The 144,179-nt window shown below is 46.6% G+C and overlaps 1 protein-coding gene across 1 annotated transcript; it reads left to right on the forward strand.

The window, feature by feature from the left end:
* The first annotated feature begins 40,066 nt into the window (after window positions 1-40,066).
* Window positions 40,067-102,994, forward strand: LOC143930919 (inactive hydroxysteroid dehydrogenase-like protein 1). The gene is made up of 4 exons (XM_077455610.1): window positions 40,067-40,359; window positions 41,414-41,859; window positions 88,385-88,612; window positions 102,515-102,994. Exons 1-4 carry the CDS (start codon window positions 40,101-40,103, stop codon window positions 102,617-102,619), a joined length of 1,038 nt encoding a protein of 345 aa, XP_077311736.1. The 5' UTR covers window positions 40,067-40,100; the 3' UTR covers window positions 102,620-102,994.
* The last annotated feature ends 41,185 nt before the right edge of the window (window positions 102,995-144,179 follow it).

The raw sequence follows: 144,179 nt of genomic DNA on the forward strand, positions 1-144,179 counted from the left end.
GCCATCTGTCCCCAGTGGCACGTATAAGTGCCATCTGTCATCAGTGCCACCTGTCATCGGTGCCACAGTGCCATCAGTGCCACATAGTGCCATCTGTCATCAGTGCCATGTGTCATCAGTGCCACATAGTGCCATCTGTCATCAGTGTCACGTGTCATCAGTGCCACATATCAGTGCCACCTGTCATCAGTGCCACATATCAGTGTCACGTGCCATCTGTTATCAGTGTCACCTGTCATCAATGCCAAGTATCAGTGCCATCTGTCAGTGTCACGTGTCATCAGTGCCACGTATTAGTGCCATCTGTCATTAGTGCCACGTATTAGTGCCACGTGTCATCAGTGCCACGTATAAGTGCCATCTGTCATCAGTGCCACATATTAGTGCCATCTGTCAGTGTCATGTGTCATCAGTGCCACGTATTACTGGCATCTGTCATCAGTGCCACGTCAGTGTCACGTGTCATTGTCCCTGGTGCTCCAGGGCCTTCAAAAGTGTAATAGGTAGTCAACAATTTAGATGTGTAATTTATGCTCCTAGAACACGTGACAGCGCTCCCTGCATGTTGGGCCTCTCTATGTGGTCAGGCTGTGGAAAAGTCCCACACATGTGGTATCGTAATACTCAGGAGGAGTAGCAGAATTTATTACAATGACAATTTTGTGGAAAAAATTAAAAAAAATAAAAAAAATTAATTTTGCAAAGAATTGTGGGAAAAAATTACAACATCAAAAAGCTCACCATGCCTCTTACTAAATACCTTGGAATGTCTACTTTCAAAAAAGGGGTAATTTGGGGGGTATTTTTACTTTCCTGGCTTGATCGGGTCACAAGAAATGAGATAGACCACCAGCACATCAGATGTGATCAATTTTGTGCGATTTGCACCACAGCTTGTGGACTCTCTAACTTTCACAAAGACCAAATAATATCCACTCATTTGGGTTATTTTTATCAAAGATATGTAGCAGTATAAATTGTGGCCAAAATTTATGAAGAAAAATTAATAATTTGAAAAATCTTATCACAGAAACAAAGAAAAAAAGTGTTTTTTTTTTCAAAATTTTCGGTCTTTTTTCATTTATAGCACAAAAAATTTGGGTACAGTGTTGCATGACTGAGTAATTGTCATTCAAAGTGTGAGAGCACCGAAAGCTGAAAATTGGTCTGGGCAGGAGGGGTGTTTAAGTGCCCAGTAGGCAAGTGGTTAAGGTCATTTACCATATTTTCAAAAACTGTACTCAAGCAGGTGGCTTAATGGAAAAATTACTGACTTTCAACCAGTAAATTCACAGTAAATAGACATATAGCATAATAATATATGATTTAGCTTGAATATAACAGTACCTTTTCAGCAGGCAGTAGCTTCTCATTCTCCCTCTTAACTGTGCGAGAAAAACACAGGATTGTGGGTAAAACTTGTACCCATAAGCACATGTTTTTTCCTTCTAATTAAGAGGGCTGGGCTGGAAAGGAGCATGTGCCTTCTATGACACTGCAGTGAGATGAGAGCCTCCACTGCAGCATTTTTATTGGACAGCTGGTCCAAGGCTCCAAGCTGTCCATTGAGCTCAGTGCCTCTGACAAGAAGTGAGGAGAGGCAATGTGAGCTCATCCTCTCAGTCTGCTGCAAACAGAGTGTGCCAGCTTGTATTTAAACTGGCCGCTCTGTATGTAGCTTCTGACAGGCTGCACAAGGAGCCCCATATCTCCAGAATCATATGTCCTTTTGACAAGTGGTGGGGTAGGTCCTCTGCTACCCCCCCCCCCCCCCCACATCCCCAAAAAAACAATTCTCAAAGGGTCTCTTTGACCCTCCAAACTCAATCATTTTTTAGGGTGGCGGGTGGGGGGGTTGGGCTTATCTTAACATGAGGGGCATGGAGCTGCAGCTCCAATAGCCTAGCCACTATGTTTATCCGTATCCGACCCTGGCTGTAACCCCTTTGTATTATATATAGATTTTGGTGGTTACTTTGGGATCCACTTGGTGTGTATATATATATATATATATATATATATATAATGTCCCTATTTCCTCCTCATTTTGGTCTGATCTATATAGTTGTTTATAACTTATCTACCCTGTTTCCCCAAAAATAAGACCTAGCGTGATTGTCGGTGATGGCTGCAATACAAGCCCTACCCCCCAAATAAGCCCTAGTTAAAGTCCTTGTAGGTCTTATTTTCAGGGTAGGGCTTATTTTCGGGGAAACAGGGTAGGGCTTATTTGGGGGTTAGGGCTTATATTGCAGCCATCATCGACAATAACGCTAGGTCTTATTTTCATGGAAACAGGGTATCAAAGTGTTTCCCAGTGATAAACTTTTCATCCAATTTCTAAATAGCTGCATAAATAGCTGGTAAATGTCAAATGCCAGAATAAAGGAATAATAGAGGTGTGTGTGTGTGTGTGTGTGTGTGTGTGTGTGTGTGTGTGTGTGTGTGTGTGTGTGTGTGTGTGTGTGTGTGTAAAAATAAATAAACTAAACTTAACCCATTTTTTTCTCCACCTTTTTTTTTAATTCTCCTTTAACCACTTCAGCCCCGGAAGGATTTACCTCCTTCCTGACCAGAGCACTTTTTGTTGTGATTCGGCACTGCGTTTTAACTGACAATTGTCGTGTGACATTACACCCAAACAAAATTGACGTCCTTTTTTTCCCAACAAATAGAGCTTTCTTTTGGTGGTATTTGATCACCCCTGTGGTTTTTATTTTTTGCGCTATAAACAAAAAAATATTGTGACAATTTTGAAAAAAAAAAACGCAATATTTTTTACTTTTTGCTATAAAAAATATCCTCCAAAAATATATAGCATTTTTTTTCCTCAGCTTAGGCCGATATGTATTCTTCTACATATTTTTGGAAATAAGTGTATATTGATTGGTTTGCACAAAAGTTTTAGCGTCTACAAAATAGGGGATAGTTTTATGGCATTCTTCTTCTTCTTATTTTTTTTATTAGTAATGACGGCGATCTGCGATTTTTATCAGATCTGCGACATTATGACGGACACATCAGACACCTTTGACACTATTTTGAGACCATTGTCATTTATACAGCGATCAGTGCTATAAAAATGCACTGATTACTGTGTAAATGACACTGACAGGGAAGGGGTTAACCACTAGGGGGCTATCAAGGGGTTAAGTATGTCCTAGGGAGTGATTATAAATGTGGGGGGGGGGGTGGGCTACTATACACATGACAGCGATCACTGCTCCCAATGACAGGAAGCAGTGATCTCTGTCATATCACCAGGCAGAACGGGGAAATGCCTTGTTTCCCCAATTAGGCATCTCCCCGTTATTCCTTTCCGTGACACGATCGCGAGCACCCGGTAGACATCGAGTCCATGGGACCCGCTGTCACGGAGCACACGGCGGTCGTGCTCGCCCATAATACCGCTTCTTAACCAGTTGCCGACCGCCGCACGACGATGTACGTCGACAGAATGGCACGGGCAGGCATATGGGCGTACCTGTACGCCGATCGGGCCCCCCCCCCCGTGCCAGCGGCGGTCGGAATCCGTTCAGGAGCGATCCGGGATGAGGGGGCGGCCATTCGTTCATGGCCACCCCCTCGCGATCGCTCCTGACGAATGGAAGTGCAGCGTGACATCACTTCCTCTCCTGTAATGTAAACACAGGCAGAGGAAGTGATGTAATCTCTCCTCCGTGTCGGTATTTTTCGTTCCGGCACCGAGGAGAGAGGATCAGTGAGTTGCACCAACACTACACAATACAGTAGAACATGGCAGGCACACTCTCACCCCCCCTCACCCCCCCTTCACCCCCCGATCACCCCCCCAATCACCCCTGCACCCCCAGTCACAGTGACACCAATTGCATTTTTTATTTTTTTTGCATTGGTGTCATTTGTGACTGTAATAACTGTTAGGGCAGTTAGGGTTAGCCCCCTTTAGTTCTAGGGTACCCCCCTAACCCCCCCAATAAAGGTTTAACCCCGTGATCACCCCCCGTCGCCAGTCTCACTAAGGCTGGGTTCACATTGCAGCGGTTTATGAGAACAGATGTGATTCGCACCGCACTGCAGTGCAAATCACATCCGATCTCTGTGCAATTCGAGTTCAGCCATACAGATAGTATGGCTGAATTCGCATCGCACCCGCCGCACCCGCCGCACCCGCCGCACCCGCCGCAAACTCGCACGGGACCCTTTTTTTGGTCCGCAGCAGAATCGGATCGCATGGGTGTTCACACCATGCGATCCGATTCCTGTCCGAGTTTGCAGATCACACTGCGATATGCGAACTGATCTGGGGGTGTCATTAACATTTCACTGACACTCCCAGCAGTTCGCATAGGGCAGTGTGATGCGGGAACCCGCCGCGGATTCGTGGCGTTCCCGCATCGCTCCAGTGTGAACCCAGCCTAATAAGCGATCGTTTTTCTGATCGCTGTATTAGTGTCACAGGTGACGCTAGTTAGGCAGGTAGGTATTTAGGTTCGCCACAGCTTTTTATAGCGCCAGGGACCACCATATACTACCGCATAAAGCCCCCTGATTGCCCCCTAGTTAACCCTTTCACCAGTGATCACCATATAACTGTTACAGGTGACGCTGGTTGGTTAGTTATTTTTTTATAGTTTCAGGGCACCCGCCATTTATTACCTAATAAAGGTTTAACCCCCTGATCACCCGGCGGGTGTCATTTGTGACTGTAATAACTGTTAGGGCAGTTCCGGGATGAGGGGGCGGCCATTCATTCATGGCCACCCCCTCGCGATCGCTCCCGACGAATGGAAATGCTCCGTGACATCACTTCCTCTCCTGTAATGTAAACACAGGAGAGGAAGTGATGTAATCTCTCCTCCGTGTCGGTATTTTTCGTTCCGACACCGAGGAGAGAGGATCGGTGAGTTGCACCAACACGACACTACACAGTAGAACATGCCAGGCACACTCACACCCCCCCGATCACCCCCCCAATTACCCCTGCCCCCCAGTCACAGTGACACCAATGTCATTTTTTTTTTTTTTTGCATTGGTGTCATTTGTGACTGTAATAACTGTTAGGGCAGTTAGGGTTAGCCCCCTTTAGTTCTAAGGTACCCCCCTAACCCCCCCAATAAAGGTTTAACCCCGTGATCACCCCCCGTCGCCAGTGTCACTAAGGCTGGGTTCACATTGCAGCGGTTTATGAGAACGGATGTGATTCGCACCGCACTGCAGTGCAAATCACATCCGATCTCTGTGCGATTCGAGTTCAGCCATACAGATAGTATGGCTGAATTTGCGTCGCACCCCCCGCACCCGCCGCAAATTCGGGACCCTTTTTTTGGTCCGCAGCAGAATCGGATCGCATGGGTGTTCACACCATGCGATCCGAGTTTGCAGATCGCACTGCGATATGCGAACTGATCTGGGGGTGTCATTAACATTTCACTGACACTCCCAGCAGTTCGCATAGGGCAGTGTGAACTGCCGCCGGGGAGGCATGCGATGCGGGAACCCGCCGCGGATTCGTGGCGTTCCTGCATCGCTCCAGTGTGAACCCAGCCTAATAAGCGATCATTTTTCTGATCGCTGTATTAGTGTCACAGGTGACGCTAGTTAGGCAGGTAGGTATTTAGGTTCGCCGCAGCTTTTTATAGCGCCAGGGACCCCCATATACTACCGCATAAAGCCCCCTGATTGCCCCCTAGTTAACCCTTTCACCAGTGATCACCATATAACTGTTACAGGTGACGCTGGTTGGTTAGTTATTTTTTTATAGTTTCAGGGCACCCGCCATTTATTACCTAATAAAGGTTTAACCCCCTGATCACCCGGTGGGTGATATAAGTTTGAGGGTCAGATAAGGTCTGCGTCGCCCCAGGCAGCGTCAGGTTAGTGCCAGTACCGCTAACACCAACGCACAAAGCATACACCTCCCTTAGTAATATAGTATCTGATCAGATCTATATTAGCGTCGCCAGCAGTTTAGGTTTCCCAAAACGCATTGTTAGCGGGATCAGCCCAGATACCTGCTATCACCTGCGTTTAGCCCCTCCGCTAAGCCCAGCCCAGCCCACCCAAGTGCAGTATCGATCGATCACTGTCACTTACAAAACACAACACACATAACTGCAGCGTTCGCAGAGTCAGGCCTGATCCCTGCGATCGCTAACAGTTTTTTTTGTAGCGTTTTGATACAGTCACTGACAGCCTAGGTGCTTTTTTACCTGTGAGTCTCACTAGTGTACCCCTAAATTTAGGGGTGTCTACTTTCCAAAATGGGGTCATTTGGGGGGGGGGGGTTTGTGCCATCTTGGCATTTTATGGCCTTCAAAACTGCGATAGGTAGTGAGGAGTAAAATCAAAAATTTACACCCTTAGAAATCCTGAAGGCAGTGCTTGGATTTCGGGGCCCCGTACGCGGCTAGGCTACCAAAAAATCCCACACATGTGGTATCCCCGTACTCAGGAGAAGTAGCAGAATTTATTTTGGGGTGTCATTTCACATATGCCCATGGCATGTGTGAGCAATATATCATTTAGTGACAACTTTGTGAAAAAAAATAAAAAAAAAATAAAAGTTTGTAATTTTCCCGCAACTTGTGGCAAAATATAAAATATTCCATGGACTCAACATGCCTCTCAGCAAATAGCTTGGGGTGTCTACTTTCTAAAATGGGGTCATTTGTGGGTGTTTTGTGCCATCTTGGCATTTTATGGCCTTCAAAACTGTGATAGGTAGTGAGGAGTGAAATTACAAATGTATGCCCTTAGAAATCCTGAAGGCGGTGCTTGGTTTTCGGGGCCCCGTACGCGGCTAGGCTTCCAAAAAGTCGACCACATGTGGTATCCCCGTACTCAGGAGAAGCAGCAGAATGTATTTTGGGGTACAATTCCACATATAACCATGGCATGTGTGAGCAATATATCATTTAGTGACAACTTTGTGTAAAAAAAAAAAATATATATATTTTTTTGTCATTATTCAATCGCTTGAGACAAAAAAATAAAATATTCAATGGGCTCAACATGCCTCTTATCAATTTCCTTAGGGTGTCTACTTTCCAAAATGGAGTCATTTGGGGGGGGGGGGGTTTGTACTGCCCTGCCATTTTAGCACCTCAAGAAATGAGATAGGCAGTCATAAACTAAAAGCTGCGTAAATTCCAGAAAACGTACCTTAGTTTGTAGATGTGACAACTTTTGCGCAAACCAATAAATATACAGTTATTGACTTTTTTTTTACCAAAGACATGTGGCTGAATACATTTTGGCCTAAATGTATGACTAAAATTGAGTTTATTGGATTTTTCTAATAACAAAAACTAGAAAATATCATTTTTTTTCAAAATTTGCGGTCTTTTTACGTTTATATCGCAAAAAATAAAAATCGCAGAGTCAGTCAAATACCTTTAAAAGAAAGCTCTATTTGTGGGAAAAAAAGGACGCAAATTTTGTTTGGGTACAACATTGCATGACCGCGCAATTACCAGTTAAAGCAGCGCAGTGCCAAATTGTAAAAAGACCTCTGGTCATTGACCAGCAAAATGGTCCGGTCTGAAAGTGGTTAAAGGGGACGTACCTGTATGCCCTTTTGCCCACCCGTGCCATTCTGCCGACGTATATCAGGCCAATTTTCAGCTTTCAGTGCTGTTGCACTTAGAATGACAATTGCACAGTCATGCAACACTGTACTTAAACAACATTTTCATAATTTTTTTCACGCAGATAGAGCATTCTTTTGGCTGTATTTAATCACCACTGGGTTTTTTTTTTCTTAAACAAAAAAAGACCAAAAACTGTGAAAAAAAATGTTTTTATATCATAGTTTGCAAACTGGTATTTTCTCTCCTTCACTGATGGGCACTAATGAAGCTGCACTGGTGGGCACTGATGAGGCTGCACTGATAGGCGGCACTGGTAGGTGGGGCACTGATGGGCACAAATGATTAGCACTAAAAGGTGGCACTCGTGGGCACTGATAGGTAACACAGATCGGGACTGATGCCCCTGTAACAGAAGCTGGTTAACGGCTTTATTATTTTCTCCTCAGACTGATCGTGAGGAGAAAAAAATCCAGTAATCGGCTCCTATTTACTTCTTAATCAGTTGTCATTGGCTGATCATGTGGCAAAGGGCCCACTGTGATTAGCCCTTTACCCTGTTCTGTGATCAGCTAAGTCCGAAGGACTTGGTAATAAGTGCATGCTGGGCACGTGAGCAGCGTGATTACGGGAGGATGTCAATAGACACTGGAAGCCCACGCCATAGCCTTCATTAGACTATAGCGTGGGCGGAAAGTTGTTAAGGGGGCGTGGCAGGGGGGGTGTCCTATGCCTATATACTTTTGCTAATAGTTGTCCCTCATTCCCATCTCAAAGTTGGGAGGTATGCATAGTGGTCAGTGAGAGGAAACAGAGGGGAACATGCTTTTTGGTACACCCAAATTTGTCAGATAGCAGCATGGGCGTCCGCAGAACTTTTTCCAAGGGGGGGCATAATTTTAAGGCCACTCATGCTCCGCCCCTGTTCGACAATCTCATGAAAATCTTTCCACTGGTAATACATATGTGTTATATAACAGATAATTCATCTTCACTTTGTATTGGAAGTTACTCAGGTGGCTGCGTACCATGCCCATATAGCTTAGAGAATGTACATCTCTTTACATTGCAATACATCTGTTGTGGCCATATTTTGATCTCATACTGTCACTGTATAGGCTGTTTTCATCAAGATAAAAATATGGCCACAACAGATGTATTGCAATGTAAAGAGATGTACATTCTCTAAGCTATATGGGCATGGTACTCAGCCACCTGAGTAACCTTGCGGACGTCCATGCTTCCAAAAACCAGCCCTGGAAAAAATTTCATACCAGCCTCACAGCATAACGTCATTATTTTCTTGTTCCTGAAAGAGAAAACCATCAATTGTAAAGCACATTTGATAAAGAGAGTATTAGATATGAAATCACATAGGGCTTGCTTTATATTTATATATATATATATATATATATATATATATATATATATATATATTCAAATTCCAGTTAATAGTGGTAAGTGATCAATCATCAAGAGGGACCCCAGATACTCAGAACGTGGGGGGGGGGGGGGGGCGCCTTTTGCAGAAAGAATACTCTAAGGTAAGGGGGGTGGGTTACTAATATAAGGAGGAGACCCTTTATATCAGTGCCCCTTACATTATCGTATTCACTCCCCCCCTTACATCAGTGACCCCCGACTGGCCTGGCGGTGCTTTCACTGACCTCCTCTCAGGTGCACTGTGCAGGGCTCAGTCAGTCGGCTCCAGCTTGGTGGCTCTGGTTTTACTCTATAGTCTCCCCACCACAGTCCACACAAATCTGACTTCTCCCATGACCCCCATCCCAGCGGTGCTCCCACTCTTGACTCCTCTCCAGACTCCCTCAGAGACTGCAGACATGCTACAGGAGATGGTCAGAGACTGCAGACTTGATGCAAGAGCTCAATGCAGCCTCACCAGTGCCCATCAAATGCAGCCTCACTGTGCCCATCAAATGCAGCCTCACTGTGCCCACCAATGCAGCCTCACTGTGCCCACCAATGCAGCCTCACTGTGCCCATCAAATGCAGCCTCACTGTGCCCATCAAATGCAGCCTCACTGTGCCCATCAAATCCAGCCTCACTGTGCCCATCAAATCCAGCCTCACATTGTCCATCAAATCCAGCCTCACTGTGTCCATCAAATGCAGCTTTACTGTGCCGTGAATGTAGCCTCACTGTGCCCATCAAATGCAGCCTCACCAGTGCCCATCAAATGCAGCCTCACTGTGCCCATCAAATGCAGCCTCACTGTGCCCATCAAATGCAGCCTCACTGTGTCCATCAAATTCAGCCTCACTGTGTCCATCAAATGCAGCTTTACTGTGCCGTGAATGCAGTCTCACTGTGCCCATCATTGCAGCCCCTCTTGTGCCCCATGTCCCAGTCTGCAGTCCCTCTCTGTGGAAAGGGGTGTTGATGCTTGGTACGGTACCTTGCATGCCAGCAGGATATCCATGACGGCCAGCAGCAGGCAGGGTCTGTTCTAGTTTTGGATGGGGACGATACTCCTTCCAGAGGATCTGTCTGCTGTGAGATGGAGTGGTCTCTGGCCACCTGCACCTTCAGCCTTCCTCATTTTCCGGCCCCAGTCAGCCTGCCCTCTGGTCCTGGGGAAGTGGAGAGCTCTGGGTGGGAGTTGGAGAGAAGGGGGAGCAAAGAGTACTGGCGGGGTTGGAGAACACATGGGTGGGGGAAAAGAGTGAGGGGGGAGTGGAGATCACAGGGGTGGGGAGCGAAGAGCACTGGGGGGGAACTTGAGAGCACTGGGGGGGCCAGTAAGAACAGGGGTAGAGAGCACGGTAGGCTGAGAGCTACTGGGGGGGTACAAAGAGCAGGGGGGAGTGGAGAGCAATGGGGGGGAGCATGAGAGCACCAGTGGGGGCCAGAAAGAACAGGGGTGGAAAGCACAGGGGACTGGAGAGCTCTATGGGGGGTGGAGAGCACATGGGTGGGGGCAAAATGCAGGGCGAGTGGAGAGTACAGGGGTGGGGAGTGGAGAGTGCTGGGGGGGCAGCCAAAAAGAACAGGGGTGGAGAGCATGGAGGGGAGAGAGCACTGGGGGGGGGGGCTGGAGAGCACCAGGGGGCCAGAAAGAACAGGGGTGGGGAGAATGGGGGGCTGGAGAGCACTGGGGTGGGGGCTGGAGAGTGATGGGGAGAGCTGAAGAGCACTGGGGGGGAGAAAGCACTGGGGGAAGTGGAGAGCACTGGGGGGAAAGAACAGGGGGAGAGCACTGGGGGGGAGAAGAGAGCACTGGGGGGGTAAAGAACAGGGGGGAGAGCACTGGGGGGGAGAACGGGGGGAGAGGACTGGGGGGTGTGGAGAGCACTGTGCGGGGGGGAGAACATGGGGGAGCACTGGGCGGAACGTGGGGGAGAGCACTGGGGGGAACAGGGGGAGAGCACTGGAGGGGGACGGGGGGGGAGAGCACTGGGATGGTGGCTAGAGAAGGATGGGGAGAGCTGGAGAGCAGGGAGGGCAGCAAGAACAGGGGAAGAGAGAACTGTGGGGGGGGGGGGGGCAGGAGTGTGTGGTGGGGGAGGAGAGCATGGGTGGCAGGAGAGTGGGGTGGTGGAGGAGAGCACGGGGGGGGGCAGGAGAGTGTGGTGGTGGAGGAGAGCATGGGGGGGCAGGAGAGTGTGGTGGTGGAGGAGAGCACTGGGGGGGGGGGGGGCAGGAGAGTGTGGTGGTGGTGGAGGAGAGCGCCGGGGGGGGCAGGAGAGTGTGGTGGTGGTGGAGAGCACTGGGGGGGGGCAGGAGAGTGTGGTGGTGGAGGAGAACACTGGGGGGGGCAGGAGAGTGTGGTGGTGGTGGAGGAGAGCACTAGGGTGGGGGGCAGGAGAGTGTGGTGGTGGTGGAGAGCACGGGGGGGGGGCAGGAGAGTGTGGTGGTGGAGGAGAGCACTGGGGGGGGCAGGAGAGTGTGGTGGTGGTGGAGTAGAGCACTGGGGGGGGGCAGGAGAGTGTGGTGGTGGTGGAGGAGAGCACTGGGGGGGGGGCAGAAGAGTGTGGTGGTGGAAGAGAGCACTGGGGGGAGGCAGGAGTGTGTGGTGATGGTGGAGAGCACTGCAGCCCCCCCCCCCCCCTCGATCCTCCTATCCAGGCACTGTGTGGCACACAGGGCGGGCTGTACAGATGGGCATCTACTCCTCTGGATCACAACGCTGGCTGGCTCTGTGTTCGGTCGCCTCTCTGTAACACAGTCCCGCCCCCCCAGACCGGCTCATGTGATAGGCGGAACGTTGATTCACTCTACTATCACACGAGCTGGTCTGGGGGGGCGGGACTGTGTTACAGAGCGGCCGCCGAACACAGAGCCAGCCAGCGTTGTGATCCAGAGAAGAGAGCGGAGGATGCAATACCTTGGGGATTCCAGGGGGGGGGGCACTTGACCCCCCTTGCCCCCTGCTGCGGACGCCCATGGATAGCAGTGACATCGGGAGTTCTGCAAGAGATTTTTTATGGGGGGGGGGGGTTGTTCTCCTATTCTGGGATGGTGTGCCTTTATGTCCTCTCAGAAGTGCCCCCTCAACAATCACAATTACAGTAGTAAACAATGTACCATGTGATAACTGTAACCAATCATACCATCACAGAAAAAAGCTAAGGTTTCGTGTAAGAAGCCTTTGAACAGTGTTACTGATTGCTAAGAAGTAATTTGAGCGTTCAAAAAAAAAAAAAAATCCCTGATCACTCTCCCTAGAGTAGTGCAATATTACTATGGTGACACTGCACATTTCTGGTGACCGTATGTAAAAAAAAAAAAAAAGCAATTGTAAAAAATAAAATGTCTGGCTGCTTTGATATCGCTGTATGTCAGTGCATTGTCCCAATCACCGCTGCACCACTGACAGTGTCCCTAATCACTACAGTCTATTCAGTGTCCCTAATCACTTTTTTTTATTTATATAGCAATTAATTAAAACAAAATTGTGGTGCCTAAATACCACCAAAAGACTGCTCTCTGTCTAAAAACTTATAAACATTTCATTAGGGCAAAGTTGCATGACTGATTAATTGTTGGTCAAAATCTGACAGTCCTGAAAGCTGAAAACTGGCCTGGGCAAGAAAGGGGGGGTAAAAGTGTTCAATATTGAAGTGTTTAAAATGTATTTACTTGATTAGTATGTTTGTTATATCTGCAATAAAGTAAACCTACGGTAAGAAAAGGTAGCCTGGCAATGCTGACCTGTGCTTCTAAAAATACGCATGAATAATCTTTATTTTTCTCTCATGGCAAGTTTTCTTTATCCATTCATTGTCTTAAATTGTTGCCATGAAAAGGAATTTTTAAATGTCTAAATTTTTTTTTTTTATAGAAACATGATAACTGTAATAGGATTTGTCACGGTAGCAGATGCTACAGTTCTAGTAGCATTTTGTTTTTATTTTTTTATGTAAAGCATTTGTTTCCCCAACACTTCATATTCCTGACTAGGAATGAGCCGAACACCCCCCCCCCCCCCCGGTTTGGTTTGCACCAGAACCTTCGAACGGACCGGAAATTCGCACAAACTTTAGAACCCCATTAAAGTCTATGGGTGTGGAAGGATGCACAATTACTATATAAACAGACTTCTATGAAAAAGGCTGCACGGTCTGACTTTTTGTCTAGATGTCGCAGTTTTTGAAGAAGGAGAAAAATCAGGTAGAATGCTATCAGTAATAGCCAAATCCCAAGAAGATAGTAAAATTATTTCTGCTATTTGTACAGTGGAGGGAGCTATTACTTATGACCAGAAGGAAATAATGCGATCCTTTGTTTATTTTTATAGTAATTTATATCAAAATAAAGTTAATTGTTCCGAAACAAGACTTAGAGAATTTTTAGAACCTTTAGGCTCGGTTCACACAGGGGCAGAGCGACTCACAGACACGACCTGCAAACGACTTCAGCGGCGACTTGCAAAACGACTTCTGTATAGAAGTCAATGCAAGTCGCCTGAAGTCGCCCCAAAAGTAGTACAGGAACCTTTTTTCTAAGTCGGAGCAACTTGAGTCGCTCCTATTAGAACGGTTCCATAGTACAGAATGGAGCGCGACTTGTCAGGCGGCTAAGTCGCCTGGACAAGTCGCCCCTGTGTGAACCGAGCCTTAAAACTCCCCTCTCTTTCTGAAAAGGATAAACAAGAACTGGGAGCTCCTCTGACATTGGAGGAGTTGATTAAGGCAGTGGAAGAAAGTCCAAATGATAAAGCCCCGGGTATTGACGGGTTACCTTCAGAAGTATATAAACAATATGGTGAGGTTTTGTTTCCAGATTGATTGAAGGTCCTTAACCAGGCTTTGGAATCATTCAGGCTTCCAGAATCTATGAGGGATGCTTGTATTATTGTATTACCAAAGCCGGGAAAGGACCCTTTGGCTCCGGAATATTACCGCCCGATATTGTTGAACTCGGACGCTAAGATTCTAGCCAGGGTCCTGGCTAAAAGACTAAGTAGACATATGCAGGGATTGATTCATCATGACCAATGTGGCTTTATCCCAACAAGGTCTACAGCTATTAATATAAGGAGGCTTTATTTGATAATATTGGGACAAGAGTGATTTTGTCAATCGACACTGCAAAAGCTTTCGACAGTGTCGAGTGGACATATCTGTGGGAGATGTTGGGTTTGTTTGGCCTGGGGGACAAGTTTATAAGGTGGATCAAGATGCTGTATGTCACTCCGAGGGCATGTATGCAAATAAATGGCACGGTTTCACAATTTTTTCCCACTATACAGAGGAACAAGACAGAGGTGTCCCCTGTCTCCTTTATTATTCGCATTGGCCCCTGAACCACTGTCCGAGGCCGTTTGACAGGCGGAATCTATTTGCGGATTTATTAGAGGAACGAGGATTGAAAAAATCTCATTGGATGCTGATGATGCATTACTGTTTCTTGGGGATATAGAAGGTTCTTTAAGCTCCTTAATGTCACTAATAGGGATGAGCCGAACACCCCCCGGTTCGGTTCGCACCAGAACTTTCGAACGGACCCCAAATTCGTACGAACGTTAGAACCCCATTGAAGTCTATGGGACTCGAACGTTCGAAATGAAAAGTGCTATTTTTAACGGCTAATATGCAAGATACTGTCCTAAAAAGGGTTTGGGGACCTGGCTCCTGCCCCAGGGGACATGGGTCAATGCCTAAAATGTTTTAAAAAATGGCCGTTTTGGCGGGAGCACTGATTTTAATGACGATTAAAGTGAAAAAAAAAAAGTGAAATATTCCTTTAAATATGGTGCCTGGGGGGTGTCTGTAGTATGCCTGTGAAGTGCCACGTGTTTCCCGTGTTTAGAACAGTCCCTGCACAAAATGACATTAAACGGAAATAACACCATTTAAAACTGCTTGTGGTTTTAATGTTATATCTGGTTCCTGCAATATGGTTGAAAATCATTGAGAAAAATGGCATGGGTAGCCCTCCCTGCCCATTACCAGCCTATTTGGGTCTTGTACGCATATTAAGGGGAACCCTGTACCCATATTAAAAAAAGGAAATGCGTGTGGCCCCCAGGCCCTATATACTCAGAACAGCAGTATACAGGCGGTGCAAACAAGACAGGGACTGTGTAGGTTTGTTGTGTTAAGTTGAATCTGTTTGTAATTTTCAACTGGTACATTTTTAAAGTGTAGCTCCAGTCAAAAAAACTATTTTTAAGCTTTTTGGAAAACATAGGGAAGGGTTATCACCCCTGTATAATTTGTTTTGTCGTCCATCTTTTTTCATCTCACTTGCTGTTGTCTCCTTCCGTTTGCAAGTAGGAGATGTTTGTAAATTGGATGTTTGAAAGTAGGGGCCTGCCCTATATGCTCTGCAGAAATGGAACAAGGTGTTGGTTTTGCCACAACATTGTAAGCCCTCAAAGTGACTCTTGGTGGGCGCTGGAGCGCCCTGCTGTGAATGATTATATCAAGAATTGTAATTACATGCCATTGTTGAACAGTGGTAGAAAAATTGACTTTTAGTGGTTGTGGTGCTGGTGCCACAACACTATAAGTCCTCACCGTTACTCTGGGTGGGCACAGGAAGGGGTCCTCCTGTGAAATATTATATCAAGAATTGTAATTACATGTCCCTGTTAAACAGGGGCAGAAAAATTTGGCCTTAGGCACTGGTGCTGGTGCCACCACACTGCAACCTCTGCCATATACTCTAGTTTTAATGCAGGAATTAGCCCTGCTGCAAAGCATTGCATCAAAAATTGTAATTAAACGCCCCTGTTAAACAGGGGCAGAAAAATTGGGCCTTAGGCACTGGTGCTGGTGCCACCACACTGCAACCTCTCCCATATACTCTTGTTTGATTGCAGGAATTAGCCCTGCTGCAAAGCATTGCATCAAAAATTGTAATTAAACGCCCCTGTTAAACAGGGGCAGAAAAATTGGGCTGATGGCATCAACCAGAACCAGAAATGTTCTTCCAACATATCAACGGAGGAGGAAGAGGATAGACAATCAACATAACAGGACAGTCACTCAGCATCAGCATAGGCAGTCTTGAAGGGATGTGATATTTCAAAAAAAATTATTCTGTTACATCAGCTTCAGGTGCTTGGTAGCTGTGGGTGATCCAAGACTGATTCATCTTCATGAAGGTCAGTCGATCAACTGATTCGGTGGACAGGCGCACCCTGTGATCGGTAACAAAGCCACCAGCAGCACTGAAGGTGCGTTCCGAAAGAACGCTGGATGCAGGACAGGCCAGTAGCTCAATTGCATACTGTGCAAGCTCTGGCCAGTGATCCATCTTCAAGACCCAGTAAGCCAGAGGATTTTCGGTGGGAAAGGTGTCCAAGTCTGACCTTGCCCCTAGGTATTCCTGCACCATGTAAATCAGACGCTGGCGATGGGTGCTGGAACCGATCATACCTTGGGGCTGCGGACTAAAAAATTGTCTGAAAGCATCAGTCAGACGGCCACCTTCTCCACCGCTCCTTCTGACCGATGCCTCAGCAACACGTTGTCCAGGACCAGGAGTTTGTAACCTCCCAGTCTCTGGGAACGCGTTGCACAGACCTTTCTGCAAGGCCTCCCAGAGATGTCTCATCCTCTGCTCCCTCTGCGATGGCAAGATAAGGTCGGCAACCTTACCCTTGTACCGTGGATCAAGGAGAGTGGCCAGCCAGTAATGGTCCCTCTCCTTGATCCGAAGAATACGAGGATCCTTCCGCAGGCTTTGCAGGATCAGGGAGGCCATGCAGCGTAGGTTAGCTGAGGCATTCGGTCCAGAGTCCTCTGGGTCACTAAGGACAACATGATCCGCAGCTACCTCCTCCCAGCCACGTACAAGTCCGCGTGTTTCTTGGGACTGTAAATCATCCCTACAAGACTGCTGCTGCTGCTGCTGCTGATGCTGATGCTGAGTGACAGCCTCCACCTCCATGCTGACACAATCATCCTCCTCCTCCTCTTCCTCCTCCTCATCCTCTTCCTGTGTGATGGGTGGCACAGCAGGAACACTGTCTGGATAAAGGGGGCCTTGAGAGGCAAGGAAGTCCTCCTCTTCCTGCCTCTGTTCTGCCTCAAGTGCCCTGTCCATTATTCCACGCAGCGTATGCTCCAAGAGGTGGACAAGAGGTACAGTGTCACTGATGCATGCACCGTCACTGCTCACCATCCTTGTGGCCTCCTCAAACGGTGACAGGACAGTGCATGCATCCCTGATCATGCCCCACTGGCGTGGTGAGAAAAAACCGAGCTCCCCTGACCCTGTCCTGGTGCCATAGTCGCACAGGTACTCATTAATGGCCCTCTGCAGCGTGTGCAGCCGCTGCAGCATGGCCAATGTTGAGTTCCATCTGGTGGGCATGTCACATATAAGGCGGTTCTAGGGCAGGTTCAACTCCTTTTGGTGCTCAGCCAGCTGAGCACAGGCATTAAATGATCGGCGGAAATGCACACAGACTCTCCTGGCCTGTTTCAGGACATCCTGTAAGCCTGGGTACCTGCCCAAGAACCGCTGCACCACCAGGTTAAGGACGTGAGCTACACAGGGCTCATGGGTCAGTTGTCCCTGTCGGAGGGCGGAGAGGAGGTTGGTGCCATGGTCACAAACCACCATTCCTGGCTTAAGCTGGCGTGGCGTCAACCACCTCTCGGCCTGCCCCTGCAGAGCTGACAAAACATCCGCCCCAGTGTGGCTCCTGTCCCCCAAACAAACCAGCGCAAGCACGGCATGGCATCGTTTTGCCTGCGTACTTGCGTAGCCCCTGGAACGCCTACGAAGCACCGCTGGTTCTGAGGACAGAGCACTGGAAGAGGCCATGGAGGAAGAAGAAGAGGGGGGGTGGAGGAGAGAGGTGTGTCACAACCAATAGTAGCATTTTGGAGGCGTGGTGGCGGAACAACCTCCAACACTACTGCACCTTGTCCTGCATCCTTCCCAGCTGCCAGAAGAGTGACCCAATGGGCCGTGAAAGACAGGTAACGTCCCTGTCCATGCCTGCTGGACCATGAGTCAGCGGTAATATGCACCTTACCGCTGACCGCCCTGTCCAGCGAGACAAGGACATTGCCTTCCACATGCCGATAGAGAGCCGGAATCGCCTTCCGTGAGAAAAAGTGGCGTTTGGGGACCTGCCACTGAGGAACCGCACATTGTACAAACTCACGGAAGGGGGCCGAGTCTACCAACTGAAAAGGCAGCAGTTGAAGTGCTAGCAATTTAGCCAAGCTAGCATTCAACTGCTGGGCATGTGGATGGCTGGGAGTGAACTTCTTCCGCCGGTCCAGCAGCTGGGGCAGGGACATTTGCCTGCTATAATCGGACGTGGGTGTACCGCTAGCAGAGTTCCCGGAAGCACTTGGCTGTGACACACCTAATTCTACACCTTCATTCCTCTCAGAGCAGGTTTCAGAGAGGACTGAAGGTCTAGTGGGGTTGGAGATGCCAGCTGATGAGGAGCAAGGAGAGGTCCGCTTTGTTCTTTGGTGTGGGTCTTTGAGGTACGCTTGCCAGCGAGCTGCATGGCAGGTCAACATATGTCTGGTCAAGCATGTGGTGCCCAAGCGGCTGATGTTTTGGCCACGTGAGATACGCTTGAGACATATGTTGCAAATAGCAGCGGTGCGATCTGATGCACTCGTCTCAAAAAAGGCCCACACCAAAAGAACTTTTAGAATAACGCGCAGAGGCAGCGCTCTGCACAGGCGGAGCTCTGCGGTGTGATTCAGTCGGTGTGCTGCCCCTAAGCTGGCCCCCGGAGGGCATCCTACCTCGTTGGACATGTGCCTCCTCCTCCTCCTCCTCCTCCTCCTCCTCCCTCCTTCCAGGCACCCACGTGGAGTCAGTGCCCTCATCATCCCCTTCCTCTTCATCGCTGTAGCAAACCTGGCAGTATGCTGCAGCTTGTGGAACATGACTGCCAGATTGCTGTCCTCCTTGAGCATCCCCTCTCTCTGCGCTCACGCTACTGCCTTCCTCTAGCTGAGTGTCATCATCAGAGCCCACAAAACACTGGGCATCCTCCTGGAGCATGTACCCAACACTGTGCTCAAAGAGTTCGGGAGACTCCTCAGGAGGACGTGGGGGGTCTAGGGAAGGAGTCACTGATGATGACATTGAGAGGAGGGAAGACGATGCGTTGGCAGCTGCTTTGCTAGTACCCTGAGACTGGGTGAGAGAGGATGAGGAGGATGAAGAGGGCTTGGTCATCCACTCTACCAAGTCGTTGGCATGTTGCGGTTCAACATGTCCAGCTGCCGAAAAGAAGGACAAGCGTGTCCCATGGCCACGTGCTGATGACAATGCACCGCGTCCACGACCAGCACTGTTGTCTCTAGACACAGAGCCTGCTTGCCCTCTTTTATCGGCTCGCGCCTGTCTGCCTCTCCTTGCTGGCCTTCCAGACATGGTAATGGCCTGAAGGGAGTTGGGTAAAAAAGCAGTTGGGTAGTGTATATTGTGCTAGAGGCACACAACACCCACTAACTCCTGCAGATGCCTTTATTATAGAACACCAGAGATAAAGGGGTATATACAGATGTATACTGTGCTGTGCTGGAGGCACACACAACTTCCAATAACTTCTGCAGATGGCAAGTGGGCTCAAATAGAGAACAGCTATGTAGGTGGATATAGTGGTATGTACTGGGTACAGAGCACGCAGACAGCACGCACTATCTCCTAACACTACTGACTGCAAGCTCTATTATAAAAGATAGATCACTAGCTATATAGGTGAGGTGAATATAGCGGTGTATACTGCGGTCAGGGCACGCAGACAATAACCACTACACAACAGCAAGATCGAAAATCGGCCGAAAACAATCGGTGTGTACTGTGTTGAAGGTACACAGAACACCCACTGCTTCAGACGCCAACACACTACACAAGGCCGCCGCGCTGGCGGCCTTATATAGTGTGGGGCGTGCACTACACAGCCTGAGCTATGATTGGCCACAGGCATCCTGCCTGTGGCCAATCATGGCTCTCCTCGCTGCTGGCGCTGCGATTGGCCAAGCATGCGGGGTCACAGTGCATGCTTGGCCAATCATGAGCCAGCAATGCACTGCGCCATCGCAGTGCATTGTGGGCCGTGAGCGCCACGTGAATTTGGCGCGAACGGACCAAAATGTTCGGACGTCGCCGAACGGACGAACAGCCAATGTTCGAGTCGAACATACGTTCGACTCGAACACGAAGCTCATCCCTAGTCACTAATAAAAAAAAATGGATCGTTTTCTGGATACATTATTAATTGGGATAAATCTGTACTACTTCCCTTAGACAATCCTAGTCTGCCCAGATTAAGAGAGGCCCCCCAAGTTAAAATAGTGTCATCATTTAAATACTTGGGAATAATTTTAAATAAATAAATAAAAATATTTAAATAGATAACTTGTCATCTATTCTTAAATTCCAACTTAAGAGCATGGCGTGGACCAAATTGCCATTATCGGTGGTAGGCCGTGCAAATCTCATAAAAATGATCTGGACCCCTCAATTGTTATATATACTCCATAATTCACACATATATGGATAACTTTAACCACTTTCAGACCGGACCAATTTGCTGGTCAAAGACCAGACCACTTTTTGCGATTCGGCACTGCGTCGCTTTAACTGACAATTGCGCGGTCGTGCGACGTGGCTCCCAAACAAAATTGACATCCTTTTTTTCCCACAAATAGAGCTTTCTTTTGGTGGTATTTGATCACCCCTGCGTTTTTTTTTTTTGCGCCATAAACAAAAATAGAGCGACAATTTTGAAAAAAACGCATTATTTTTTACTTTTTGTTATAATAAATATCCCCCAAAAATATATAAAAAAACATTTTTTTCCCTCAATTTAGGCCGATACGTATTCTTCTACATATTTTTGGTAAAAAAAATCGCAATAAGCGATTATTGGTTTGCGCAAAAGTTATAGCGTTTACAAAATAGGGATAGTTTTATAGCATTTTTATTAATAATTTTTTATTATTTTTTTTTTAACTAGTAATGGCGGCGATCTGCGATTTTTATTGTGACTGCGACATTGTCGGGGACCCATCGGACATTTTTGACACATTTTTGGGACCATTGTCATTTATACAGTAATCACTGCTATATAAATGCAGTGATTCCTGTGTAAATGACACTGGCAGTTAAAGGGTTAACCAGTGGGTGGCAGTGTAGGGGTTAAGTGTTCCTAGGGGTGTGTTACTAACTGTGGGGGGGTTGGGCTTTCATTTAGTGTACACTGATCTCTGCTCCAATCACATGGAGCAGAGATCAGTGTCACTAGTTGCTAGGCAGAATGGAAAAATGTTGTTTATACAGCATTTCCTCCATTCGGCCGCTCCGTGAGACGATCGCGGGGATGCCCGCGGCGATCGAGTCCGCAGGTCCCGCGACCGGACTCACGGGGGTCCCGACCAGCGCGGGAGCGCGCCGCCGGCGGCGCGCTCCCGATGGCAGGGCGGCATCGAATATTGGACGTACATGTACGCCAATATGCCTGCCCGTGCCATTCTGTCGACGTACATCGTCGTGCGCTGGTCGGGAAGTGGTTAAAATGGTTCAAAAAAACAGAATCAATATTTCGTAGACTATTATGGAAAGGAAAAACCCTGAGAATTAAGTTATCAGTTCTTCAGAGGGCAAGGGATTGGGGTGGATTAGCGGTTCCACAGCCAAGACTCTACTTCATAGCCTCCCAGCTTCAGCATTTTGCAGGCTGGGGAGAAAGGAATTGGGAAGACCCCATACAGGTTTTATTGTTAATGAGTATAATGAAATTTGAAGGAGTTTTGAAATACTCCCCGCTTTGGGGGAATAAGCAATACAAAAGAATTATATTAATTGGAGGGATTCGAAGCTGGCACTCTAAGGGGCTCCAATATATAGAACAGATGTTTACACATAATGTTCTGCGCTCCTTTCAGGACCTGCAAGAATCCTTTCAACTGCCTTCTAGTCACTTCTATAAATATTTACAATTACGGCATGCGATTCAAACTCAGTTTAGAAGGGAAAAGATAGTGATAAAACCTACCCACTTATAACATCATTAGCAAGGGGGGGGGGGGGGAGGGCTTGATCTCGTCTTTATATGGTCAACTGATGAGACTATATCAGGATAACGTTGTCAGCCTGGGTAGAACAAGCTGGGAGAGAGACATAGGGGACATCTCAGATGAAAACTGGCAAATTATCTTGAGAAGGGTACCCCTAGTATCATTATCACTGGCTCAATGCCTGACGCAACTATTTATAATATATAGGGTATACAGAACACCAGTTAAATTATCTAAGTGGGGCAGGCGCGATTCTCCGGAGTGTCCTAGATGTCAAAAGTCTCCAGCTGATTTAATACACATGATGTGGAATTGTCCAAAATTGGCTAGATATTGGCGAGAGGTGGTTAATACAATCAATGCTACATGTAATACACATATCGACAAGACCCCTATGACATGTCTACTGGGATATTTTGACGAGGAAGGCTTCTTTCCCAGGGAGGTGATATTAGTTAATAGACTATTGTTTATTGCGTAAGTTAATTGCTCTAAGGTGGATATCTCCGAATGCACCTTTGAGGACTGGCGTCTTCAGGTAAATAAATGAAAACATCTTGAAAGAACAACAAATTGATTGCAATAGGGGGGAATCTAATAACTGGATTAAAATATGGAAACGGTGGATATCGGATCCACGGTTAGCTCCGATCTCACTAGTAATGGGGGAGTCTGTATTGAATGGTTAGTACCGTTTTTTTTTCTGTTGAGTGGGACAGTAAACGCGGTATTCAAAGAAAAACGGGGTAGAGGGTTATACCAGAGGGCAGGAAAAAAAACATAATAAAAAATTGTAACGATAAAAGATGTGGGTAGAAACAATCTTCTCCTTTGTCAGCTTGTGGTATATAACTCACTATGAAAACTACGCTATGGATTTGTCGCCCGGTGGTATATAACTCACTATGAAAACTACGCAATGGATTTGTCGCCCAGTGAGTGCGTGTTTTTTTTTTTTTTTGTATGTCTGTGTGTATGTGTTTGTAAATACTTGTGTCTAAAGGATGGTTAGGAAGTATATATGATAGTGGCAAGTAAGAAAAAGAGAAAAATATAAAAAGATGTTTTGCACGGATCAATCGAAATAAATAGGAAAATGAGGAAAGGACATACTAGCGGTATAAGGAAACAAAATTGTAAAATATATACTGATGCTGTAACTTGGTATGTTATAACTTGGTCTGCTATATTGAAATATGTCAAATAAAGAAATAAAGTAAAAAAAAAAAAAAGTCTATGGGACTCGAACGTTCAAAATCAAAAGTGCTAATTTTAAAGGCCAATTTGCAAGATATTGTCCTAAAAAGGGTTTGGGGACCCCGGCTCCTGCCCCAGGGGACATGGATCAATGCCAATTTATTTATTTTTTTAAACGGCCATTTTTTCGGGAGCACTGATTTTAATGATGATTAACCACTTGCTTACTGGGCACTTAAACACCCTTCCTGACCAGACCAATTTTCAGCTTTTGGTGCTCTCACACTTTGAATGACAATTACTCAGTCATGCAACACTGTACCCAAATGAATTTTGTGTCCTTTTTTTCCCACAAATAGAGATTTCTTTTGGTGGTATTTGATCACCTCTGGGGTTTTTATTTTTTGCGCTATAAATGAAAAAAGACCGAAAATTTTGAAAAAAAACGCATATTTCTTTGTTTCTGTGACAGAATTATGCAAATTATTAATGGATGTGATGCTTGGTACGGTACCTTGCATGCCAGCAGGATATCCATGACGGCCAGCAGCAGGCAGGGTCTGTTCTAGTTTTGGATGGGGACGATACTCCTTCCAGAGGATCTGTCTGCTGTGAGATGGAGTGGTCTCTGGCCACCTGCACCTTCAGCCTTCCTCATTTTCCGGCCCCAGTCAGCCTGCCCTCTGGTCCTGGGGAAGTGGAGAGCTCTGGGTGGGAGTTGGAGAGAAGGGGGAGCAAAGAGTACTGGCGGGGTTGGAGAACACATGGGTGGGGGAAAAGAGTGAGGGGGGAGTGGAGATCACAGGGGTGGGGAGCGAAGAGCACTGGGGGGAACTTGAGAGCACTGGGGGGGCCAGTAAGAACAGGGGTAGAGAGCACGGTAGGCTGAGAGCTACTGGGGGGGTACAAAGAGCAGGGGGGAGTGGAGAGCAATGGGGGGGAGCATGAGAGCACCAGTGGGGGCCAGAAAGAACAGGGGTGGAAAGCACAGGGGGACTGGAGAGCTCTATGGGGGGTGGAGAGCACATGGGTGGGGGCAAAATGCAGGGCGAGTGGAGAGTACAGGGGTGGGGAGTGGAGAGTGCTGGGGGGGCAGCCAAAAAGAACAGGGGTGGAGAGCATGGAGGGGAGAGAGCACTGGGGGGGGGGGGCTGGAGAGCACCAGGGGGCCAGAAAGAACAGGGGTGGGGAGAATGGGGGGCTGGAGAGCACTGGGGTGGGGGCTGGAGAGTGATGGGGAGAGCTGAAGAGCACTGGGGGGGAGAAAGCACTGGGGGAAGTGGAGAGCACTGGGGGGAAAGAACAGGGGGAGAGCACTGGGGGGGAGAAGAGAGCACTGGGGGGGTAAAGAACAGGGGGGAGAGCACTGGGGGGGAGAACGGGGGGAGAGGACTGGGGGGTGTGGAGAGCACTGTGCGGGGGGGAGAACATGGGGGAGCACTGGGCGGAACGTGGGGGAGAGCACTGGGGGGGAACAGGGGGAGAGCACTGGAGGGGGACGGGGGGGGGAGAGCACTGGGATGGTGGCTAGAGAAGGATGGGGAGAGCTGGAGAGCAGGGAGGGCAGCAAGAACAGGGGAAGAGAGAACTGTGGGGGGGGGGGGCAGGAGTGTGTGGTGGGGGAGGAGAGCATGGGTGGCAGGAGAGTGGGGTGGTGGAGGAGAGCACGGGGGGGGGGCAGGAGAGTGTGGTGGTGGAGGAGAGCATGGGGGGGCAGGAGAGTGTGGTGGTGGAGGAGAGCACTGGGGGGGGGGGGGGCAGGAGAGTGTGGTGGTGGTGGAGGAGAGCGCCGGGGGGGGCAGGAGAGTGTGGTGGTGGTGGAGAGCACTGGGGGGGGGCAGGAGAGTGTGGTGGTGGAGGAGAACACTGGGGGGGGCAGGAGAGTGTGGTGGTGGTGGAGGAGAGCACTAGGGTGGGGGGCAGGAGAGTGTGGTGGTGGTGGAGAGCACGGGGGGGGGCAGGAGAGTGTGGTGGTGGAGGAGAGCACTGGGGGGGGCAGGAGAGTGTGGTGGTGGTGGAGGAGAGCACTAGGGTGGGGGGCAGGAGAGTGTGGTGGTGGTGGAGTAGAGCACTGGGGGGGGGCAGGAGAGTGTGGTGGTGGTGGAGGAGAGCACTGGGGGGGGGGCAGAAGAGTGTGGTGGTGGAAGAGAGCACTGGGGGGAGGCAGGAGTGTGTGGTGATGGTGGAGAGCACTGCAGCCCCCCCCCCCCCCTCGATCCTCCTATCCAGGCACTGTGTGGCACACAGGGCGGGCTGTACAGATGGGCATCTACTCCTCTGGATCACAACGCTGGCTGGCTCTGTGTTCGGTCGCCTCTCTGTAACACAGTCCCGCCCCCCCAGACCGGCTCATGTGATAGGCGGAACGTTGATTCACTCTACTATCACACGAGCTGGTCTGGGGGGGCGGGACTGTGTTACAGAGCGGCCGCCGAACACAGAGCCAGCCAGCGTTGTGATCCAGAGAAGAGAGCGGAGGATGCAATACCTTGGGGATTCCAGGGGGGGGGGCACTTGACCCCCCTTGCCCCCTGCTGCGGACGCCCATGGATAGCAGTGACATCGGGAGTTCTGCAAGAGATTTTTTATGGGGGGGGGGGGGGGTTGTTCTCCTATTCTGGGATGGTGTGCCTTTATGTCTCTCAGAAGTGCCCCCTCAACAATCACAATTACAGTAGTAAACAATGTACCATGTGATAACTGTAACCAATCATACCATCACAGAAAAAAGCTAAGGTTTCGTGTAAGAAGCCTTTGAACAGTGTTACTGATCTAAGAAGTAATTTGAGCGTTCAAAAAAAAAAAAAAATCCCTGATCACTCTCCCTAGAGTAGTGCAATATTACTATGGTGACACTGCACATTTCTGGTGACCGTATGTAAAAAAAAAAAAAAAGCAATTGTAAAAAATAAAATGTCTGGCTGCTTTGATATCGCTGTATGTCAGTGCATTGTCCCAATCACCGCTGCACCACTGACAGTGTCCCTAATCACTACAGTCTATTCAGTGTCCCTAATCACTTTTTTTTATTTATATAGCAATTAATTAAAACAAAATTGTGGTGCCTAAATACCACCAAAAGACTGCTCTCTGTCTAAAAACTTATAAACATTTCATTAGGGCAAAGTTGCATGACTGATTAATTGTTGGTCAAAATCTGACAGTCCTGAAAGCTGAAAACTGGCCTGGGCAAGAAAGGGGGGGTAAAAGTGTTCAATATTGAAGTGTTTAAAATGTATTTACTTGATTAGTATGTTTGTTATATCTGCAATAAAGTAAACCTACGGTAAGAAAAGGTAGCCTGGCAATGCTGACCTGTGCTTCTAAAAATACGCATGAATAATCTTTATTTTTCTCTCATGGCAAGTTTTCTTTATCCATTCATTGTCTTAAATTGTTGCCATGAAAAGGAATTTTTAAATGTCTAAATTTTTTTTTTTTATAGAAACATGATAACTGTAATAGGATTTGTCACGGTAGCAGATGCTACAGTTCTAGTAGCATTTTGTTTTTATTTTTTTATGTAAAGCATTTGTTTCCCCAACACTTCATATTCCTGACTAGGAATGAGCCGAACACCCCCCCCCCCCCCCGGTTTGGTTTGCACCAGAACCTTCGAACGGACCGGAAATTCGCACAAACTTTAGAACCCCATTAAAGTCTATGGGTGTGGAAGGATGCACAATTACTATATAAACAGACTTCTATGAAAAAGGCTGCACGGTCTGACTTTTTGTCTAGATGTCGCAGTTTTTGAAGAAGGAGAAAAATCAGGTAGAATGCTATCAGTAATAGCCAAATCCCAAGAAGATAGTAAAATTATTTCTGCTATTTGTACAGTGGAGGGAGCTATTACTTATGACCAGAAGGAAATAATGCGATCCTTTGTTTATTTTTATAGTAATTTATATCAAAATAAAGTTAATTGTTCCGAAACAAGACTTAGAGAATTTTTAGAACCTTTAGGCTCGGTTCACACAGGGGCAGAGCGACTCACAGACACGACCTGCAAACGACTTCAGCGGCGACTTGCAAAACGACTTCTGTATAGAAGTCAATGCAAGTCGCCTGAAGTCGCCCCAAAAGTAGTACAGGAACCTTTTTTCTAAGTCGGAGCAACTTGAGTCGCTCCTATTAGAACGGTTCCATAGTACAGAATGGAGCGCGACTTGTCAGGCGGCTAAGTCGCCTGGACAAGTCGCCCCTGTGTGAACCGAGCCTTAAAACTCCCCTCTCTTTCTGAAAAGGATAAACAAGAACTGGGAGCTCCTCTGACATTGGAGGAGTTGATTAAGGCAGTGGAAGAAAGTCCAAATGATAAAGCCCCGGGTATTGACGGGTTACCTTCAGAAGTATATAAACAATATGGTGAGGTTTTGTTTCCAGATTGATTGAAGGTCCTTAACCAGGCTTTGGAATCATTCAGGCTTCCAGAATCTATGAGGGATGCTTGTATTATTGTATTACCAAAGCCGGGAAAGGACCCTTTGGCTCCGGAATATTACCGCCCGATATTGTTGAACTCGGACGCTAAGATTCTAGCCAGGGTCCTGGCTAAAAGACTAAGTAGACATATGCAGGGATTGATTCATCATGACCAATGTGGCTTTATCCCAACAAGGTCTACAGCTATTAATATAAGGAGGCTTTATTTGATAATATTGGGACAAGAGTGATTTTGTCAATCGACACTGCAAAAGCTTTCGACAGTGTCGAGTGGACATATCTGTGGGAGATGTTGGGTTTGTTTGGCCTGGGGGACAAGTTTATAAGGTGGATCAAGATGCTGTATGTCACTCCGAGGGCATGTATGCAAATAAATGGCACGGTTTCACAATTTTTTCCCACTATACAGAGGAACAAGACAGAGGTGTCCCCTGTCTCCTTTATTATTCGCATTGGCCCCTGAACCACTGTCCGAGGCCGTTTGACAGGCGGAATCTATTTGCGGATTTATTAGAGGAACGAGGATTGAAAAAATCTCATTGGATGCTGATGATGCATTACTGTTTCTTGGGGATATAGAAGGTTCTTTAAGCTCCTTAATGTCACTAATAGGGATGAGCCGAACACCCCCCGGTTCGGTTCGCACCAGAACTTTCGAACGGACCCCAAATTCGTACGAACGTTAGAACCCCATTGAAGTCTATGGGACTCGAACGTTCGAAATGAAAAGTGCTATTTTTAACGGCTAATATGCAAGATACTGTCCTAAAAAGGGTTTGGGGACCTGGCTCCTGCCCCAGGGGACATGGGTCAATGCCTAAAATGTTTTAAAAAATGGCCGTTTTGGCGGGAGCACTGATTTTAATGACGATTAAAGTGAAAAAAAAAAAGTGAAATATTCCTTTAAATATGGTGCCTGGGGGGTGTCTGTAGTATGCCTGTGAAGTGCCACGTGTTTCCCGTGTTTAGAACAGTCCCTGCACAAAATGACATTAAACGGAAATAACACCATTTAAAACTGCTTGTGGTTTTAATGTTATATCTGGTTCCTGCAATATGGTTGAAAATCATTGAGAAAAATGGCATGGGTAGCCCTCCCTGCCCATTACCAGCCTATTTGGGTCTTGTACGCATATTAAGGGGAACCCTGTACCCATATTAAAAAAAGGAAATGCGTGTGGCCCCCAGGCCCTATATACTCAGAACAGCAGTATACAGGCGGTGCAAACAAGACAGGGACTGTGTAGGTTTGTTGTGTTAAGTTGAATCTGTTTGTAATTTTCAACTGGTACATTTTTAAAGTGTAGCTCCAGTCAAAAAAACTATTTTTAAGCTTTTTGGAAAACATAGGGAAGGGTTATCACCCCTGTATAATTTGTTTTGTCGTCCATCTTTTTTCATCTCACTTGCTGTTGTCTCCTTCCGTTTGCAAGTAGGAGATGTTTGTAAATTGGATGTTTGAAAGTAGGGGCCTGCCCTATATGCTCTGCAGAAATGGAACAAGGTGTTGGTTTTGCCACAACATTGTAAGCCCTCAAAGTGACTCTTGGTGGGCGCTGGAGCGCCCTGCTGTGAATGATTATATCAAGAATTGTAATTACATGCCATTGTTGAACAGTGGTAGAAAAATTGACTTTTAGTGGTTGTGGTGCTGGTGCCACAACACTATAAGTCCTCACCGTTACTCTGGGTGGGCACAGGAAGGGGTCCTCCTGTGAAATATTATATCAAGAATTGTAATTACATGTCCCTGTTAAACAGGGGCAGAAAAATTTGGCCTTAGGCACTGGTGCTGGTGCCACCACACTGCAACCTCTGCCATATACTCTAGTTTTAATGCAGGAATTAGCCCTGCTGCAAAGCATTGCATCAAAAATTGTAATTAAACGCCCCTGTTAAACAGGGGCAGAAAAATTGGGCCTTAGGCACTGGTGCTGGTGCCACCACACTGCAACCTCTCCCATATACTCTTGTTTGATTGCAGGAATTAGCCCTGCTGCAAAGCATTGCATCAAAAATTGTAATTAAACGCCCCTGTTAAACAGGGGCAGAAAAATTGGGCTGATGGCATCAACCAGAACCAGAAATGTTCTTCCAACATATCAACGGAGGAGGAAGAGGATAGACAATCAACATAACAGGACAGTCACTCAGCATCAGCATAGGCAGTCTTGAAGGGATGTGATATTTCAAAAAAAATTATTCTGTTACATCAGCTTCAGGTGCTTGGTAGCTGTGGGTGATCCAAGACTGATTCATCTTCATGAAGGTCAGTCGATCAACTGATTCGGTGGACAGGCGCACCCTGTGATCGGTAACAAAGCCACCAGCAGCACTGAAGGTGCGTTCCGAAAGAACGCTGGATGCAGGACAGGCCAGTAGCTCAATTGCATACTGTGCAAGCTCTGGCCAGTGATCCATCTTCAAGACCCAGTAAGCCAGAGGATTTTCGGTGGGAAAGGTGTCCAAGTCTGACCTTGCCCCTAGGTATTCCTGCACCATGTAAATCAGACGCTGGCGATGGGTGCTGGAACCGATCATACCTTGGGGCTGCGGACTAAAAAATTGTCTGAAAGCATCAGTCAGACGGCCACCTTCTCCACCGCTCCTTCTGACCGATGCCTCAGCAACACGTTGTCCAGGACCAGGAGTTTGTAACCTCCCAGTCTCTGGGAACGCGTTGCACAGACCTTTCTGCAAGGCCTCCCAGAGATGTCTCATCCTCTGCTCCCTCTGCGATGGCAAGATAAGGTCGGCAACCTTACCCTTGTACCGTGGATCAAGGAGAGTGGCCAGCCAGTAATGGTCCCTCTCCTTGATCCGAAGAATACGAGGATCCTTCCGCAGGCTTTGCAGGATCAGGGAGGCCATGCAGCGTAGGTTAGCTGAGGCATTCGGTCCAGAGTCCTCTGGGTCACTAAGGACAACATGATCCGCAGCTACCTCCTCCCAGCCACGTACAAGTCCGCGTGTTTCTTGGGACTGTAAATCATCCCTACAAGACTGCTGCTGCTGCTGCTGCTGATGCTGATGCTGAGTGACAGCCTCCACCTCCATGCTGACACAATCATCCTCCTCCTCCTCTTCCTCCTCCTCATCCTCTTCCTGTGTGATGGGTGGCACAGCAGGAACACTGTCTGGATAAAGGGGGCCTTGAGAGGCAAGGAAGTCCTCCTCTTCCTGCCTCTGTTCTGCCTCAAGTGCCCTGTCCATTATTCCACGCAGCGTATGCTCCAAGAGGTGGACAAGAGGTACAGTGTCACTGATGCATGCACCGTCACTGCTCACCATCCTTGTGGCCTCCTCAAACGGTGACAGGACAGTGCATGCATCCCTGATCATGCCCCACTGGCGTGGTGAGAAAAAACCGAGCTCCCCTGACCCTGTCCTGGTGCCATAGTCGCACAGGTACTCATTAATGGCCCTCTGCAGCGTGTGCAGCCGCTGCAGCATGGCCAATGTTGAGTTCCATCTGGTGGGCATGTCACATATAAGGCGGTTCTAGGGCAGGTTCAACTCCTTTTGGTGCTCAGCCAGCTGAGCACAGGCATTAAATGATCGGCGGAAATGCACACAGACTCTCCTGGCCTGTTTCAGGACATCCTGTAAGCCTGGGTACCTGCCCAAGAACCGCTGCACCACCAGGTTAAGGACGTGAGCTACACAGGGCTCATGGGTCAGTTGTCCCTGTCGGAGGGCGGAGAGGAGGTTGGTGCCATGGTCACAAACCACCATTCCTGGCTTAAGCTGGCGTGGCGTCAACCACCTCTCGGCCTGCCCCTGCAGAGCTGACAAAACATCCGCCCCAGTGTGGCTCCTGTCCCCCAAACAAACCAGCGCAAGCACGGCATGGCATCGTTTTGCCTGCGTACTTGCGTAGCCCCTGGAACGCCTACGAAGCACCGCTGGTTCTGAGGACAGAGCACTGGAAGAGGCCATGGAGGAAGAAGAAGAGGGGGGGTGGAGGAGAGAGGTGTGTCACAACCAATAGTAGCATTTTGGAGGCGTGGTGGCGGAACAACCTCCAACACTACTGCACCTTGTCCTGCATCCTTCCCAGCTGCCAGAAGAGTGACCCAATGGGCCGTGAAAGACAGGTAACGTCCCTGTCCATGCCTGCTGGACCATGAGTCAGCGGTAATATGCACCTTACCGCTGACCGCCCTGTCCAGCGAGACAAGGACATTGCCTTCCACATGCCGATAGAGAGCCGGAATCGCCTTCCGTGAGAAAAAGTGGCGTTTGGGGACCTGCCACTGAGGAACCGCACATTGTACAAACTCACGGAAGGGGGCCGAGTCTACCAACTGAAAAGGCAGCAGTTGAAGTGCTAGCAATTTAGCCAAGCTAGCATTCAACTGCTGGGCATGTGGATGGCTGGGAGTGAACTTCTTCCGCCGGTCCAGCAGCTGGGGCAGGGACATTTGCCTGCTATAATCGGACGTGGGTGTACCGCTAGCAGAGTTCCCGGAAGCACTTGGCTGTGACACACCTAATTCTACACCTTCATTCCTCTCAGAGCAGGTTTCAGAGAGGACTGAAGGTCTAGTGGGGTTGGAGATGCCAGCTGATGAGGAGCAAGGAGAGGTCCGCTTTGTTCTTTGGTGTGGGTCTTTGAGGTACGCTTGCCAGCGAGCTGCATGGCAGGTCAACATATGTCTGGTCAAGCATGTGGTGCCCAAGCGGCTGATGTTTTGGCCACGTGAGATACGCTTGAGACATATGTTGCAAATAGCAGCGGTGCGATCTGATGCACTCGTCTCAAAAAAGGCCCACACCAAAAGAACTTTTAGAATAACGCGCAGAGGCAGCGCTCTGCACAGGCGGAGCTCTGCGGTGTGATTCAGTCGGTGTGCTGCCCCTAAGCTGGCCCCCGGAGGGCATCCTACCTCGTTGGACATGTGCCTCCTCCTCCTCCTCCTCCTCCTCCTCCTCCCTCCTTCCAGGCACCCACGTGGAGTCAGTGCCCTCATCATCCCCTTCCTCTTCATCGCTGTAGCAAACCTGGCAGTATGCTGCAGCTTGTGGAACATGACTGCCAGATTGCTGTCCTCCTTGAGCATCCCCTCTCTCTGCGCTCACGCTACTGCCTTCCTCTAGCTGAGTGTCATCATCAGAGCCCACAAAACACTGGGCATCCTCCTGGAGCATGTACCCAACACTGTGCTCAAAGAGTTCGGGAGACTCCTCAGGAGGACGTGGGGGGTCTAGGGAAGGAGTCACTGATGATGACATTGAGAGGAGGGAAGACGATGCGTTGGCAGCTGCTTTGCTAGTACCCTGAGACTGGGTGAGAGAGGATGAGGAGGATGAAGAGGGCTTGGTCATCCACTCTACCAAGTCGTTGGCATGTTGCGGTTCAACATGTCCAGCTGCCGAAAAGAAGGACAAGCGTGTCCCATGGCCACGTGCTGATGACAATGCACCGCGTCCACGACCAGCACTGTTGTCTCTAGACACAGAGCCTGCTTGCCCTCTTTTATCGGCTCGCGCCTGTCTGCCTCTCCTTGCTGGCCTTCCAGACATGGTAATGGCCTGAAGGGAGTTGGGTAAAAAAGCAGTTGGGTAGTGTATATTGTGCTAGAGGCACACAACACCCACTAACTCCTGCAGATGCCTTTATTATAGAACACCAGAGATAAAGGGGTATATACAGATGTATACTGTGCTGTGCTGGAGGCACACACAACTTCCAATAACTTCTGCAGATGGCAAGTGGGCTCAAATAGAGAACAGCTATGTAGGTGGATATAGTGGTATGTACTGGGTACAGAGCACGCAGACAGCACGCACTATCTCCTAACACTACTGACTGCAAGCTCTATTATAAAAGATAGATCACTAGCTATATAGGTGAGGTGAATATAGCGGTGTATACTGCGGTCAGGGCACGCAGACAATAACCACTACACAACAGCAAGATCGAAAATCGGCCGAAAACAATCGGTGTGTACTGTGTTGAAGGTACACAGAACACCCACTGCTTCAGACGCCAACACACTACACAAGGCCGCCGCGCTGGCGGCCTTATATAGTGTGGGGCGTGCACTACACAGCCTGAGCTATGATTGGCCACAGGCATCCTGCCTGTGGCCAATCATGGCTCTCCTCGCTGCTGGCGCTGCGATTGGCCAAGCATGCGGGGTCACAGTGCATGCTTGGCCAATCATGAGCCAGCAATGCACTGCGCCATCGCAGTGCATTGTGGGCCGTGAGCGCCACGTGAATTTGGCGCGAACGGACCAAAATGTTCGGACGTCGCCGAACGGACGAACAGCCAATGTTCGAGTCGAACATACGTTCGACTCGAACACGAAGCTCATCCCTAGTCACTAATAAAAAAAAATGGATCGTTTTCTGGATACATTATTAATTGGGATAAATCTGTACTACTTCCCTTAGACAATCCTAGTCTGCCCAGATTAAGAGAGGCCCCCCAAGTTAAAATAGTGTCATCATTTAAATACTTGGGAATAATTTTAAATAAATAAATAAAAATATTTAAATAGATAACTTGTCATCTATTCTTAAATTCCAACTTAAGAGCATGGCGTGGACCAAATTGCCATTATCGGTGGTAGGCCGTGCAAATCTCATAAAAATGATCTGGACCCCTCAATTGTTATATATACTCCATAATTCACACATATATGGATAACTTTAACCACTTTCAGACCGGACCAATTTGCTGGTCAAAGACCAGACCACTTTTTGCGATTCGGCACTGCGTCGCTTTAACTGACAATTGCGCGGTCGTGCGACGTGGCTCCCAAACAAAATTGACATCCTTTTTTTCCCACAAATAGAGCTTTCTTTTGGTGGTATTTGATCACCCCTGCGTTTTTTTTTTTTGCGCCATAAACAAAAATAGAGCGACAATTTTGAAAAAAACGCATTATTTTTTACTTTTTGTTATAATAAATATCCCCCAAAAATATATAAAAAAACATTTTTTTCCCTCAATTTAGGCCGATACGTATTCTTCTACATATTTTTGGTAAAAAAAATCGCAATAAGCGATTATTGGTTTGCGCAAAAGTTATAGCGTTTACAAAATAGGGATAGTTTTATAGCATTTTTATTAATAATTTTTTATTATTTTTTTTTTAACTAGTAATGGCGGCGATCTGCGATTTTTATTGTGACTGCGACATTGTCGGGGACCCATCGGACATTTTTGACACATTTTTGGGACCATTGTCATTTATACAGTAATCACTGCTATATAAATGCAGTGATTCCTGTGTAAATGACACTGGCAGTTAAAGGGTTAACCAGTGGGTGGCAGTGTAGGGGTTAAGTGTTCCTAGGGGTGTGTTACTAACTGTGGGGGGGTTGGGCTTTCATTTAGTGTACACTGATCTCTGCTCCAATCACATGGAGCAGAGATCAGTGTCACTAGTTGCTAGGCAGAATGGAAAAATGTTGTTTATACAGCATTTCCTCCATTCGGCCGCTCCGTGAGACGATCGCGGGGATGCCCGCGGCGATCGAGTCCGCAGGTCCCGCGACCGGACTCACGGGGGTCCCGACCAGCGCGGGAGCGCGCCGCCGGCGGCGCGCTCCCGATGGCAGGGCGGCATCGAATATTGGACGTACATGTACGCCAATATGCCTGCCCGTGCCATTCTGTCGACGTACATCGTCGTGCGCTGGTCGGGAAGTGGTTAAAATGGTTCAAAAAAACAGAATCAATATTTCGTAGACTATTATGGAAAGGAAAAACCCTGAGAATTAAGTTATCAGTTCTTCAGAGGGCAAGGGATTGGGGTGGATTAGCGGTTCCACAGCCAAGACTCTACTTCATAGCCTCCCAGCTTCAGCATTTTGCAGGCTGGGGAGAAAGGAATTGGGAAGACCCCATACAGGTTTTATTGTTAATGAGTATAATGAAATTTGAAGGAGTTTTGAAATACTCCCCGCTTTGGGGGAATAAGCAATACAAAAGAATTATATTAATTGGAGGGATTCGAAGCTGGCACTCTAAGGGGCTCCAATATATAGAACAGATGTTTACACATAATGTTCTGCGCTCCTTTCAGGACCTGCAAGAATCCTTTCAACTGCCTTCTAGTCACTTCTATAAATATTTACAATTACGGCATGCGATTCAAACTCAGTTTAGAAGGGAAAAGATAGTGATAAAACCTACCCACTTATAACATCATTAGCAAGGGGGGGGGGGGGGAGGGCTTGATCTCGTCTTTATATGGTCAACTGATGAGACTATATCAGGATAACGTTGTCAGCCTGGGTAGAACAAGCTGGGAGAGAGACATAGGGGACATCTCAGATGAAAACTGGCAAATTATCTTGAGAAGGGTACCCCTAGTATCATTATCACTGGCTCAATGCCTGACGCAACTATTTATAATATATAGGGTATACAGAACACCAGTTAAATTATCTAAGTGGGGCAGGCGCGATTCTCCGGAGTGTCCTAGATGTCAAAAGTCTCCAGCTGATTTAATACACATGATGTGGAATTGTCCAAAATTGGCTAGATATTGGCGAGAGGTGGTTAATACAATCAATGCTACATGTAATACACATATCGACAAGACCCCTATGACATGTCTACTGGGATATTTTGACGAGGAAGGCTTCTTTCCCAGGGAGGTGATATTAGTTAATAGACTATTGTTTATTGCGTAAGTTAATTGCTCTAAGGTGGATATCTCCGAATGCACCTTTGAGGACTGGCGTCTTCAGGTAAATAAATGAAAACATCTTGAAAGAACAACAAATTGATTGCAATAGGGGGGAATCTAATAACTGGATTAAAATATGGAAACGGTGGATATCGGATCCACGGTTAGCTCCGATCTCACTAGTAATGGGGGAGTCTGTATTGAATGGTTAGTACCGTTTTTTTTTCTGTTGAGTGGGACAGTAAACGCGGTATTCAAAGAAAAACGGGGTAGAGGGTTATACCAGAGGGCAGGAAAAAAAACATAATAAAAAATTGTAACGATAAAAGATGTGGGTAGAAACAATCTTCTCCTTTGTCAGCTTGTGGTATATAACTCACTATGAAAACTACGCTATGGATTTGTCGCCCGGTGGTATATAACTCACTATGAAAACTACGCAATGGATTTGTCGCCCAGTGAGTGCGTGTTTTTTTTTTTTTTTGTATGTCTGTGTGTATGTGTTTGTAAATACTTGTGTCTAAAGGATGGTTAGGAAGTATATATGATAGTGGCAAGTAAGAAAAAGAGAAAAATATAAAAAGATGTTTTGCACGGATCAATCGAAATAAATAGGAAAATGAGGAAAGGACATACTAGCGGTATAAGGAAACAAAATTGTAAAATATATACTGATGCTGTAACTTGGTATGTTATAACTTGGTCTGCTATATTGAAATATGTCAAATAAAGAAATAAAGTAAAAAAAAAAAAAAGTCTATGGGACTCGAACGTTCAAAATCAAAAGTGCTAATTTTAAAGGCCAATTTGCAAGATATTGTCCTAAAAAGGGTTTGGGGACCCCGGCTCCTGCCCCAGGGGACATGGATCAATGCCAATTTATTTATTTTTTTAAACGGCCATTTTTTCGGGAGCACTGATTTTAATGATGATTAACCACCTGCTTACTGGGCACTTAAACACCCTTCCTGACCAGACCAATTTTCAGCTTTTGGTGCTCTCACACTTTGAATGACAATTACTCAGTCATGCAACACTGTACCCAAATGAATTTTGTGTCCTTTTTTTCCCACAAATAGAGATTTCTTTTGGTGGTATTTGATCACCTCTGGGGTTTTTATTTTTTGCGCTATAAATGAAAAAAGACCGAAAATTTTGAAAAAAAACGCATATTTCTTTGTTTCTGTGACAGAATTATGCAAATTATTAATTTTTCTTCATAAATTTTGGCCACAATTTATACTGCTACATATCTTTGGTAAAAATAACCCAAATTAGTGGATATTATTTGGTCTTTGTGAAAGTTAGAGAGTCTACAAGCTGTGGTGCGAATCGCACAAAATTGATCACATCTGATGTACTGGTGGCCTATCTCGCTTCTTGTGACCCGAACAAGTCAGGAAAGTACAAATACCCCCCAAATGACCCCTTTTTGGAAAGTAGACATTCCAAGGTATTTAGTAAGAGGCATGGTGAGCTTTTTGAGGTTGTCATTTTTTTCCCACAATTCTTTGCAAAATTAAGATTTTTCATTTTTTTTATTTTTCTCCACAAAATTGTCATTGTAATAAGTTATTTCTCTCACATGGCATGTGTATACCACAAATGACACCCCCAAAAAAATTCTGCTACTCCTCCTGAGTATTACAATACCACATGTGTGTGACTTTTTCACAGCCTGGCCACATAGAGAGGCCCAACATGCAGGGAGCGCCATCACGTGTTCTAGGAGCATAAATTACACATCTAACTTGTTGACTACTTATTACACTTTTGAAATACCAGGACAATGACACGTGACACTGATGACAGATGGCACTGATACGTGGCAATGATGACACTTATACGTGGCACTGATGACAGATGGCACTAATATGTGGCACTGATGACAGATGGCACTAATATGTGGCACTGATGACACGTGGCACTAATACGTGGCACTGATGACACGTGGCACTAATACGTGGCACTGATGACACGTGGCACTAATACGCGGCACTAATACGTGCCACCGATGATAGATGGCACTAATACGTGGCACCGATGACGTGTGACACTTACAGATGGCACTGATAAGTGGCATTGATGACATGTGACACTGACAACAGATGGCACGTGACACTGACAGGTGGCACTGATGACAAATGGCACTGATACGTGGCACTGATGACAGATGGCACTAATACGTGGCACTGATGACAGATGGCACTATGTGGCACTAATGACACGTGGCACTGATGACAGATGCCACTTATACGTGGCACTGATGACAGATGGCACTGGGGACAAATGGCACTGACAACAGGTGGCACTGGGGACAGATAGCACTGGGGGCAGGTGGCACTGGGGCAGGATGGCACTGGGGCAGGATGGCACTTTTTTTTTACACTTTTTTTTTCTCTGTGCACTGACGGCTGCTGCAGCCGTTCATCTCTCCCCTCTCACACGCTGTCTGTGTGAGGAGGGAGAGCGGCGCTGAGAGATGATCTCATATGTTTACATATGAGATCATCTCCCATTGGACACGCCGATCACGCTGTAAACGGCCGCTATGATTGGCCGTTTACAGCGATCTGTGTTTGCCTGTCCCCGGGGGACACGGCGAACACAGAACTTCCGCGATGCACGCCCGCGGCGGCGCGCATTGCGAAAGTAAACAACAGGCCGTCCAGGGACGGCCAATTGCAGGAAAGCGCCTGCTCTAAGGCCGTAAATCGGCTATAGGGCGGGCGTGAAGTGAAAAAAAAAAAAAGCGTATACTATGCAGGAGGCATACAATACCCACTGTAACTGCTCCAGATGCCTTTATTACAGAAACAGAACACCAGTAATAAAGGGTAGCTTCAGGTGTATACCGTGCAGGAGGCACACAACAACCACTGAACAAGCGCTAGGTTCCCAAGCAATAAAGACACTGTCCCTGCCTATCGTACTTTTTCCCTGACCGCCGCAACACACTACACAAGGCTGCCACGCTGGCAGCCTTATATAGTGTGGGGCGTGTACTAAACCCCCCTGAGCTATAATTGGCCACAGGCATCCTGCCTGTGGCCAATTATGGCTCTCCTCACTGCCGGCGTTGTAATTGGCCAAGCATGCGGGGTCACAGTGCATGCTTGGCCAATCATAAGCCAGCAATAAACTGCGATGGCGTAGTGCATTGCGGTCCATTCATGCCACACGAATATGGTGCGAACGGTCCACAAAGTTCTGAATTCGCTGAACAGGCGAACGGCCCGTGTTCGAGTCGAACATGCATTCGAGACAAACACCGAGCTCATCCCTATTCCTGATATGTGCCTGATGTATGATGTACTTGTATGAGAAAGTATCCTATTATTTTTGTATTGCTTCCTATATGTGAAATGGTGTTCCTGCTAGTGTCTTTGCTTTCCTTTTAAAAACTGACCACACTAAGCAGGAGAGCACACCGTGGTTAGTTCTCTAGCTATCATGGTTACTCAGTGTATTCTCCTCCAATGATCAGACTTGTCCTGAGACGCCTCTGCTGTACAGCCATTCACTGGGAAGCTCAGTGTGATGCTGCTTCTCCTCTCCCCAGCTCTTATGCAGCTAAAAACTGCTAATGTGATCATTCATAAAAAAGAGAGAAAAAGATAGTTATAATGGGGTGTTTCTTTTGTTTTTGTTTTTATACATCTATACAAAAATGTTTTGTCTTTCCATTTCCATTTTAAACTGAATAGTTTGTTTTTACAAGGTGATCATTAAAAATCACGTTAAACATTTCATATATCAGATGGAAGGACTCGGCTTCAGGGAAGTGATGGAGACAGTGAATGAGGTGTATAAGATCCCCGTAATGATTTCCAAGAGGATGTTCCAGCTCTTTTCCAGCCACATGGAGATCCTGGCTGTAGTTGGAGGATGTTTCATCATGTGGAATATTTTCAGCCTTCTTCAGTTCTGGTATTCAATGATACAGCAATATGCCATTCCTTGCTTTCTAAGCAGGTCCAAGCATATCAGACAGTATGGAGAATGGGCTATAGTTACTGGTGAGTGGGAAGATTTGAAACATAAAAGCACGTAACTGAAATATGTTTTATTTCTTGCATTGGTTCACATAATGGGGGTTATTTAGGAAAGGCAAATAAAAAAGCATGATCCAATTTGCTCTTGCGGGGGAAAAAAAAATCTGTTCTGATCCAAGAGGAAATAGGATGTTCCCTGGATGAACTTTACCTATAAATATTAGTATAAATATGAGTTATATTGTGTGCATTTAAGAAAGAATCCAGGCCTTTCTTAAAACAATTTATTGAGTTGGCCAAAACCAGCTCTTGAGAGAGTCTAGTCCACATTTTCACAGCCTTTCCATACTTGGAGATTAAATCCCTTTTCCTCCAGACATAGAGTGCCCCTTTGTCCTCTTGTGATGTCCTTAATGTGAATAACTCTACACCAAGTTCACTATATGGACCACTTATGTATATATACATGTTGATTATATGCCTCCTTAATCTCCTCTTAAGCGAGAATAAACTCAGTTCCTCTAATCTTTCCTCATATGTGACCTCCTCCATGCGTCTTGTCAGTTTGGTTGCCCTTCTCTACACTTCCTCCAGTTTCTCAATATCCTTTTTGTGAACTGGTGCCCAAAACTGAACTCCATATTCCAGATATGGTCCTACTGATGATTTGTAAAGGGGTAAAAATCTCTCTGCAGTCCTTACCTCTTTCAATGCAAAGGTTTTTGCTCGCTTTGGAAACTGCAGCTTGGCATTGCATGCCATTATTAAGCTTATGATCTACCAGAACTCCCAGATCCTTCTCCACCATTGATTCCCCCAGTTGTATGTAGTACGTATGATGCATCCATAATTGTAGCCCCAAGTGCAAAACTTTACATTTATAAACATTTAGCCTCATTTGACACACAGTTAAAGTTGATTGTTATCATCATTATTACTTTTACAGGCTACCTTAAGGATGTATTTTCAGTGTAGCATCAGTATGTCCAGCAGACCATTCTTGAGTATCACACAACAATAAACCACAGCCTAACACTGTCCCTATAAGTCACTGCGCCCTATAATTTCTTTTTCACAGGAGCCACAGGCGGCATTGGTAAAGCATATGCAGAGGAGCTGGCAAGTCATGGTATGAACATCATTTTAGTCAGCCGCAACCCTGAGAAGCTTAAGGAAGTATCTGAAGCCATTTCTACGACTTACAAAGTAAAAACTCGCTTCATAGTGGCTGATTTCAGCCTGGGATGTGAAGTCTATCCTCATATTAAGGAGGCTCTGAAAAATTTAGAAGTGGGTATTTTAGTTAACAATGCTGGAGTGTTCCATGATTATCCACAGATCACTACAGAGGTTCCAGAAGACAAACTATGGGAAATTATTAATATCAACATTGGTGCAGCTGTCATGATGGTTCATATAGTTCTCCCAGGGATGGTGCAGAGGAAGAGAGGAGCCATTGTCAATGTGAGCTCTGGAACGTGTTGCAAACCCACCCCTCTAATGAACGTTTATGCGTCTTCCAAGGTAAAACATTTTTGCACATGTTACAATGCACATTTTAGACGTGAAGATTAGCTTAAGCACGTTTCCTGAACACAGAGACCCTGGAAAATAAAATAGTTGCAATTTATGCTGTCACACAATATTATCAAAAGGGTTTCTTAAACACAAAATTTACAGTAAAAAAAACAAACAAAAAAACACATTACCTTTTTTTTTTTTTTTTTTTTGCTAAAATATAACAGATGAGGTTGCCTTAAGTAAATACTGTAGATACGAACCATGCCATCCCATAAAGTTGCATGCATCCATGACATGCGACAAACTTCCAAAAGCATAATTTTCCATAAGCAACACTTTAAAAGCAGTTTAGTTAACCATAAGGCCCTTTTCACACGGACAGAAGGATCAGGTCCGCCTGTCAGTTTTTTAGGTGGACCTGATCAGACTATCTATTGCTCTCCATGGAGCGACGGATGTCAATGTCAATGTGTCTGACATCCGCCGATATCCAATCAGATCCTCTCTGCTAAAAACAGTCTATCAGATCGGATAGAAACAGACAGGTGGTCCATTTCCATCAGACAGCCCCATTGAGAACAGTGGGCTGTGTCCGTTGCATCAGCGGAACAGACACAGATCTGTCATCCGCCTGCTGAGGCGGGGATCAACGGACTCTGCCTGTGTGAAAGGGGCCTGAAGGGGCCTATGTATTGCCAGCGTGCATGGCAATACATAATGTGTAGCACAAACAATGTTTCTCTTATCACCTTCCAGGATAGCACACATGAAAGATGAGGTGCTCCTCCCTACAGGAAACACAATCATTTGACAGCTTGTTATAAGTCTCTATCCTTCCCCTTGATCCCCAGTATTGGTTGTGTTTCTCCTGATCTCCTGAACTAAGCAGCATGTTTGTTTTGTTTGAGACCAAATGACCGGGGAGGGTCGGATGGTCCCCTGTTGAGACAGGTTCTAGGGAAGCCTGGGACGGCTGAACTATCCTGCAGGCTTGTCCTTCTCACAGGTCACCCTCAAGGCTGCTCTCTTCCTCATAAGGAAAAACATCTTGCATCGGAGGAAGTGCTGCGCTCCAGGCCTCGTTCTGGATAAGGTCATGACCGCTTCACAGGAAGTGGGTAGTGCCAGAAGAGCAGCAAGACCCGGGTGTACCTCTAAAAGAAGAGCAACATGGAGACCGGCTTGGGGAAGTAGGGACAGAGCAAGGCCGCAAGTAGCGGTCGGCTCCCTGTCCTCAGTGGTACCAGCAGCCCAGGACTGGGCCAGTCTCCACATGGAACAGGAGGAAGGGATGGCAACTACAACTGCGGATAGATCCAGGTTGGGGCCCGGTGAGTAAAAACCCCCCTTGGAAAGGGGGGGGGGTGAGAATCCCTGGGCCAGCCAGGACAGGCTGGGACTCACTGATCATTTTACCCTCCTCCCCTCCTAGTACAAGCTCGCAGTTAGGCGGAGGACAGAAAAGGTTACATGTAAGTTCTTGTCTTACAGATTCCACAAACGGAACCCAGGAGGCCCCAGATAAACAGCCTCCTGCGGCAACAGGGCATAGCTCCTCATAAAAAAGTGGATACTGTAAGGATAAGCTTCCAAAATCCCATTCCAAGCCTTTCTACTATAAATGTATTAATAAATTAACAGGGAAAGAGGCTTCAACCTTAATGAAAAAGTTCCTTTCATCTATGCAGACGGAAATGATAGCAACAGTCAAATCTTTCCCTGAAGCCCCTGGGCAATCAACAGCCCAGGGCCCTGACCCAGAGGAGCTTGCCCCTAGAGAAGGCCCATCCTCCCAGGAGAGTCTCTTGGGAGTGGGACCTAGTGCTCTCCTCCTGCCCTCACAGTCACTACCGCTAGCTCAGGTAGAGGAAGAAGAGGAGGAAGGGGAGAAATGGAAAGCCAGGTCAAATCAGACCACAGCTCAGATGAGGGGAGCATCCAGACCAGATAATCAAGACAGGAGAATCTCAGGCTAAGAAAACATCTCTTCATCATGGAGGATCTAGATGGGCTCCTACAGGTGATATATTCCACAGAGCAGATTCCAGAGACCCCCAGAGTGACCTCCGCACAGGACAAGGCATACAGGGGGCTGAGCAAGGCTCAATCCATTGTGTTCCCACTCTACCAGTCCCTACAGGATTTAATCCTACAGGAGTAGAGGGAACCGGTAAGAAGAATTGTCAGGCAAAAAACCTGTAAAAGGAGATTTTCCTTTAAAGAGGGTAACAAAGAGAAATTTTTAAGCACCCAAAACTGGATGGTGCTCTGTCTCAAGTCACCCAACAGTCTGACCTCTCCTTTGAGGATGCAGTCAAGTATTAGGGATCTGATGGACCGTAGATCAGAATCCCTTCTTAGAAAGGCTTGGGATGAAAATACATTAGCCATTGGTCCAGTCTTAGTGGCAGCCTGTGTAGACAGAAATGCAGACTTCTGGGTGGAGAAGCTGACCAAACGCCTGTCACAGGAATCTGAATTGGATGCCATGCTTGACTCCCTATCAGTGATAGGAAAAGCCGTTGCATACCTTGCAGATGCCGCAATTGAATCTGCAAGAGCCTTAAAGATGGCCGCATTAATCAATTCAGCTGGAAGAGCTGTCTGGATTAAGGCCTGGGAAGGAGATGTCACATCAAAGGGTAAACTATGCAGCCTTCCCTTCCAGGGCTTATTGCTTTTTGGCCAGGTCCTAGACGACGTCCTGTCTAGGTCCTCAGAAAAGGGTAAGAAATACCCAGTGAAAGAAATTTCAGAAAATGTTTCATGGCTCCCTGGGGCAACCGCAGCATAGAGCCAAAAAACAACCCAACAAGAGGTGGGGCAATGGTAGGGTAAGGCAAAAGAGCAACTTACTGTTTTCCTCCCCCTGGGTTGGCGCCAAAGGAAATAAGTGACGCCAAGATCAGGGTGGAAGGTTGGCTGACTCACAAGATATCAGACAGCGCCTACATTTGACAGATCCTGCGCGAAGGTTATCGCCTGGAATTTTCAGCAAAATGATCACCCTCACACATCCCCCAGGGATGCCCTGAAAAGATCAGCCCTTCTGGATGGTATGCAGGAATTGGTAGATGAGCAGATGGTGGTACCTGTACCAAAAGAACAACAATACCAAGGATTATACTCCCATGTATTCGTTGTTCGCAAGTTGTCAGGAAAGTATTGACTTATAGCAAACCTAAGAAACCTGAACAAGTTCTTGGAATACAAAAAAAATTTCAATGGAGAGTATCTACTCCGTACGTAAAAAACCTCATGAAGGAGGCCTTCATGACAACACTGAACCTCAAGGATGCCTACCTGCATGTTCCAATTCACTTGGATCATCAGGCATTCTTGAGGTTCACAGTGGTCGTTGGAGAGGAGATTTTTCACTGGCAGTTCTGAGCCCTCCCATTCGGGTTAACAACCAGCCCAAAGATTTTTACCAAAATCCTAGCAGAAGCAGTAGCCTTTTTGAATCTACAGGGTATATCTCTGATTCCCTACCTGGACAATCTAGTGGTCTCTGGACTGTCAGTTGTCCAAGTCAAATCAGACATCAACAAGGTAATGTCGGTCCTGGAAACCCTGGGCTGGATAATCAGCATGGAAAAATCCTCCCTCAAACCAGAACAGGTCAAGACCTTCCTAGGCTACTTAGTAGACACCAAACTTCAGAAGCTTTGCTTGCCAAAGGACAAGGTGGAAAAACTAGCTTCATCATCGGGGGACATGATAAAAAAAACTGTCACGCTCCAGAAGGGAGGTGACGATAACCCTGGGCCTGATGTCAGCAAGTATACCAGCCATTGTCTGGGCGCAACTTCAATCAAGAGTCCTTCACTTCTTCCTCCTGTCCTCCTGGGACAAGAAGAGAGTCCCTGGAGGAGGTGATAGTACTCACCCCTCAGGTCCTATCCTCCCTAGAGTGGTGGACAGTGCCCGACAACTTAAAAGGGGGCAGACCATGGGCTCAGTGGGATACGGTAAAGGTGACCACCGATGCCAGCACCTTAGGGGTGGGGGGCCCACCTAGGAAAAGAGAAAGCCCAAGGTCAATGGAACTGCTCACTCGATCAGATGTCATCAACTACAGGGAGCTCAAAGCAGTGGGAGAAGCCCTGAAAACCTTTTGTAGCGCTGAACCCCGAAGGAGCTGCTGGTTTTGATTGGGCCTGCACTCTACCTAGAAACCCCACTAACTTGTCTCAACCCCCTTGGCACAGCTGTGGTGTAGTGTAATACAGTACAATATAAAACCTGCATTGTACCCTCAGGATCCACTGGCTCCACCTGGTGGGGAAAAACAATAAGCCACACAACTGGATACTTAACCAGAAATATAGTTTACTGTAAAATATTTAGATAGGTGGTTACAGTAATTGTGCTGTCATCCCAACATAGAACGACAGCACAATATATTTTAATATAACAGAATATAACATATGTATGTAAATAAATTTATATAAACCTGGGAGCTCCCCTTGAATTTAAGGCTATATACGTGAGGCCTCAATTAAAGTTCTTTAATCCGGGTCGTCTTTTCTTCACTAGCTCAAATCACTCCTTTGTATTTGTAATCCAAAATAAGGTGGAAGATTAAGCTGAAATGCTCCTGGTATAATTCCAGTAACTTATTTACATGCGCTGAGGCGCCAAAGTAAATAGGCCCCAAGCCTGCCCAGTGTCAGTGGCTCTGCTATGCCTCAGTGGAACTGCAGATTCCAGTGAGGCCTGTAAGTGAGTCTAACTGTGCACAAAAGTTAACAAACGGTGGGCTGTAACCTGCTCACCAACTGGATCAGCGTTCCACGTGATCACTTTGGTCCGGTGACTGTAGCTTGCCTTTCCGTCAGCTAGGCCAGACGCTCTGTATTGCTCCGCTGAATCAATCCAGTTCTCCGATTCTCCACTGAGTATCTTTGGACCTTCTCAATCCGGCTACCATCTCTCAGGCTCTGTCTCACAAGAACAAACAGGCTGGCGCTCCGCGATAGCTGTCGGCCGCTGTCTCTCGGGACACCCCTCCACAGATCCGCACAGGTAACGTGGTCCCAAGAGACCTAAAATGGCCACTGGTGTCCCTTTTATCCCCTACCCAGCATGCACTGCATAAGAGAATGTTCATGGGTAGGTCACACATGGACTCCTGGGTAACAAGGTCAACCTCCAGAATCCAAAACAAACACTCACTTCCTGTACAAGTCTTTAGGTTGTTCTGAGGTAACGATAAACAGGTGCGTTACCCATATTTGGTCACTAGATGGCTCTAGTACGAAACCACAGTAAAGTCCATATACCTCACATTAAAGCATGCATAATCACATCAATAAACAAGGATGTCAGCGCTACACTTTCAAGAAAGCATTGTAAAAAAGGAGATTCAGGTCAGCACCGAAAAGGCCACTGTTGTAGGCACCAGGTCCAGACCCCTCCTGAAATTATCCAAGGAGATCTTGGACTGGGCTGAAGGGAAGGTTCTCTCCATATCAGCTGTCCACATAAAAGGGACAAGCAACACTGGGGCAGTACAGGCCATCCCAACCCTAGCAATGATTGCAAGGGTTCTTCAGAAGCTCAACCAATGCCCAGGCGATCGCCTCCTGGTAGAGCCCTGGTGGCCAAGGCGAGCTTGGTTTGCAAGCTTAAGATACATGGCAGTGGCAGAGCTGTGGAAGCTCCCGAACAGGCTGGATCTTCTTAGGAAGGGGCCAGTACTACGCCCAAGGCTGGACTTGTTACAGCTGACGACCTGACTAGTGAGTGCCAGATTTTAAAGTGTAAGGCCTGCTCATAGAGAGTGATTGTTACCCTCCTTCTGACCAGAAAACCAGTGACTAAGAAAATCTACATAAAAATTTGGAAGACTTTCTGTTCCTGGGGTAAAGAAAAACAGATGACCGCCACCACTGTCCCTGTTATCTTGGAGTTTCTACAGGACAGAGTAGAAAAGGGCCTAGTGGTCAGCACCCTTTGGGTATAGATCGCAGCACTCTCGGTCTACCTTGATACAAGGCTAGGAAAGGAAGACCTCATTAATGATGGTGGCCAGGGAAGGGTTTCACCGGTCTCCAAAAGCAGTTTCCCACCATGGGACCCGACAAGGGTATTGGAGGCATTATCTAAGCACCCATTTGAACCTATAGGGGAGGTTCCTTTTAAGTTTCTAACCTTAAAAGTATAATTTTTGTTAGCAATTACCTTGGCCAGGAGGGTTGGGGATCTACAGGGTCTGTCCATGAAGGAACCCTTCCTATTGATACAGCCAGATAGAGTCACCCTCAGGCCAGAACCTTTGTATCTACCAAATTAGCATCTTTATTTCATAGGATGCAAGATATAACATTGCCGAAATTTCACCTGGATGTAAGAAGGTGTCTCCTTTCCTATTTACAAAGAACAAAAGAGTTTAGGAGATCCAATTACCTACTAGTTTTATAAGCTTGGCCAAGGAATTCAGGCTTCTAAAGTCTCAGTCTCGAGGTAGATCAAGGGAGCTATCTCCCTGGCTTATGAGAGTTCTGGGGTTCCAGTACCAGCAAAGGTTAAGGCCCATTCAACCAGGTCACTAGCGACTTTCTGGGCTGAGAAAGCAGGGGCCTCCTGGGAACAAATTCGCAGCCGGCCACCTGGTCCAGTCAGGATACATTCCTGAAGCACTACCATGTGGAAGTGTTGTCACAGCAAGACTTGGCCTTCGGTCAGAAGGACCTACAAGCTGTGGCCCCACCCTGAAGGTAGGCCTGTGGTTACTTGATTATTCTGTCAGGTGTGCCGTCCTGGAAAGCGATAGGAGAAAACCTATGTTAGACTTACCGGTAACAGTATTTCTACGAACCTTCCAGGACAGCAGACCTACTTCCCGCCCTATGGTGGAGGGAAAAGGAGTTGAACACTAGGTGGTGAGTACCTATGTGGAATGATTCTCCTTGTGAACCAGTTCAGGATTACTTTATTACAAACTGGGGATTAAGGGAAGGGTGGGAACTTATAACAATGTTAATTGATTGTGTCTCCTGTAGGGAGCAGTCCCCATCTCTCAGGTGTGCCATCCTGGAAGGCTGATAGAAATATAATTACCGGTAAGTCTAACTTAGGTTTTTCACATGTAGGCCTGACATGAGCGTTTACATTTGTGTGGATGCAGGCTGCTTTAAAGTGATTATAAACCCCAGAATGAATATGAACAATGCACATCCTTCTATATTGTGCAACACCAGGAGGTGATGGGGGTGGAGAGCTCCAATGCACAGCCTGTGACTGATATTCACAGCTCTGCTTGTTCTTCATGTAGAGTAAGGAGGGGGGCGTGACCCTTCTCTCCAATCAGGATTTAGAGTTCTTCTAACTGAGCTTTGCGGTGAGTGAATTCCCCCACCCCCTGCTTTCTGCTGCTGAGAGATGCAGCCAGATTCTATGTTGAGCTTTGTGTTGTAGAAGGCTGTACAGCTCACTACACCACACCTCTAGGGTGCATTGCAGTGTGAGTAGGACACATAGAAAACAATTGTTTTCTGTGTGTCCTAGTGCTGACCTGCGATTTATCCAGTGCGATAAAATGTGGGTCACCTCACTGTGTATGAGCGCGGTCTAAGCCTTACATTGGGGGCATTGAAAGCGGTAATCAGAAGCATCAGTGGACAGGAATCAGGATATACCCGTCTTATTATGGTGACCTCACCAAGTTTTGGATTTCTTATGTCTCAGTGACAATAGTCAATAGGGCAAACACAGAAGGTTAATCTACCCTATGGGGGCAACAGCAAACAAACCATGGCAGAGATTCTAACCCTTCTCTAGTCTTTCCATAACGAAAAAATAAGTTTTGACTAATATATATATATATATATATATATTAAGGTTGAAAAAAGACACAAGTCCATCCAGTTCAACCTTAAAAACAAATAAATAAAATAAAAAATAATCGTACAATCCAAATACCCAATTTTATGCCCACAATTGATCCAGAGGAAGGCGAAAAAAAACCCCAGCAGGGGAAAAAAATTCCTTCCTGATCCCCCAAGAGGCAATCGGATTTTCCCTGCACCAACTTTACCTATGATAGTACCCAGTTATATTATGTACATTTAGGAAAGTATCCAGGCCTTTCTTAAAGCAATCTACTGAGCTGGCCAGAACCACCTCTGGCGGGAGTCTATTCCACATTTTCACAGCTCTAACTGTGAAGAAACCTTTCCGTACTTAAAGATGAAATCTCTTTTCCTCTAGACGTAAAGAGTGCCCCCTTGTCCTCTGGGTTGACCGTACAGAGCATAACTCAACACCAAGTTCACTATATGGATCCCTAATATATTTGAACATGTTGATCATATCCCCCCCTTATTCTCCTCTTCTCAAGAGTGAATAAATTCAGTTCCTCTAATCTTTCCTCATAGTTGAGTTCCTTCATGCCTCTTATCAGTTTGGTTGCCCTTCTCTGCACTTTCTCCAGTTCCCCGATATCCTTTTTGAGAACTGGTGCCCAAAACTGAACTGCATATTCCAGGTGAGGTCTTACTAATGATTTGAACAGGGGCAAAATGATATCTCTCTCTGGAGTCCATACCTCTCTTAATACAAGAAAGGACTTTGCTCGCTTTGGAAACAGCAGCTTGGCATTGCATGCTATTATTGAGCTTATGATCTACCAAAACCCCCAGATCCTTCTCCACTATGGATCCCCCCAGTTGTACTCCCCCTAGCATGTATGATGCATGCATATTCTTAGCCCCCAAGTGCATAACTTTACATTTATCAACATTAAACCTCATCTGCCTCATAGTCGCCCAATTAGACAGTGTATTGAGGTCGGCTTGTAAATTGGAGACATCCTGTAAGGACGTTATTCCACTGCATAGCTTGGTATCATCTGCAAAGACAGAAATGTTACTTTTGATCCCAGACCCAATATCATTTATAAAGATGTTAAAAAGTAAGGGTCCCAGCACTGAACCTTGGGGTACACCACTGATAACCTTAGACCATTCAGAGTAAGAATCATTAATCACTACTCTCTGAATTCTGTCTTTTAGCCAATTTTCTATCCATTTACAAACTGATATTTCCAAACCTGTAGACTTTACCTTACACATGAGCCGTGTGTGGGGAACTGTATCGAACGCTTTTGCAAAATCCAAGTATACCACGTCCACCGCCACCCCTCTGTCCGAGGTTTTACTTAACTCCTCATAAAAAGAAATCAGATTTGTCTGACAACTTCTGTCTTTCATGAATCCATGTTGTCTGTTGCTTAAAGTGTTTTTGTTCAGCAAGAACTCGTCTATGTGGTCTTTTATTAAACGCTCCAGTATCTTCCCAGCTATAGAAGTTAAGCTAACAGGTCTATAGTTACTTGGTAAAGACTTTGATCCCTTTTTAAATATAGGCACCACGTTCGCCCTGCGTCAATCCAGTGGGACTATTCCCGTCATTAATGAGTCCCTAAAAATTAGATCCAATGGCTCTGAAATTACAGAGCTCAATTCTTTTACGATCCGTGGGTGGATGCCGTCAGGGCCAGGTGCTTTATCCACCTTTATTCTGTCTAAATATTTCTGGACCATATCACTTTTGAGCCATTGTGGATCATTTGGGGCTGTGTCACCCCCATTATGGACATGCGCTCCCCCATGCTCTTTTGTGTACACAGAGCTGAAGAAAGTATTTAATAAATTAGCCTTCTCTTTGTCCCCAGTCACCAACTCTAGATTATTTTGTAAAGGGCCTACATGCTCAGACTTGACCTTTTTTACTATTAATATATTTGAAGAATTTTTTGGGGTTTGTCCTACTATCTTTTGCAATCTATTTTGCAATTTGTTTCCTTTTTTACATATTCTGTTAAATTCTTTGTAACATTTAAATGACACTAGTGATCCTTCATTTTTATATTTTTTAAAAGCTCTTCTCTTATAGTTTATAGCTTTTTTAACTGTGAGCCACATAGGTTTTGTTTTTAGCCTTTTAAACTTATTGCCCATGGGAATATACTTTGCAGTGAGGTCCCAAACAGTCTTTTTGAAGAATTCCCATTACCAAAAGCCATAACCCCGAGCCACACTTGGGATTTCACCGCAGGCTGTGTCTTCCACCCGATTCATCACTGTGTCGTGCTCCATTCCCTGCGAGCGTGTGAAGTATGGGGACAGAGCCCGGTGGCAAATTTAAAAAAAAAGTGAAAAATACAGAACAGGCGCAATACACTGTAATCTGTAAGATTACATAACTGTATCCAATCATTTCACCTCCCTTTTGTCCCTAGTGCTTTGTCCAGTGCCCTGCCTGCAGTTTTAGATTATATACAGTTTTACTCACAAGTTTGCATACCCTGGCAGAATTTATGATTTCTTGGCCATTTTTCAGAGAATATGAATGATAACACAAAAAAAAAAAAAATAATCTTTCACTCATGGTTAGAGTTTGGCTGAAGCCATTTATTATCATTCAACTGTGTTTATTTTTTTTAACCACTTCAATACTGGGCACTTAAACACCTTCTTGCCCAGACCAATTTTGAGCTTTCAGCGATGTCGCACTTTGAATGACAATTGCACAGTCATGCTACACTGTACCCAAATGAAATTTTTATCATTTTTTTTCCCACAAATAGAGCTTTCTTTTGGTGGTAATTGATCACCTCTACAGTTTTTATTTTTTGCTAAACAAATAAAAAAAATACAGAAATTTTGAAAAAAAAAACTGTTTTTTTTGTTTCAGTTTCAAAACTTTGTAAATAAGTACGTTTTGTCCTTCACTGATGGGCACTGATGGGGCTGCACTGACGGGCACTGATAAGGCGGCACTGATGAGCTGGCACCAATGAAGTGGCACTGATGAGGTGGCATTGATGGGCACTGATATGTGGCACTGATAGGTGGCACTGATGGGCACTGATAGGTGGCACTTATGGGCGACACGGATAGACACCGTTAGGTGGCACAAATTGGTATGGAGAGGCGTCATGAATGGGCATGGATAGGCGGCACAGATGGGCATGGATGGGCACTGATAGGCGGCATTGCAGTGTGCAGTATTGTAGGGATGGATGCCAATCAGTGCCAAACAATCATGCATGCCAATCAGTGATGCCCAATATGGGCACTGATTGGCATCCATTGTGGGCACTGACTGGCATCCCTGGAGGTCTAGGGTGGCATACCTGGTGCTGGGCATCCCTGGTGGTCTGGTGGCGTCCCTGGTGGTCCAGTGTGGGCATCCTTGGGGGAGCTGTGCTGATAATCGATCAGCACAGACCTCCCCTGTCAGAGGAGCAGCTGATCGTCTCTCCTCTACTCGCGTCTGACAGACGAGAGTGAGGAAAAGCCGATCACCGGCTCTTCCTATTTACACTGCGATTGGACACGGCTGATCACGTGGTAAAGAGTCTCGGAGACTCTTTACTGAGATCGTAGTTGCAGGGTGTCAACAACGACGTCCGGTCAGGATTTTGAAACCACTTTGCAGCCGTCATTTGACAATTGGCGGGCGGCAAGTGGTTAAATCATAATCGCAACAGAAACTACCAAAATAACCCTGATCAAAAGTTAACATACCGTGGAATGTTTGGCCTTGGTACAGACACAGAAGGTGGCACATAGGGATGAGCCCGATGTTCGAGTCGGATGTAAGTTTTAATAACACTTAAAATGAAACAATAAAAATGAACTATTCCTTTAAATATTGTGCCTGGGGGTGTCCTTAGTATGCCTGTGAAGTAGCGCATTTTTCCCATGTCTAGAACAATACCACAGCAAAATTACATTTCTAAAGGAAAACATTTAATCTAAAACTGCTCGTGGCTGTAATGAATTGTTGGATCCAGGCAATACAGATAAAAAAAAAATCATTGAAAAAAACAGCATGGGTTCCACCCAGTCCATTACCAGGCCCTTTGTGTCTGGTATGAATATGAAGGGGAACCCTGCGCCATATTTAAAAAAAAATATGTGGGAGTCCCCCCAAAATCTATGCCCTTCAGGTCTGGTATGGATATTAAGGGGTACCCTGCACCAAATATTTTTTTTAAATGGCATCAGGATCCCCCAAAAAAAACATACCAGACCCTTATCTGAGCATGCAAACTGGCAGGCACAGGAAAAAGGGGGATGAGAGAGCACCACCCCTCCTGAACCATACCAGGCCGCATGCCCTCAACATAGGGAGGGTGTTTTGGAGTGCCTCCAAAACACCTTGTCCCCATGTTGATGGGGACAAGGGCCTCATCCCCACAACACTTGCCTGGTAGTTGTGAGGGTCTGCAGGTAGGGGGCTTATCAGAATCTGTAAGCCCCCTTTAACAAGGAGACCTCCAGATCTTGCCCCCCCACATGTGAATGGGTATCGAGTACATTATACCCCTACTCATTCTCCAAAAAAAGTATCAAAAATAGTAAAAATTACAGTAGACAATTTGGTCCTTTATTTAAAAAAAAAAAAAACAAAAAAAAAAAAACTGTTCTGTTATGTCTATTTATGTTCAATCACAGCGCTGACAGACCAAGAAAAAAAACAAAAATGCAACAGCTCTGTCTCCATGGGAGACTCCCACCTACTGAATCCTTTTCCTGATGACAGCTGTGATATAGCTGAGGGCGTGGCCACCTGGTGATGTAAACGGGTGGTGGGCCCGCCCCTTTGTGAAGTCATGTGACATCACATGGCATCAGAAGGGGTGGGGTCACCCGTTTACATCACCGGGTGGCCCTGCCCTCAGCTATATAACAGCTCTCATTGCGAAGAGGATTCATTTGGCGGGAGCCTCCCATGGAGGTGGAGTTGTTCCTTTTTTTTTTTTTTCTTGGTCCATATGCGCTGTAATCAAAGATGAATGGACATTGCAGGACAGTTTTTCTTTTTTTTTTTAATAAAGGACTTGTCCCAAATTGTCTACTGTAATTTTTACTATTTTTGACACATTTTTTGGTGAATTAGTAGGAGTACCATGTAACTGATACCCATTCACATGGAGGGGTGGGATCTGTGGGTCCCCTTGTTAAAGGGGACTTCAAGATTCCGATAAGCCCCCTGCCCGCAGACCCCCACAACCATCGGACAAAGGTTGTGGGGATGAGGCCCTTGTCCCTATCAACATGGGGACAAGGTGTTTTGGGGGGACACCCACCCCACGTTAAGGGCATGTTTCCTGTGGCCTGCCAGGTTGCATGCTCGGATAAGCTTCTAGTATGGATTTTGGGGGCCCTACGCCATTTTTATTAAAATTTTGGCTCAGGGTTCCCTTTAAAATCCATACCAGACCTAAGGGGCCTGGTATGGATTTTGGGGGGACCCCTGCACCATTTTTTGTTTATTTGGTGCAGGTTTCCCCTTAATATTCATACCAGACCTGAAGGGCCCCTACGCATATTTTTTTTTTACATTTGGCGCAGGGTTTACCTAATATTCATACCAGACCCAAAGGGCCTGGCAATGGACTGGGGGGAACCCATGCTGTTTTTTTTCAATGATTTTTATCTATATTGCCAGTGTTGTAAAAAATTAAACAGCTGATCGCGCGCCTCCACTGGGAATGCGCAGCTTCACCGCAGCTATACCAAGCATGCGCACATGCTATTTTCGGTCCAGAAAAATTATAGACTCAAGCTGGCGGGCAGAGGCGGTGTGAGTTGCTTAATTACATCATCAGCCCCCCCCCCCCTAACACACCACTAGTCTGCTCTGGAGAAGGGGGCCCGTGCATAATAGCACTGTGTGTATCAATGGGAGGTCAGGGCAAAATATAGAGTTGTGCTTGTGGGTGGGGCCAAGCCTTTGCATAGAAGACATTCCTCATCAATATGAGCATCCACACAGCATGATGTACATAATGTAAAGGGCTACTCAATTTGTTCAGGGACGAAAACAGCAGCCTGACACATGGAGCCAGTGCTTACACAAATCTGTCTGTGCACAGCCCTGCAAAATACATATATGGGAGGTCAAGGAAAATTATAAAGCAGTGTCTGTGATCTCAGTCAAGTGCTGGGGGCTGGGTCACCTCTGCTGCTTTTCCTCCAATCAGGAGCCAAAGAAGCCAAGTGCGAGTTTACCTGTAGCCTTCACACTGGAGGGTGGGTACCGGGTCCCCCGAGGGCAGAGTGCATGTGTGACCTGCTTTGGGGTCACTGGTGGCTTAGGGAGAAGGAGAGGGCCCCTGGGTGGACGTGGGAGAAGGAAAGGGCTCCTGGGTGGATGTGGGCAGAGGAGAGGGCCCCTGGATGGCCAGTGGAGAAGGAGAGAGACCCTCTGTGTGCTTCCTCTACACAGGGGACCAGTCTGTTTGCTCCCCCTACATGTCTGAATACTCTGACCACCTCCTGTATCCTGTGCGCATGTTCTGACCACCTCCTATATCCTGTCCACAGCCTCTAACCATCTCTTGCATCATGTCTGCAATCTCTGACTATCTCTTGTCTTTTCACATGTCTGCAGTCTCCAAGGGGGATTCTGGACAGGAATTAAGAGTGAGAGCGCCGTCGGTATGGAGATTACAGGAAGAGTCAGACGTGTGTGGACTGTGGAGAGGAGACTATAGAATAAAACCAGAGCCACCAACCTGGAGCCATCAAACAGCCCTGCATGGTGCACCTGAGAGGGGGTCAGTGACAGCGCCATCAGGCCAGTCTGGGGGGGGGGGGGGCTCACTGATGTAATGGAGGAAGTAAATAAAATAATATAAGGGGGCACTGATATAAAGGTCTCCCCTTACATCAGTAAACCCCCTCCTTACCTTAATGTATTCACTCTGCAGAACCAGAGTCCCCCCCCCCCACATCACAGTTCCCAGAATTCCCCTTTACATCAGAGGAAAATACTGCAGAGCATGATTTAAGGAGGAACTGTGGTGTAAGGAGTGCTCTGGTCACCAGAGACTGCCTTATATCAGAATCCACTGCATTCCCATTTACATCAGAGTTCCCACTTACATCAGGGTCTGCAGCATTGCCCTTTACATAAGTGTTCCCCTTTACATCAGGATTCACAGAGTTCCCCCTTGCACTGTAAGATTAAAAGGGGTGGAGGCCCAGAGACATGTCCAGGGAACACAGAAGATACATGGGTTAGATTAGAAGGGATGGAGGCCCAGAAACATGTCCTGGGAACACAGAAGATACATGGGTTAGATTAGAAGGGATGGAGGCCTGGAGACATGTCCAGGGTACACAGAGGATACATGGGTTAGATTAGAATAGGGTGACCATACATCCCCAGTTTCCCGGGGACAGTCCCCGGATTGGATTTGAACAGGGGCTGGGGCAATTTCAAAGACAGTCAGTGCAGAATTTAAAAAATAAATCTGAATTACACCCCCCGCTCTGCCACTCCTACTAGCTTAGGGGAGTGTATTCTTTTCCATTATCTGTGCCCCTTTTTGATGATCATGTGCTGGTCGGAGCAGAGGGAATATTTCTTCAGTTTTGGGTGCATGCCCATCCAGCTCTGCTCGCATGTTCTTCTGCCTTGGCTCAAGTCCCGGCCAACCACCTACCTGCTCATTTCCTTGCCTTCCCTCCCCACACAGTAGCAGCCGGGGCCCAGAGAGTAAGACTTGACAGGCTGTGAGGCGGTCATCAGGGGCAATGGGCAGAGAGCGCTGATTGCCGCCATTAGTAGTAAAAAAAAAAAAAATGTCCCCGGATTTCATTTTAAAAATCTGGTCACCTTAGATTGGAAGGGATGGAGGCCTGGAAACATGTCCAGGGTACACAGAGGATACATGGGTTAGATTAGAAGGGATGGATGTCCAGGGAACACAGAGGAGGCCTCCATCCCTTCTAATCTAACTCATGTGTTCTCTTTGTACCCTGGACCTGTCTCTGGGCCTTCATCCCTTCTAATCTAACCCATGTATCCTTTGTGTACTCTGGACATGTCTCTGGGCCTTCATCCCTTCTGATCTAACCCATGTATCTTCTGTGTTCCCAAGACATGTCTCTGGGTCTACATCCCTTTTAATCTTACAGTGCAAGGTGGAACTCTGAACACCAATGTAAAGGGGAACACTGATGTAAAGGGCAATGGGAATGCAGTGGACTCTGATATAAGGTGGTCTCTGGTGACCAGAGCACCCCTTACATCAGAGTTCCACCTTCGATCATGCTATGCAGCCTTTTCCTTTACATCTGAGTACCTATGCATTGCAAGGGAGAATCTTGCAGACTCTGATGTAAAAGGAAATGCCGTAAACTCTGATATGGGGCAGTTGGGGGGTGGGGTGGGAGATTCTGGTGACCAGAGACCACCTTCCTCAGGCGGGGGTTTACTAATCTACAGTGAAATCTTTATATCAGTGCCCCCTTACATTATTGTATTTACTTCCCCATTACCTGAGTGACCCCCCCCCCCCCCCAGATTGACCTGAGGGTGCTGTCACTGACCTCCTCAGGTGCATCATGCAAGGCTCAGTTAGACAGGTCCAAGTTGGTGGCTCTGGTTTTATTCTATAGTCTCCTCTCCACAGTCCATACACGTCTGACTCCTCCAGTAATCCCTATCCCGGCGGCACTCTCACTCTTGATTCCTCTCCAGACTTCTCTTCAGAGACTGCAGACATGATAAAAGACAAGAGATATTCAGAGATTGCAGATATGGTACAAGAGATGGTTAGAGGCTGTGGACATGATATAGGAGGTGGTTATATGCTGCAGACATGGTACAGGAGTTGGTCAGAACATGTGCACAGGATACAAGAGGTGGTCAGAGGATGCGCACAGGATACAGGAGGCGGTCAAAGGATGTGGAAATGGTGCAGGTGATGGACAGAGGATGTGGACAGGATACAGGAGGCAGTCAGAGGGTGTGGAAATGGTACAGGTGGTGGTAAGAGGATGTGGAAATGGTACCGGGGGTGGTCAGAGGATGTGGACGGGATGCAGGAGGTGGTCAGAGTATGCCGACATGTAGGCGGAGCAAACAGAACAGAGTGGTCCCCCGTGTAGTGGGAGCACCCACAAGGATCAGTCGTGTAGTGGAAGCACACAGAGAGGTCAGTCGTGTAGTGGGAGCATATCCATGTATCCATGTAGGGGGAGCACACAGTGAAATCCTGATAAGAGTTGTCACAGGAGGGCCCTCACACAGGACACATGGCAGGCAGGACGGTGAGGTTGGCACACTCGGTGAGCAGGTTCCTGTTCTTAGGAGGTGGGGTCCTGGTCCCCATGGAAGATGGGCTCCCTAGGTGAGATGGAGTCCCCATTGCCAGGGAAGATGGGGTTCCTGTCCATAGGCAAGATGGGTTCCCCATCCCCAGGGGAGATGAAGTTCCTGTCCCTGAGTGAGAGGGGGGTCCCTGTCCCTAGGGGAGAAGGGGGTCCCTGTCCTCCAGGGAAAGAAGGGGGACTCTGTCCGCAAGGGAGAAGGGTGTCCCTGTCCTTGGGGGGAGAAAGGTGTCCCTGACCTCAGGGGGAGAAGGGTGGAACCCTCTCCTCCTCCAACCACCCAAGGACCAGCTCTCTTCATTTTGGCCAACCCTGGGGCCATCTCCTTCTCCACCAAACAGCCATGGGCCCACTCCTTCTCTGCCAAACACTCTGGGGGCCCTCCTCCCCCATTCACCATGAGGGCCCTCTCTTACTCTAAACACCAGGTGCCCTCTCCTCCTCCCTTCCACCCAGGGGCCCTCTTCTTCACTAAATGGCCACCCAGGGGCCTTCTTCTGCTCCAAACACCCAGGTGCTCTCTTCTTCTCCCCGGCCATCCAGGGGCCCTCTTCTTCACTAAATGGCCACCCAGGAGCCCTCTCTTCCTCCAAACACCCAGGGTCTCTCTCCTTCTCCACCGGCCACCCAGGGGCTCTCTCTCCTTCTCCACCGGCCACCCAGGGGCTCTCTCTCCTTCTCCCCCGGTCACCCAGGGGCTCTCTCCTTCTCCCCCGGTCACCCAGGGGCCCTCTCCTCCCCTGGCCACGCAGGGGCTCTCCTTCTCCGCCGGCCATCCAGGGGCCCTCTCCTTCTCCCATGTCCACCCAGGGGCCCTCTCCTTCTCTCTAAGCCACCAGTGACCCAAAAACGGGTCACACATGTGCTCTACCCTCAGAGGACCTGGTACCTACCGTCCTGGGACGATGATGGTGTACAAGTCTCCAGTGTGAGGGCTACAGGTAAACTCGCACTTAGCTTCTTTGACCCCTGATTGGAAGAAAAGCAGCGGAGGCGATCCAGCCCCCAGCACATGCCAGAGATTACAGACACTGCTTTATAATTTTCCTTGACCTCCCATATATGTATTTTGCAGGGCTGTGCACAGACAGATGTGTGTAAGAGGAGGCTCCGTGTGTCAGGCTGCTGTTTTTGTCCCTGAACAGATTGCTCAGCCCTTCACATTATGTACATCATACAGTGTGTATGCGCATATTGATGAGAAATGTCTTCTATGCAAAGGCTTGGCCCCTCCAACAGGCACAGCTCTGTTTTTCCTCAACCTCCCATTGATACGCACAGTGCTATTATGCACAGAGCTCATCCCCCTTCTCCAGAGCAGGCTAGGGGCGGAAGCGGGCTGGAGGCAGTGCAGCTCTATGTTTTTCCTCGACCTCCCATTGTTACACACAGTGCTATTATGCAAGGGGGCCCGTGTTAGGAGCGGGGGTGGAGCTGGAGGTGGTGCTGTCGATTATGTAATTAATCAACTTGCACCGCCTCTGCTCGCCCGAATCTATAATTTTTCTGGACCAGAAATAGCATGTGCGCATGCGAAGTATAGCCGCGGGGAAGCCGCGCATGCTCAGTGAAGCCATGTAATCAGCTGTTTAGTGATGTAGCTGCACCGGGGGTGTCGGGGTCCAGGTTTTCATAGGTCCAGCTTTTTTTTTACAACACCGGGATCCGACAATTCATTACAGCCACGTGCAGTTTTAAATGAGATTTTTTTCTATTAAAAATGTTTTGCTGTAGTATTGTTCTAAACACAGGAAAAATTTGCCACTTTACAGGCATACTAAGGACACACTCCAGGCACAATATTTAAAAGGAAAATTTCATTTTTATTGTTTCACTTTAAGCATTATTAAAATCACTGTTCCTGAAAACTTTTTTTTACATTGATACATATCCCCTGGGGCAGGACCCGGGTCCCCATACACTTTTTATGGTAATAACTTGCATATAAGCCTTTAAAATTAGCACTTTTGATTTTTCATGTTCGTGTCCTATAGACTTTAATGGTGTTCGCTTGTTCGTGCTAATGTTTTGCCTGTTTGCATGTTCTGGTGCGAACCAAACCAGGGGCGTTTTTCGGCTCATCCCTAGTGGCACACACAGGTTAAAATGTGAATTAAAGGTTAAGTTCCCACATTTGAGGCTTTTTAAATCACAATTAGTGTGTGTGTGTATAAATAGCCAATGAGTTTGTTAGCTCTCATATAGAGGCAGTAAGCAGGCTAGACACTGAGCCATGAGGAGATAGAAAAGAACAGTCAAAAGACCTGCGTAACAAGGTAACAAAACTTTACAAAGATGGAAAAGGATATAAAAAGATATCCAAAGCCTTGAGTATGCCAGTCAGTACTGTTCAATCACTTAGTAAGACATGGAAAATTAGGGGCTCTTTTGATGCCAAGCCAGCCAGGTAGACCAAGAAAGATTGCAGCCACAACTGTCAGAAGAATTGCTCAGGATACAAAGAAAAGCCCACAGGAAACCGCAGGAGAAATATAGGCTGCTCTCCAAAAAGACGGTGTGGTTGTTTTTTAAGTAGGGATGAGCTATCTGAGTCGAACATGAGTTTGACTAAAAACCTCGGCTGTTCGATCGTTCAACAAAGATCGAACATTATGGGGCATTCGTGACAAAATTTGAGAGGCGTGTCAAGCCCCATAATGCACTGTGTCATCGCAGTGCATTGCTGGCTGATGATTGGCCAAGCATACACCATGACCTGCATGCTTTGGCCAATCACACTGCCGTGAGCAAAAAGAGCCATAATTGGCCAAAGGCACCCTTATGGCTCAGGGGGTTAAGTCCGCGCCCCACACTATATCAGGCCATCTGCACGTGGCCTTATTTAGTGGTGTACTTGGTGGAGAAAGATAGAGAGAGAGTGTCATTTCATTTACTTTGAGCAGGCAGTTGATTCAGTTAGCTGCAGTGCATTTAAATTATATATATATATATATATATCCTGGCTTTGTATATATATTATATACACTGCATCCTGTGTAGCGAGATCTGACTGCAAGCCATTCCTGGTGTATGCATTCAAATACACTTCCAGGCAAGCAGGAAGGCCAGACAGGTTATTCAGTGATCATTAAATATATATACAGTCTCATATATATATATGCTGGAGACTATATATATATTTAATGCACTGCAGATCACTGAATCACTTGCCTGCCTGAAAGTATATTTGAAAACGTACACCAGCAATGGCCTGCAGTCAGATATAGGCTTGGCTAGACTGGAATGCAGTGGAGATATATATATGTTGGAGACATATATATATCTCCACTGCATTCCAGTCTAGCCAAGCCTATATCTGACTGCAGGCCATTGCTGGTGTACGTTTTCAAATACACTTTCAGGCAGGCAAGTGATTCAGTGATCTGCAGTGCATTAAATATATATGCAGTCTCCAACATATATATATATCCACTGCATTCCTGTCTAGCCAAGCCTATATCTGACTGCAGGCCATTGCTGGTGTAAGTTTTCAAATACACTTTCAGGCAGGCAAGTGATTCAGTGATCTGCAGTGCATTAAATATATATGCAGTCTCCAACATATATATATCTCCACTGCATTCCAGTCTAGCCAAGCCTATATCTGACTGCAGGCCATTGCTGGTGTACGTTTTCAAATACACTTTCAGGCAGGCAAGTGATTCAGTGATCTGCAGTGCATTAAATATATATGAGGTCTCCAACATATATATATATATCTCCACTGCATTCCAGTCTAGCCAAGCCTATATCTGACTGCAGGCCATTGCTGGTGTACGTTTTCAAATACACTTTCAGGCAGGCAAGTGATTCAGTGATCTGCAGTGCATTGAATATATATGCAGTCTCCAACATATATATATCTCCACTGCATTCCAGTCTTGCCAAGCCTATATCTGGCTGCAGGCCATTGCTGGTGTACGTTTTCAAATACACTTTCAGGCAGGCAAGTGATTCAGTGATCTGCAGTGCATTAAATATATATGCAGTCTCCAACATATATATATATCCACTGCATTCCAGTCTAGCCAAGTCTATATCTGACTGCAGGCCATTGCTGGTGTACGTTTTCAAATACACTTTCAGGCAGGCAAGTGATTCAGTGATCTGCAGTGCATTAAATATATATGCAGTCTCCAACATATATATATCTCCACTGCATTCCAGTCTAGCCAAGCCTATATCTGACTGCAGGCCATTGCTGGTGTACGTTTTCAAATACACTTTCAGGCAGGCGATTCAGTGATCTGCAGTACATTAAATATATATGCAGTCTCCAACATATATATATATATATATATATATATATATATCCACTGCATTCCAGTCTAGCCAAGTCTATATCTGACTGCAGGCCATTGCTGGTGTACGTTTTCAAATACACTTTCAGGCAGGCAAGTGATTCAGTGATCTGCAGTGCATTAAATATATATGCAGTCTCCAACATATATATATATCTCCACTGCATTCCAGTCTAGCCAAGCCTATATCTGACTGCAGGCCATTGCTGGTGTACGTTTTCAAATACACTTTCAGGCAGGCAAGTGATTCAGTGATCTGCAGTGCATTAAATATATATGCAGTCTCCAACATATATATATCTCCACTGCATTCCAGTCTAGCCAAGCCTATATCTGACTGCAGGCCATTGCTGGTGTACGTTTTCAAATACACTTTCAGGCAGGCAAGTGATTCAGTGATCTGCAGTGCATTAAATATATATGCAGTCTCCAACATATATATATCTCCACTGCATTCCAGTCTAGCCAAGCCTATATTTGACTGCAGGACATTGCTGGTGTATGTTTTCAAATATACTTTCAGGCAGGCAGGCAAGGGATTCAGTCATCTACAGTGCATTAAATATATACAGTCTCCAACATATATACAGTGGGGCAAAAAAGTATTTAGTCAGCCACCAATTGTGCAAGTTCTCCCACTTAAAAAGATGAGAGGCCTGTAATTGTCATCATAGGTATACCTCAACTATGAGAGACAAAATGTAGAAACAAATCCAGTGTGAGGGGTTAGCTCGGCAGCGGGTGTGTGTGACCCCCTGGATGGGTTCACAACACAAAGTCAGGCACAGCAGACAGCGGTGTAGGTTCAAAAAACAAAAGATCCGGTTTATTTATGCTCCATGCAGTGATACATATAACAGCCAAACAAAATAAAACAAGAAAATAAATCCTGGTCAGCTTGACCTCTAACTACACACATAGACTCCCTGTCTAACAACTGGGTACAGCCTTGTGCTGTACCAGTCCCTGCCTTTGTTGTAAAGGTTTTGCCACACAGGCGTTAACTCACCGCACAGTACAGGTGACACACTCCCCAGTCTATACAACACAAAACTGGTTCCAGGATGGAGCATCTCCCTATGCATGCTGGGGTTTTTTGTAGAGGCCTTAATGAGCCCACTTGCTTCAGCTGGGCTCATTAACTCTTCCCCTCTAATTGTAAAAGTCTGCATAAAGCCTGAATCTAGGACACACATATTTACCATCCTGGATACAACCAGGTGACTTCACCTGCCTGCTGCCACACCAGGCAATCACATTGTCTGATTTGGAAAGAATTTATTTGCAAATTATGGTGGAAAATAAGTATTTGGTCAATATCAAAAGTTCATCTCAATACTTTGTTATATATCCTTTGTTGGCAATGACAGAGGTCAAACGTTTTCTGTAAGTCTTCACAAGGTTGTCACACACTGTTGCTGGTATGTTGGCCCATTCCTCCACGCAGATCTCCTCTAGAGCAGTGATGTTTTGGGGCTGTTGCTGGGCAACAAAGACTTTCAGCTCCCTCCAAAGGTTTTCTATGGGGTTGAGATCTGGAGACTGGCTAGGCCTCTCCTGGACCTTGAAATGCTTCTTACTAAGCCACTCCTCCATTGCCCGAGCTGTGTGTTTGGGATCATTGTCATGCTGAAAGACCCTGCCACGTTTCACCTTCAATGCCCTTGCTGATGGGAGGAGGTTTGCACTCAAAATCTTACGATACATGGCCCCATTCATTCTTTCATGTACACAGATCAGTCATCCTGTTACTTTTGCAGAGAAACAGCCCCAAAAGCATGATGTTGCCACCCCCATGCTTCACAGTAGGTATGGTGTTCTTTGGTTGCAACTCAGCATTCTCTCTCCTCCAAACATGACGAGTTGTGTTTCTACCAAACAGTTCTACTGTGGTTTCATCTTACCATATGACATTCTCCAAATTCTCTTCTGGATCATCCAAATGCTCTCTAGCAAACCTCAGACTGGCCCGGACATGTACTGGCTTAAGCAGGGGGACATGGCTGGCACTGCAGGATCTGAGTCCATGGCGGCGTAGTGTGTTACTGATGGTAGCCTTTGTTACATTGGTCCCAGCTCTCTGCAGGTCATTCACTAGGTCCCCCCCGTGTGGTTCTGGGATTTTTGCTCAAGTTCTTGTGATCATTTTGACCCCACGGGGTGAGATCTTGTGTGGAGCCCCAGATTGAGGGAGATTATCAGTGGACTTGTATGTCTTCCATTTTCTAATTATTGCTCCCACAGTTGATTTCTTCACACCAAGCTGCTTGCCTATTGCAGATTCAGTCTTCCCCACCTGGTGCAGGTCTACAATTTTGTTTCTGGTGTCCTTTGACAGCTCTTTGGTCCACCATAGTGGAGTTTGGAGTGTGACTGTTTGAGGTTGTGGACAGGTGTCTTTTATACTGATAAGTTCAAACAGGTGCCATTAATACAGGTAATGAGTGGGGGACAGAGGAGCTTCTTAAAGAAGAAGATACAGGTCTGTGAGAGCCAGAAATCTTGCTTGTTTTGTAGGTGACCAAATACTTATTTTCCACCATAATTTGTAAATAAATTAATTCTTTCAAAAATCAGAAAATGTGATTGTCTGGATTTGTTTCAACATTTTGTCTCTCATAGTTGAGGTATACCTATGATGACAATTACAGGTCTCTCTCATCTTCTTAAGTGGGAGAACTTGCACAATTGGTGGCTAACTAAATACCTTTTTGCCCCACTGTATATCCACTGCATTCTAGTCTAGCCAGGCCTATATCTGACTGCAGGCCATCGCTGGTGTACATTTTCAAATACACTTTCAGGCAAGTGATTCAGTGATCTGCAGTGCATTAAATATATATACAATCTCCAACATATATATATATATATATATATATATATATATATATATATATATATATATATATATTATCCACTGCACTCCAGTCTAGCCAAGCCTATATCTGACTGCAGGCCATTACTGGTGTACGTTTTCAAATACACTTTCAGGCAGGTGACTCAGTGATCTGCAGTGCATAATGATATATATACAGTCTCCTACATATATATTCACTGCATTCTAGTCTAGCCAAGCATATACCTGACTACAGGCCATTCCTGGTGGTGTACGTTTTCAACGACACGTTAAGGCAGGCAGGTTATTCAGTGATCTGCAGTGCATAAAGTATAGATATAGATATATATATATATATATATATATATATATATATATATATATATATATATATATATATATATATATATATATATTACACACACATATACACAGTCTCCTACATATATATCCACTGCGTTCTAGTCTAGCCAAGCCTATACCTGACTGCAGGCCATTCCTGGTGTAATTTTTCTAGTAAACTTCAGGTGGTGTTTTGCTAATCCAATTTTACAGCATGTCTGGAAGGCCACCAAGGAAAGGCATATCATCACAGGCCACTAAAAGTCAGCAAGCAGCCTCTGTCTACAGCCAACAGTGCTGGTCGTGGACACTGTGCATCCTCAGCACGTGGCGGTGGGGCACGCTTGTCCTTTTTTTTGACAGCTGGCCGTGTTGAGCCACAACATGCAGAAGAGTTGGTAGAGTGGATCACAAAACCGTCCTCATCCTCTCACACAGGCTAAGAGGAGTTTGGCTGCCAATGCAGCTGCCAATGTGGCCTATTCCATTGGCTCAATGGCATCAGTCACTCCTTCCCTAGCCAGACTATCATGTTCAACCACAGTGTCGGGTACATGCCGCAGGAGGATGCGCAGCATTTTGAAGGCTCCGATGATGGTACCCAGGTTGAGGATGAATGCAGTAACGGGATCCCAGAGAGAGGGGTGCACAAGAAGGACAAGAAACTGGCAGTCATGTTCCCCCAGCTGCAACATACTGCCAGGTTTGCTCCAGTGGCAAGGAGGGAGGGGATGTTAAGGTCACTGACTCTACATGGGTGCCAGATAGAAGAGAGGGGGAGGAGGAAGCACATCTCCAATGAGGCAGGATGCCCTCCAGGGGCCAGCTTAAGGACAGCCAACCGACTGCTTCACGCCACATATACACGGCGCTGCTGACTCCGCACGTTTTTTCAAAAGTTCTCTGGTGTGGGCCTTTTTTGAGATGTGTGCAGCAGATCGCACCATTGCTGTTTGCAACATATGTCTGAAGCGTATCATGCGTGGCCAAAACAGCAGCCGATTGGGCACCACATGCTTGACCAGACATATGTCGACCTCCCATGCAGCCCGTTGGCAACAGTACTTAAAAGACCCACACCAAAGAACAAGGAAGGCCTCTCCTTGCTCCTTATCAGCTGGGATCTCCAACTCCACTATACCTTCAATCCACTTAGAGATCTGCATTGAGCGGAATTAAGGTGCAGAATAAGGTGTCCCAAGCACTTGCAGACAATCTGCTAGCGGATCACCTAAATCTGATTGTAGCAAGCAAATTTCCCTACCCCAGTTGCTAAACCAGTGCCTCAGTGGCAGGTCCTCTACTTTTAAACATCCGACTTACAAATGAGGGAGACAACAGGAAATGAGAGGAAATATACCCCTAGGAAGGGAAATGTTCTCCTATAAGAGTTAATATGGGAAAAAGGTGTCTCCACTAATACTTTATCACCAATCCTTGTTTCTATAAAACCGCACATTTTCAAAATCCAATCTTCTGAACAGGGGCACAGACAGCAAAACAAATGTTACAATGGTGATGATAACCCTTCCCTATGATATCCAAAAAGCTTAAAAATTAATTCTTTGGCTGGAGCTACACTTTAAAAATGTACCTGTTCCAAATTACAAACAGATTCAACTTAAGAACAAACCTACAGTCCCTATCTTGTTTGTAACCCGGGGACCGCCTGTATACTGTTGTTCAGAGTATATAAGGCCTGGGGGCCCCACGCCTTTTCTTTTTTTAATTTGGGTGCAGGGTTCCCCTTAATATCCATACAAGACCCAAAGGGCCTGGTAATGGGCTGGGGGGTTACTCTTGCTGTTTTTCTCAGTAATTTGTAGCCATATTGCTGGGACCCGACAATACATTACAGCCACAAGCAGTTTTAAATTACTTTTATTTCTTTAGAAATGTCATTTTGTGCAGGGACTGTTCTAAACACGGGAAACACGTGCCACTTTACAGGCATACTATAAAAACCCCCCAGGTACAATATTTAAAGGAGCATTTCACTTTTATTTTTTCACTTTAAGCATCATTAAAATCACTGCTCCCGAAAAAACTGCCATTTTTAAAACTTTCTTTTGCATTGATACATGTCCCCTGGGGCAGGACCCGCATCCCCAAACCCTTTTTAGGAAAATTAGCATATTAGCCTTTAAAATTCTCAATTTTGATTTCTCACGTTTGAGTCCCATAGACTTTAAAGGTGTTTGAATGTTCGCTCAAACTTTCGATACGTTCACATGTTCTGGATGCGAACCGAACCGGGAGGGTGCTCAGCTCATCCCTATTTTTAAGGAGCACAATTCAACGATACTTGAACAAAAAAATAGCTGCATGGTTGAGCTGCCAGAAGGAAGCCTTTACTGCACCAATGCCACAAAAAAAGCCAATGAGGCATGTCAAGGTGTTGTTGGCCATATTGTAAGCAGGCTTTTTTGTGGAACTTGTACAGTAAAGGCTTCTTTCTGGCAACTTTACCAGCTCTTTTTTGTTCAAGTATCATTGTATTGTGCTCCTTAAAAACAACCACACCAGGGTGTTGCCTGAGCATGGTTGAATGAGGACGCTTATTCCTCAAGCTCCCGACCTTCTCCCGGCCATTCAGGCCTATTTTGAGCCAAAAGCTACCTACTATCTGGGGAATGCAGTCACTGAAGCGGAGAACCAGAAGGAAGAGCAACCCAGCTAAAAAGGGACCCGGAGGCGCCATTGATTAATTTCTGACACCGGGGAGGCGCACCCCTGCAGAACACAAAATCGCGGAACCGCGTGGTGAGACAAGCAGGGCCTTGAGCCAGGGGAGCCACCCGGTTTCCCCAGCCACATCTATGGGATCCAACTCATACATAGAGGCCCCGGTGGTGCTACAGTCAGACCTGGGCACCCTGCCAAACACTACTATGAGCGTTGCAGGGGATGCCAAAATGTGGGCACTGCTCTGAGCCCTCTCCACCAAAGCCGACATTGAGTCGCTCATCAGCCGGATCGAAACCCAACACAGGAAGGACATGCAGGAAGTGAGAGGAGAGCTGAGCAAACTGAATAGCAGACTGACCGCGGGAGAGACCTCAGTGATAGATCTAGAGAGAAGATTGTCTGCCCTGGAGAGTCTACAAGGCACGCATGTAGACGCTGCTACGATGTTACAGCTGCACATGGAGGAGATGGAGGACAGGAGCAGGAGAAATAATCTCCGCCTACGAGGTCTCCCAGATGTGAAAGACCTCCCCGCCACTGCCACAGCCATCTTCCGAGGACTACCGGCGACCCACTACCCCCAAAGCTAAAATTTGGCAATATCCACCGGGCTCTGGGACCGAGATCCACTGACCCCAACAGACCAAGGGACGTTATGCCGCCTCCACCACTACATCCATAAGGAAGCAATCACCCACAGAGCATGGGAAGCAGGGGATGTAGACTCTGACGGAGCTATAGTAAAGACACTCCCAGATGTCTCCCGGGCTATGCTACAGAGAAGGGCTATGCTCCGCCCATTGTTGGAATTAGCCCGCCGGCGGGCATCTACTTACCGAAGGGAATACCCCCTATCGGTAACTTTCAAGAGAGAGCAGCGATTCTTTACCCTCCGGTTCCCAAGAGATCTCCCCAGCCTGTTCAAGTTCTTAGAAACAGACCCCATCAGGATCCCGAATTGGCTGCAGTTCCTCCCACACGTGGGCAGCTGAGCCAACCAGCAGTCCTCACAACGGCATCTCCAGCCTAGACCGTAGAGGCAGTGCAGAAGATCCCGGGCTCCTACACCGGAAGGGTCATGTGAGTTATAGACGGCTCTCCCCCCTTTTCTACCCTTCAGCTTCAGCTGCCCATACTCCACGCACTCTCGACTGCTTTTCACCTTCCCCCAGGACCTGACTGGATGGCACCCGCCGGACCCTCAGGTAACCCACTTAGACATCTTGACACAATTGTCCCCTGGAGCTTTGAGCGGCCCTCTGCTGTGTGACATGGACCCCATTGTTCGGGGTAACATAGGGCTGGGAACGCTATGCAGCTATATGGTGCCAGGCACTATAAGTGAAATTTTGCCACTAATGCTCTGCCGGGATAGTCCCCGCGCCCACAGATGCCTTGATACTGGGAACCCCCCCCCCCCCCCCGTGAGACCTGAGACCTATTAGCTGGAGGACTTCAACAGACGCTAGCGATTCATAGCGGGGGACTCTCAGTTGGTGAGCCCCCGCCTGTTCCCGCCCTCCCGGATGGGACAAGCTAAGAGGGTCTTGTGGCACCCCCCCTCCGAGAAAACAGAGATCTTTATTGTCAGGAGACATATGCACAAATGTATTTATTTTTTTCTCTTCTGTTGGTGGTATAGCATGAAAAGTTATTTGCAATGTTTTTGTATGAATACTTAACGCCACACTGATATACTGCTATTGTCTGACTGTGCGGGAGGGTTGAGGGCCATAATAGAGCCTGGCAGAGAATATCCTGGTGGACAGCCAGAGATACCGGGTTTGGTTGGGGATGTGGGGGCGGGGTCTCCCCCCCCCCCTGCTGGCCCTGGCCTGGGGGGGGGGGGCGGGGGATGCGGGAATTGCTCTCCAAAAGGAAATTTTGCCGGTTATGGCACACTTGCACTAGGTTGGAGGATTATAATGCACAAAGTGTTCATCTCAAAATTGAAAATTATAGAGAAAGGCTACCCCCCAGACCTCATTGATCAGGCTCATATGGTTTACAATACCAATGACATTCCAAAATCAAAACCGCGATCACAAGAAAATTTAGGAACAAGATTCATAACTCAATATCACAACAAACACTGGAAAATGGAGAGCATTTTTAAAAAACACTGGTCTATACTACAGCAAGACCCACACTTAAACCACTATTCCTACCGTGCCACAATTTGCCTATAGGAAGGCTCCAAATATTAAAAGGGAAAGTCGCTCCTAGCAAAATTAAATCTGCCCAATCTATATCCAATAACATTCAACTAACACTCATTCCTCTTGGTGGGCATGTTTCAGTAAAAAATCCCTGTGCCTGACTTATGGCTCATCTTCAACATGGTCAAAAATCCTTTGCTCATAAGGGTAAGACATACACATTCAACACCTTCCATAACTGTTCTTCCATGTTTGTGGTTTACTGTCAACTTGCCCTTGTGGCATGCTATATGTGGGCCGTACAATCAGGGCCCTCAGAGCCAGATTTGGGGAACATTGCAGATTTGTCGATGCTGGTCTCCCTAAACATAGTGTCCCTCGCCACTTTCTAAAATATCATAAGCAATCATCCAAAGATCTAAAAGTTTGGGTCCTTGAATCAATTCCAGATCAATTTCCAGAGGGCAGAACGTTTCAAAAGGCTGTGTTGTCAGGAAACGTATTGTTTTTTCACTTTGGATACCACGTCGCCTAGAGGAATGAACAAGGAGATCAAAATCAGCACACTGTTATTTAACAGGCGTGATGTGATTTCCCCCCAGTCATGCCTCAGTGGATTGCTTGGTTACTGGTGGGTGGATACCCAGTTTTCTCCACTAAACAGCTCATATTGGGCAACAAACACAAATGTGCCACCGCCCCCCTTTTTTACCATGTTTTTTTTGTTTTTGTTTTTACCACCCCCCTCCCTTTTTTTGCCCCCCCCCCTCCTTTGTTTTGTACAATATTGTGTTCTTTCTAGAGAGTATTGGGACAGAAAGATGTTTGTATATACTCACGTGTATACATGCGTTTGTTGCACATGTACATGTTTACAACTGCACGTTACGTGCAAGTATGTGGGTATGTATATGCCTGAGCTGTTATTGTATTTGCGTATATGTATGATTATATGTGTGCACACATATATACACAGTAGGTATCACCAGTGGCGGCTGGTGAAGTTTTAGGATGGGGGGGCGCCAGACCCCGCCCTTCCATTTTGACCCCTCTCATTTCTCATAAGCCCCACCCCTTATATAATCCACCAACTCCGTCCCCTGTATTCCACTTGCTTCCACTGATAGTGTCAGGAGTATACTGCTCAGCATTATAGGACAGATTATACAGCCCCAGAATCACAGATCAGGGTATATAGCCCAGCATTACAGATAGGGTATATAGCCCAGCATTACAGATAGGGTATATAGCCCAGCATTACTGATAGGGTATATAGCCCAGCATTACTGATAGGGTCAGGGGTGGGTGCCGGGCTTGTGGCACTGATGCACCCCCCCCCACCACCAGGGGCAGCCGCAATCTGGCTCCAGCATGTCTCCTCTCACAAAGCGCTAGGCATCTAATAGGATCGCCTGGCACTTTGACCAATTGAGAAACAGGACTCACAACCTGTCTCCTGATTGGCGGGGAGGAACCGTAGTATGAAAATAGCAAAAATTCATTCGCTATGGTCACACAATTGGGTGGGATCAGAGCGCACTCCCTGCGTCTTGATGTTTATTAGAGCCACTGGCTCTAATCAGGTGTTTCAAAAAAAAAAAAAAAAAAAAAAACACCCCCTGCCTATCCCCATCACAGGAATTCATGCGCTCGGTGTCCTGAAAAGCAATGGCAATGTTAGGGCCCTCAATGCACGGGTCGCCCCTGTGTGGCAGCATGGTGGTGGGCCTAAATGTAGGGCTGTCACTTATATGCATTCAGCTGGTGTATCTGTTTGTGCTGGGAGTATGCTCACTCCATGACCACAGAACAGAGGCGGCACTGTCACCAACAGCTCCAGATAACTGCTTACATTCAGGAGCTGGTGGTGCAGGCTCCTAATCACGTGACCACTGTGGCAGCCAATCACATTGATTACATGACTAAGAAGCCCATTAAGTTAAAAGTGCATCAGGAACAAAATACAGACAACGTAAATCTCTACATTTTCATTGATTTTTGTTTGGCATGGAGTCACTCATTTTAATCGTCTCTGCATTAGCTGCATGCCAACCCAGTCTGTACCAACATAAAAATCTACAACCACAGGGAAAGGTGGTAACCATACAAAGTTTCATCCACTGTCATCTGATAACAAAGGTACCTTATGGATGGTACTTTAGACAGTCAATACCCTGACTAATATTACTTTATCATCCATTCTCTATGCATCCAGTGTTCTTCTCTCTGATCCATTTGCTGTTAATATACCTGAAGTGCTACTTATGGCTGAGCTTCATTTGGCTAAAACGCCACTCTATACTGCTTGTTATGTCACAATGCCTTCGGATAAATGGATGGTATTGAAATCTGGTCATATACCTGTCCTTAGAAGTCAGTGCAGTGCAGTTTTTTATGTAGTTGTAGATCTATCTATCTATTTATGGTCGGAGGCCTCCGCTCTAAGAGATATGAAAGAACACATAAACACGTCACAAGACTAACAACATAAAACAGACCTGAATTGTGCCCTTGGTCTGCTGTAAGGTAAGCCCTGGTGAGCTGGGCGGTGAGCCCTGGTCTGCTGGGCGATATGCCAAGAGAAGGCCGCAAAAGACTTGGTTTAGGGAGGTAATTATTAATTTATGTACAACAAGACACTACGGGGCAAAGTTGCTGAAGGCTCAGGACATTTCCACTTGTGGATTGGAGATGTATCGAGTAAAGCAGGTGGATTCCTGCCTGCCCATCTTTGATCGCGTGGACTGGGACCCCGTTTCGTGAGGCTGCTGATGCTGCTCCAATGCGAAAGAACGTCCAAGAAAATGACCAAGGTCCTGGCCTAATTTGCTCAAAACGAACCCGACATGACTAATGAACTGGTTGCTGCCTGGGGTACTAAACGGGAATGGTAGTAATGGGCTGTCCTACGAGGGATCAAACATATGGGCCAAAAATTGATCTAGGATGGACACGGGCACCAAGCTTTGAGAGTTTGGAAAGGTTTGATGTCAACCCCTGGACCGGACTATTGTGTTTTGGACACCCTGAGGTGCAAGATGAAGTAAGTCTGATGGCGTGTGAGGTGGCGTCTACGTAACACTTTACAACTGGGATGGTGACAGTATTCACTGGGGCGTAAGAAGCTGTAGAAAGCCAGGTAGATGGCTGCTTGAATGACCAGGCTGAATTTAGCTAAAGGGGAATGTGACAGGATGAAAGACACGTCTCGGAATATGGCGCTGGTGACGGGTAGCCGTTTGATACCGATTTGGGGTCATTGCCTGTGAATACCACACAACATGGTCTTGACCGTATGGGCGGCAAACAAGACGGTTTGTTAGGATCTCATAAGGGGATGAAATACTGGATGTCAGCTAAGTGGGGTCTAAGGTATTGTGTGACAATGCCAACTGTGTGTGGTGGCATAATATGAAGACCAGTTTGTGATGGAGAACTCTTGGTATTGCTCTGGGGTTTGAGGCTAGTAACCTGACATGCAGTAGAACCTCTAGGCTGCACGGTAGGCCTTCAGGGTGTTGTGAGATAATGAAAGATTAATAAGGCAGGTAGCGTCGTGAAAGTGTTGTTTGAATCCGAGGTTAGCTACGACCAGTGTGGGATAAGAGACATGGTCGGGTCGGTTCCAGGTTCCTGCAAAAAATAACGAAGCAAAGTTAACGGGTAGTGCGTCGGCCAGATTATTGCGTTTGTCTGGGATGTGGACGCATAGGACATTAGATTGGTGCTGTGGGGATAGTGGCACCAGCCTGCGCAGGAAGGCCATGATGGCCGGCTACTAGGACCTCCTTTATTCATAATACTGGCTGTGGCTTGGTTGTCTGTGGCGAACGTCACTGTTTGTCCTGCCCAGTTGTTGTACCAGACTTGAGCTGCTGCGACAATGGGGTAGAGGTCGAACAAAGAGGAGGACTAACTGAACCCAGGAATCAAGAGGATTTCTGACGGCCATGGCCCTATAAACCCAAGTTGGCCAAAAATTGAGGCGAGGACCTGTGGAGGCTGTGGTGACCATGACTACCTGAGATGAAGAGAGATGCTGAGGGAATACACATTGGCATGCCATTCCAATTTGTGAGAAATTCGACTCCCATGGGCAGATCTGCTATAGCTGGCACATCTTAATTTAAGGATTTAGTCAGGGTCTTTACCTGGAAGAGAAACACTAAAAGGTGGGAGGTAAAGGATCACCTTGAGTCTGGCTGCTGCCTTGGCTGAAAACGGTGATAGTGAAAGGATGGGCACCCTGCGTACTTGTGACCTGCTGCATGCAGATACGGGTCCAATTCTACCCTCCTGTTGGGGTTGCTCTGCCTAGCATGTCTCTGACTGTCCCCAAGGCCAGCACAAACTCTGTGACAGTGAGCTTGCGATTAAGTAAAGGGTCTCTGGCCTTCAGGATGGCAGAGACATCTCCCCGCGAATATGACTTGTTCTAGGCTAAGTTGTGTACTGCTATGAGGAGGGATGCTAAGTCGTTGTCATCCAAGATGTCCTCCTAGATGCCCTGCTAGGACAAGGTGTGCAGGGAAGACGATGGTGCAGAAGTTGGGTGTATCTGTAAGTGAAGGTACGGGAATGACGGTGGTGACTGGAGCTGGTAGGGGCACGGCTGGGCGTACCTCCAGGGCTGTCACTCTGCTTGGACTTCGGCGACTGCTGTTGACAGTGTGGTTACCCAGGAGTGCAGCTGAGTAGTCGCAAAGAAGATAGACTGAAGTGGTGCCACTGGCGGTGGAAACAGTAGCCTAAAGGCTTGGTTTCCTGGCTGCGGCAGGGTAGGATTTACTCCTGCGACACCGTTCTGCTATGAGTTTTTTTTTTTTTATTATTGGTCCAAGCTCTTGTGAGACTGTAAACCGGCCGCTTGCTGAGCCCGTAAAGGGTGATGGCAGGGCTGAGGCAAAGTCCTCACTGTCTGCCTGCGACATGGCCTCAACTAAAAGCAAGGGGGGGTGCGTATGTTTGAGGTAAGTTGCAAAGGTAGGAGGGGATAGTTGCGTTTGGGTAGATAAGATGAAAGGCGGAAGGAAGCAAGAAGAATAGACAAGGAACGACAGCTATAGTGACAGTTGGTTTGCGCTCGAGCGCTGTTGAGTGTGACTTTAGAAAACTCAAAAGAATGCGTGACAACCGAGGTGAGCCAGGAGGTGACTGGCTAGGTAACCGATAGCTCGGGTGTCAGTCTGTGCTCGGCACAGACTAATGAACCAGAGCGCCCCAGGGCGGACTGGGGTGGGTAGCTGAAGTCTGGTATACTAAGTAGGAATGTTGCGATCTGTAGTTAATTGATGTGGGTTCAGTCTACTAATGCTTGCACTGCCAGCAAGTATGGAGATTAGGCGACCTTGTCTGCGTATTGAAGGCTTGTGCTTCGAAAACAGAGTGAAGTGCACAGAAGTATGTGACAGTTGCTAACGCCTCAGGAGCAGGTCAAATTCTGTATGTGAAGTAAAAATATGTAGTGAAAGAGTGTTTAAGAGAAAGGGGGAATCCCATTAAACTAAACATCTGACTTTATGCCCTAGTTGTGAAGTCGACTGGGAGCCTGTAGTAAGGTGACATGAGAATTTTGTTTTGACAAGGGGGATTGCAAAGAGCTGTTTGGGGCAAAGCTGGCCCCCTGGTGAAGATGCAAGCCCTCGACAATGTGTTTTTTTTTTGTTTTTTTTTGGGAGATACTGTCCAAACCTGGTGCAGGGTGGACTAACTGGTGTTCTAACTGGCCTAAAAAGGGGAAAGCGAGAAAATGATGAGCAGCCGTGTTGCTACTGGAGACGATGAGTGGCAGTTTGAGCCACTTGCTGAAATGCTTGCAGCGATTGCAAGGAAGCGGCATTATTTGAATTATGAGGTGAGAATGAATGAATGGATGAACGAGGTGAGCAGCTGTGTTGCTACTGGAGATGAGTGGCCGTATTAAGCTATTGCAGAGATGCTTGCAGTGATTGCAAGAAAGCAGCTTTATTTGAATATATAAAATTAAATTATAAGTGTGTAGGAATGAGGAGAGCAGCCGTGTTGCTACTGGAGATGAGTGGCCGTATTGAGCCATTGCCTTGATGCTTGCAGCGATTGCAAGGAGCTTTGTTGAAAGGCGAAAGAAAAGGTTATAGAGTAAATGTGATTATGTAGGAATGACCGTGCGCAACACTGAGCAAATTGGTGGATAGAATTGTGTATGATCATGTATGGATAGACTGAGAAAGTCAAACGTAAGTACTGCTGAATTCGTACAGTTGATGTGACTAGTTTGAACTGGGTTATAGCTATGGAATAGTCTGCGAAGATTTGACTCATTTGAGTCAGTGATGCAACAGGATTCGGCTTGGTTGTTAGAGTTGCATTTGGCAAGGACTGGAATCGTTGCGCCAATGCTGCGACTAGACTCGAATCCTCCGTAGATGCGGCTGAGAGGCTCGTATATGGGATCCGACCGTAGAAGCGAAGTTGCGACTAGATTCGAATCGGCCGTAGATGCGAGGTGACTACAGGGCTCGTATGACAGATCTGCCCGTATTGCCGATGATATGGCTGGGTTTGAATCGACTAAATGGTGATGGTGGTTTGAAGGGGCTTGTGGTTGCCGAGGATTCGAAACATAGAAGCGAAGTTGCGACTAGATACGAATCGGCCATAGATGTGAGGTGACTACGGGGCTCGTATGACAGATCTGACCATATTGCCGATGATATGGCTGGGTTCTAATCAACTAAATGGTGATGGTGGTTGAAGGGGCTTTGTGATTACCGAGGATCCGAAACATAGTTGCGACTAGATTAGAATCGGCCGTAGATGCGAGGTGAGTAAGGGGCTTGAATGTCGGATTTGACAGCATCGCCGTGAAGTGAACGGCTCGAGTAAACCCACGTTGGGTAGAAAGCATGAAATACATGAAAGATGACATAGAAAGACTTACGGTGGCGTAAGTGCGACTTTTTGCAAAACGAACATGATAAACGAACATGATAACGTAACTACTAGAGTTTAGAGGAGCGGTAACAACAAAGTCCTACCTGCGACAGCGAGTGTGTAGCGGTCCGAGCGTGGGACAATCGATGAAGATATACAACCGATCTCGAAGGTACAACTACTTGGACATGCAGTGAGTTGGCAGAGTCAGCCTGTGCAATGCATTTGACACGAATCAGCTTAAAAAATGTATGAGATGAATCTGATATAAATTGGCAGTAAGGAGTATCTGATATGAATTGGTTGTAGAGTGTATGCCATTCCTTACTGTGAAACCAAACACCTATCAACCACCCATCCCCCCAGGCTAGTCAAGTGCAGGAAAGACATCAGGTGGGTTTAATTACACCTCAATCAGCCATAGAAACCCATACAAACAATAAAAAAGGAGGAGAACAGTGAATCTTATAACCAGTGAAGCCTATGGCGAGTGATATTGGAGAACGACCGACAGCGACTCTTGGATCTATGAATGAATCGTATGTTTGGTAGAAGGAATTTATAAATGTACTGTGCCTGTGCCGAAAGATGTCGGGACATGAGTGTCAACAACTCAGAGGTAGGTTTTGCGAAAGGGGTGCAGGATAGTAAGCATGATAAGCCGCAAGTTTGCACATGATATGAAAAGATTTGGATACTACTTATCTGCGACCATGAGCGGGAACCGCCAGCGAAGACCACGAATGAAGAAGCCGAAGTGCACCTGCGATTGGACGCACAGATAGTCGACCGTGAGGAAGCTGAGAAGAGTTGGCCCCTTGATGTGCAGTACCTTGCACTGGAACCGACACAGACCGCTGTGGGTGGTCTGATTAAATACCCTCCGGGCTCCTCCCATAATTACAGGCCACCATACTGGCCCTCATATATATAGCTGGAAACTACAGAACTAAAAAAAAATCAGCAATTATTTAAAGTCAGATGCATAGTTGCCAACTGTCCCAAATTTCGCAGGACATTCCCACGATTAGGACATTTGTCCCAAATTAATTTTGTCCCGGGAAATGTCTCGGGAAATTCGGTTTGTCCCGGGAAATTGAATTTCCCGTTTTTTTGCTGCCGGCTAGAGGCCATTTTTAAGAAGACCAGAAGTTGGTCTACACCTATGGCGCCGCCCACGCCCGCTGCTAGTGTGTTACTGTTTGTGTCAATGAGTGTAAAGGGCGGCGCCACAGTCATCTGAGCGCGACAACGGCGCCATTATGTCGGGGGCCAGTCAGTCTACAATGTGGATGTCGGGTCGGGGGCCAGTCGGATGTCAGGGGCCAGTCAGTCTACAATGTGGATGTCGGGTCGGGGGCCAGTCGGATGTTGGGGGCCAGGGACAGACAGTCATGGTATGTGAATGTGGGGGCCAGTGGTATGTTGGGGGCCAGTGACAGTCATGGTATGTGAATGTGGGGGGCCAGTCTGTGAATGTGGGGGGCCAGTCTGTGGATGTGGGGGCCAGTGGTATGTCGGGGGCCAGTCTGTGAATGTGGGGGGCCAGTCTGTGAATGTGGGGGGCCAGTCTGAATGTGGGGGGCCAGTCTGAATGTGGGGGGCCAGTCTGAATGTGGGGGGCCAGTCTGAATGTGGGGGGCCAGTCTGTGAATGTGGGGGGCCAGTCTGTGAATGTGGGGGGCAGTCTGTGTAGTATGTGGGGGCAGGTCTGTGCAGGATGTGGGGGGGCGGTCTGTGGATGTCAGAGGGGCACCAGATGTAAGGAGGGGCTCCGCTGATGGACACAGATTCACCGGCGATCACAGTATAAGTGTCACTGGTGACGCTGGTTAGCCAGTTAGTTATTTAGGTTCCCCGTCAGGTCTTTATATAGCGTCAGGGACCCCCATATACTACCTAATAAAGGTTTTAACCCCCTGATTGCCCCTAGTTAACCCTTTCACCAGTGATCACCGTATAAGTGTTACGGGTGACTCTGGTTAATTAGTTTGCTTTTTATAGCATCAGGGCACCCACCATTTATTACCCAATAAAGGTTTAAGCCCCTGATCACCCGGTGGGTGATATCAATTAGGTTTTAGGGTCAGGATCTGCGTCGCTCCAGGCAGCGCTAGGTTAGTGCCAGTACCGCTAACACCCACGCGCAAAGCATACACCTCCCATAGTGGTATAGTATCTGAACAGATCAATATCTGATCTGATCAGATCTATACTAGCGTCCCCAGCAGTTTAGGGTTCCAAAAAAACGCATTGTTAGCGGGATCAGCCCAGATACCAGCTAGCACCTGCCTTTTGACCCTCCGCCCAGCCCAACCAAGTGCAGTATCGATCGATCACTGTCACTTACAAAACACTAAACACAACGGCAGCGTTCAGAGTCAGGCCTGATCCCTGCGATCGTTAACAGTTTTTTTTTGGTAGCGTTTTATATTTAAATACTGAAGGCGGTTCTTGGCTTTCGGGGCCCCGTACGCGGCTAGGCTCCCAAAAAATCCCACACATGTGGTATCTCCGTACTCAGGAGAAGCAGCAGAATTTATTTTGGGGTGTCATTTCACATATGCCCATGGCATGTGTGAGCAATATATCATTTAGTGACAACTTTGTGCAAAAAAAATAAAAGTTTGTAATATTCCTGCAACTTGTGGCAAAATATAAAATATTTCATGGACTCAACATGCCTCTCAGTAAATAGCTTGGGGTGTTTACTTTCCAAAATGGGGTCATTTGGGGGGGTTTTGTGCTATTTCGGCATTTTATGGCCTTCGAAACTGTGATAGGTAGTGAGGAGTGAAATCAAAAATTTGCACCCTTAGCCCCTCTACACACGGTCGGAGATTTCCACAACCAAATCCGTCGGATTTTGCCCGTTGGATTTTGTCCATCGGATCTTGTCCGAAACTGTTGCATACACACGGTCGGACAAAGTTGGTGAAAAATCCGATCTTTCAGAACGCGATGAAATAATTTCGTTACGATGGGACTACATTCAGGCTAGTAGCCAATAGCTTTGATGTAGGAATTTGATCTGAGCATGCGTGGCACTTGGTCCGATCAAAATTCTCTACACATGATCGGAGTATGTCCGATCGGCCCAGTTGGTCGGGAAATATTTCCAACATGTTGGAAAATTGGGTCGGACGGATATTCCGACGGAATCAGTCCGATGCATACCACACACAGTCGGATTATCCGACGACACGGTCCGATAGGACACATTCCGACGGATTCTCCGACCGTGTGTACAAGGGCTAAGAAATCCTGAAAGCAATGATTGGTTTTCGGGGTGCCGTACGCGGCTAGGCTCCCAAAAAGTCGCACATATGTGGTATTCCCCTTCTCAAGGGGAAGCAGCAGAATATATTTTGGGGTGCGATTCCACATATAACTATGGCATGTGTGAGCAATATATCATTTAGTGACAACTTTTTGAAAACTTTTTTTTTTGTGTGTTATTATTCAATCACTTGGGACAAAAAAAAATTCAATGGGCTCAACATGCCCCTCAGCAATTTCCTTGGGGTGTCTACTTTCCAAAATGGAGTCATTTGTGGGGGTTTGTACTGCCCTGCCATTTTAGCACCTCAAGAAATGAGATAGGCAGTCATAAATTAAAAGCTGTGTAAATTACAGAAAATGTACTCTAGTTTGTAGACGCTATAACTTTTGCACAAACCAATAAATATACGCTTATTTACATTTTTATTACTAAAGACATGTGGCTGAATACATTTTGGCCTAAATGTATAACTAAAATTTAGTTTATTCGATTTTTCTTATAACAAAAAGTAGAAAATATCTTTTTCTTTCAAAATTTTCAGTCTTTTTCCTTTTATATCGTAAAAAATAAAAATTGCAGAGTCAATCAAAAACCATCAGTGCGAAATTGTAAAAAGACCTCTGGTTCTTAGGCTGACAATTGGTCTGAGGCTTAAGTGGTTAAATACATTTTTTTTTTACTTTTTTTTTTGACTGCCTGGAGGGGGGTGGGGGGCAGCGCCCGGATGCCCCTATGGACAGGCCGCCACTCTGTATCACCATCATTACCCATTAACCATTTATTATCTGAAGATTCGATTTTATCCTTTTGAGAAGTATTTTTGGTCATGATATAACTTAGAACCTTTAATATTAGATCTAGCATAGAATCCTTTCCTTCCTCCATTCTCACCACTTTATTAACTCATTATAATTTATAGACATGTGCATTCGTTTTCGTCCGAATGCATTTTCGTCCGAATTTCAGCTATTTTCGTTTTCGTTTTGACAAACGATAACGAAAGCACAGAATCCGAAAAACTAAAAAAACCATAAATGCTTTATTTTCGTTTTCATTGTTACAACAGTTCGATATAGAACGGGAGATTCGACGTGACTCTGACAATAACAATCTGTGTCTATAGAACCTGTGGTCGAATGCGCCTAACCTTACCTCTATTAGTCCAAGATTATTATATAGAGAAAATATTCGACAGAGAAAAAAGATTTGACAGAGAGAAAAGATTCTGCAAGTTACTGTCCTAAAAAGTGTTTAGGGACCCGGGTCCTGCCCCAGGGGACATCTATCAATGCAAAAAAAAGTTTTAAAAACGGCTGTTTTTTCGGGAGCAGTGATTTTAATAATGATCAAAGTGAAACAATAAAAGTGTAATATTCCTTTAAATTTCGTACGGGGGGGGGGGGGGTGGTGTCTATAGTATGCCTGTGAAGGGTATACTATAGAGTACCCCTACCATTTCACAAAGAAAGTGTAAAAAATAGTTCCCTCTACTGAACCTAATCTAGACTACCCCCCATAACCCCGGTTGGGAATGGACAGTCTCAAAGTGTACTCTATTAACGCAAAAGGTCTCAATATACCAGAAAAGATATGAATGCTTATGATTTATGGAAAGATAAGGTGGATATAACCTTTATCCAGGAAACTCACTTTAAGGAGGACAGACTACCTACTAAAAGAACAGATTCTTCCCCTTAGCTTTCCACTCTACCAACAAAACTAAATCAAGAGGTACCTCCATTCTCCTGTCTAACAGAATACAGTGGACCCATAGTGACACTAAGTTAGACACAGAAGGACGAGTTACGTTTATTAAGGGTTTCATAGGTGACGTGGAGCTGATGTTAGCAACCGTTTATGCCCCAAACGCAGGCCAAGACACTTTTATACGGCGCACGCTATTGCAACTGTCGAAATTTCAGGGAGGTCAACTAATTTTGGGGGGAGCCTTTAACACCCCGCTAGTACCCCGGATGGATACATCCTCAGGTATGTCATCCCTACCGACTGGGGCCCGTAAACGCATAATCAAAGATATTCATGAAGCTCAGCTGATAGATATATGGTGGCTCCAGCACTCTGGGGAGAAGGACTACACTTTCTACTCCACTCCCCATAAACTATACACAAGAATACATTTCTTTTTGGTGCCACATAGTCAGTTACACGCCATACGAGAATCCACAATAGGTCTTAGGACATGGTCCAACCACGCCCCTATCACAGTGACCTACAAGCTCTCAAACATTCCCTCTTCCAGGACACGCTTCTGGCACCTAAACGAAAGCATTTTGCAGAATCCAGCAGTCTTGGAGGAGGTGACTAAAGAATTTAAATTTTACTTCCAAACCAACACAATGGCAGAGTCTTCCCCCCGGGGTAGTTTGGGAGGCACACAAGGCGGTGGTCAGGGGAATCTTTATAAAACATGGCGCACGTATCAAAAGAGAGAAGGGGGTACAATTAGAGAAGCTCCTGGCTAGTCTACACACCACTGAGGCGTGACACAAAACCTCTCTGGACCCTATTGTGGAAGCAGAACTTGCTTCTCAGCGTAATCAAATCAATAAATGCGGATGCATTTTAGCTAGGGCAGTTAAAGAAATCACATTGCAGACTTACATCCCACACATTAAGACAGCGTCCAACATGACGGCCAACCTGCCACGACACATTGCCAACACCTTTAAAGAATACTATACTAACCTATACAATATCCCAACCCCCACTAATAAGCAACCTCTGATGGAGGCATACCTGGCCTCAGCCCAAATTCCCACACTGACACCGGAAAGTATATCAGATTTGGACGCCCCAATTACGACCGACGAACTAGAACTCGCACTAAATGCCACCAAACCATGTAGGGCCCCAGGGCCGGATGGCCTTACCCTACAGTACTATAAAACACTGTTTCCATCCCTTAGCTCTCATATGGCATCCTTTTATAATAAACTAGGAGACTCGGCAGCCTTCTTTAGTGACACGCTGCAGGCACATATTACGGTCATACCTAAAGAAGGTAAGGACCACACAATATGTAGCAGTTACCAGCCGATCTCCCTTCTTAACACAGACCTTAAATTATTCACCAAGATTCTAGCGACCCGACTAGCCTACCACCTACAATCACTGGTCCACTTAGACCAAGTAGGCTTCATCCCCACTAGAGAAGCTAGGGACAGTACAATTAAAGTCTTAAACCTAATACACTTTGCCAACAAAACTCATACGCCCTCAATCTTTATAAACACAGACACGGAAAAAGCCTTTGATCGGGTTGACTGGGGCTATATGCTTTCCGTCCTTAAATACTTAGGACTTGGGGAGACCATGATGAGATGGATTTCCCAAATTTATTGCAACCCCTCTGCACAAGTTAAAGTAAATGGATTACTGTCAGACCCCCTCTCGGGACCAGACAGGGCTGCCCGCTGTCTCCCCTCCTCTTCGCCCTATCTGTAGAGCCATTTCTGTGTAAAATCAGACATAACCCAGATATCAGAGGACTTACGATAGGAGACACACAATACAAGGTTTCAGCATACGCAGGCGACCTGCTTTTTTCCCTAACGAACCCAGTAATATCTCTCCCGAACCTCCTCCGTGAATTTGACACATATGGAGCTATATCCAACCTCAAAATTAATTATAGCAAGTCGGAGGCCATGGGAGTAGGCATTACCAAATCAAATATGCAGACACCGCATGCCAACTTCAACTTTAAAATGGACAAAGACTGCCCTGAAGTACTTAGGCGCCCACGTACCAGCTAATCTCAAGCACATCTTTCATCTGAACTTCCCCCCTCTACTAACTAAAACAAGAACCTTACTGGAGATGTGGCACGGAGGCCTCCACTCGTGGTTTGGCAGGTGCAACCTTATTAAAAATGTGCATATTACCTCAGTTCCTTTATTTGTTACAGGCACTCCCGATCTTTATTCCAACAGTATTTTTTAAACAAGTACACAGTCCGTTTTACAAATAAATATGGGCAAATAGGAGACCTAGAATAACCCATTCCCTACTCTCACTACCAAAACTAAACGGGGGACTTGCGATCCCCGATGTGAGGAAATACTATCAAGCCATACAGCTCGGTAAATTGGAATCGACACCGGGACCTGAAATTGTGGACGTGCCTAGAACAGGCGCAGTCGCAGATACACCTTCAGGGTGCTGCATGGTGCTATGGACACCTCCCGTCTGAAATCAAGACTCACCCGTTGATAGGGACAACACACCATATTGGGTCACAAATTTGTCTCACACATTCACTATCCACACCAAATTCACCCTTATATCCTATCATAGAAAACCCTAAATTTCCCCCAGGACTTGACCCTTAGACTAGAAATGTCTTTAAAGACAAACTGTACACAAGCAAGACATTTTGTACAGAATAACTCCTCCCCCTCCCTAGAAGCACTCAGAAGCAAGATTGGTACCTTTAATCTACCATTTTGGACAGCATTACGACTAAGATATTTTCTCACATCTATACCTAACCCGCAAGAGTTTGACAGACCTCTCACTTCTCTGGAGATTCTCTGCTCAGACCCCAAAGGACACTGTGCATAATGTACAACCTCCTGACTTCTCCGAAGGAAAACGCACCTCCACTATACCTGTGTAAATGGGAAAAAGACCTAAATTGCACATTCCCTTCAATCCAGTCTCAACGTGTGATAGCGCTAGCTCTGAAATCCTCCATATGTATGAAAGTACAAGAAACTAATTATAAACTTATGACAAGGTGGTACTTGACCCCACATGTCCTACATACCTACTATCCAAACACTCCAGCATTGTGTTGGAGGTGTCTGGGAGACAGAGGTACGCTATTACACATATTCTGGTCCTGTCCGAAGCTATCCCATTTTTGGTCCACAGTTAGAACGACTATACAGAAATTTACAGATTATGTCATTCCAAATGATCAGCATTTTTTCTTTTCTATGTAAACACTATGTCAATTAAGAAATACCAGAGAGTAGAAGACATTAGGAGAATGGAGGACCTGGTGCTATCAGCGAAACAACAAAGAAAAATATAAAGCGACATGGGACTTGTGGCTTCAATTTGTCATCTCTTAAGAGGGTATCGCCCTTAGAACTTTATAAGGAAACCATCTCCTTAATATATGATGAGACCAGGAACCGCCCTGAACCAACCGGGGCTCCCTCTACCCCCCCCCCCCCCCCCATGCCTGCCCTACCTTACCTGTGCTTCCCCTTTTCCCGCCCAGATAGCCTCTGTACTTTGGAGATCCTGATCCCCCTCCTCCCCCCGCCCCTTGAGTTCTACCAAGATGGGGGGAGTCAGGAGTGGGGGGGAGCAGGCGTGGGGTTGATCGTCCCGGACCTGAAGCCTCAGACCATGAGTATACTGTCAGAAGGGGGCCATTAGCCCTACATTGATGATTTCAAGGGTTTTGGCTGTGGGTACACAGCAGCCTAGGAACATATGCATGCCCTTTGTCTGTTACCCACTTGTAGGTGACTGTTGTTTATGAGGATCTCCCGCCCCCCCCCCCCCATTGAATGTTATATATATATATATATATTACCTATTTTCTTCGCCCAAGTTGGTCTTTAATAAAACTTCTATTTGCAAAAAAAATAAAAATATTATATATAGTATTTATCCTGAGGTTACCTGTGGGTTTTTCTTTGTATCCCGAACAGTTCCTGTGGCGGTTGTGGCTGAAATCTTTCTTGATCTACCTGACCATGGCTTGGTATCAAGAGATCCCCAAATTTTCCACTTCTTATTAAGTGATTTAACAGTGCTGACTGGCATATTCAAGGCTTTGGATATCTTTTTATATCCTTTTCCATCTTTGTAAAGTTACATTACCTTGTTACTCAGGTCTTTTGACTGTTCTTTTCTATCTCCTCATGGTCTAGCCTGCTTAGTGCATCCTTGTGAAAGCTAACAAACTTATTGATTATTTATATACAGACACTAACTGGGATTTAAAAAAGCTACAAATGTGGGAAATTAACCTTTAATTGCCATTTTAACCTGTGTGCCACATTCTGTGTCTGTCATTCCAGGGTATGTAAACTTTTGATCAGGGTCATTTGGGTAGTTTCTGTTGTCATCATGATTCAAGAAGAGTAAACACAGTTGATTGATAATAAATGGCTTCAGCCAAACACTAACCATGAGTGAAAAAAATGGTTTTGTTTTATTCATAATCTCTGAAAAATAGCCAAGAAATCATAAAGTTTGTAAACTTATGAGCACAACTGTGTACTGTTCTTTCTGTTTGGAAACTTGAGAACGTCCATGGCATGGAAAAAGTCTCCCTCTATGAAAAAAACGGTTTTAGACCAGCTAGGAGACAGAGATAGTGAATTAGAATCAGTTGCAGTATTGAGCGATAGTGATTTGTGGGGGAATTCGCCATCAGACACTGAAAGTGACGACAGCGACGATTCGGCGACTGAGCTAATTTCAGTGTTTTTGATTTTGATTACATTATTGAACAAAATGTATTATTATTATTTGTTATAATTATTTATATTTATTATATTATTTATGATTTTGTGTTTCAAACTTTATCATACCTGGGATGTCTACTAGACTCTTGTTTGGACAGATTTAAGTGAGTTATTTCTAAGAATTACAGGACTACAATATAAAACGCCAAATTTCCATGTGCAACAATGTACTGCTTTGAGCTTCAAAAATCACACCTAATCATACTGCCAGGGAGGTTAATTCCACTGGATTCAGACCCTGTTTTTTTATTATTGTTTTTTTTTAGTTTGACATACCTGCCATTGAGTATGAGTATTTATTTATACAATGTATACCAAATCATGTTAATTTAGAGTGATGTTCTCTCTTTACAGTCTTTTATGGATTCATTTTCTCGAGCTCTACAATATGAATATGCTTCGAAGAAAATCTTTATTCAGAGCTTGGTCACATATTTTGTAAAGACCAATATTTTGGAATTAAGTACATTCTTGAAGACAAAGCCATTACTTGTTCTTGAGGCTAAGGATTATGCTCGTCAGGCAGTAAGAACCATTGGAATATCACGGAGAACAGCAGGACACTTGTCTCACTCTATCCAGGTGAAGATTATAGTAGGCACAAATATGGGATGAGTGCAGGGCAGCTGTTAGAAATCATGGGGCCCCGTACAGCCTACCTGACGGGCCCCCCTTCAACAATCCCTGGCCCTGCTCCTGACCCCTGCTTGAAACAAAATGCAGGTTTGTTTCCATTTACATATGCGTGTGGAGCCAATGCATGCGTTTGCAATTAATAAGCATGAAGGAGCGGGAGCAGTTTAAATTTATTTTAAATTGTATTTTATTACAAATAAAAATCTTACACTGTATCTTTACATTTGATAAACAACATTGCTTGTGATAGCATGGGCCATGACAGGTCCTCTTTATGGAGAGATATGAGGTCTTTTTGGCCTCCAAAGCATCTGATCAAACCAAGATCAGTTTGATTAGATACTTGTTCAAGCTGGTGATGGCTTCTTTACATGAGGCCAAAACTGGTAGTGACAAAATCCTTGTCACTTCCGGTTTCTGATGTCACACAGTGGGAAGAACAATATCCATCCCTCTGGCTGTGTCCCAGGAACCGGATGCTACTGGTCACATCTTTAACCGATTCGCGCCCGCCCTATAGCCGAAAGACGGCTACAGAGCGGAGGCTAACTGCCAGGAGGCCGTCCCTGGACGGCCTCCTGTTTACTTCCGCAATGCGTGCTCCCGGGAGCACGCATCGGGGAAGTTCTGTGCTGGCCGTGTCCCTCGGACACAGCCAGTCACAGATCGCTGTAAACGGCGAATCACAGAGGCCGTTTACAGCACGATTGGCATGTCCAATGAGAGATGATCTCATATGTAAACATATGAGATCATCTCTCAGCGCCGCTCTCCCTCCTCACATAGACAGCGCTTGAGAAGGGAGAGATCAACAGCTGCAGCGGCCGTAAGTAAAAAAAAAAAGTTAAAAAAAGTGCCATCCGCCCCAGTGCCATCTTCCCCCAGTGCCATCCGCGTCCAGTGCCATCCTCCCCAGTGCCACCTGTTAGTGCTATCTGTCCCCAGTGCCACCTGTTGTCAGTGCCATTTGTCCCCAGTGCCATCTGTCATCATTGCCACGTATAAGTGCCATCTGTCATCAGTGCCATCTGTCATCAGTGCCATCTGTCATCAGTGCCACATATTAGTGCCATCTGTCATCAGTGCCACGTATCAGTGCCATTTGTCATCAGTGCCACCTGTCAGTGTCACGTGCCATCTGTTGTCAGTGTCACATGTCATCAATGCCACTTATCAGTGCCATCTGTCATCAGTGTCACGTGTCATCGGTGCCATGTATTAGTGCCATCTGTCATTCGTGCCACATATTAGTGCCATCTGTCATCAGTGCCACGTATAAGTGCCATCTGTCATCAGTGCCACGTATAAGTGCCATCTGTCATCAGTGCCACATATTAGTGCCATCTGTCATCAGTGCCACATATTAGTGCCATCTGTCATCAGTGCCACATATTAGTGCCATCAGTGCCATCTGTCATCAGTGTCATGTGTCATTCTCCTGGTGCTCCAGGGCCTTCAAAAGTGTAATAGGTAGTCAACAAGTTAGATGTGTAATTTATGCTCCTAGAACACGTGACGGCGCTCCCTGCATGTTGGGCCTCTCTATGTGGCCAGGCTGTGAAAAAGTCCCACACATGTGGTATTGTAATACTCAGGAGGAGCAGAATTTTTTGGGGTGTCATTTGTAGTATACACATGCCATGTGAGAGAAATAACCTATTACAATGACAACTTTGTGGGAAAAAAAATCTTAATTTTGCAAAGAATTGTAGGAAAAAATGACAACATCAAAAAGCTCACCATGCCTCTTACTAAATACCTTGGAATGTCTACTTTCCAAAAAGGGGTCATTTGGGGGGTATTTGTACTTTCCTGGCTTGTTCTGGTCGCAAGAAGTGAGATAGTCCCCCAGTACATCAGATGTGATCAATTTTGTATGATTCGCACCACAGCTTGTAGACTCTCTAACTTTCACTATCCACTAATTTGGGTTATTTTTACCAAACATATGTAGCAGTATAAATTGTGGCCAAAATTTATGAAGAAAAATGAATAATTTGCATAATTTTGTCACAGAAACAAAGAAATATGCGTTTTTTTCAAAATTTTCGGTCTTTTTTCATTTATAGCGCAAAAAATAAAAACCCCAGAGGTGATCAAATACCACCAAAAGAAAGCTCTATTTGTGGCAAAAAAAAGGACAAAAACTTAATTTGGGTACAGTGTTGCATGACTGAGCACCGAAAGCTGAAAATTGGTCTGGGCAGGAAGGGTGTTTAAGTGCCCAGTAGGCAAGTGGTTAAAGCAGTAAAGGTGGTGATGGGACCCCCTTCCACTGCCTGTAAAAGTAACCCAGTGGCTTCTTAGCCATTACGATTACTTTTACTTTTCTGCAGAATTGCTGGGGCTAAAAATTATATCTTGATCATTGCTGTAGTGATGACCAAGATATCATCCTTCCATTCCAGCGATGCACTGGTACGTTGCTGGATGGGAAGTAATTAAAGGGAATTGGTTTGGGGAGCAGTAAAAATGCAGCACTGCTGCACATTTACAGCTTCCCCAAATTAAGTTTAAAGTAGCATCTTACCATTTCTTATGATCATCAGCATTATGATCACACAGACAGCACAGTAAGCAGGTACTCTGTCATGGCTCTCTGTCACATTGCTTTTGGGTGCTGACTTTGTTAACTTATAGCTGTACTGTATGTAACAGACTGTAACAAAGCACAGCCATAATAAAGTCAGCACGATGTGACAGAGAGCCATTATAGAACACCTGCTTATTGTGCTACCTGTGATCAGGGCCGCTGATAGGGCAGTACAACCAGCCCTGTTGTACGGGGCCCGCCCCCATCAGCTACACAGTGGGGGCTGGGCATCTTACAGTTCGTTACTGCATTTAAAAAAAACAAATTTTTTTTTTCTAAACTCATTTCCCGCTCCTACTTGCTTACAGAGCGTGGGTTATATAATTTTCCAGGAGGGGAGTGCAGGTGCAGCGGAGGGACTATTTTCTGGCACATGTACATCATGCCACCCCACTATTCTATTAGTCCTGGCTGGCGGAGTGATACAGTGATTCTCCGGTCATCTCCCAGCTGCAGTCCTCACGAGATATGAAGAAGTTGAGGTCAGGGGAGAGCAGGAGGACAGCGTGGCTGCAATGGACACAGTGAGTGGGGAATAGAGGAAAGAATACTCACTGTGTGCTATCATGTATCTCACAGCACAGCAGGTTATCAGCATTACAATTTATCACACAGGTAGCACAATAAGCAGGTGTTCTATAATGGCTCTCTGTCACACCGTGCTGACTTTATTATGGCTGTGCTTTGTTACAGTCTGTTACATACAGTACAGCTTTAAGTTAACAAAGTCAGCACCCAAAAGCAATGTAACAGAGAGCCATGACGGAGTACCTGCTTACTGTGCTGTCTGTGTGATCATAATGCTGATGATCATAAGAAATGGTAAGATGCTACTTTAAACTTAATTTGGGGAAGCTGTAAATGTGCAGCAGTGCTGCATTTTTACTGCTCCCCAAACCAATTCCCTTTAATTACTTCCCATCCAGCAACGTACCAGTACATCGCTGGAATGGAAGGATGATATCTTGGTCATCACTACAGCAATGATCAAGATATAATTTTTAGCCCCAGCAATTCTGCAGAAAAGTAAAAGTAATCGTAATGGCTAAGAAGCCACTGGATTATTTTTACAGGCAGTGGAAGGGGGTCCCATCACCACCTTTACTGCTTTAACCACTTGCCTACTGGGCACTTAAACACCCTTCCTGCCCAGACCAATTTTCAGCGCTCTCACACTTTGAATGACAATTACTCAGTCATGCAACACTGTACCCAAATTAAGTTTTTGTCCTTTTTTCCCCCACAAACAGAGCTTTCTTTTGGTGGTATTTGATCACCTCTGGGGTTTTTATTTTTTGTGCTATAAATGAAAAAAAGACCGAAAATTTTGAAAAAAACGCATATTTCTTTGTTTCTGTGACAAAATTATGCAAATTATTAATTTTTCTTCATAAATTTTGGCCACAATTTATACTGCTACATATCTTTGGTAAAAATAACCCAAATTAGTGGATATTATTTGGTCTTTGTGAAAGTTAGAGAGTCTACAAGCTGTGGTGCGAATCATACAAAATTGATCACATCTGATGTACTGGTGGACTATCTCACTTCTTGCGACCCGAACAAGTCAGGAAAGTACAAATACCCCCCAAATGGCCCTTTTTTGGAAAGTAGACATTCCAAGGTATTTAGTAAGAGGCATGGTGAGCTTTTTGATGTTGTCATTTTTTCCCACAATTCTTTGCAAAATTAAGATTTTTTTATTTTTACTTTTTTTTTTTCACAAAATTGTCATTGTAATAGGTTATTTCTCTCACATGGCATGTGTATGCCACAAATGACACCCCCAAAAAAATTCTGCTCCTCCTCCTGAGTATTACAATACCACATGTGTGGGACTTTTTTACAGCCTGGCCACATAGAGAGACCCAACATGCAGGGAGCGCCGTCACGTGTTCTAGGAGCATAAATTACACATCTAACTTGTTGACTACCTATTACACTTTTGAAGGCCCTGGAGCACCAGGACAATGACACGTGACACTGATATGTGGCACTGATGACACGTGGCACTGACAGATGGCACTAATATGTGGCACTGATGACAGATGGCACTTATACGTGGCACTGATGACACGTGGCACTGATGACAGATGGCACTGATGACAGATGGCACTAATATGTGGCACGAATGACAGACGGCACTAATACGTGGCACAGATGACGCGTGACACTGATGATAGATGGCACGTGACAATGACAGGTGGCACTGATGACAAATGGCACTGATACGTGGCACTGACGACAGATGGCACTGGGGACAAATGGCACTGACAACAGGTGGCACTGGGGACAGATAGCACTAACAGGTGGCACTGGGGGCAGGTGGCACTGGGCGAGGATGGCACTGGGCCAGGATGGCACGGGGGCGGATGGCACGGGGGCGGATGGCACTTTTCTCTCTTTTTTTTCTTTTTTTTTTTACTTACGGTCGCTGCAGCCGTTGATCTCTCCCTTCTCACACACTGTCTGTGTGAGGAGGGAGAGCGGCGCTGAGAGATGATCTCATATGTTTACATATGAGATCATCTCTCATTGGACACGCCGATCGCGCTGTAAACGGCCACTGTGAAGGGTAATTTTATTCTCTTTCATCCAGTGTGATCCATTGACAACATAAAGTATGAGCTGCCTTAAAGTGGTATTAAGCCCAAAACCAAAAGGATAATATTTTAAAGCTTACCAAATAAATGTCATGGCTGCATTAGTTTTCTTTTTTCATATTTTTTTTTTTTTTCACCTGGGAATCTGGCCAGTAAAACACTTGACTTAACTAGTTGCCGACCGCCACGCAACGATGTACGCTGGCAGAATGGCACAGGCAGGCATATGGGCGTACCTGCACGTCCCTGCCTCCCACCAGGTGTGGGCCTGATTGGGCCCCCCAGTGCCGCCTGCGGTGGTCGGAATCCATTCAGGAGTGATCCGTGCTCAGGGGGAGGCCATTGATCCATGCCCACCCCCTCGTAGTCGCTCCTGACGAATGGAAAGCTTCCTCTGCTCCTGTAATGTAAACAGGAGCAGCGGAAGTGATGTAATCTCTCCTTGTGTCGGTCTTTTCATCGCCGTTGAGGAGAGAAAACATCAATGTGAGTTGCACCAAACACTACACTAACAGTAGAACACGCAGGCACACATTTCACCCCCCCCCCCCCAATTACCTGCCAATCACCCCTCTGCACCCCCCTGTCACAGTGACATCAAAAGCAGTTTTTTTTGTTTTTTCTGATTACTACATTGGTGTTATTTGTGACTGTTATAAGTGGTAGGACAGTTAGGGTTAGGCTCATTTAGGTCTAGGGTACCCCCAACCCCCCCAATAAAGGTTTAACCCCTTGACCTCCCCCCCAGTTACCGGTGTCACTAAACAATCGTTTTTCTGATCGCTGTATTAGTGTCACAGTATTATAGTCAGGCAGGTAAGTATTTAGGTTTGCCGTCAGCTTTTTATAGCGTCAGGTACCCCCCCATATGCTACCTAATAAAGGTTTTAACTCCCTGATTGCCCCCTAGTTAACCCTTTCACCAGTGATCACCATATAACTGTTATGGGTAACGCTGGTTAGTTAGTTATTTTTTTTAATAGGCAGGCCGTTTATTACCCAATAAAGGTTTAACCCCCTGATCGCCCGGTGGGTGATATAAGTTAGGTTTTAGGGTCAGATAGGGTCTGCATCGCCCCAGGCAGTGTCAGGTTAGTGCCAGTACCACTAACACCAACGCACACAGCATACACCTTTCTTAGTGGTATAGTATCTGAACGGATCGATATCTGATCTGATCAGATCTATACTAGCGTCCCCAGCAGTTTAGGGTTCCCAAAAACGCAGTGTTAGTGGGATCAGCTCAGATACCTGCTAGCACCTGCGTTTTGCCCCTCCGCCCAGCCCACCCAAGTGCAGTATCGATCACTGTCACTTACAAAACACTAAACGCATAACTGCAGCGTTCGCAGAGTCAAGCCTGATCCCTGCAATCGCTAACAGTTTTTTTGGTAGCGTTTTGATACAGTAGCTTTTTTACCTGTGAGTCTCACTAGTGTACCACTAAATTTAGAGCCCAAAATGGTAAATCGAAGGTACACTAGTGAAAAGGCCTACACGTTTGTGAGCATGACAGATAGTGAAGAGGAAGTCACACATCTGTCAGATTCAGGCTCAGAATACGATCCTGTAGATGTCAGCGACTCCAATAGCTCTGACAACGGAGTTGTGGTCCCTGCCAAGGTCAGGCGTACCAGACCCCGATCTTCTGTCGTTGAGGTGCAAGAACCGCAGGACTCTCGTATGGAGCAGAGAAGTACTAGAGCCGCTATTCCTTCTGGTGAACTGGCAAGCACCAGTGGCCTAGTACACCCTGGTCGTACATCCAGCACTGCAGTAACACTTGGTGAGGTGGGGAGTCCCATAACTGCAGTTCAAGCTGGTGAGGTGGCAAGCACAAGTAGTGTCCCACTGCCACCAAGAAGACAAAGACAGGCCCGTTGAGCCCATAGTGCCCTTCCTGCAGAATTTGCCAATACTAACTGGGAACCCACCACTTCTGCAGCACCCGTACTTCCCCCATTCACTGGCCAACCCGGCATTCAGGTGAAAATAGTTGATTTTACATCACTTGATTTTTATTCACTGTTTTTCACAGAAGATTTCTATAGATCTATTGTGGACCAAAGCAATTTGTACGTTGGTCAACACATCGCCACTATTCCCCAGTCCTCCCTTACCAGAGATTGGAAACCAATTACGGTTTCCGAATTTAAGACCTTTCCGGGCCTTTCTCTCCTCATGGGCATAACCAAAAAGAGTGAGTTGCGGTCATATTGGTCCACTGACTCAATTCACTATATGCCTGTGTTCTCTGCTTCCATGGCCAGGGCACGATACGAGCAGATCTTGCAGGTTCATGCACTTCAATGACAATGAACTCCTCGTCGTCCTCATGGAGACCCTGGATACGATCGGCTCTACAATATATTCAGCCCCTCATAAACCACTTCAACCAAGTTTTTGCAGACTTGTTTACTCTCCATCAAGTTGTCTGCGTTGATGAGTTCCTGATTACATTTTCTGGCCGCTTGTCATTCAAACAGTACCTTCCCAGCAAGTGTGCCAGATACGGGGTCAAGATGTATAAGCTCTGTGACAGGGCCACAGGCTATATATGTAGTTTTATGGTTTACGAGGGAAGAGATAGTCACGTAGAGCCGACAAACGGCCCTGACTACATAGAAAGTGCTTACAAGATTGTGCGGGACTTGGTGTCACCCTTCGAAAAGGGGTTCCATTTGTATGTGGACAATTATTACACGAGCGGGACACTATTTATTCACTTGTTTGATCAACAGATTGGAGCATGTGGCACCATGTGGTCTAATCGCCGGGGCTTTCCCCAGCAGCTTGTAGATTTCCATCTTAGGCTGGGGGAGAGACTGCTTGAAGTGTAATAACTTGCTCGCTATGAAGTGGAGGGATAATAAGAATGTTTTCGTTCTTACCTCCCTTCATGCAGACATGACAGTCCAATTTACTACGGCGACTGGTGTTGTGGAGAAACCCCTCTGTGTCCACGAATATAACCGTAATATGGGAGGGGTGGACCTCAACGACCAGTTATTGGCACCGTACCTAGTGTGCTGGTACAAAAAAGTGTCTGTTTATTTATTTCAATTGGCTTTGCTGAACGCTCATGTGCTATACAGAGCTTCAGGATGGACTGGATCCTTCCTTAAATTCCAGAGCCCTTCTGTTTCCAGACAGTGCTCCACCTCACATTCCCCAGCCATATGCAGTAAGCCGGCTGCATGAGAGGCATTTTCCTTATGTCCTCCTGGGTACCCCTACCCAACGAGCCCCCCAAACAATATGTTGTGTCTGTAGAAAGCGTGAATATAGGTGTAACACTCATTATTATTGTCCCCGCTGTCCTGACAATCCTGGTCTTTACATTGGTGAATGTTTTGAGCGCTACCATACACTAGTTGAGTTTAAGCATAGGGTACAGCATTGCACGGACTAGGCACACTTTCACAGGGTCTCCCAAGATGCAATTGCATTTTGAGAGACCCAAACCTGGAACCATAACAACCAATACAACCATTACAGTTACAAAAAAAAGTGTAAAAAATAAAGATAAGAAAGTAAAAAATACACAAAAAAAATAATAGTTGTTGTTTTATTGTTATCTTTCTCTGTAATCTCTCTCTATTGTTCTGCTCTTTTTTACTGTATTCTATTCTGCAATGTTTTATTGTTATTATGTTTTATCATGTTTGCTTTTCAGGTATGTAATTTTTTTATAATTTACTGTTTACTGTGTTTTATTGTTAACCATTTCTTTGTTTTCAGGTATGCCATTCAGCTGCAGCATGGATTTATTTATCTTGACAGCAACAGCGTTTGCTCCCATGATAGATAAAGCCATGACTCCAGCACTGTAGGAGGTGATTTCACCACCACAGTTAAAAAAAAAAAAAAAAAAAAAGGAGCATATATGCCAAAGCATGGGGGCAGCAGAGTTGGAGGAGTGTTTTTCTTCTAAGTTTTGCAGGAGGATGCCCCCATGCTTCGGCATATATATATTTTAGGCACAGACTGCATTAAAAAATGTTTTATTTTTTACTATTTTTTTTTTTTGCTTTGCAGGTATGGTAAGTCTTGAGCCCCATTCACACTATCAGATTATCTTCTGAGTTTTTCCTTCAGATTTACCAAAACCATATAATATGAGGACAAACCTTAGGAGTTTCAATGTGTATGCAATCAGGCAGGCCCTTCTACTACATGGTTTTGGTAAATCTGAAGGAAAAACTCAGCAGATAATCTGATAGTGTGTATGGGGCTTTACTGTTATTCAGTTGCAGCGTGGATTTATTTATCTTGACAGCAACAGCGTTTGCTCCCACGATACATAAAGCCGTGACTCCAGCGCTATAGGAGGTGATTTCACCACCACAGTTAAAAAAAGAGCATATATGCCGAAGCATGGGGGGGGGGAGATTTGCAGATGTCCCAAATGCTTCGGCATATATAAATGGTGCATGTATGCCCATCAGAAGTGGGTGGATGAAGGGAGATATTCTAATGGTGGGCATACCCACCGATCAATCTCTTTTTTTCATTCAGCTCACAGGCTGCATAAAAAAAAAAGAAAAATAAGATTACAATATATGCCCAACAAGGACCAGCAACGTACTGGTATGTTGCTGAACTTTGAGTGGTTATACCAGAATGATGCCTGTGGGTTTAGGTATCATCTTGGTACCATTCTTTTCAGCCGGCGGTCGGCTTTCATGTAAAAGTAATCTTAGCAGCTAATTAGCCTCTAGATTGCTTTTACAAGCAGTGGGAGGGAATGACCCCCCCCCCCACTGTCTTCCATGGTTTTCTCCGGCTCTCCTGTCCCAACAAGGAACCTGAGAATGCAGCCGGTGGTTCTGCCAGCTGACCATAGAGCTGATCAGAGACCAGAATGGCTCCAATCTTCTCTATGGCCTAAGAAACCGGAAGCTACAAGCATTTTATGACTTCGATTTTGCTGGATGTAAACAGCACCATTGGGAAATTGGGAAAGCATTTTATCACATCAATCTTGGTGTGGACAGATGCTTTGAGGGCAGAGGAGAGATCTAGGGTCCAGAGGGCAGAGGAGAGATCTTGGGGTAACAGACCCAAATTTTTTCACAAGAGTACCTGTCACTACCTATTGCTATCATAGGGGATATTTACATTCCCTGAGATAACAATGAAATAAAAAAAAAAAAAAAAAAAAAAAATTAAAGGAACTGTTTAACCACTTGAGATCCGCGCTATAGCCAAATGACGGCTACAGCGTGGATCTCCTTTTCCGGGACTACGTCTATTGACGTAGTCCTGTGTACGAGCGGCCTGCGCGCCCCCTGAGGGGCGCGCGCGGCGCGCTCTGTGATCGGCGAGTCCATGAGACTCGCCTGATCACCGATCCGTGCAAGGGGTCGATCCCGACCCCCCTTATCACGTGATCAGCTGTCAGCCAATGACAGCTGATCAGGTGACATAACGGAGCCGGTAATCGGCTAGTATTCCTCCTCGCGCTGACATCAGTCCCGATCACGGCCAGCAATGCAAGCGCCCACCTGCCCCCTGCCAGTGCCCACCTGCCCCCTGCAGTGCCACCCTAATAAAAAGTAAGTGCCCCCCGTCAGTGCCACCCAGTAGTGCCCATAGTGCCACCCAGCAGTGCCCACAGTACCACCCAGCAGTGCCCACAGTGCCACCCAGCAGTGCCACCCACAGTGCCACCCAGCAGTGCCACCCACAGTGCCCACAATCTGCCTCAAAGGTGCTGCACCCCAGTGCCGCCCATCAGTGCCCAGCAGTGCCGCCCATCAGTGCCCATCAGTGCCGCCCATCAGTGCCCAGCAGTGCCACCTATCAGAGCCACCTATCAGTGCCACCTATCAGTGCCCATCAGTCCCATCTATCAGTGGTACCTATCAGTGCCCATCTGTGCCACCCATCCGTGCCACCCATCCGTGCCATCTTATCTGTGCCCATCTTTGCCCATCAGTGCCGCCTTATCTGTGCCCATCGGTGCCGCCTTATCTGTGCCTATTAGTGCCGCCTTAACTATGCCTATCAGTGCCCACCAGTGCAGCCTATCAGTGCCCACCAATGCAGCCTATGAGTGCCCACCAATGCAGCCCATCAGTGCCCACCAATGCAGCCCATCAGTGCCCACCAATGCAGCCCATCAGTGCCGCCTAATCAGCGCACTTCAATGAAGGAGAAAAATGACCCGCTTGCAAAATTTTATAACAAACTATTAAAACATGATTTATTTTTTTATTTTTTTTGCATCTTTTTTTGTTTGTTTAGCAAAAAATAAAACTCCGAGCTGTAACTAAATACCACCAAAAGAAAGCTCTATTTGTGGGAAAAAAATGATAAAAATTTCATTTGGGTACAGTGTTGTATGCCCGCGCAATTGTCATTCAAAGTGCATCAGCGCTGAAAGCTGAAAATTGGTCTGGGACTGAGGGGGGTTTAAGTGCCCAGTAAGCAAGTGGTTAAAAAAAAAAAAAGCACCCCTGTCCCCCCCTGCTCTCGCAACCGTCCTGTCTGGCATCATATGTAAACAGCAATTGCATCATGCATGTGAGGTATCACCGCAAAGGTCAGATTGAGGGCAGTAATTTTAGCAGTAGGCCTGCTCTGTAAATCTAAAGTGGTAACCTGTAAGCTTCTAAATGTTGTGCAAAAAAATGCCAGGAAAGTTCAAACCCCCCAAATGACGACATTTTGGAAAGTAGACAAAGTAGCTATTTGCTGAGAGGCATGTTGAGTCCATGGAATATTTTATATTTTGCCACAAGTTGCGGGAAAATTACAAACTTTTTTTTTGCACAAAGTTGTCGCTAAATGATATATGATATGTATTTTGGGGTGCAATTTCCCATATAACCATGGCATGTGTGAGCAATATATAATTTAGTGACAACTTTTTGTAAAATATATATATATATATATATATATATATATATATATATTTTTTTTTTTTTTTCATTATTCAATCACTTGGGACAAAAAAATAAAATATTCAGTGGGCTCACCATGCCTCTTAGCAATTTCTTTAGGGTGTCTACTTTCCAAAATGGGGTCATTTGGGGGGGGGGGTTGTACTGCCCTGCCATTTTAGCCCCTCAATAAATGAGATAGGCAGTCATAAACTAAGCTGCATAAATTCCAGAAAATGTACCCTAGCTTGTACATGCTATAACTTTTGCAAAAACCAATAAATATACTCTTATTGACATTTTTTTTTACCAAAGACATGTGGCTGAAATACATTTTGGCCAAAATGTATGACTAAAATTGAGTTTATTGGATTTTTCTTATAACAAAAAGTAGAAAATATCTTTTTTTTTTCAAAATGTTCAGTCTTTTTCCTTTTATATCGCAAAAATAAAAATCGCAGAGGCAATCAAATACCATCAAAAGAAAGCTGTATTTGTGGGAAAAAAAGGACGCAAATTTTGTTTGGTTACAACATTGCATGACCGCGCAATTACCAGTTAAAGCAGTGCAGTGCCAAATTGTAAAAAGTCCTCTGCTGTTTGACCAGCCAGATGGTCCAGAGCTGAAGTGGTTGAATTGTCTACACCAGTGGCGGCTGGTGCTCAATTGTCTTGGGGGAGGCAGCCCCCGGCCTCTCCCAGCCAGCCAGCCACATATCACACAATTGTCATACAACTGGGTGGTCTCACCCTTTTTGAAGCCAATTAGAGCCTCATGCTCTAATCATGTGCTTCAAAAAATAAACACCATGCGTCCAACACCCTGCATGTAGATTATGGTCCGGACGCACGGATTAGAGGGGCGGCACCCCTGCCCCCTGCATGAGCAGCAGCCACTGGTCTACACTCTGTATAGCGGAGCAACTGAGACACCAGTGGTCAGCACCATTGTTAATCTGGAGCGAGGGGAGTGTTAGATGTACTAGCAGATTTGAATGCACTAACAAATTAATGCCAAACTCCAGCTAATACTCTTTAAAGGCGACCCTCTTTTGCCTCATGTAATAGTGATTGGGTGGCTGTAGAGCTGCTAAGATCACCTTTACAAGAAAGACCATCGCCTGCCACTGCAGCCATGATCCTGGTATCACCGCTCCCATCCAAGGACTTGTATGTACAGAGGGTAGACGGGAAGCTGTTAAAACATTTAAATAAAAGCTGACCATTATCAGCATTTCCATTGATGGATTGTCACAACCCCATAACTGTCATTTTGCTGAACCACTCAGTTTGTTAAAGGAAATAGAAATATTAGATCTACTGGCTGGATCAACAGATAATAAAACTGCATGACAATGCTATTGAAAGACTGCAACATATGTGTTACTTTTTTGTTTAGTCTTAGTTCCACTTAAATGCTGAATTCCAGGCATATCTTACAATACTAAATGTAGAATGCAGTTATGTATTTATTAAAAACATTCTTTTATTTTGACTGCAACTAATATAAATTTGACTTCTGTCTCTTGTAATCCCCTGTACAGCAGATATATCCCAGAGACTTGGATAGGGAGGGACAGTACTTGGGACCAATCATATGTGCAATTGGCTGTTTGTCTAGAGTTCAGCGTTAAGTATAAAAGTGTTTCAGACTGTCCATCAGATCTGTATGCAAAAAAACAAAATAGATGAACTTGCATTGCTAAGGAGGAGCTGATCTAGTAGTACGTTTTTAAAAAAAATTTTTACTTTTTTTTTCCCACAGATGTTGTTAAGTAATTCGTTTCCGGAATGGCTCTGGGTATCCATATTTACCTTTATCTGCAACACCCTTCGCGTGGTGCGCAATCGCAAACCAGTGAAGTTATAAAAATCCACAGATACAATTTCTCCACTGTTGAACATGTTAAAGATTTGTGAGAGGAACATAATTCTATACTTGTATTTCCTCTTTATATTCCAAATTATATATTTTTTTTTTCTATGTTGTATTGAACTGCATGAGCTTAATTTTTTCTGTAGTATGCTAATATCTACTGGCAGTTTCTGGTTACTGCAACTTATTTACTAATGTGATTTTTGGTATGTTCCTCTTCCTCTTCTGTTTACTGCTAGTTAGTTTGGTCATAGCCAGACCTCCAACATTTTTTCCATGTTCCTTCAGTCAGTGTTGGTACTTCGTAGAGACAGGGCTTAGGAATGTCATTTTCTCCTTGTATTTCAAAAGACTGTAAAACATCATCTGTACCGCAATTAGCTGAAGTAAAATTGTGTTGCATTCAAATTCTGTGTCTTATTGACCATATTGTCCCCAAAGACTGAGTCTAAAGAGGTATGTCAATGCATAAAGCAGCACTTGAAACAGTAAGAAGTCATATTTCTGGAGCCTTTATATTCTCTGCTACATCTGTAAGTACATGGTCTTTTCTACACTATGTGTGAGCTTATGCTGCATTACAGACTCTGAGTAGGAATGGGCAAACAGTTCAGGCCAGGTATAAGTTCAGCATTAACATCGCCCATTTTGGTCTTTTCTACACTATGTGTGAGCTTATGCTGCATTACAGACTCTGAGTAGGAATGGGCAAACAGTTCAGGCCAGGTATAAGTTCGGCATTAACATCGCCCATTTTGGTGTCCGAACATTGAGTGCACAGTCAATAGGTTTTGCTGGAGCGGGGCCAGGAAGCCAGCTGCTGCATCCTTAACAATGGATGAGCACCTTGAGCGGGGGCCTCTTCCCGACAACCTTGGGCAGTGGTTGTGGGGGTCTGTGGGCCAGGGGTTTATCTGAATCTGAAAGCCTCCTTTCCAGATCCCCCCCCCCCCACGTATATGGCAAACCCTACTCATTCACCAAAAAAGTGAGACGCAACATGAGTTTGACAGTTCCCCCCCCCCCCCGCCCCAGTAGACCCATCCTCAATCATGATGTCTGCCTCAGCGACAGACCCAAAACAAACACTCTCTCTGCAGCAAAGGCTGATTGCCAAATGCATGCTCCCCCGTCTGACAGTTCCTAAATAGGTATGGGGTTGGTGCCACCAGGTGACCAAACTCCAGTAAGCCCCCTGCCCACAGACCCCCACAACCATAAACCAGGGTTGTCAGTAAGAGGCCCTTGTCCCCATAAACATGGGAATAAGTTGCTTGCCCCAATGCATCCCCCATGTTGAGGTCATGTGGTCTGGTATGGTACAGGGGGGGTGCTCACTTGTCCCACCTTTCCTGGCCTGCCAGGCTGCATGCTCAGATAAGGGTCTGGTATGGATTTGGGGGGCCCCACACCATTGTGGTGCACTCAGCAGGAGGGAGAGGCCAAGAGATCCGGCAAGGGATCCAAGAAGAGGAGGACATGGGCTGCTCTGTGCAAAACCACTGTACAGAGCAGGTAATTATAACATCAGAAAATGTCCATGTGATGGAAAAAAAAAGTCCAGGAGCAAAAGCTTCAAGTAACAATCCCTCCACCTCCAAAGCACTCGCTTCGCTCACCTCAAGTAATGGACCCCTGACCTAACAGGTGGTCATAAGCACATGTTGCAGCAATGGGTGAAATACAACAAGAACTGGTTTTGCCCAAGACAGTATAAATAAAAGAATAAATCAAAGTGTTCTCCATTTAAAACAATCCAGCTTTTATAAGTAGATAAAAAACCTACTCACATAGAGCTGGTCAGTTCAAGCATAAACACGAGACATGGAGTAACATATTAATTCAGAAGGACAGCGGGTGACGTCAGACGTAGCTCCTTCCCCCGTACGCATTATGCTCACTTTGTCAGCGGGTTGGATAGGAGCATGCAGACCAGTGCCCACAGGGGAGCGCACGCTAGTGCACACACCAGGGCCAACCGGAGCATGCACACCAGTGCCCACAGAAGCTCGCACACCAGCGTGCACAGGATCGCTTGCGCCAACGTGCATCGGCACGCACCGGCGCCCACCATAACGGCCAGCACATCGTCTAACCAGGTAATCTCTCTGACAAGATGGTTCGAACACCCCCCCCCCCATTTGGTTTGCACCAGAACATGTGAATAGGCAAAAAGTTCTAGCGAACGTACGAACCCTATTAAAGTCTATGGGACAAGAATATGAAAAATCAAAAGTGCAGGCTGGCTCCCCTAAAACAGGGTACACTTGAGAAAGGGGTGTGCATGCTTTGTATGAGTCTCACGCATGCTCTGAAACACATTGGGTTTCTCCCATACCCCGGTGACGTCACACGCTCACTGGCTCGCTCACAGAGCTGAATACCTCCATCTCCCCCAGCCATCGAGAGGATCAGCCGGCTTCCTCCAGGGTTATCACTGTTACCGCAGCTGGGCATTCTGCTCACACAGGACACGCCAGAGACATCCGAGACCAATCCGGGAGATCTCACTTCCCAAGAGCCTGTCATCCCTTACTTTGATGTAAGTGTTGGATAACAACACTCAGAGGAGCTTTTCTGTTTTTTTCTTGTCTTATCCAAGCATGTAGCCTGGAGGTCAGGATAGGGGGGGACAAGAGAGCCCCCCCGAATCATACCAGGCCACATGCCCTCAACATGGGGGGAGTGGTATGGTGTGCCCCCCAATGCACCTCTTCCCAACAACCCTGGCCATTAGTTGTTGAGGTCTGTGGGTGGGGGGCTTATCGGAATCTGGAATCTATTTTTTGGGTTCGTCGGGCGGCGTGATTGAAGATGGATGGACATCGCGTGACAATTTTTGACAATTCCTTTATTAAAAAAAAAAAACTGTCGTGTTTTTTGGCTTTTTTTGGTTTTTGGAATGGGTAGGGGTAGAATGTACCTGATACCCATTCACATGGGGGGGCTGGGATTTGGAGGCCCCCATGTTAAAGGGGGCTTCCAGATTCAAATAAGCGCCCTGCCCACGAACCCCAACAACCAATGACGGGCTTGTTGGGAAGAGGCTCTTGTCCCCATTAACATGGAGAGCATAGGAGGCTGATCGATGAGGAAAACATTGACCACAGTGTATATGACACTTTCAGCTGCAACATGATTGCTCCACGGAAGGGCTTCTAGTGTGGGCCACGGAGCAACCTTTTGGATTTTTACCCTCAATACTCTGACCTCTGTGGAGCTCCCAGCTATGACTAAGCACCATGTTCGGTGTGAAACATGTCAGTGGCTGTGCAGTTAGTCTGTTTACCAGCCTAGATGCTATGATTTTAATTACATTTTTTAAATAAAGTTGAATAATTCGGAGTGCGGCTATCCAGCTACATCTTTTCTACTTCAGTTCCTGTTGCAAACAGAGCCAGCACCCTGTGGGATTGTGGAGACAGCTGTTTTGGGAGAAGTCATTACCTTAGAGCGGTAATTCTTTGTATTGAGCTCCCATGAATAGCTTGAGGTCCACAACATTTTATAATATCTCTAAATATTCATTTTTTCTATTATTTTACAATATTTTTTGTTTTATTATTTATACTTTATGATGCTCTACTCACCATTGCATTTTCAGTAGCCACTTTTGGCACTGTTTGTGTTTGGTTAGATATGAATTACTTGTCATCCGTTACATGCCTTTATCTATTCTTATACCAGAACAGAATTGATCATGCAAGTATTTTCTAGTTTGATATATTATTCCTTATTTCTTTTTTTTATATAGAATTATATTATATATTTTTTTTATTTTCTGACACCCAAGATTTTATTATCATTTTATCATCATCTAATATTGGGTTATATTGTGTTCAGATTTTGTTATATCCATTTACAACCGCATTTTTGTTTATAATTATACAGTGTATACATTGGTTTATTGATATTCTTTTTGCCAACATAATTTTCCCATAAAATATTACATGGACAAATTATTATTATGCTTCGTACACATGATCGCACATTCCGACATCAAAATCCATGGATTTTTTCCAACGGATGTTGGCTCAAACTTGTCTTGCATACAGACAGTCGCACAAATCTTGTCAGAAATTCCGAACGTCAAGAACGCGGTGACGTACAACATGTACGATGAGCCGAGAAAATTTAAGTTCAATAGCCAGTGCTGCTCTTCTGCTTGATTTCGAGCATGCATGGAATTTTGTGCGTCGAAATTGTGTACACGCGATCAGAATTTCCGACAACAGATTTTGTGGTCGGAAAATTTGAGATCCAGATCTCAAATGTTAGTTTGTCGGAAATTCCGATGGAAAATGTCCGATTGGTCCTACACACTGTTGGAATTTCCGACAACAAGCTCCCATCAAACATTTCTATCAGAAAATCCATCTGTGTGTACGCGGCATTAGTGTTTTATATGCCTTATATTGTAAAATGTGTGCTATCCATTAAGTTCATGTTTTACCTGCTTCCACCCCCCCCCCCCCCCCCCCACCTTCTCTTTATATGCTGATTATTTTAGTACCTTTAGTCCATCATACAGTAGTATTGCACATTCCACCCTCTCACTCTTTTTCTTGCCCCCTCCCACTCTAGCCGCTTCAGCTTAAAGGCCGTTATCTCCCTCAAAACCACATCTGACATCAGCTTTTGAATTTGATGGATGGCTGCCCCTGCGTACGGCCATAGATGCCACTGGCTTGTCTGTAGTTTTTGTCTTGTTCTGGTGCTAAATGTATCACTGCTGCTACATGGTTGGCTTGTCTATACACAGCCTGTTTTCTGCCTGCTGCCTGCTTTCCTAGTGGTTCCAGCTGAGGTTGGACACCAAGATTTTAACTTGTAAGTGTGCTATGTTCAATAAAATGGTGTTATTTGATTCTACTAACTCCATTTTCCTGTTCCCCATGTAAACAATGACATTTTTTTTTTAAAAGCAAAAGATCAATTTTTTTGTTGATCTTTTGCTTTTTAGGGTAGAGGAGAGATTTATTTGGTCTTTTAGACCTCGGATCTCTCCATAAAGAGGAACTGTCATGCTGTATTTTTATCGCAAAGAATGTTTACATTCCTTGCGATAGCAATATAAGTGATCAAAAAAATAGTTTTTTTTAAAGGACAGGTTAAAAATGAAAAAAATTAAATTTTTAAAGCGCCCTTGTCCCCCCGTGTTGGTGTGCAGTGGTCATCACATACCTAGGTCCTGCCCATGTATGTATACAATGTTCGCAGTACACATGTAAGGTATCACTGCGAATGTCAGAGTGAGAGCAATTATCATGTACCTGGTAGCAGAGCCTGAAATTATGAAGAAGGCCTCTCTTACACCTCTGACTTGGGGCCCCTGCTAGTATGAACAGAAGGGGCAGGAGTGCAGAGTGGCATAGGTGCCTGTAGGTCTTGCCAGTAGCAGAACAGGTATCCACGCCAGGCAGGAGAGGTCATTAGAAGACGTCAGTGCAGCAGTCAGGCTGGTAGGCAGCTGGAGGATAGCAGACTGCAGCAGGCTAGTATTGGTGACAGCGTGCAGGTGAGGCATGCGCTGGTAGCAGACTGTTGAACAGCAGGCACAGCAGGATGTGACAGGAAGCAGGGTCAGGCAAGCCAGGTCATATAAAGGCAGGACAGATCAGATACAGAGGAGCAGGCAATAGCGTGGTCTGGGTACAAGCTGGGTCAGGAGCCTATCAGTGCAATAGAAGCTGATGGAGCAGACAGAAGTGGAGGTCAAGGATAAGCCGGGGTCAGCGCAGAGTTCAGAGAGTGGTCAGACAAGCCGGGTCAGCAACTAGAATCAGGATACAGGATAACAGAAAGACAGGATACAGGAAAGGTTGAAAAACAAAACAGCACTGATCCCGAGCACTGGCTGAGTTCGGCACCAACATCTGTCAAAAGGTGCACTTTCACGCAGGAAAATCTGCAATAGCTTGTGTGCATGCAGGTTCTCGCATGCGCATCTTTATTAGCCAGTGCCAAATTTGGTGTGTGTGTGTGTGTGTGTGTGTATATATATATATGCATTTTTTTTATTTACTAAAGTGTATTTTTCACAAAAAAAATGCCATTCGAAAAACTGCTGCTCACAATACAACAGCCTATATATTTCATAAATGCCATTAAAAGTGGTAGACAGAGTATTATTGGTATATCTAGGCTAAACATGCAGGCTAGGAGACTACCTAGAAATAACTATTAGTTACATTCCAGTGTAATATTGTGTATGAAAACCAGGGTCGAAATGGGGGGGGGGGGGGGTTCAGGGGGGATGCCTTACTAGGAAAGGCTGCTCTAAGGTTGTCACTGCCACCCGATCAAGTTAAATGGACAGGTAGGTCTCCATCCTAGTCCTGCCCAGTGCCCAAAGAGCCTGTATTTTCTGTGTGAGGCATGCCAGAGAAGGGGAGGCTTCAAAGAAGGCCCTGGACTGGGGGCATTAGAGGAGGCCCTGGGCTGGGGGGGGGGTGCAGAGGGCACCCTGGACTTGAAGGAAGCAGAGGAGGTCCTGATGGGCTGGGGGGGTTCAGAGGAGGCCATGACCTCGGGGGGGGGGGGGGGGTGCAGTGTAGACCCTGGACTTGGGGGATGCAGAAGAGGTTCTGGGCTGGGGGGGTGCCGAGGAGGCCCTGGACTGGGGGAATGCAGAGGAGGCCCTGAACTAGGAGGGGAGTAAACAGAAAGCCCTTGACTGGGGAGTACAACGGAGGCCATGGACTGGGGGATGTACAGTGGAGGCCATGGACTTGAAAAGTGGGGTTGATAAAGGACCTGGATTCGAAGAGCAGGGTGGAGAGGAGGCTCTTAATTTGGGGTGGGCTGTAAAGGAGGCTTTGGACTAGCAAAGGAACACAGAGGAGGCCCTGAACTAGGGGATGGGTGGGTGCAGAGGAGGAAAATGACTAGGAAATGGTAGTTGGTGTGGCAAAGGCTCCTGGATAGTTGGGGGACAAGGGAGATACTGAACTAGGTGAGGCAGTACCTGGAGGTCCCAGATTAGGAGACAGGGAATCTGCGAGAGCCTGGATTTAAAGCCTGGGCTGATAAAAAGCCTGCCTGGGCCCTGGAGGGTGAGTTCACAACATAAATAGGGACATTTATGCCAAATGCCAAACAGGAGCAGAGAGACAGGTCGTGTGATAGATTTATTAAAGGAGAAGTACATCTAAAGCCTGTTTGGTTGTACTTCTGTTGATCACAGCAGTGCAGATTATTTTGCACTTCTGTGACCCATTTTCAGCTGACAGTGGGCTTAAGCTTTCTCTCGGCTGATGTCACAGAATTGGTCCAGGCTGGGTTAAGATTGCGACCATATGGTTGGGATCTGCTCACATGCCTGGCCTGGCACCCAGCTCAGCCTCTCAGCGGCCTGGGCTGGCCACTCCCGCCCCCTCCAATGCCCAGTGTTTTAGTGAGCATGGGGGGGGGGCAGGGCAGAGCCGAGCCACAGACTGACAGCCACCAGTTCTCTGCTTAGGGAGCACTAAGGCCGCGTACACACGGGCGGACTGTTCGCCCAACCTTGTCCGCTGAACAGTGTTTGGGCGGACAGTCCGCTCGTGTGTGGGCTTTCAGCGGACAGTTTCAGCGGACAGTTGGACGGACAAAGTCTTTCGGAAATTCCGAAAAACTGTCCGCTGAAACTGTGTTTGAGCGAACAGTCCGCCCGTGTGTGGGCCTGTCCGCTGTACTTTCGAAATGAGCGGACTGTTCCCGCTCGGAAAGTCCGCCCATTTCGAGCGCGTGTACAGGTAGGCGGGGCCCGCGAAGGAGACGTCGCGGGCTCCGCCGCCTGGAATGGGCTTAAAGGGGAACCCCAACGCCGGAAAAAATCGGCGTGGGGGTTCCCCCAAAGTCCACACCAGACCCTTGTCCGAGCACGCTACCCGGCCGGCCAGGAAAGGGGGGCGAGCGAGCGCGCCCCCCCCTCCTGAGCCGTACCAGGCCGCGTGCCCTCAACATGGGGGGGTGCCTTGGGGAAGGGGGGGCCGCGCGGCCTCCCCACCCCAAAGCACCTTGTCCCCATGTTGATGAGGACAAGGGCCTCTTCCCGACAACCCTGGCCGTTGGTTGTCGGGGTCTGCGGGCGGGGGGCTTATCGGAATCCGGGAGCCCCCTTTAAGAAGGGGGCCCCCGGATACCGGCCCCCCACCCTATGTGAATGAGTATGGGGTACAATGTACCCCTACCCATTCACCTGTGAAATAAAGTACAAAAAAAAACACAACACAGGGAAAAAATATTTTATTGCACAGCTCCGGGGGTCTTCCGTCTTCGGGGGTCTTCTCGCCGGACTCCTCCGCTATCTGTGTGTAGCTCTTTTACTAGCGGAGGAGTCCGGCTTTCTTCCTCCCCGCCGCCGGCCTCTTCTCCCGACTTCGGGGGTCTTGTCCCCCTCTTCGGTTCTTCTGCCGGGCCACCGCGCCTTCTTGTAGCTCTTTTACAGGCGGTGGCCCGGTCTTCTGTCGCCGCTGTCGCCGCCGACTTCCGTTCGTGTTCTTCTTCTTGTTCTTCTTGTTCTTCTCCAGGAGATGTTGACACGTCGCTCCCTCCGGCCGGAATGCCAGAGCCGCGCTGTGCGGTCACTTATATAGTGACAATGGGGCGGGGTCACATGGTATATGTCACATGGGTTGGTCACATGGTGACCCCGCCCCCTTACGATGTCATAGTCCCCATGTGACATCAACCCATGTGACCAACCCATGTGACATATACCATGTGACCCCGCCCCATTGTCACTATATAAGTGACCGCACAGCGCGGCTCTGGCATTCCGGCCGGAGGGAGCGACGTGTCAACATCTCCTGGAGAAGAACAAGAAGAAGAACACGAACGGAAGTCGGCGGCGACAGCGGCGACAGAAGACCGGGCCACCGCCTGTAAAAGAGCTACAAGAAGGCGCGGTGGCCCGGCAGAAGAACCGAAGGCGGCGACAGAAGAACGGAAGGCAGCGGCGACAGAAGACCGGGCCACCGCCTGCAAAAGAGCTACAAGAAGGCGCGGTGGCCCGGCAGAAGAACCGAAGAGGGGGACAAGACCCCCGAAGTCGGGAGAAGAGGCCGGCGGCGGGGAGGAAGAAAGCCGGACTCCTCCGCTAGTAAAAGAGCTACACACAGATAGCGGAGGAGTCCGGCGAGAAGACCCCCGAAGACGGAAGACCCCCGGAGCTGTGCAATAAAATATTTTTTCCCTGTGTTGTGTTTTTTTTTGTACTTTATTTCACAGGTGAATGGGTAGGGGTACATTGTACCCCATACTCATTCACATAGGGTGGGGGGCCGGTATCCGGGGGCCCCCTTCTTAAAGGGGGCTCCCGGATTCCGATAAGCCCCCCGCCCGCAGACCCCGACAACCAACGGCCAGGGTTGTCGGGAAGAGGCCCTTGTCCTCATCAACATGGGGACAAGGTGCTTTGGGGTGGGGGGGCCGCGCGGCCCCCCCTTCCCCAAGGCACCCCCCCATGTTGAGGGCACGCGGCCTGGTACGGCTCAGGAGGGGGGGCGCGCTCGCTCGCCCCCCTTTCCTGGCCGGCCGGGTAGCGTGCTCGGACAAGGGTCTGGTGTGGACTTTGGGGGAACCCCCACGCCGATTTTTTTCGGCGTTGGGGTTCCCCTTTAAGCCCATTCCAGGCGGCGGAGCCCGCGACGTCTCCTTCGCGGGCCCCGCCTACCTGTACACGCGCTCGAAATGGGCGGATTTGCCTCCTCCTTACGTGGGCGAGTCCGTTCATTTCAAAAGTTGAGCCAACTGTTTGGCAAACAGTTCGCTGAAACAGTCCGCTCGTGTGTGGGCAAGTCCGCTCATGCAAATTTTGAGCGGACTGTTTGCCGAAACTGTTTGCCGAACAAGGTTGGGCGCGTGTGTACACGGCCTGAGAAGTGATTGGCTGTTTGATTACCTGGTTCTCAGCTTTAAAGCCGGTGGGGGACAGATGCAGCATCTACCTAGGTAAATATGATTCATAAACAAAATTCCCATACTTCTCTTTTAATTACACAAAATCATTCCTGCTATCTGGCCCACATGACAATTAGGCCTCATTCACATGGAGCATATGCGTCCATGCCCAGTGTGATGGGCGTGCACCACGTGGGGATGCATGGTGTTCTGGACATCCCTGTGCAAGCAGTCCAGTCAAAGTCAATTAGCACGCAGCAGCTGCATGGACAGTCAAATGTCACAATTTGACATGCAGACAGGAAGGGATGCATGTATCCGAACGCACAGTATCGGCATTCAGATCTGTGACCCCCTTGTAAGAGTTTAGCATTTTCACAGAGGGAATCACACGTACTGACTTTATAAACCAGGCAACGTTTATTACCAGAGAGATGGTAGTAGAAAGAGTATTTACAGCAGTAAGGCACGTAGTTTCGCTCCAAGCATGGAGGCATAGATACACAGCACAGTCACTTCTGATGTAAGCAGTAATTGTATTCATCAGCACTATAGGCACTTTCCACTGACTAACATAGTATAAACTCAAGCACACAATGCATATCTGTAGAGGCTGCTATTCACACATATTACCCGGTACAACGGTATTCCTTCAGCAGATGGATATAGGCATCTGATCCGCTTGTCACGCTCTCACAGTGAGACCACCGGTATTATTATCTGAAGTCTTTCTGACCAGTATTGCTGATGCAGGACTCCGTAGGAACCGTGAACTATCCCTTACAAGCCGGAACACTCTCCCTATCTTCTCCTAACGCTCCCTGACAAGCGGGTTCCCTATCCCTGTCTAGGCACACACATGAACTGAACTAAACGTGGCTGGACTTTCTTATATAAAGTATCCACCCAGAAATGGCCGACCAAATCTCCAGAGATTTGCTGTCCTATCAGGACAGCAGGCTTCTCCAAAATGGTGCTGGAGACAATGATAGAGGCCAGACACTCTGAACATATGTACACATAAACATATCAAATATGCTTGAAAATTAGTATATACACTTGCTAGCCCATGACATTTGTATTGTCTGACACTTCCACCCCCCCCCACCTTTTGCCACATACCCCCCATCACCCCCCTTTTCTCCAAACCCCCTCACACCCCATTAAACCAGACCAGACTGTGTTTGGAGTAAAGGGCCAAAGGCCTTGATTTATTAACCAAAATATATAAATATAAAATATAAACTTTTAATAAATAACTTTTAATAATAATAACTTGTAAACTTTTCCTTTAACACTGGAACATGGGTCATTAGCATATCCAAGACCCTACTGGTCACTGCACCATATATTTGACCTCTTGACCTCCAGACAGCATCCCCTGTCTTGGAGGCTAAACCCAAACCAATGCAGTGACCTACCCCCTTTTCTCCTCCGGTTACCCCCTTGTAACCAGGAAGTACATCACCAACCATCCCCATGGATGGGTACAACCTAATTACCACCTGCACCACTTACCCTTCTAAACTGACCCCCCAAACAACCAGCACACCCTGCCAACACCCCCTCACAACCGAATCCTACCAACCACAGGGGAGGGTGGGTGGGAATCTCTTCCTCCTCCACTCTCCAAGTGGCCTAGCTTCCGCTCGGCTTCCCGGCCAAACGTGCTAGCTCCGCCCCCTGGCTCCGCCTACCCGGCTTCTTAAAGCGACCCATCTGTATTGTTTTAAAGCGGCGACAGTGCATGCAAACAACTGTCATGCCGTCCCTGCGCTTAGCAGCCTTTGGCTGCTGCTCCGTGGCCTCTCTTGACATTTGTATTGTCTGACACTTCCACCCCCCCACCTTTTGCCACATACCCCCCATCACCCCCCTTTTCTCCAAACCCCCTCACACCCCATTAAACCAGACCAGACTGTGTTTGGAGTAAAGGGCCAAAGGCCTTGATTTATTAACCAAAATATATAAATATAAAATATAAACTTTTAATAAATAACTTTTAATAATAATAACTTGTAAACTTTTCCTTTAACACTTGAACATGGGTCATTAGCATATCCAAGACCCTACTGGTCACTGCACCATATATTTGACCTCTTGACCTCCAGACGGCATCCCCTGTCTCGGAGGCTAAACCCAAACCAATGCAGTGACCTACCCCCTTTTCTCCTCCGGTTACCCCCTTGTAACCAGGAAGTACATCACCAACCATCCCCATCCCCATGGATGGGTACAACCTAATTACCACCTGCACCACTTACCCTTCTAAACTGACCCCCCAAACAACCAGCCACAGCTTGAAAGGTGGTAAAGCCTTACCCTTTCGAGCACCGCCACACGCACAGTCCCCTCTGGATCCCCTCCTGCAGGCCTAACGCCCACAAGTCCGTCCCCACCTCATTTAAATGAACCCCGTCACTCCTCAAGTATCTCCATGTCTCAAACTCCAATTCCCGATGCCTAATGGCCAATCCCCCATTCCTAACAAAAAACCTGCTCACCTCCTTGTTAACCTTAACCTGGGCCCTGTCCACCTTCTTGTCGGACTGCGCCCACCTCCATGACATCCTGCTGACCATATCCGACCATATCAAGACCATGCCCGGGTAGGCAGCCTTCAACCGAAGGCTGTCACACTTAATGTCACGTATGAGGTCCCTCATGGACCTGACCCCCATGTCATTGCCCCCCACATGCAGGATCAACACATTAGGCGGCCGGTCCAGGCGAGAGAATCTATGGACCTCACCCAGCACCCTGTTCCACCGCATACCAGGGACCCCTATCCATCGAACCTGGGCTTCATGTCTGGGAATCCGAAGCTGTCTCCCGTTTGGACGAACATCGGCTCTTTTCGAACCCCAGAACACGTATGAATGGCCCAGAATCCAGACCAAAGCAACTTCAGAACCTGTAAACAAAAAACAGTAAATACACAAGACCCAGCAACAGTCATCCCGTACTAGTACATATCCCCCCCCCCCCCGCGCCCAGGCCTAACTCAGTAAATGAGGCCGAACGTACAGCCTAAACCTCCCCGATTCCCACCTTCCGATTCTCTTCACCGCCTCAGCACTTAGCCCGGCCCTAGACGCCTCCGTAGCCGCCCCTATGCGGAAAGAGTGCGACGAAAAACTCCCCGGGTCAAACCCCGCTGCCGCCACGCACTTTTTAAAAATCGCAGTGAACTGAAACTTAGACAAAAAGGAACCATCCCCATGCATAAAAAAAGGGGCCCGCCACCCGTGGCCGTACACCCAAGAAAGCCGCCACCGCCCCCACCGGGCATATATCGCTCTCCGCAATGGGGGCCACTTCCACCAGAACCCCTCTCCCCCCTGATCTGTCTTAGACCTGCGCAACCAAATTCTAACCCCATCCTGACCCAGTTCCACATCACCCGCATCCAACCCCCCGACCCGAGACCTGGCCGGGCAGAACAGCTCGCAAATCCGAAATGCCCCAAAAAACGACAAAGAAAAAGCCACCCTAAAGAGGCTCCGTTCGTAAGAGGACCCGCAAACCGCCTCCACCGCCGTGCACAGGCCCCGGAGCATCTGAAAGGAAACCGGACGCTGCCCATCCCTCTGTCTATGCGCCTTCCGGTACCCTTTTACCGCTTGCCGCACCCAAAACTCCTTGGTAAAATCCCGACTCCCTTCCCATTTAAACAAGGCCAACCCAGCCAGCTTCCTGTCTATGGAGGCCGCCGAAACCCCCCTGTCCATATCCTTGCAAAGAAAGTAAAAAACAGCCTGAGCCATGCCCACCTCACCCGGGGCCATGCCGATCACCGTTAGGTATTCAGACCATTCCTGCCAAACCTTTGAATATGTTATATCCTCTGTGTTGTGAGAGACACAAGACTCTGGTCTGGAACAATGGAAGTTTATTTCCAGTACTCACTGTACACTGCAACATGCATCTCAGGACAGTACATCTTATTAGGCTGCTTACATGTGTCCAAGATGGCTACTATACCCCTTGACCCTTGGCATCACTCCTGGGTGGAGCCAGCCTTAAAGTGGCAGTACATGTGGAACCCTTCAGGTATAACACCTTCCATCCATCCCTAAAAAAAAAAAAAAAAAAAAAAAAAACAACACGAGAAAAGGAACAAAACATTAACTAATAACTGTCCAATAACAGTCCTCCAAACACAGGAGATGCACAGGACTTTTCCTGCATCCAAATGTGAGAGCAAGATTCCAGGGACAGTTGCGGGGATACAATGTCATTGGATCACTTTCGGCGGCCCCGTCGAAAGTCTCGTAACCGGTCTTGAAGCTGAAACTGGTCAGGAGGGCGACAGTGTCGTTGAGGGCGGGCACCCATCGACTCGGGATCGGAGGAAACAGGGTCGACTGGAATGGGCACTGGCGGTGCCAAGAAGGGATCCCCCAGCTCAGTGGGTGAACCAACCTCCGGACCAGGGCTGGAGGGCTCTGTTGGAGCTGAGTTCAAAAGATCAGAGTCCCCCCAATCATCAGTTCCCATGCATCCTGATCCGCTGGGAGCAGTTCCTTGCAACACTGGTGGTTCAGCCGGCGTCAGGGATTCATGCAGTTGAAAACGAGGGCGCAGTTGGTCCGCATGCCTTCTGCAAATGGAACCATCTTCCAGGCAGACCCTATACATCTTGGGTCCCAAAGTCTCTGCAATGACAGCAGGAAGCCAACGGGTGTTGGAAGCCCCATAAGATCGGGCCCATACCTTTTGTTGGGCTGTGAATCGGTGGATCTCATGGTGTTTGACCATCTTGTCTTGGGACTGCAGTACATGTTCCTGGACTGTTTGTGGGCGGAGCATGTCCAAAACAGTCCATGGCTGCCGACCCAGAAGGAGTTCTGCTGGAGTTTTCCCGGTGGTTGCATGTGGTGTGTTTCTGTAAGCAGAAAGGAAGGAGTCCAGCTGCTGGGGTGACAGGGACTGCTGTTTACTTGTAGCCACTGTAGCTTTGAAATAGCGTTTAAAAGTCTGCACAAACCGCTCTGCTTGACCATTTGTTGCTGGGTGGTAAGGTGCGGTCAACTTGTGCTTGATGTTGTGGGCAGTCAAGAAACGCTCAAACTCCTGACTGGTGAATTGGGCACCGTTGTCTGTGACGATTTCTCTGGGGTATCCAAATGTAGCAGCGAGATGTAACAGTATGGAAACTGTTGCCTTAGTTGTTGGCTGAGTAACAGGAATGACCTCAGGCCACTTTGAATGGGCGTCCACTATGATCAAGAAGGTGTGTCCTCTGATCGGACCTGCAAAGTCCAAGTGTAGTCGAAACCAAGGAACCGTGGGCCAAGTCCAGGGCTGGACGCACCCTCGAGGAGGGTCTCTTGCAGTTTGTGCACATCCAGCACAAGCATTCACATATGTTGTGATATCCGAGTCTAAGTTTGGCCACCACACATAGCCTCGGGCCTTTTGTTTCATACGTGTGCCCTCGGGATGACCAGTATGTAGCAAGTCCAGAATGTGTCTCCGGAGGGTCTTTGGAATGATCACTCGGTCTCCCCATAAAACACAGTTACCAGCCACAGTTAATTCCATACGCCTACGGAAATAAGGTTCATAATCCTGTGTGACGGTTGCAGACCAACCGGACCGTACCCAGGAGAGTATTGTTTTCAGAAAGGTATCCTTGGCTGTATGGGCTGCTATCTCCCCAGAAGACAAGAAGGACAGGCTGGTGTAACGACAACTCTTGACCGGTGGAGAGGAGTCCATTGACCTCCCTGTCAGTCGGGACATTGCGTCCGCATTAGCATTGGCATCATGACCGCGATACTGGATTTTATAACTGTACGCTCCCAAGAACAGGGCATAGCGTTGGAGGCGTGCCGCAGTAGTCTGAGAGATGCCTTTGTCAGGGCTAAAGATCTGAAGGAGTGGTTTATGGTCTGTCAGTATGGTGAATTCCCTACCATACAGGTAAAGATGAAACTTCTTAATTGCCCATATCAGCGCAAGAGCCTCTTTGTCAATGTGAGAGTAATTGCTTTCTGCTTTTGTCAAAGACCTGGAGGCAAATGCCACTGGTTTTTCTGACCCATCAGGTAAGATGTGAGACAGTACAGCCCCCAGACCATAGGGTGAGGCATCACAAGCCAAGGTCAGAGGCTTCTGGAGGTCATAGTGAACAAGCATGCGTGACGCCAACAGCTTCCGCTTAGAGACTTCAAAAGCGCGTTGGCATGCAGCCGACCAGTCCCATCTGGAGTGTTTCTCCAAAAGCTTGTTCAACGGAAACAAGGTGTGTGCCAGATCTGGCAGAAATTTGTGGTAATAGTTCAGCAAGCCAAGGTATGATCGCAGCTGCTGGACATTGGTTGGGGCAGGAGCTTTGACTAAGGCATCAACCTTGGCTTCTGTGGTGTGTATACCGTCTGCATCCACAAGGTGGCCACAAAACTCCAATTTCGGCACCATGAATTGGCATTTTGCTAAGTTCACTTTCAGACCCTGCTCTTGGAGTCTTTCCAACACAAGCTCCACGTTTTGCTTGTGTTCCTGGTCCATCCGTCCCATGATGAGCATGTCATCTAACAGGCACTGAGTGAAAGGAATGTCCGCCAAAATCTCATCCATCTTCCGTTGCCAAATGGCTGGGGCAGAGGCTACACCAAACACCATCCGATTGTACTCATACAGTCCCTTGTGGGTGTTGATGGTCAGAAACTTGCGGGAAGAAGGATGGACCTCAAACTGTAAATATGCTTGTTTGAGATCAAGCTTGGTGAACTTTTGACCCCCTGCAAGAGAGGCAAAAATGTCATCTACTCTGGGTAGAGGATACTGGTCTATTTCCAGTTGGGAGTTCAGTGCCATGCGGAAATCGCCACAAATGCGCAAGTCCCCATTCGCTTTCTTCACTGGTACAACAGGTGATGCCCACTCGCTGTGCTCTACCTTTGAGATGACACCTTGTTCCTCCAGCCGACTTAGTTCTGCTTCCACTCCTGCTCAGAGTGCGAAAGGTACTGTGCGAGCTTTGAAGAACTTCGGCTGGGCGTTGGGTTTCAGCTTGAGTGTCACACAGTCATGCTTTATTTTCCCCAACTGGTCATCAAAGATCTTTGGGAACCGCTGCTTCAGGGACACCACCCATCCCTCATTATCTCCTAATGGAATTGTCACAGTGTTACAGGGATTTATGGCGATGTCTGGCATACCAAAGTGAGCAATCCAGTCTCTCCCAAAGAGAGGGGGTCCCTCATTCTCTAGTATATATAATGGCAGTCTCTTTGTCTGACCCTTGTACAATACCTGCACTTTTGCATAACCCAGTGGGTGGAGTATCTGCTTTGAGTATGTCTGCAGTTTGATTGGCGTTGGGCGGACAGTTGGTCTGTATTTCCAGTTTGCAACTGTGGGCTTGACTGCTGTTCTGAAAACTTCTTGTTTCACCTCTTCCCTTCTGCCCTGGGGATTCAATTCCTCTGTATCTTTCACAGCCATTTCCATCATTGAAGCTATATCAATTGCCTTTGCAAGGGTAAGGTCTTTTTCTGTTAACAGTCTCTTTTGGCTAGAGTCACAATTCAGTCCCATGACAAACTTATCTCTCAGTGCAGTAGGTAGGTACTCCCCAAAAGAACAGGTAGAGGCTAGTCTGCGAAGGGCGAGCACATAAGCTTTAATTTCTTCACCTGGCTGCTGCTGCCTCTGATAAAAACAAAATCTTTCTGCAATCTCTAGTGGTTTAGGCTGGAAGTGACCCTCTAACAGTGTCAGGAGCTCTGCCAATGTCTTAGTTGCTAGTTTTACAGGGGAAAGGAGATCCCTGAGAGTGTCATATGTCTGAGCACCGACCACTGTCAGAAATACTGCTACTTGCCTTTCACCTGGGATGCCATTTGCACTGAAATACTGTTCCAGCCTCTCCACCCAGGAACTCCAGGATGTCTGTTCTCCATCAAATTCACTTAATGTCCCAATCAATGACATTTTCCTGCTGGGATCTGTGATTGCTTTTATCCAGGTAACAATCCACAATGTCTTTGTCTCTCTCTCAGACTGATAGACACTTTGTAAATCCCATCCTCGTCGCCACTGTTATATCCTCTGTGTTGTGAGAGACACAAGACTCTGGTCTGGAACAATGGAAGTTTATTTCCAGTACTCACTGTACACTGCAACATGCATCTCAGGACAGTACATCTTATTAGGCTGCTTACATGTGTCCAAGATGGCTACTATACCCCTTGACCCTTGGCATCACTCCTGGGTGGAGCCAGCCTTAAAGTGGCAGTACATGTGGAACCCTTCAGGTATAACAGAATATGCCCGCCATGTCGACTTACACACAGACATCTCAATCAACCATGCTGCAACTCCACCACTATGCTCCACATCCAAGCCGGGCAGGCGATCCTGTGACGCTCTGCCTCCGGTGCCAGCCCCCGAAACCTGTCCCACTGAAAACGAGACAGAGCGTCAGCCAACTTGTTCTCCACCCCTGGTAGATGCACAGCATAGACGAAAGCATTAACCTGCAAACAACGCAACACCAGTTGGCGTACAAGCCTGACCACCGGCCCAGAGGCCGCCGTCAGCCGATTAACCACGTGCACCACCCCCAAGTTGTCGCAATTAAAGCGTACCTTCAGATTCCGAAAAGACTCCCCCCAAATCTCCAAGGTCACAACAATGGGAAACAGTTCCAACAACACCAGGTTCTTCAGGAGCCCGGCCGCGGCCCACTCCGCAGGCCACGGTGCCGCGCACCACTGACCCTTGAAGTAAGCGCCGAAACCCGACGACCCAGCCTCCTCGGTGAAGAACTCCAGATCCCAATTGCTAATGGGACCCGACATCCATAGGGCGCGCCCGTTGAATGAGGCCAAAAAGGCCTGCCACACCTCAAGATCGTCCTTGTGCTCCTGTTTCAGAGTCACAAAATGAGTAGGTGACCGGACCCCCGCCGTGGCCGAGGCCAACCTGCAGCTGAAAACTCGCCCCATCGGAATGATCCGACACGCGAAATTGAGCTTGCCCAATAAAGATTGCAACTGCCGCAATTGCAGCTTGCGAACCCCGATGGTCGCCCGGACTTCCTCCTGCCACGACTCCAGTTTGTCCTGAGGCAACCTGCATTCCATCCTGTCCGAGTCGATCACAATCCCCAAAAACGTAATGCAGACCGTGGGCCCTTCCGTCTTCTCCGGCGCTAATGGGACCCCAAAGCGGCCCGCCAAGTGCTGCAACGTCCCCAAGAGGACTGCGCAAACATTCGAGCCGGCCGGGCCAACGCACAAGAAATCATCCAAGTAGTGGATGACCGAGTTGATGCCCGACACGTCCCGCACGGCCCATTCCAAGAAGGAACTGAACTGTTCGAATAATGCGCATGAAATGGAGCAACCCATGGGCAGGCAACGGTCGACGTAAAACCCCCCCTTCCAACAGCACCCAAGAAGCCAAAAGCTATCAGGATGCACTGGCAAGAGCCGGAATGCCGATTCGACATCCGACTTCGTCATTAAGGCCCCCCGTCCATACCTCCTCACCCAGGACACCGCCGCATCAAAGGATGTGTACGTCACCGCACAATCCTCCGGCGCGATGGCGTCGTTCATCGAGCCCCCTTTTGGAAAGGACAAAAAGGAAGCAGGGTAAAAATCTCGATGTACTCACCCTTCCAAATCTTCTCCTTCACCTCCTGCTTCAAGTGCGCCCCCAAGGGTCCCTCGAAGCAGACGTACACCTCGCTCCTTGCCGCGTCCGCCAGCCTGACCAGGTCAGCGCTCTGCTCCCCCGACTTCGCAGAAACCCCGTCAGCCGCGGGGGCCGCCAAGCCTGTCGGCGCTTCCCCCCCAGCCGCTGGGACCCCCGGGGCCACCGCCGGAGCGGACCCCACACCAGACGGGACTGCTACTGCGGCCGCCGGCGCCCACACCTGGGCCGGCTCGCCCGCCATGCCCCCCTCAAATTTCTGAACCAGCTCCTTTAGGCCCGTCAACAACCCCCCGAGGCCCTCCTGCCTCCCCCCCGCTGCCGGCTCCGGAGGTTTGGTCGCGCCCGCCAATCCCGCGGACCCACCGCCCCCGCCGGCCGACGGCGCACCCCACAAGCTACCCTGCCCCAACAAATCATGCAACAGTGTAGAAATAAAAGAAGAGGTGTTACACTCACCGGGCTGCCCAGGACCGGGCCTCGCAGCCGCCGCACTGAGACCCACCGCCGACTCCGCGTCACGGACATCACCGCCATCAGACTCCGACAGCTCGCCCTCCGATCGATCTCTTGCCACGGCTGACACCGGTCTGGAAGAAGGACGCCCAGACGGGCCCGCTCCGCCATCAGGGGTTCTGCGATGCACATCTCTAGGGGCCCGGCCCACCCGACCGCCCGCTCCTCCCTCGCGTCTGGGCGAAGGGCTCCTGCGCCTCCCAGCTTGCCGGCTCCTCGTCACCTGCCCCCCGGCCATGCTGCTTCCAGTGTCCAGGCCGCCCCCGGGAACCCCGCCATCACCCCTGGGACTGGGGGCCGCCACGCCGGGCCGTGCCCCCACCCGCTGCACTGCTGACCTCCGCAGACCGACCTCCCCATCTCCCCCAGCCTCCCCGGCCTGGCCTATGCACCTGCGCCGAGCAGGGGGCGCCGAATCCAGGGACGATCCACCCGGCCTCCCAGCCATGCTCCCCAGTCCCCTCCTCCGGGCCCCACTCCTGGCCGAGTACCTGTTGCTCCCTTCCCCCGATGGGGTGGAGGCCGGTGACGCTGCTCTCTGCTGGGGACGCCGCTCTGCACGGCCCTCGCTCCTCGTGGACGTGCACGCCACCCGCGGGGGCCCCACGCGGCCCGCTCCCGGACTGTAGCGCTCGGGCGGCCTGGAACGCCGCGCCCGTGGAGTCTCCGCCGTCCCCCCGCTCGTCGCTGCCTCCCGCTCTGCCGCCAAGGCCGCCACCTGCCCCTGTAGCCATGCGGCGCCTTCCTGTTCAATGGCGGCCCTGAGCTGGGCTAGCAAGTCTGCGGACGCCATCTTGGATTCACGGAGGAGCGGCGAGGGTCTGGCTAATCTCTTCCTCCTCCGCTCTCCAAGTGGCCTAGCTTCCGCTCGGCTTCCCGGCCAAACGTGCTAGCTCCGCCCCCTGGCTCCGCCTACCCGGCTTCTTAAAGCGACCCATCTGTATTGTTTTAAAGCGGCGACAGTGCATGCAAACAACTGTCATGCCATCCCTGCGCTTAGCAGCCTTTGGCTGCTGCTCCGTGGCCTCTCTCTACCTCTTGCAGCCAGCTAGGCTGCCTACACACTTCTATAGCTGAAGCTATCTGGTGGATGCAGATGCCGCAAAAAGTGGCTCATCATACAGGACCTGTCTGAATGAGCCCTTAGGGGAATTTATCAAAACTAGAGAAGACAGAATTAGGAACAGCTGTGCATGGCAACCAATCAGCTCATAGCTTTCATTTTAAGTTCACACTATTGCGATACGAGAACCCTGCAAATCAACTGTGGGTTCCTGCATCACACCCGACGCGCATGGCAGTTCAGACTGTCATATGCAAACTGCTGGGGAGTGTCATTATATGTTAACGACACCCCCATTTCAACTCGCATATCGCACTGCGTACTGACAGTTCGGATATGAATCGGATCGCATATGTGTGAACACACATGCGATCCGATTCTGGTCCGGAAAGAAAAAAGAGTCCTGTGCGTGTTTGTACCGAATGTGGTGCGATATCAGCCATACTATCTGTCTATCTGGCATCGCAATAGTGTGAACCGGCACTGTGTTAAATGTCTTGCTCCTGACTATTGCATTCTAAGTACAGCATATTCTTTGTTAGAGTGGTTGTAAAGGCACACATTTTATGCCTAAAGGTAAAAAAACCTTCTGTATGCAACAGTCCCACCAGCCCCACCTAATTCTTACCTGAGCCCCCTCTAGATCCAGCAATGTCCACAAGAGTCTTGGCTGTCTGGGGACTCACACTCCTGATTGGCTGTTGGCAGCAACGGGAGTCATTGGCTCACACTGCTGTCAATCACAGCCAGTGAGCCAATCAGAAGACAAAGGGAGTGGAGTCGAGCCATGGCTCCATGTGACACAAGCTGTTTGCTGTGAGGGCACCCAGAAAGAAGGAGGGGCCAGGGGCGCAGGCAAGGGACCCAAGAAGAGGAGGATCCAAGCTGCTCTGTGCAAAACCATTACACGGATCAAGTAAATATAACATGTTTATTATTTAGGAAAAAAAATACTTTAATATCACTTTATAGTTAGTTGTGTGTGGTAAAGGATCTGCAATAGAACAGTTTTATTGTATTAAAATGAATGTACTGAGGTTTGTACTGTCTGATACATACTCGCTTGTGGCAGTCATTAAAGAATCCGGTCCTTTAAGCCCCTACCACTGTTGATACAATCTGACCACACCCACAGTTTCGGCCTGCCGCTATATTGCTACACCATTTTTCTGCAAAAAAAAGTGCCAGATGTGCTAGCTACACCACTGATCAAAACTAAGACACACAGTATATGACACAAAAACAATTACTTGCTTGTTATTATAGATTGCAAAGCCATGGTGAGATAGCAGCGGGTTCAGGGCTTGTATGACTTTAAAAGCTGTACTGGGAAGTCAATGGGTTTTGGATCAGCTTGGAAATAATGTAAATAGAATAAACGAATGGGGTTGTTTGTAGTGTAGAGCAGATACAGCTATCCACTCTTTGCTGGGCGCTGTAAGATTACTCTACACCCAGGTCCTGCTACATATTTTTGATAAAAGAAATCCCAATAAGCAGATATTGATTTGCGCAAAAGTTATAGCGTCTACAATATATACTGGAATTTTTACTTATTTATTTTATACTAGTAGTAATGTCGACGATTAGCAACTTATAGTGGGACTGTGATATTGTGGTGGACAATCGGACACTAACTGACACTTTTGACACTTTGTGGGAACCAGTGACACTAATACAGTGATCAGTGCTAAAAATATACACATTCACTGTAGTAATGACACTGGCTGGGAAGGGGTTAAACATCTATAGTGATCAAAGGGTTAACTGCGTGCCTAGCCAGTGTTTTTGTGTGCCGTGTTAGGTCCTTTTACTAATGAAAGTGATGGATTGTATACCCAAATTCCATCACTCACCCCCCCCCCCCCCCTTCTGAACTGAGCTCTGCCTTGTTTACATAGGTAGAGCTCCGTTTTGTGTCTCTGCTCAAGGATCAGCGCGTGCATGCCCCCCAGGCATGAGTGCAGAATCATGTATATATATATATATATATATATATATATATATATATATATATATATATATATATATATATATATATATATATATATATATATATATATATATATATATATATATATATATATATATATATGTGTGATTCTGCACTGGAGGGTTGCCCTGTAGCAGTTTATCTGTTATAGAGCAGTCCTTAAGTGGTAAAATGCAGGCCACAGAGTGAAGCCCTATGGAGCACTTTATGCAAGAAATCGCAGGCAAAAGCACAGAAACAATAGATAGTTTAAAGTGTATCTATTGTGCAAATATAAAATCCTATATTAATTTCCACATTCAATTTCAATTATTTTTAGCCTACTCCTATTAATCTGAACAATCTTGATGTTTGAAAACATACTTTGTGAATTTACTTCTTTGAAGGCTGTAACAGTGACGTCGCTATGGGCGTGCGGATCCCACCCAGGTGACACCCTCTAGAGGGGTGAGATCATCAGCGAAGCGATGATAGTGGGCTCTTTTCCCTGCTCAGTCTGCCAGAGAACAGCAGTGGCGCTGTGACAGGGAAAGGTGAGCTGCAGGCTGTCAGAGAGTTTTCCCCACCCCCTCCCCACTTTCTCCTGTCAGCAGTGCGGAAGAAGAGAGTGGCTCTCGTGTGGTTTGCCACCATGCTTGCTGGTCGGTCTGTTTCCCTTCTCATTGGCCACAGCCGAGGGCTCAACAGAAGCAAAAGAGCCATACTGTACCTTTACCACCAGACAGGGAGCCACGCTGTACCTGCACCAACAGAGAGAGAACCACACTGCCCAGCACCACAAGAGAGGGAGCCACACTGCCCAGCACCACGATAGAGGGAGCCACACTACCCAGCACCACAAGAAAGGGAGTCACACTGCCCAGCACCACCAGAGAGAGAGACACATTGCTCAGCAGCACCAGAGAGGAAGTCACACTGCCAAGCACCACCAGAGAGAGGGCCAAGCTGCTGTCCAGCACCACCAGAGAGAGAGCCTTGCTGTATCCGTACCACCAGAGAGAGAGCCACGCTGTACCCACACCATAAGAGAGGGAGCCACGCTGCCTAGCACCACCAGAGAGGTAGCCACGCTACTCAGCACCACCAGAGAGGGAGCCATGCTACCCAGAACCACCAGAGGTAGGGCCACACTGCTCCCCAGCACCAACAGAGAGAAAAAAACTGAGCCACTGCCAGGGTACATACATGCTACACTACTGACCAGAGTCAGTCTGAACAACCCAGAGTGAGCGAACGTCCAGCCGGAGGCATCACTGCTGCAGTGTGTGGGGGGGGGGGGGTGACACCATGTTGTACCACACCAGTTAACACCAACCCTAGTGACACCACTAGCCTGTGACCCATATTCGTGTATGCCTTGTGAATATACTGTTCACTGTTGTGTCATATATTTTAAAGAGTCTGCCATATGAACTATAGAGGTGCTAAGAGGTAGAGTTTCAGGTTAGTACAGGCAGAACGGTATCATGGGATATGTAGTCCTTAGAAATTGAAAGTAAACAAAAGAAATGAGCAGAATAGGAACTACAAAGCATGCAGGGAATCCAGAAGGTTGTGGAAAAAGATGGCCAACAGATAAGCAGAGCTCAAATCATAAAAGGAGAATGTGCTTATACTGGCTTGTAAATAAAAATAATATTGTTGACGCTTGTCTTGACTTCTGTGAACAATGTTAGGCTCCATGGATACTAGAGTTTTTTAAAGGAGAAGTCCAGCCCAAGCTCATTGAAACAAAAAAAATAACCCCTAAGTGGGACTTTGACAGACCACCAACACATGCAAGTAAAGTATAAAATATAATATTTATTAATACACAAAATAGTAAAAACAAGGACAGAGGGCTAGCATCTGAACAGTAAGAATATGCAATACAATACAAAATAGAAAAGACAATAAACCATATAGCAGCATGCTCTCATAGGGATTGGATGTCCCAAGACCCGACGCGTTTCCAGTTTTGCTTGAAAAATTTAATCAGGGGTGGAGAGTGAAGGAAAATACAATATGGTAATAACTCATAATTGAGCCACTCCTTAGTGGGAGGTAGAAATGTTAGTTAGTATAGAAGCAGCCAAACCACCATGTCAGATCGCTAGTGATGACCCTGGATGTTAGTGCATCACTCCGCCATAAGTGAAAGCTGAGGCGAGCATTGAAAATTGCATATCCACTGGCTCCCTGAGGTTATGCGGGGTGACATATACCCCTCATAAAAGTGCATCCGAGACGAAAATATGGCCCCCAGGAGGTCCCCTGTCCGTATGGATCCCCTATTGAATGTCCCCAGAAAGTGACGATATGTTGTCCAGTTCCAGTGCTGCCTGGGGCATTTGCCAATAAAAAAATATGTTCATTTTAAAAATATGGTCACCTTAATCCAGAGTTATGTACAACTACCTCTTATTGACTGTTGAAAGATTAGTTGCCATAGGAGACAGCAGTCCTACCTATATAGAAGTGTTATCCAGCTGGAGGCCTTCCACTGTATAGCTGTCTATCTATATATGTCTCGCAGTCTTAGCATTGCATCTACTCAAGGGTGTCCTGGCCCTAACCCTTTCTCCCACAGTTATGTTAAATGACAATAAATCTCTTCTTCGCATTCAAAAAGTGACTGGCGCCCATCATTTCTTCTTGCATTACACCCACCATGCCTAGTAACCCACTCTACAAAGAAGGACGCCAGCTCTCCTTGACTCTGGAGGTCACCATTAGTGTGCATGGAACCTTATCTGTTGGCACACAAGACTTCAGTATGTGAATAACAATGAACAGACACTGGTTGTATAATGTCGCGTACACACGACCGGACTTTTCTGTTTCAATATGTTTATTGTGAATTTTTGAAGAAGCAGTAATAAACAAAAGAGCATAATCATCTCCTTGTGAGCCCTCGCAGGGGCCACTCATCACAAATATAAATCCAAAGGGCTAACTATCACAATATATTCCTGATAAACACAGGAAAAAAAAAGGGGAGATGAGCAAAAAATGGGATCTAGACTGATTCAGTGTCAAACAACTCATCTCTTAATCATGGTCTGCAAGTAAGCCCTGTTCCTGCCACCCCCGTCCATGGGAGGTAGCAGTTTTTATTTAGAAATATGAGAGAGTACTAATGAAAGAGAAAAGAAATAGGGAACAGAAGAAAGAAGGGCAGAGAGAAAGAGAAGACAAAAAAAAAAGGGGGGGGGGGAAAGCTCGGGGGGAAAGCTCGGGCTCGGACGCCCCGCCAGGAGAATTCAGACCAAACCCAGGCATGCCGCTTGGACGACCGGACTTTTCAATGGAATAGGTCGACAGTCTTCTAGACGGACTTTCGGCAGAGTTCCGGCGGACTTTCCAAATGAACCAAATCACACCAAAGTCCAATGGATGCGAACGTGATGACGTACGACTGGACTAGTATAAGGAAGTTCATAGCCAGTAGCCAATAGCTGCCCTAGTGTTGGTTTTTGTCCGTAGGACTAGCATACACACGAACGGATTTCTCAATAGGAATTGGGTTTGGTGGAGTTCCGGCAAAAAAATGTGAAAGATGTTCTATTTCTAAAGTCTGTCAGATTTTTGGATAGCAAAGGTCCGATGGAGCCCACACACAAATTGTGCGACTAAAAGTCTGGTCGTGTGTACGCAGCCTTATTGTTTTCACTTTTATTTGTTAAAAATCAGTTATTGTTTGTATTGCTATTACTAGGGATAAGCTTCGAGTTCGAGTTGAACTCATGTTCGACTCGAACATTGCCTGTTCAGCGAACAGTGAACAATTTGGGGTGTTCGCGGCAAATTCGAAAAGCCGTGGAGTCTATGGGAGAAATCTAAAGTGCTAATTTTAAAGGCTAATATGCAAGTTATTGTCATGTATCAATGCAAAAAAAGTTTTAAAAACTGATTTTTTCGGGAGCAGTGATTTTAAAGCCTCATACACACGATCGGACTTTGTACAAACTTTCCTGTAGATTTCTGCACAAAGGGCGTCAGCCGAGAGCTTGTATTGCATACACACGGCAGGACTTTTTCAGCCAACTTTCACCAAATCATGTGGTTTTTCTGCTCTTTACCGCCACCTTTGGTCAACTTCTGTATTCTTGTCTGATCTTTTGCATTGGTTCTGAGCATGCCTGTTTGTACTTTGTACAAAAGTCCTATGGTTTTCTGTACACACGATCAGACTTTGCTCCATCGGACTATTGTTGCCAGAAAGTTTGTCCGTTCGCACATCCAACAAAAGTCAGATGAAAACCAAAAAAGTTTTGTCCGATGGAGCGTACACACGGTCGGATGTTGCTCCAAAACAGCTAATTTGCATGTTTGTTGTCAAAATGTCTGATCGTGTGTATGGGCCTTGATAGTGCTTAAAGTGAAACAATAAAAGTGTAATATTTCTTTAAATTTCATACCTGGGGGGTGTCTATAATATGCCTGTAAAGGGGCACATGTTTCTCGTTCTTAGAACTGTCCCTGCACAAAGTGTAATTTCTGCAGGAAAAAAAGTCATTTAAAATCAATCACGGCTATAATGAATTGTCAGCTCCCCATAATACAGAGAACAGTCATTGAAAGGCATTGATTTAAAAAAAAAGCGTGGGTTTCCCCCCAAATTCAATTACTAGGCCCTTCAGGTCTTGTATGGATATTAAGGGGAACCCAGCGTCAAATTGAAAAAAAAATGACGTGGGGTTCCCCCTAAATATCCATACCAGACCCTTCAGGTCTGGTATGGATTTTAAGGGGAACTCCACGTCAAATTTTAGAAAAATGGCATGGAGTTACCCCTAAAAATCCATACCAGACCATTTATCCAAGCACGCAACCTGGCAGGCCGCAGGAAGAGGGGGGGAGAGAGAGCGCCCCCCCTCCTGAACCATACCAGGCCACATGCCCTCAACATTGAGAGGATGCTTTGGGGGTCTGTGACCCCTCAAAGCACTTTGTCCCCATGTTGATGAGGACAAGGGCCTCATCCCCACAACCCTGGCCAGTGGTTGTGGGGGTCTGCAGGCGGGGGGCTTATCAGAATCTGGAAGCTACCTTTAACAAGGGGACCCCAGATCCCGGCCCCCCGTTTGCAATGGTAAGGGGGTACAAAAGTACCCCTACCATTTCACAAAGAAAGTGTAAAAGAATTTTTAAAAAAAGACAAACACACTTTTGAAAAATTCCTTTATTAAAAATAAAAAAAATTAAAAAAAGATTCAAGCGGTGGTAATCCACTCTTGCTATCCAGCGATGGATGACCATCTCTCCAGGTTCCAGAGATGGCTGATCTGATCCAGCGACGGGTGATCTCTCCCTCCAGTCCAGCGCAGAGCAGTCCATCCATCCTCTGTCTCCACTGGCGGAGACACTGCAGGGATCCCGGCAGCCTGACATTTCTTATATGAGGAGGGAGGGGCCAACCATCACCTGACCCCGCCACCCTCTAACGCAGGGGGGAAAGCCTGGCTTCCCCAATGATGCGTGGGTGACCCCCACCCCCCTCTGATGTAACGGAAACCTGCGTTCGCGTGGCTGGGTTATGGCTGATATCTTCAACCATAACCCCAGTAAATCATTTGCAAGCCGCAATGTATATATATGTATTGCAGTCAGCAAGTGGATATCTAAATAGATCAGTGTCTTGCTGAAATGCCCACCCTCATTTCATCTTCATCACCCTGGTAGATGGTAGCAGATATTTATCAAGAATGTCTTAATATATTTTTCCATTTATCCTTCCTTCAATGACATGAAGTTTGCCAGTACCATATGCTGAAAAACAGCCCCACACCATGATGTCCCCACCTCCAAACTTCACTGTTGATATGTTGATGTTGATGTTTTTGGGGTGATGTGAGGTGCCATTTTATCTCCAAGCATGGTGTGAATTATGGCATCCAAAAAGTTCAATTTTGGTCTCATCTGACAGGGCTATATTCTCCCAGAATTTCCCAGGCTTGTCTACATGTCTTGCATCAAATTTGTGCATCAAATTTGAAATGAGCTTCAACATGCTTTTTCTTCAGCAATGGAGTCTTGTGTGGTAAGTGTGTATTCATGCCATGGCGGTTGAGTGCATTACCTATTACTTTCTTTGAAACAATTGCACCTGCTAATTCCAGGTCTTCCTGAATCTCTCCACAAGTGTTCCTTGGCTCTGTCAGAAATCTTGCGAGGAGCACCTGTTCATGGCTGTGTTATGGTGAAATGATGCTCTTTCCACTTTAGGATTATGGCCCCACCAGTGCTTGCTGGAACATTCAGAAGTTTAGAAACCTTTCTGTAAACCAATGCCATCAGTATGTTTTGCAACATTAAGGTTGGGAAAGTCTTGCTCTGCTTTTACCCATCATGAGATGTTTCTTGTGTGACACCTTGGTAATGAGACACCTTTTTATAGGCCACCGGTTGAGACTGAATCAGCTGATATTAATTTGCACTGACAAGGGGCAGGATTGCTTTTCAATTACTGATAGAATTCAGCTGGTGTTTTGGCTTTCCATGCCTTTTTGCACCTCCCTTTCTTCATGTGTGCAATACGTTTTCCCCATGTCATTCCATTTTATTTTACCTAACTTAATTTCTGAGACTTATTTGTTTTGGTTTCTTTGTATGTGTGCATTGCATGGGTTGTTACCGACATGTTATGAAAATGTCATGTCAATAGCACCTTTAGAAATATATTTATCTAGAAAAATGGTGACGTGTTCAATACATATTTTACCCGCTGTATATTCAGCTGTACAGTCTAACATATCAGACTTCACATACCTATAAAAAGGGTTAACACATGTCTAAAAACTAAACCATTCTTTTCGTTTTTTCTTTTCAGTAGTAACTTCCTTTTTAGAATTTTTTCTCTGCTCTCATTGTAACATACCATAACCTAGATGACATTTCCTTGATGCAAAAAAAGTGTATGTCTCACTGTACCAAGCTTATCAGTCTAACATTTCTGACTAATGCCTCTTACACGCAATTGCATTGTTGGCCAGCAAAACCGTGGAATTTTGCCTGAAGGGCGTTGGCTCAAACTTGTCTTGCATGCACACAGTCACACAAATGTTGGCCAACAATTATGAACATAGTGACGTACTAGACGTACTATAAAATGGCATTTTATATTACACTATAGTACACTACAATACATTAATCGGTTCCCCCCTGGATGAGCTGTCATAGCTGTATGTCGACCCTTTTAAGACGCTGTAGGAGGTGCATGGGCACCCGCGTTAGCTCATGATAGAGCGAGAACCAAGATCTGTGTGCGTAAACACACAAACCCCAGTTCTCTCAGTGGAGAGGAAAGAGATTGTGTGTTCATACTAAGTATGAACACAATCTTTCTCCTCCCCTAGTCAGTCCCATCCCCCCACAGTGAGAACACAGTTAGAACACACCTAGGGAACACAGTTAACCCTTTGATCGCTCCCCGGTGTTCACCCCTTCCCTGTCAGTGACATTTATACAGTAATCAGTGCATTTTTATAGCACTAATCGCTGTATAATTGTCAATGGTCACAAAAATGTGTCAAAAGTATCCAATCTGTCCGCCGAAATATCGCAATCCCGATACAAATCACAGATCACCGCCATTACTGGTAAAAAAAAGTAATAATAAAAATGCCATAAATCTATCCCCTATTTTGTATACGTATTACTTTTGCGCAAACCAATCAATATATTGCTATTGCGATTTTTTTTTCTTTTACAAAAAATATGTAGAAGAATACATATCGGCCTAAACTAAGGAAAACATTTGGCATATTTATTATAGCAAAAAGTAAAATAAATTAATATTATATTAATTATTAGGAGTATCCAAAAAGTTTCTTCTGCTAAGTATTTTGACAAATATTACTGAAATACTAAAATGTGGAGTGAAATAGAGATGTGAATATGTAAAATATTGGGCATGAGAAACATTGCGACTTATAATAAAGGGGAGGGATATGAATGTGGGTGTAAACTACAAAGTAATAATGTAAATAATAAAAAGGAATAATCCTTATAAAACCGCAATCAGTATGAAAGGATGAGAATACAATTTAAACATAAGAATAAATAAGTGAAAACGATAAGTGCAATTAGGTGGATGATTTGTAAATAATAATGTGAGGGCCATACAGTAAGAAAGGGGCCTGTATTGAAAATAAGTGCAAAAAAAAAGCATGTATTAAATATGATGTGATTATGAAAAAATTAATGTAGTAAAGTGTTAGAAATTATTCAAAACAAGTCCCACCATTATACTCAATATGCTAAACATTTCAATATACTGTAGCTATCTATAATTAAAACAGTTATTATATTATACCTTAAGGTGGGGATTACAGCAGCCAATGCGTGAAGCATTTGAGGCTAATGCCAGATTGGAAATAGCATAGTCCCCAGGCAGTCATATTGGGGCCTGTTACATATAAGAAATGTCTGTTTAAGGAATTTAAAATATATATAAATCAAAAAGAATAAGGCAGTTGCATTTATAGACCTTTTTTGAAGGCAAAAAAATGAGTTCATACTCCGAAGTCTAAGGCTGCATTCACACCTGAGCGTAGCGCGTTCGAGCGTTTTTACCGGCGTTTTGTCGCGCGACAACGCGCGACAACGCGCGTTTGCATACAGCGTTTTCCGGCGTTTTTTAACTTCGGCGTTTTTTTTCAGCCAATAGGAAAAATATTTTTCATCTGCTTCCTGAGTACTGTACTTAATGTACTTCCGGTTCAACATTGTGCTCATGTACTTCCGGTTCAGCATTGTGCTCTCTGCGCCATATCTACTATAAGATGAGTGACGATGAGATGGCATGTTTTGTGGCAGCATCCGCTGTTGCCACATTTTTTCTGCGTGAACAAGAGAGGAGGAAGAAGAGGGCACGCAGATATTGGATACACCCCGTAATTGCCGATCGGGAAGAGAGAGGGCAATTTTGGGTCATGTACAGTGACCTACGTGCCCATGAAGATACATTTTTGGACTACACCAGGATGTCCATAAAAAGGTTAGTCAAAATAGTTGAATTCATGATGTTTGACATTGTTCCTGTCTTATATTATAATGTCCACCCATAAACGCCATATATTTTTTTTTTTCACAGCTTTGATGAGTTACTGGGTTTACTCAGTAGCCGTTTGCAGCGAATGGACACATATTTTAGGAACAGTATACCCCCTGTGGAACGACTAATTATCACACTGAGGTAATATTGTCATATTTATATTTAATTTTTTAACCACTTACCACCTCACGCCAATGTACATCGGTAGAATGGCACGGCTGAGCACAAGCACATACCTGTACGTTGCTCAGTGCCCAGCCGTGGATTGGGAGCGCCCCGCCGGTGGTGCGTTCCTGACCCGGCCCTGAGCTCTGTGACTGTGGCCGCAGAACCAGCGGACCTGATCGCCGCTGGTGTCCCGCAATCGGGTCACAGAGCTGAAGAACGAGGAGAGATCCGAGTAGACAAACCTTTCCCTGTGCTTACTACTGTGGCTGTCACCGATCGGAAAGCCAATCAGTGACGTCACATGCCAGGCCACGCCCACAAAAATAAAAAAACACATAACGTCATACATAAGACCTACACTGCCCCCTAGTGGTTAACACCTTCCTGCCAGTGTCCAAAAATGTGTTAAAAATGTCCGATGTGTCTGCAAAAATGTCGCACTTACAATAAAAATCGCTAATCGCCGTCATTAAAGAAAAAAAAAAAAAGATAAAAATGCTATAAAACTATCCCCTATAAACGACATAAATTTTGTTTTGGAGCCACGTTGCACGTCCACGCAATTGTAGCGCCGCAGTGCCGAATCACAAAAAGGGTCCTGGTCCTTTGGCTGCAAATTGGTTTGGGGCTTAACTGAGATTAAAGCGGTAGTAAACACGCTTTTTTTTTACCCCTGCAAAGCAAAAGGCATAATGAGCTAGTATGCACCGCATACTAGCTCATTATGAAATACTCACCTTAGAACGAGGCCCCGACATCTAGCCCGATCCACGCCGAGGGAGCTGACATGCTCCCTCGGCGTTTCTTCCGGGTATCGCGGCTCTGGTGCTGTGAGTGGCTGGAGCCGTGATATCGTCACTCCCACGCATGCGCGAGGGAGATTTCATTCCGGCCGGCCAGCCACTGCTGGATTTTCAGGCTGAGAATCCCCTTGTGCGCATGCACCGCTGCAGTCAGCAGCGCATACCGAGGGGAATATCTCCTAAACCATACAGGTTTAGGAGATATTTTTTTTACCTACAGGTAAAACTTATTATAGGCATTCCTGTAGGTAAAAGTCCCAAAAATGAGTATACAACCACTTTAATGAAGAACCTAATATGAATAATTTTTTATATGCCTAAAATAAACACCAATCACACATTTTTAAAGCCAAATAAAAACTTTATTTTTTTATTTAAAATATTACTGAAATATAACTTTTTCTGTTATAACTTTTTCTGTTCGTTTGTGCGTTTTGCACATATACAGCTCAACAAAGAAATAGAGCTAACGTAGCTCATGAATCCAAAAAAATTTTTTTCGAGACGATGGAATGTTTGGGAGGAGTTGTCTCCCTCATTGGGTGTATTCACCACATTCATTGCATGGCCATATTGTGACCAGTTGGAGGTAGAGGGATTCTCATTTTGCTGCCAAATAGAAGGTGGTGGTGGTGGTGGTGTTGGCAGATGAAAGTAATTTGAAGGTGGTGGTGTTGGCAGAGGAAGGTAATGAGAGGATGGTGGTGCTGGCAGATGGGGCGGGGGGTGATTTGCATAGGGACCATAAGGTGGCGGAGGCTCTGAGGACCTATATGTGGGGGTTGGTGGTATAAAAGTTGCAATATAGCGTATAGTACCTGCCAACATGTCTGCCTGGAGTTCTGATGGTACCTTCTCCATCAGACCTTCCAGACATCTTGCAGAAACCTGCACATGAGACCTGTTGCTGCTAATTTTTTCTGACATACTGGTCATAATGTCCAGCATGCGGTTGAAGTCAGGATCAGGAGCCTTCCTTCTTATTGCTCTAGCAGGTACACGAGCAGAAATAGATAGTGGGGACGTCTCATCTCGCACATGTGTCTCAGATGTAGACCGTGCTGGAGTCGAAAATTGGCTCTCCAGATCTCGGCCTCCTTGATCACATGATGCTTGGCTTGCTTGCTGACTTTGATCACTTGACGCTTGGCTTGCTTGCTGACTTTGATCACCTGATGCTTGGCTTGCTTGCTGACTAGCATCTGTGTCCAAATCCTCATTTGGATTACTGTCCTCCCAGCAGTTTTCAGTCCTGAAAATAGAATTGAATTATTATAACTTTCTCTTTAAATTTTGTTTAATGACATTCGTACACAGATGAGATGATAGCTTACCGCCCCAAAGCCAGCATTGGCCGAAGAAATTCCATTTCTTTTGCATGCAGATAATCTCTCGGAGCACATGCCCCAGATCCACTCCTAAATTCCCTTTGCAGTCTTAGATGTCGAGTGTAGGCATCACGTATACTCTTCCACTTTATTTTGAGCTGTTTAACTGTTAAAAAACACATTAAAATATATATGTTTATTTCTTTGTAGGTACCTAGCAACCGGACAATCTTTAGCGAGCATACATTATGCCTTTCGAGTTGGGAAATCCACAGCAAGCTACATAATTCGGGACACTTGCTCTGCCATTTACGACATACTAAAGGATATTGTATTCAAGAAACCGACAGCCGAAGATTGGGCAAGGATCTCGGATGTTTTCTGGCAACGTTGCAACTTCCCCAACTGTGTTGGAGCCATCGATGGGAAACATATACGTATCGTAAAGCCCATGGGTAGTGGAAGCCAGTTTTTCAATTATAAGAAATATTTTTCTTTTGTTCTAATGGCAGTGGCTGATGCCAATTATTGCTTCAGCTACATCGACATTGGAGCATATGGTAGCAGCGCTGACTCTGCCATTTTCTCACATTCATCATTTGGACACCTGCTGCGCAACAATGCTCTGGACCTTCCAGAAAACAGGCCACTCCCTGGCACAAATGGCCCTCCCCTACCCAGTGTGTTTGTTGGAAATGAAGCCTTTGCTCTGAGTGAGCATCTGCTACGGCCTTACTCGGGGCACAACCTGACGGAACATAGGAGTGTGTTCAATTATAGACTAACTCGAGCACGTCGCGTTGTGGAATGTGCATTTGGCATATTGGCCAACAAATGGCGGGTACTGCACACTCCGATTGGTCTCAACATGCAAAATGCAATTTGTGTGGTCAAAGCTGGGTGTGCCTTGCACAATTTTGTTCGCCAGCGGGATGGATATGACTTTGAGGACCCAGTCCATGAGAGCATGGAAAGGGCTCATTGGACCGGTGTTCGTGGAAGCAGGCAAGGGACACAGGTCAGGGATCAATTTGCCTCCTACTTTATGTCACCAGCAGGACAGGTCCCATGGCAGCTTGAGGCAATCTAATAAACTTTATTTCTTTGTAAATACAACCATAGTATATACTATGCTGTACTGATTTATTATTAAAAATGCTTGGATGTATTGACAAGAAGTCCCATGTTTTTTTTTAGAAATATATATTTTTTTTATGCAGTATCCTTCCAATATCCACTAGGGGTCAGAGTGTGTCATCATGTATTTAGGACATTATGATAATACTATACTCATATTCCCATGCATAGTCCCCTTTCACACTGTGGCATTGTTCAGGCAGAAGCAGTGAAGGAGCAGTGTATTCACTAGCTAGCGCACCGCTCCAGTGTGAAAGCCCTCCGGCTTTCACAATTGAGAGAAAGGAGCCGGTATAGCACCTGAAAAAGCGACTCCTTTCACTGCACTGTGAAAGCAGGAGTGCTGGAGCGGGGCACTAGCAGGACGGTAAAAAAAGTCCTGCTAGCAGCATCTTTGGAGCGGTGAATACCGCTCCTACCCATTGAAATCAATGGGCCAGCGTGGCTATACCACCGGCAAAGCGCCGCTGCTAGCGGCCGCTAGAACGCTGGCAAAGGGCAGCTGCAGCGGTGCTTTGTGTGCGATTGCGACCCTTTGCCAGCGTTCTAGCGGCGGCTAGTGGGGCAGTTTTAACCCCCGCTAGCAGCCGAAAAAGGGTTAATGCAGCGGTGCTTTGCATGCGATTTTAACCCTTTTCCGGCCGCTAGCGGGGGTTAAAACTGCCCTGCTAGTGGACGCTAGAACGCAGGCAAAGGGCCGCAATCGCACACAAAGCACCGCTGCAGCGGCCCTTTGCCAGCGTTCTAGCGTCCGCTAGCAGGGCAGTTTTAACCCCCGCTAGCAGCCGAAAAAGGGTTAATGCAGCGGTGCTTTGCATGCGATTTTAACCCTTTTCCGGCCGCTAGCGGGGGTTAAAACTGCCCTGCTAGTGGACGCTAGAACGCAGGCAAAGGGCCGCAATCGCACACAAAGCACCGCTGCAGCGGCCCTTTGCCAGCGTTCTAGCGTCCGCTAGCAGGGCAGTTTTAACCCCCGCTAGCAGCCGAAAAAGGGTTAATGCAGCGGTGCTTTGCATGCGATTTTAACCTTTTTTCGGCCCCTAGCGGGGGTTAAAACAGCCCCGCTAGCCGCCGCATTCCACATACGAAATAACGGAAAAGCGCCAACCCATCAACACCCGCACTGTCCCAGTGTGAAAGGGGCCTTATAATGTACTAATCAATCTATTATGTCCCTATTGTGGTTATGTTTGCAGGGGTTTCTCTTACCTTTCTCATCCTTCACATGGCCAGTTAGGTCTGCCCAGTTTGGAAAAAGTTGGATGGCAATCTGATTCCATGCCCTTCTCTTGCTCGCTCGCAGTTTGTAGCATGGTTTTCTCGTATCATATAGACAGGGGTGCTCCTTCACCGTTCTTATGAACCTCTCCTGCTCTAGGAGACATACTGTCTCATCCAGTTCTTCATCCATATTCATGTTCTCCATGTGAGCTAAAAATGGTGATCTGTGCACTTCCTGTGTATTTTTTTATGTCCTTTATGTCATTTCCTTATTTAAATTATGTAAATCATATTTTTTCTTGAGCAGATACAGCGTAAAAACGCCCGTAGAAACGCTGGTTGTCGCGCTAAACGCTCGAATCGAGCGTTTCCATTAGTTTCTATGGGAATGAAAACGCCCAAATCAGCCCGATTCGCGCTACAAAAAAGGGTCCAGAACTTGTTTGAGCTTCAGGCGTAGGGCTTCAGGCGACATGGAGTGGAGATGTGAACCATCTCCATTGAGAATAATGTATTTTTTCCCCTCCAGCGTTTTGTAGCTTCAGGCGTAGGGCTACAAAACGTTCAGGTGGGAACGGGCTCTAAATGCAGTAACCCGCGTTTAGCCGCATTTCGCTTATTGGCGTTTTTCGTTTTCATTTTTTAGAAACGCTTCTAAACATAAACGTGACAAAACGTGGCATGTAAACACAGCAAAATGGATGTTTTAAACGTGGGTTACTATCTGTCAAGTTAAATCGTTCAGGAGAGGTTGTTAAAACGTCCCATGTACATGAATTCTTATAGGTTAATGCGCGAGACCTCAGATATCCGGAAGTGATCCAGGACGCCACCGGCAGGGGAATAGCTCCATATTGTGGGCAAAAAGGTGAATTTCACCTGCCTATGGAGAATAGACATGTGCAGAGTAAAATATTTTGTTTCGGAATTTAGTTTTCGTCCGAAAACTTAATTTATTTAGTTACTCCCGAAATTCGTTTTAATTTATTTCGTTTTTCGTTCAAAAATTGCATTCGTCCGAAAATCCACATGAATTACGGTCGAATCTGTCTTTGAAGGCTTATGGTGTCTGTCGAATGTATAAAGAAGATTCGACGGAGCTAGTATATAGCATACTTTAGAACCCCTATTAAAGTCTATGGGACTCCAACGTTCAAAATCTAAAGTGCTAATTTTAAAGACTAATTTGCAAGTTACTGTCCTAAAAAGTGTTTGGGGACCCGGGTCCTGCCCCAGGAGACATGTATCAATGCAAAAAAAAGTTTTAAAAACTGCCATTTTTTCGGGAGCAGTGATTTTAATAATGATTAAAGTGAAACAATAAAAGTGTAATATTCCTTTAAATTTCGTAGGGGGGGTTGTCTATAGTATGCCTGTGAAGGGGCGCATGTTTCTGGTGCTTAGAACTGTCCCTGCACAAAGTGTCATTTATGCAGGAAAAAAAGTCCTTTAAAATCACTCGCAGCTATTATGAATTGTCGGCTCCGTAATACAGAGAACACTCATTGAAAGTCATTGATAAAAAAAATAATAATAAATTTAAAAAAAAGCGTGGGGGTCCCCCAAATTCAATTACCAGGCCCTTCAGGTCTGGTATGGATATTAAGGGGAACCCTGCCTCAAATTTAAGAAAAAATTTGATGTGGGGTTCCCCCTAAATATCCATAACCAGACCCTTCAGGTCTGGTATGGATATTAAGGGGAACCCCGCGTCAAATTAAAAAAAAAATTGACGTGGGGGTCCCACTAAAAATCCATACCAGACCCTTTATCCGAGCATGCAACCTGGCAGGCCGCAGGAAAAGAGCGGGGGATGAGAGAGCGGCCCCCCCTCCCTCCTGAACCGTACCAGGCCACATGCCCTCAACATTGGGAGGATGCTTTGGGGGTCTGTGACCCCTCAAAGCACCTTGTCCCCATGTTGATTAGGACAAGGGCCTCATCCCCACAACCGTGGCCGGTGGTTGTGGGGGTCTGCGGGCGGGGGGCTTATCAGAATCTGGAAGCCCCCTTTAACAAGGGGACCCCCAGATCCCGCCCCCCCTGTTTGAAAATGGTAAGGGGGTACAAAAGTACCCCTACCATTTCACAAAGAAAGTGTAAAAAATAGTTAAATAAGACAAACACACTTTTGAAAAATTCCTTTATTAAAAATAAAAAAATAAAAAAAAGATTCCAGCGGTGGTAATCCACTCTTGCTATCCAGCGACGGACGATCATCTCTCCAGCGATGGCTCATCTCATCCAGGGCAGCGAATCCATCCTTCTTCTGTCTCCACGGAGGAGACACTTCAGGGATTCCGGCGGTCTAACGTTTCTTATATACGGAGGGCGGGGCCACCCGTCACCTGACCCCGCCCCCCTCTGACGCAAGGGGAAACCCGGGGTTCCTTGTGACGTATGTGTGACCCCGCCCCCCTCTGATGTAACGGAAACCTGCCTGTGTTACATCAGAGGGGTGCGGGGTCACCCATACGTCACAGGGAACCCCGGGTTTCCCCTTGCATCAGAGGGGGGTGGGGGTCAGGTGACGGGTATATAAGAAATGTCAGGCCGCCGGAATCCCTGAAGTGTCTCCTCCGTGGAGACAGAACAAGGATGGATTCGATGCGCTGGATGAGATGAGCCATCGCTGGAGAGATAACCGTCCGTCGCTGGATAGCAAGAGTGGATTACCACCGCTCGAATCTTTTTTTTATTTTTTTTTATTTTTAATAAAGGAATTTTTCAAAAGTGTGTTTGTCTTATTTAACTATTTTTTACACTTTCTTTGTGAAATGGTAGGGGTACTTTTGTACCCCCTTACCATTTCAAACAGGGGGGGGCCGGGATCTGGGGGTCCCCTTGTTAAAGGGGGCTTCCAGATTCTGATAAGCCCCCCGCCCGCAGACCCCCACAACCACCGGCCACGGTTGTGGGGATGAGGCCCTTGTCCTCATCAACATGGGGACAAGGTGCTTTGAGGGGTCACAGACCCCCAAAGCATCCTCCCAATGTTGAGGGCATGTGGCCTGGTACGGTTCAGGAGGGAGGGGGGGGCCGCTCTCTCGTCCCCCCTCTTTTCCTGCGGCCTGCCAGGTTGCGTGCTCGGATAAAGGGTCTGGTATGGATTTTTAGGGGGACCCCCACGTCAATTTTTTTTTAATTTGACGCGGGGTTCCCCTTAATATCCATACCAGACCTGAAGGGTCTGGTTATGGATATTTAGGGGGAACCCCACGTCAAATTTTTTCTTAAATTTGAGGCAGGGTTCCCCTTAATATCCATACCAGACCTGAAGGGCCTGGTAATTGAATTTGGGGGACCCCCACGCTTTTTTTTTTTTTTTTTTTTTTTTATCAATGACTTTCAATGAGTGTTCTCTGTATTACGGAGCCAACAATTCATAATAGCTGCGAGTGATTTTAAAGGACTTTTTTTCCTGCATAAATGACACTTTGTGCAGGGACAGTTCTAAGCACCAGAAACATGCGCCCCTTCACAGGCATACTATAGACAACCCCCCCCCCCCTACGAAATTTAAAGCAATATTACACTTTTATTGTTTCACTTTAATCATTATTAAAATCACTGCTCCCAAAAAAACGGCAGTTTTTAAAACTTTTTTTTGCATTGATATATGTCCCCTGGGGCAGGACCCGGTCCCCAAACACTTTTTAGGACAGTAACTTGCAGAATCTTTTCTCTCTGTCAAATCTTTTTTCTCTGTCGAATATTTTCTCTATATAATCTTGGACTAATAGAGGTAAGGTTAGGCACATTCGACCACAGGTTCTATAGACAGATTGTTATTGTCAGAGTCATGTCGAATCTCCTATTCTATATCGAACTGTTGTAACAATGAAAACGAAAATAAAGCATTTATTTATGTCGGATCTTTCGTTTTTCGGATTCTGTGCTTTCGTTATCGTTTGTCAAAACGAAAACGAAAATAGCTGAAATTCGGACAAAAATGCATTCGGACGAAAACGAATGCACATGTCTAATGGAGAATATGAAGGGCGAAGGATGGCCCTCTCCTCCTGCCAGGAAGGCACATAGACGGTGACCCCCACAACAGAAGCGGGATCAGCAGAAAGCACCGGAATCTGAAAGACAAAAAAGGAAGAAAACATAAAAGTTAATTAAATCAAACTATTCACTGTGCTTAGACATTATTCAATTACATATTTCATAAAAACACTGTACCAGAATAGGCAAAATACCTTCACTAAGACAGTCAATGAGTTATATTCATAACGCTACTGTACCATAAGTAATTTATTTAATGTGTTTCAGAGAATGCAATGCATTATAATTTCCTGGCTAGGGAATTATACCATAGGGCAAACCTATGGTAGAAAAGAACTACAATAACAGTTAAAGCGGGAGTCTGCCGGGAGTCCGCCGTTTTTTTTTTTTTTTTAAAAGCCAGCCGCTACAAATACTGCAGCTGCTGACTTTTAAAATAATGACACTTACCCGCCCAGCACGCCCACGATGTCGGCACCCGAAGCAGATCTCTCGATGCCGCCGCCATCTTGGGTATGGGAATCAGGAAGTGGAGCCTTTCGGCTTCATTTCCCGGTTCCCTACTGCGCGAGTCGCGCTGCACAATAAGGATGGTCCCCTCTGTCTCTGGGATCCGTGTGTTTCCCAGCAGGCAGCGGGGGACCTTCGGAAAGGGGCGTAGATTCTGCGGAAAGGGGCATACCTTCTGCAGAATCTACGCCGGAAGTGGGTGCAGATACC

Source organism: Lithobates pipiens, unplaced genomic scaffold (genome assembly GCF_037356315.1).
Source record: "Lithobates pipiens isolate NorthernLeopardFrog02 unplaced genomic scaffold, aLitPip1_a1.2 Scaffold_10, whole genome shotgun sequence".
Taxonomy (NCBI): Eukaryota; Metazoa; Chordata; class Amphibia; order Anura; family Ranidae; genus Lithobates; species Lithobates pipiens.

Coding starts and splice junctions, on each gene's coding strand:
- LOC143930919 (XM_077455610.1), top strand. CDS start 40,101: ATGGAAGGACTCGGCTTCAGGGAAGTGATGGAGACAGTGAATGAGGTG. Junction 41,860..88,384: donor ACGTTTATGCGTCTTCCAAG/GTAAAACATTTT, acceptor CTCTCTTTACAG/TCTTTTATGGATTCATTTTC. Junction 88,613..102,514: donor ACTTGTCTCACTCTATCCAG/GTGAAGATTATA, acceptor TTTTTCCCACAG/ATGTTGTTAAGTAATTCGTT.